Source organism: Amblyomma americanum, chromosome 1, assembly GCF_052857255.1.
Source record: "Amblyomma americanum isolate KBUSLIRL-KWMA chromosome 1, ASM5285725v1, whole genome shotgun sequence".
NCBI lineage: Eukaryota > Metazoa > Arthropoda > Arachnida > Ixodida > Ixodidae > Amblyomma > Amblyomma americanum.
This window is the reverse complement of record NC_135497.1, coordinates 49,351,529-49,495,707: the sequence shown is the minus strand read 5'-3', so window position 1 is coordinate 49,495,707 and position 144,179 is coordinate 49,351,529. Positions and strand designations below refer to the sequence as shown.

General features: G+C 48.8%; 1 protein-coding gene and 4 pseudogenes across 1 annotated transcript; all 5 read left to right on the top strand.

Moving 5' to 3' along the window:
• The first annotated feature begins 316 nt into the window (after positions 1 to 316).
• Positions 317 to 2,051, top strand: LOC144136590 (uncharacterized). The gene is made up of 2 exons (XM_077669095.1): positions 317 to 895; positions 1,896 to 2,051. The coding sequence occupies exons 1-2, from the start codon at positions 317 to 319 to the stop codon at positions 2,049 to 2,051; spliced, it is 735 nt and encodes a 244-aa protein (XP_077525221.1).
• Positions 2,052 to 27,543: 25,492 nt separating this feature from the next.
• Positions 27,544 to 34,244, top strand: LOC144136462 (inactive selenide, water dikinase-like protein; annotated as a pseudogene).
• A 7,048-nt stretch (positions 34,245 to 41,292) lies between these two features.
• Positions 41,293 to 72,831, top strand: LOC144136399 (uncharacterized; annotated as a pseudogene).
• Positions 72,832 to 85,132: 12,301 nt separating this feature from the next.
• On the top strand, positions 85,133 to 86,468 carry LOC144136319 (uncharacterized; annotated as a pseudogene).
• Positions 86,469 to 88,038: 1,570 nt separating this feature from the next.
• LOC144116630 (U2 spliceosomal RNA) lies at positions 88,039 to 88,215 on the top strand (annotated as a pseudogene).
• Positions 88,216 to 144,179: the final 55,964 nt, after the last annotated feature.

Below are 144,179 nucleotides of genomic sequence, written 5' to 3'. Positions count from 1 at the left end.
GGATGTGACACAGTCACAGAATTGGAGCTGAAGAGAGCACTGCGGCACATGGCGGGAAACTCGGCAGCAGGACTCGATGGCATACCACCATTGTTAATAAAACAAGGTAGAGAAAAGAACACGGGACCAGCTCAGGGACGCCTTGAACGATGTAATGACCACGGACACTGCTCCACCAAGGTGGTGGGGCTCACCGATACGGCTGGCCCGAAAAAGAGAGGAGGAGGCAAGGGCCTCTTGACAAGTTATAGACCTATGCAGTAACATCAGCTTTGTATCGCTTGTTTTGCCACATTCTGCGAGCTCGCATACAGAGATGGCGGAAGGTGCTCAAATTCTGGGTGAACTTCAAAATGGCTTTCGACCTAATCACCGAATGGAAGACAACCTTTTCGTTGTGACATCTTCCATTGAGATTGCTGCCAAAGAGAAGCGAGAGCTTGTACTGGGGTTTTCTGGATATAGCCCAGGCATACCACTCAGTGGAACACAATCGACTGTGGGAGGTCCTGGAGACACAGGCTATCTCGGAGCCACTACTACGCTTGTTGAGGCCTTATACACTGAAACTCAGGCTGTGATACACTGGAGGGCCTCAACCACCAGGCCAATCTACGTGTATATTGGACTGCGCCAGGGCTGCCCTATGCCGCCGATCCAGTTCATGTTGTTTACCTCGAGGCTAGAGCGGCGCCTTGTTGAGTGCGGCGTAGGTTTCAACCTCACCTGCATGAAGGATGGCACCACTCGTACTCACAGGCTACCAGTCCTCCTGTACGCAGACGATATAGTACTGCTTGTGGAAAGCGTGGGAGATCTCCAGAGCCTCGTCGACATGTGCTCATCTGAGGGCGATGACCTCGGGCTCCGTTTCAGCGCCGCGAAGTCTCTATCGGTCAGGTTCCAGCCGGAGGCTTCCGAGGACAGTGGACAAGAGACCCACCCCTGCATCTTCAGAATAGCAGTGTCCTTTGGTTGCCGTCCTACATATACCTGGCAATAGAAATTTTGGCGGGCCGAAACTATGTACAGGACTTCGAGAAGCGACTCCGGACGAAGGCCATCGGACGACGGGTTTTCCCGCGCTCACGGGCCCTATGGGCTTTCAACCGCTTCGAAGTCAACCGATCGCTCTAGAAGGCAGTGGCGGTCACCAGGAATTGCTTTATGGAACGCAGTCATCTATTTATCGTCTGTGACCCGCCAAGCTTTGGAGACGCGACAGAAAGAGGTGGGAGGTTCGGACATTGGAGCACACGGCAGGGTTCCGAACGAGCCGGTACATGCTGGTCTGGGGTCGTCTTCCTTTGAGGCTAGAGAAGCTGTAGCCAGGGTGACCTACGAGCGCCGCCTTAGCGAAATGTAGGAGGGCGGCTGGGCGCGGTTACATTTCAAGTATGTCCACCTGAGGTGGGTCAACGCCAAGTGGGCCTGTCGGACCAAGAGTCTGGCGGATAAATAGGGAGTGGTACCCCCTCCATTTACGTCAAGTTTTCAACCCAACGGACGGCAGAAAATACGAAAGCAATATGTGGTCGAGGCGGTCGCTGCGACCGCCTCGACCACGTGACGGTTCGCTGCATACATCCCAGGCGGTGCCGCCGCTGCGGTCGCCACCACTTGACCGGTGCCTGTGATGCCTCTGCACCACGGTGCATGAACTGCGGTGGAGGCCATCCAGCTGACAACCCTGCCAGCCCCGGATGGCAGGATGAACGATGCGTGGCAGCGGCAGTTTCAGCCGCTGCGGAGCCTGCGTCACGGAGGGCCATCCTGTCGAACCTCCGCACAGGGGGGAAATCTTATGCCCAGCCCACCAGACAATCAACAGCTGACTCCACCAGGCCACCCCCGCAGGCCCTGCAGCCCGCGGCCCAGGGCCTTCCCTTCCCCAGGCCGCCACACCACCTCCCCTCCTGAGCGACCACCTGGAACAGCTGACGCGGACCCTGGTTACAACGCTACAAGCTGTCTTGCAGCTCTTCCCAGTAGCCAGCCAACCACCACAGTGTGGTGCAGGCCCAGCGCAGCAGCCAAACCACCATGGCTAGCTTTCCACAGATAACCCCCAGACCACGGGCTCTCCAGTGGAACTGCCGTGCACTCCGTCCCCGTCTCTTCGAGCTTCACGAACGACTCCGGCTGGAGGAATATGACGTCCTGGCCCTCCAGGAGGTTAATCTACAGCGGGACAAGTTCACCTGCCTGGCTTCATCGGCTATGGCAGCAGGTCCTCCTGTCAGCAGCCTCCTGTTTGGCAGACCCATGCTTGAAGGACAGTCATCCTCGCGGACCCTCCCGGCTAGCCATCTTCGTCCGCAGGAATCTGGTCCAGGCAGAGATTTTGGTGAGTGATGCGGTTGTTGCCCCCATGGAGTTCGTCTGTGTGAGGGTCAGGCTGCGTCGAGTAGATACAGCTGTGGCAAGTATACACGTGCGTCCCCGGACACCTTGGGATGCCGAATCCTTGCCGCAGCTGGTCAGTCTCATTGGCGGCGACTGTTTGCTCTGCGGGGACTTCAACACGGCACTCACGCGATAAGGATACCGCAGGGCGGACCATCGTGGCCGTGACCTGGTTGCGGCTCTTCGCGGCACTGGGCTGCATGTCTTGAACACTGGGGTCCCAATGTTTGTCCGTCGAGGGCGCATCCACATATGCATTGACCTGTCCATTGGGTCGTCGTGATGTGTTTATGGATGGCACCCCTCGTCGCACGCTTGGGGTTTGAACCACTTTCCTATCACTCTGGTTCCTAAACTGGGCAAGAAAGTGGATGGACAGATGCAAGGTTTCCACCGAAACAAGTTCCGGGACCTCCTCCGCAGTTTCCCAATGCAAGACGCCATCCTGACCCATGTGGCACGGTGTTCTGAGGCGGCCACGGTCCGCTTTGAGGTTCTCCCTAATGAGCCCGTCCCGGATGTCTTCCTCCTCCAGCGTAGAGCACAACGGCGCCGGGCACAGCGGAGGGCCCTTCGCTCGGACAGGCCTGAGTATCGGACTGAAGAGAGCCGGCTGGATGCGACCTGCCGTCGGACCCACAAACGACGCCGCAGAAAGTTAGCGCTGTAGGTGAAACAACATGTATACGGCGCTAACAAAGGGAACTGGCCGGACCGTGCGGTTGGCCGCCGGTCCAACGAAAATCCTGGTACCGCAGTCAACATTTTCATTTTCAATCCTGAGTTTGTGTAGAGTGAACACGTAGAAACTATACCTAGTAAGGCTGTTTAATTCCCAAGTTCGAAGCCATGTTTCCCGGAACGAAGTCCGATTTTAGCTCAGTGAAATGTTAAAGAACTGGCTGCAGCACAAAGAATACTACGAAATTCCATTGTCAAATCAAAGCCTGTTGGCGGTGTTGGTGTGCAATTGTTAAATTCACACTGTGAGCAGTACAGTACAGTCGTATCTTCTATTTTTTATGTTCGCTGAAATCTAGCTATAGCAAAGCGGTGCCGCAATGGGGTGGGCAAAGCCAACCACTGTGTTCTTAGCATGGAAATAAAGCAGCAGCTTAACCACCTGGGTACGAATCATCGCTCGCTCCGCCTTGCATAGTGCGATGTGCTAAAGAAGAAAAAGTTGTACTGCTTTCCAAATAAGAGGAACATCTCTTGGTTTATTCCTCCCCCTGGCGAGACGCGTGACTACGTAACGCGCGCCTGGTTTTATGAACCAAATTTAGTGCAGGCATGGTAGGTAATGAACACGCAACTTTTGGGTAACGCGTAGACGTGCAAGCAAAAAAATCACGGGTGGTTTAGCTTGCTGTTAACCACGAATTACTGTGCACTAGCACCATTAGCCCTGGTTTTGCATGGTTTATGTAGACTTTCTATGCTTTTGCTTGACGTGACCAGACTTACTTTGGTTGATATATCTTATGATGTAAGTTTGCCAGATTGCATCATTTTAGACTTGTACTATGGTAGAATTGGTCGTTCTCTACACTCTCAGATACCTAGCAGTCCTGATACCGCTCCTGGCGCAGAGCGGTCAATCTACGTGCCATTGCCCTGCGATGGCAGGTACTGCAATTGGTGGGGCTTGCGACGCCTATCTTGTTCGTGAGGAATTCTCGCGACTAATCATTAATTGAACTACCAAGGTGGGCAGTTTGCTCACAATCCGGTGGGAAGCTTGTGATGACGTCACAACGTCACGGGACCAATGTGGCCCACGTGCTACAAGCAGGCTTCATACAGGCAGGCAACCACTTTTCGGCGGTTTTGAGGCTCTAGAGCACTGAAATGACAACCACAGGAATCGTCAACTCAAGACTGTGTACTTAGTGATTACCAATATTCAGCCGGAATGCTGCATTTTAATGAGTTGTTGATTTTCCAGTGGCCTGAATGATGTTTTATCTAAAGTTATGGCATAACAGCCTCATTGTAGCGGAAAGCTGGCATCGCACCGTGGGAAAACACTGAAGAAGTAAAGAACTTTATCGTATCGCAGACCCCTCAGCTCCGAACGGCGAGAAGGTAGAGCGCGTCATGCGACAAGCTCACCCTACCTTCGCAGCCTACCTACGAGGAGTGCAGTTCAGGGACTTGGACGAACTCGCCTTGGCAGCCAAGCGCATACAGGCGGACATACTCGCCTCCTGCGCGTATCGGCCACCACCGCCAGCGTCGCAGGCACTTGAGCCGCGATGCGCCTGGAACGGAGACACTTTTCGCATTCGTTCCCGGGGTGCCGAAACGGTTGCATTCAGTGACGGGCAACTGAGAAACGGTTGGGAATTGTCTGACCGAGCTCTCGACCCGTACACGTATGCTATGCGGGCAGCACACGCTGCACGTAGCCAAGGTACGCAGAATCGGGACCGACATGCCGACCCGAGGACGCTAGAGCAAAGGGCAACTGCGACGGTATGCCCGGCAGGTAGGAACGGTCAACCGGCGCTAGGCGACAACTGCCCCGCCCGGCAATGGCCGAACACCCTCTGCTACCGGTGCAACCAACGAGGGCACTACGCCCGGTAATGCAGACGCCCCGTGAACCGAGAGCACGCGCTTTCGGGAAACGAACGGAGCCGCCGGTGAGCAATGCTGCACAGCCGGCGGCGTCAACAGCGGTGCTCAGTGAGTCACACGAACTCCTAGCCCCGCTGGCTTGTCGTTTGGAACCACCCAGCGACACGCCAGTCCCGCTTATTGAGCTTACGGTTGCTCGACGTAAGTTCATGGCTTTGCTAGACACAGGAGCGAGCGCATCCCTGTTTGGCGCCGAGGTATGCGAGCATCTCCGTCGGAACGGACTCCGACTGCGAGCGAGCAACCTCACGTTCCGATTAGCCAGCGGCACAGCGCTCGCGAGCGGTGCCGCGCGGCTTGTGGTGCGTTGGGAGAAACGAGTGAGGCGCCAGCTCTTCGCTCACCTCCCCAGCCTATCGGTTCCCATTATTTTTGGGTGAGACTTCCTCGCCATGACGGGCATTGTTATTGACGTCTGCAACGGAGGATACAGGGAGCGAGCATGTGGCACCCTGAAACCTTTCGTTAAACCCCTAAAAGCGTCAGAAGCACATTCGCTTTCCGATGCTACGCGCGCAGACGTACGCAGCGATCGCCCGAAAAAGCCCCTCGAAACGCCTTCGGCCGAGCTGCCAAACCAGCCGGTCTACCGCGCCGAGAGGATAAGCGCAGAAGGAAACCCCTCCCTTCCCGTGCGACCCCCTTTCCCCCCCGCGGTGGCACTCTGCGCCGCGGCGGCATGCAGGCCTTCCCACCCGCTCCTGAACAACTCAGGCGGTTTGTCGGGGGAGGAAAAAGCGCGTTTGTCTCTGCTCCTCCACAAATACGACGCTGTATTCACGGAGCGGCCTGGCTGCACTACGCTGGTTAGGCACAAAATTGAGACAGGCGACGCCGTTCCGTGGAAGTGCAATCCTCGACCAGTCAGCTTGGCTAAGAGGAAAGCGCTCGATAACGCTCTGGACGAACTTCTCGACACAGGCGTTGTGGAACGTTCAAACAGCCCCTGGGGGTTTCCAGGGGTGCTGGTGCCCAAAAAGGATGGAACTACCCGCCTTTGTGTGGACTATTGACGCCTGAACGAGGTGACACGGAAGGACGCATACCCACTTCCGAGCATTCCCTCAATCGTGTCTAATGTTGGTGGAGCGAAGTACTTCACTACGCTCGATGCCAGCAGAGGATACTTTCAGGTGGAGATGACTCCCAGTGACCGAGAGAAAACAGCTTTCACTTGTCACAGGGAACTTTTCCAGTTTAACCGGATGCCTTTCGGCCTGGTCGGAGAGCCCGCGGCGTACCAGCGTCTGATGGACCGTGACCTAGGCGATGCAAGGTGGCACCACGCTCTTGCTTACCTGGATGACATTGTCGTGTTTTCGGCAACCTTTGATGAGCACTTACGCCATCTCAGGGATGTACTGAAAAGGCTGAGGTCAGCGGGAATCACTCTGAACCCGAACAAGACCCAGACGAGCGGCGACGCAACCGAGAGAAAACAGCTTTCATTTGTCACAGGGGACTTTTCCAGTTTACCCGAATGCCTTTCGGCCTGGTCGGAGCGCCCGCGACGTACCAGCGTCTGATGGACCGTATCCTAGGCGATTCAAGGTGGCAACACGCTCTTGCTTACCTGGATGACATTGTGGTGTATTCGGCCACCTTTGATGAACACTTACGCCATCTCAGAGATGTACTGGAAATGCTGAGGTCAGCGGGAATCACGCTGAATCCGAACAAGACCCAGATAGCGGCGACCCGAATAACACTGTTGGGGTTCACGCTAGACAAAGGACGCCTTTTGCCGTGCGAGGACAAGCTGCGGGCTATATTGCAGTTCCCGTCGCCGGCAGACATGGGCGGACTGAGACGCTTTCTGGGGCTGGTGAACTTTTATCGCCAGTTTATCCCAGATTGCGCAGCTCTGCAAGCCCCCTTAACGGCATTGTTGAGGAAAGGTGTGAAGTGGCATTGGGGACCCGAGCAAGAGGCGGCACTATGCCATCTCACTTGCGCGCTCGCGGAAACCACAGAGCTGAGGCTGCCTGACCTGAACAGGGAATTCGTGATCCACACGGACGCTTGTGACCTGGGCTTAGGAGCAGTCCTTTTTCAAGAGCACGAAGGTAGCCTGAGACCGGTGGCGTTCGCTAGCCGATCATTAACTCCCGCAGAGAGAAACTATTCCGTGACAGAAAAGGAATGTCTCGCGATTATCTTCGCTCTGCGGAAGTTCGTCTATTACGTCGACGAAGTCGCCTTCGTGATTGAGACTGATCACATGGCACTCACGTGGCTGAGGTGCCTAGGCGAGCCGAGCGGACGCCTAGCGCGATGGGCGCTACTCCTCCAGCGTTACGACTTTACCGTGCGCTACAGGAGGGGTAAAAACAACGTGGTGGTGGACGCACTTTCGCGCGCGCCCGTTGATAGTGTGGGAAGTAACAACACTGCCCACTCCGCCGTGCCCGAGAGCCGGAGCAGCGCGACTGCCGCGAAGCTCACCCAACGCCCCGAGGGAAGGGACTACCTGCCTTCCCAGGGCGAAAGCGTGAACCACTTGGAATTCGACAGTTCAGTGGTGAGCGTTATCAGCAGAAAGGAGCTGTTGGAGGCACAGCGGGAGGATTCATTTTGTCGAAAAGTGTTCGACGGACTCAGGGAGCCAGGCGGCGCGGCCGCGGCGCACATGGAGGCAACTGGTATTGTTGTCCGTGCGGGGCGCTCGAACACAGCTGGTAATGCTGTGAGCGCGATGGATTCCTATCTGCTCGATTCCGATGGCATCCTGCTGAGATATATCCCCTCCGAGAAGGATACACACGAGTCCTTCAAGGTGGTGATACCACGCACGATGAGAGGAGCACTTTTACGCTACTTTCATGACACGTGCATCGCCGGGCATGCGAGTGGCCCTAAAGGCGCGCTCACACTAGCGGGAAGCTTCCCGCAGCGGCACAGCGTCAACGTCCATGCTGCCTCGCAGCTCCTCGGAATGACGCTCACACTGCGCGTATTTTCTCGCTGCGGTTGTCTTGGAATGTGGAGAAAGGAGGCGCTGAGGGAGGACCCGAACGAGCAGAAAGAGAAAGGGATAGTCACGTGACACTAGAGAAGACAGGAAAGCGCACCCTTTTCTCGCGTCGTCGTCTTGATCGTCTGCTAGCTCCCCTCCCGTCGCCCTTTTTGTCTCGAGGATGACTGGTTCGAGCGATGAGCTGTTGGCTACAGTAAACGTACTTATTACTTGTTTGTTCGCTGCTTCTGCACCGTCGCTTCTGCACCGTCTCAAGTGGCATGTTCATGCTGGCAAAGCAGCCGCCAGTGCCCGGCCGGCCGGCCGGCCGGACGCGCGCAGCCTCCGCCTCCACCGACGGGGTCACTCAACTGGGACCGACGTCACGGTTCACGGTCGGCGCCCATTGGCTGTTCTCGTCAGCGGCACGGGAAAAATAGGTACCGAACCCATCGCTCTGCGGGACGGCACAGCAGGCTGTCCGCGGGAGAAAAACCGGCTTGTGCGGGAAGCGGCAAGCGGAAAACGTCCTGCATTGCGCGTTTTCCCGCTAATGTGAGCGCGCCTTAAGACTTACCTCAAGTTGTGCCGCCTCGCTACCTGGCCTGGCATGAAGCGGGATGCGATTCGCTACGCCCGCTCGTGCGACGTGTGCCAAAGGGTCAAGCCGCGTGGTGGACGCACACCCGGGCTTATGCAGCCGATCAATAGCCAGGGTTCTTGGCAAATTGCGGCTTGTGACGTCATGGGACCTTACCCCAGGACTCCGAGTGGAAACCACTTCCTGCTCGTTGTCACAGACCACTTCAGCAAATGGGTGGAACTTTTCCCGATTCGAAAGCTGACGGCACGCGTAATCATGGGGAAGCTGATCGAGGTGTTCACACGATTCGGCTACCCCGGGCAGCTGATAACGGACAACGCATCGTACTTCACTGCCAAACTCTTCGTGGACTCCTGTGTGGCCCTTGGCATTAAGCACATGAGAACAACCACGTACCATGCCCAGGCGAATCCCACGGAACGCGTGAACCGCAACATCAAGCACATGCTCGTTGCATTTGCGGAGACGCACAGCGACTGGGACACCCGTCTCCCCGAGATTGGGTTTGCTCTCAGGTCAACCGTGAACCGCTCGACTTGGTACACACCTGCCGCTCTCAGCCTTGGCAGGGAGCTGACGAACCCGGTAGAACTTACTCTCCAGTTCGCAGCAACACCCCGATTGCTTCGTCGGCACGCGCCGACTACGCGACCGGGCCGCGCGCGAGGATGACGGAGGCTTTACACAAAGCCCGCCGGAATCTGAGCCCTACTCGGGCCCAGCAGAAGGCGCAGTATGATCGCTTTCACCGGGAAATTCACTACAAGCCGGGTGACCTGGTGTTGAGGCGCAATCACGTCCTGAGCGACGCCGGTAAGAAATTCTCTGCTTCTCTGGCGCCGAAATGGACGGGCCCGTATTTAGTTCGGGAGAAACTCTCCTCTCACGTCTACAGGCTGGTGGACTTGACGCTAAGACCGACCGGCGGACCGGTGCATGTCTGTGATCTCAAACCCTACTTTGACAGAGGGAACGAGTGGCCGGTGGAGAACACCCTCCCCCGCCAGCAGGCAGTCGCACCGAGAGGCAAGGCTCGACAACAGAGACCAGCGCCTCGTTACAACTTGCGCCCACGGCAGAACTAACTCTGGCCATCGCGTAGGGAGTAATTTCTCCTGCTTAATATGGACGGAACACCCCATCCATATTTCGCACTGTCGCTTCCAGAGCGAGCACACGCTTTCTCTTTGGAAAAGACCGAGCGGGGTTAGATTGACCTAAACTAAAAACAAATGTTAAATGTAAAAATAACTAGAAACAAAAGACAGCCTTGCAGCCGCAGACCAGCCTTCGCAGCGAGCCCGGAGGAGAGCTGACGGACGCTGAGACACGACCTTTGCTGCTTCGAACATCCAAAGCCAGGTCGTTCGGAGAACGGCCGCATTCCAGAGCCAAGATCCCGCTGTCACCGCCAGGCAACCAGGCCGAAAACAAACAGCTTCCGGTCGGCCGCGGGACGAGCGAGCAAAAATTAGGGGAAGCCGGCGCCAGTGTCTTCCACAGCGAATGCTGCAGCAAAGAAGCCGCCTTTGAGTCCCCCGTTCCCCGCGGCAGAGGCTTCGCCCTCGAAAGCAGCTTGGCACCCCGCTGGGCCCGCCTCGCAGGCCCTCCGAGGCCGCGAGATAATGGGTCGACGCGCCTTTGCCGGCCCCGCCGAGAGGAAAAGAAGGCGAGCCAAGAGCGAACGGTGCAACCAGCTGAATGGAGGCCTGCTGCACGCTGTGCAACGGGACTGTGCAACTCTGCCTGCCGACCGCGCGTCCCGGGAAGGCTGCCCTGGCCTAGTGACCCTCTGAAGCGGGACCAGCGGTCATCGACCCCCTTCAGTGCTTGGCTCCACGGGCGTCCATGGCGGTCGTCTGCACTACCTTCCTGTCCTGTCGTCCACGGCCTTCGACGACGGCACCTGTGGCTGTGAGCTGAAACTTTTCTTAATTCGTTTTAAAGTTAAACGGCGTTTCGCCGGCCCCACTCGGTACACCCCTCGGTGAACGCTGTCCTTCTTGGCCGTAAGCAGTTTTAAGGAGGGGAGGATGTGGGGATACACGCGAATCCCCTGTTCCATGGTAACGGCCGCGCGTAATTATCACGCGATGTTATGCGCGCGCTGTTCCGGTGGTTTGCGAGGGAGGGCACTCGCGCCACACCCGCTTCCTTTCGCGCCCCCGCAGCGACGCCGCCGCGGAGACTTTCCCTCTTTCCCCTCTTTCACGGAGAGACCTCGTCTCCACATCCCTGGAGAAGGCGCGGTCGCGCGGTTCTCCTGGGGTCCGGGGGTCTTCTGGCGGGAGCCGCGCACACGCGCGGACGCAGACCTGCCACGGAGACCGCTGCCATTATCGCCCGGCTACCGTGTGTGAACTGACCGCCGCGGGCCGCGAGCGAGGAGCCACGCGAGGTGAGCGGAACCTTTCTCCCCCACCGTTTTGTGTGTGCTCCACCCTTTTTGTGCATTTCACCCCCGTACGCGAGCGGAACACTCCCTCGTTGCGGCGGTTGTTTTCTTACTTGCTGCTGCTTGTATTGCTCGGCAGCAATAAACCCTTATCCGAGTAGCATACTCGTGTTTGTCCCCTCTGGCCCGAACCCGCCGTGGTTGCGACTTACCGCACCGCGGGTTCTCCGATAGCCTTCGGCCGCGGCTAGTGCAACGGCGACTTCCTCCCCCTCTGCTACCGTGTGGCCCCGTAGGGTTGCGTATGTGATCGGTTTGCCGGCGTAATCCACGACTGCTGCGGCGGCATTGATTATTCTTGTGCGTTTATCCCACGGATAATGCGCTGCGTCCGTGTACACTGTGTTTTATAGTTTAGCCAAATGGCGTTCCACATAATCTGCCCGCGCCTGTCTTCTAGCCGCGTGGGGATTCGGGTCCATGTTCTTTGCTATAGGACAGACTCAAAATGCTCTTCCATGTCGTAACCTAACCTCTTTAGGAGTGCTCGGCTGGCTGCTGATGTTCGGAATCTGGAATTCTGCGCCTTGAGCTGTGCTTCCGCTAGTTCGCTGAAGGTGTTGCTGAGCCCCATCTGCAGCAGCATGTCGTATGGCGTGTTTCTAGGCAGGTGTAGCGCCGTCTTGCATGCTTTTCTTAAGAGCGTGTCAGCTTGTTTCCTTTCCTTCTTGTTCATGGGGTGGTACGGGACCGAGTAGGTAGCTCTGCTGACCACCAAACTTCTGACCAGTTTTATCTTATCAGCTTCTTTCATTCCGTATCTTCTTTGGGAGACCCTGGTTATCTTACGACTCACCTGCTCCGTTGACTTTTGGAGCAGGCTGATCGTGTGGCTGCATTTATTACTTCCTTGGATCCACATGCCCAATACTCGTATCATGTTTCTCTCTGGTATGTTTTGTCCCTCGAGCTTCACTTCTAGCTCTGCTTAGGTGGGGCGTCTTCCTACTCTCAGGAGCTCGGATTTCTCCGTGGCGCAGGCTAGTCCCCTTTCTTTAACATAATCTTCCACGCAGCTTGCTGCTTCTTGCAGTTTCTCTTGTTTTTCTCCCAAGGAGCCTTGGTTGGTGAAGCGACGCACAATGACCAGCGAATTAAGCAAGATTATCAGCTTCCTGATGACCTCGCCAGAAGTTTTAGGTATGCACACTAGTTTAGGTACCACAAAATGCACAGGACTTCGCCGAGGACGGTGTGCTTTATCGGAACAAAGTCCTTAAGATCGATGTTGTGGATCAACTTTTTTCTTCGGCTGATGTCACTTCTTTCCTTGAGCAATCGCGAAGTGCACGACACCATTTTCACTCCTGCTTGTGCACTGAAATGCGCCGCACCCGGACATCACGCGGCACTTAAAGTAAAGTTCGAATAGTCAGCGCGTAACTCAACGGAGCTGGAGCAGCTGCAGAGGCAGACGGCCTGCGCATGGCGCCGACGAAAAACACAAACACACGAAAACGATCCTTTCCTCCGCGTTGCCTGCGCGCCGGTGAGAGGGACCAAAATCGCCCAATGGAGAGTCTTGCGAGGAGGTTGTGCGAGGGTCCGCAGCGCGGCGGCAAAGTTCACAGAAATGCGCTACTTTCAATATCAAAGGGTTTAAACTGCTCCTGCGTGTCCGTCTCCTGGCCGAATGCATTAAAAACGTTACCGATGTCTATTGTATTCCCTTTCCCATTTGATTAAAATGACATTGAAGTTGCCAGTGAAAGGGATACAGCTTGTAGTCGAGGTTAATATCGAGGGGATATAACAATTTGTTCTTTATTTCCCCTTTTTTACAATTAAGAGGATAGTTGATCAATACCCGCCAGGATGGCTCATTGGTTAAGGCGCTCGGCTACTGATCCGAAGTTCCCGGGTTCGAACCCGACCGCGGCAGCTGCTTTTTTATGGAGGCAAAACGCTAAGGCGGCCGTGTGCTGAGCGATGTCAGTGCACGTTAAAGATCCCCAGGTGGTCGAAATTATTCCGGAGCCCTCCACTACGGCACCTCTGTCTTCCTTGTTTCTTTGACTCCCTATTTATTACTTTCTTTACGGCGTGGTTCAGATGTCCGCCGATATATGAGAAAGATACTGCGCCATTTCCTTTCCCCCAAAATCAATTATTATTATTATTGTTGATTAAATCACCTGGCCGACAAGTTAAAAATCGCGCGCGTGTGGGTAACATAGCGCGGAAATTATTCGTGCAACATTCTGTTATGCCTCTCTAGATTATAAACGCACAAGTCATTGTGGTCTATCATAGTTACCATTCAAAATATGGGCCGCTTACACATGAAGGTTTTGCTTGCGAGCATACGCTATATTAGGGCACGGCGCCCTGAGGTATCATTCCGCGCTCTTACCACTACGTAATCCACTAAGCCACGGCTACTTGTTACCATAGTACATATACAGACACACACAGTGGAACCGGGTTGACTGCTGCTGGTGTTGAGATAATTTTTTAAACTTAGCGCGAGAGTTACTACGGTAGTTAAGACGCATCGCACTTGCTGACATTTATTGGTCTGTTATTTCAATTTTGTAACATGCGCATTTTTTAATGAATAGCAGCCTCTACGCACGCTTCATATCGCTCGATAGCGTATAATATACAGCTCGAACGGTCGAAAATCCGTCGGCATCGTAGTAGTAGTAGTAGATCCTTACGGCGCGGTTCGGGTGTCCACCGAGATTTGCGAGACAGGCGTCATTTCCTTTCCTTCAAACGAATTTCGATTCCAATTTCTTTCCCTTACGGCGTTTACTTTGCTGCGGTGGCTCAGTGGTTAGAGCGCTCGGCTACTGATTCGAGGTTCCCGGGTTCTAACCCGACCGCGGCGGCTTCGTTTCGATGGGGCGGAACGCAAGAGGCGCCCGTGAGCTTTGCGATGTCAGTGCAGGTTCAAGATCCCCAGGTAGTCGAAATTATTCCGCAGTCCTTCACTACGGCACATATTCTTTGCTTTCTTCGCTCACTCCCTTCTTTATCCCTTCCTTTGCGGCGCGGTTCAGGTGTTCACCGATATGTGAGACAGATACTGCTCTATTTCCTTTCCCCAAAAATTGATTTACATTTTCCCTTACGGCGCGGTACGGGTGCCCACCAAGACAGGGGCATTTCCGTTCCTTCAACTGTCCAACGGGAAGGCGTCGCTCCGACCGGGCGATGGCGTTCCGTGGACTAGTAGGCAACGCAGCAACACGCTATCGCGTCCCACTCTTAAAGAGGAAGCTTAAGCGCCCTCCAATTTTTGCGCTTGTTCAAGCTTCACCGTGCTGACTGCGTCCGACAGTGCGACCATCATGTTCGCCGCTCCTTGTGCTTCTCTTGGTCGTGGACTGATGGCCCCACGCAACGGAGGTTTTTTTAGAGTGCCAACCGCTGGCGACGCTCTGTAGCCCGCTGGTTCATGGTGAGTGCAGCACAGAAATCAGAAAACAAAATGCAGATGCTTAAGCTGAATCTCTTCAACGCAGTCCACATGTGCACAGATTCTTGATGTGCACAGATTCTTAAAACATTTAAAATGAGGAATCACGTACTCTCCCATTCCTTAGAACTATGTCGAGCATTTCTGGTTTTAAATCGACGAGGAAATACGGTGATAAATATCTCTGTATGTCTCATGGTCCGTGATTAAATGACAAGGTAATTCTACTAGAAAGGTAGTGAAAACTCAGAGAACAAAACTTTTCCGCTCGTCCCATATAAATGTACTCTATATCGCGGGAAAGTTTTTTACTACGCGTGAGCCGAAAATCCGATAGTGCCGTAGCTGGTGGCTTGAGACGACACTTGTAGAGGTGAAAGTCAGACGCATGTACACTAACGTCGAACTGTCAAACTAAACGATGGCTGGGAGGTATAGTTACGTCGAGATCGCTTTTCGCACTTCCTGAACGTGCCTATTTTTACCCACATATACGTCACAACTTCCTTAAACGAGAGGCCTGTATCAATAGCTCAAAAGAATACTAACTACAAATCTGCGTTCAAGGGTCAAAAAGCATTGAAATGCATTGTTCTCTGCTCGAAGACGTTTGGCACGCGCTCTTTCCGCTTTTGTTTGTCAAAAGAGAGGCCATCAGATTTCTCTGGAATGACAGTAACCACGCGAAAGTCTCTCTTCATATTCAACATTTTCGTAAGCACATTAGGCGTCTAATATTTCAAGTTCCTTGTCACCTTTAAATTTTGCAAGACCGAAAGCTACCGTCCTTTTGACCTTAGTTGGCCGAGCACTTATTTTATCGCTGCGCCGGTGAACTGCTTTCTGTTTGAGACACGAGTTCGCCCCATGAAGTTTTCGAGTTTGAGGCAAGCTTTCTGGTCATCATTCTGGCCTGAGTAACGTCACCAGAACGTAACAGATGCAAGTAGTACTAGCTGCGTATGCTACCACAGATACTGGCGCATACTGAGTATTGCATTTCCAAAAATTATGTATGCCCAATGAGTGACTTCAGCTACGATAAAGAGCGCCACTTTTTGTTGTTCACGTATGTTCAACATTTGCAAAAGTTCTCAGAATTTACAGTTGAATGTCCAATTCCCTCTGTTCTCTTAAAATCAAGGACTGTTATTAATATGTAAGCATCCCAAATCTCTATTTCTAGTTCCTTACATTCTAAGCTAAGCTAGCTGCTATAACGCTCATTGATGTGATGTTTGTTAGTGCAGCCCAGTTAGGTTGCGGAAAACTTTTTGGGGAAAACTTTTAGGACTTCGTTTCCTGAATGACGTGAGGAAAGTTCGAGTTCTCGGGAGGTTTATCAAAAGCGATTACGAGGCTGCAGAAATGCAGAAGTATAGTGCAAAGTTGGTAGTCTTCGACTCTCAGACAAGTCTTTTGGCTCCTGAAGGCCGAGTTTATTGAGACAGAGCACAGTTCCGAACTAATTTTGCTTTGCTGGCTGTTAGTTTATGCTTGCAGTTACTGTCAACAACTGACTTAGTTTTTTCGTTGTCATCGGTTCGGACGGGCGGTCCTAAAACGCCGCCAAATTTCAAAATGCCTTTCCAAGAGGAGTTCTTGGACGTCTCGTGCGTGCAACGTGCCCTGCTCCTGCGGCCAGTTTTGGGCTCCGTCTATAACCGTTCCTTTCGCGAATGACATGATGCGTTTTCCCGGGGGCACCATGAATATTTAATGCCGCTGCTGTGCAAAATCAAAGAAGATGCGCTTGGAATTTCATGAGCTATATATTTACTCCGCAGAATACTTTAATCTCTGAAACTTGTCATCCAGGTGTGGCACGTCGCATATCATTCTACACACTCATTAATAACTGCCGGAACACGAACTACAGGTTGATAGCCTTGCTTTTTAGCCAAATATAAGGGTAGAACGAGCTGACGTCTGTGCTCGAGGCAAACATTCTATCATACACAGTCGGGCTAAAGCAGAGAGCGCGCAAACGTTAATCCGTTATTTCATATTTCTCCTATTGCAAGGGCGCTGACTATGCGGTCTTTGCGTAAAGTGTAAGAGGTAAAATATAAAGGCTTGACGGTTACCACTGACGAAGGCCGAACTAGGAGCGAGAGTGCGTTCTACTTCCGGGTGAAGGGTGGTGGAGTGGTGGGGCAGTGGCGACCCCACCGATGTTCGGCGGGAGGCGGAAACAGACCCCATTGAGAAGGCAGTAAAAAGAAAAGCGCGCTTTTTCTAGACTGGCCATGACTCACCAAACCGATTGAAAGGGAGGAACAGGTTATGGGCGAGTCAACCCCTAGAAAAACACAATGCTGAACAGCGCAGTAAGCAGCAGAAAAGGGTGGAGGTTGAAAGAGTAGGCCCTCTTGGGGATAGAGGTGATGTTACTAAACTTCACGCACTGAGAATAAAGAGAAGACAGCGACGGAGCAGAGGCATAAGTAACAGGCAAGGAATTTTCTACCCATGTTTGGGAAGGAAATCCTTTGCCTGTTACTTATGCCTCTGCTCTGACCCCCCTGCATGTTTGGAGGGGGGTCGACGGGAAGAGGGAAGAACTTTACAACAATCTGCAGAAACAACACATAACAGTTGCAGGGAAGAAACCCCACCGCAAAACAAAGGCTATATATGGGGAGGCATAAACCGCCTGGATGAAGAAAAGAGGCTGGTTGCCTAGGCTTTCTCGACAGAGTTGGTTCCGATTGGAGAGGATTCCAGGGACATGCTAGGAACACATGTGGCTGACAGGAAATTTGGCCATCGACAAGACAACACTAGGCCTGGTTTACCAGTGGATAGGGCTAGGGGCGTATCACAAAAAAAAACACTGATACTTTGATGTGCCTAAAGGCCGATATTGCTGCCATGAGCAGTATGCGAGTGTTTATTGTAGGTGACTTCAATGCCCAAATCGAGGATCTGGATGGCGTGATGAACATATTGGGCAGATTGCTCTTGGACTGGTCCCAAAGACAAGACTTAGTGGTTTTCAATACCGCAGACAAGCGTTGGGGTAAGAGCACTTGGACCATGCACAAGAAGACCAGCAGCATAGACTACTGCTTAATAGCACATGCCCTTCTGCCTCAGCTTCAAGAGATGGTGATTGATCACGCAGGCTCCCAAAGTACCGGAAGCGACCACAACAGTTTTGTTTTCAGCAGCGCAAGGCACAAAGGACGAGCGCAAGGGTCTCGTCCTTTGTCCCTTGCGCTGCTAAAATACAATGTCGCCAACTTGCCCAAGCTTCTACAATATCACACCAGTTTTGTGCTGTCATTTGGAAGAGAGGGACATACGCATGTTGAAATGGCATACCCAGAACATCGGAATGATTTGACGCCGGCAGAAATTGAAGACATTGTGGCACTGCTGGAGAGCGAAGCTGAGAGTGGAAATGTGCAATTTAATGAAGACTTTTAACTCTGGATAAAAAAGGCGATAGCTTCAGTGAAAGCAAGACGGCCAATCCAGAACTACTGCCGAGAACATAAACCTAAAGCATGGTGGGGGAAAGAGGTGTCCAATCCCCAAAGCAACGTAAAGCTGCTTGTAGAGAGCTTCGGCATGCCACACTGTGGGCACACCTGAAATGAGAGATAAGCTGTACGAGGCATACATTGAAGCGAAAAAGCTTTGGTACAACAGAAGATGCTGAGAGTTAGCAGAAACCTCCTCCATGAAATAAATCACCTGGCAGATGTGGTCCAGCAAAATTCTGGCCATATATTCAAACCCTTCAGCCAGGAGATAAAGCTGACACGGTGACCCTGGGAGAACCAACCACAGGGGAGGAGTACGAGGAAGCAGCCTGCCTGGACTACATTGAATCGCATATGGCCCACCAGTTCCAATCCCTGATAAGCCATGATAGTGCAGCGCTACCACCCACAAGCCCACCTGCCGGATCTGGATGTGGCACAGTCACAGAATTGGAGCTGAAGAGAGCACTGCGGCACATGGCGGGAAACTCGGCAGCAGGGCTCGATGGCATACCACCATTGTTAATAAAACAAGGTAGAAAAAAGAACACGGGACCAGCTCATGGACGACTTGAACGATGTAATGACCACGGACACTGCTCCACCAAGGTGGTGGTGCTCACCGATACGGCTGGCCCTAAAAAGAGAGGAGGAGGCAAGGCCCTCTTGACAAGTTATAGACCTATGCAGTAACATCAGCTTTGTATCGCTTGTTTTGCCACATTCTGCGAGCTCGCATACAGAGATGGGCGGAAGGTGCTCAAATTGTGGGTGAACTGCAAAATAGCTTTCTACCTAATCACCGACTGGAAGACAACCTTTTCGTTGTGATATTTCCATTGAGATTGCCGCCAAAGAGAAGCGAGTGCTTGTACTGGGGTTTTCTTGATATAGCCCAGGCATACCACTCTGTGGAACACAATCGACTGTGGGAGGTCCTGGAGGCAGAGGCGATCTCGGAGCCACTACTACGCTTGTTGAGGCCTTATACACTGAAACTCAGGCTTTGATACACTAGAGGGCCTCAACCACCAGGCCAATCTACGTGTATATTGGACTGCGCCAGGGCTGCCCTATGCCGCCGATCCAGTTCATGTTGTTTACCTCGGGGCTAGAGCGGCGCCTTGTTGAGTGCGGCGTAGGTTTCAACCTCACCTGCATGAAGGATGGCACCACTCGTACTCACAGGCTACCAGTCCTCCTGTACGCAGATGATATAGTACTGCTTGTGGAAAGCGTGGGAGATCTCCAGAGCCTCGTCGACATGTGCTCATCTGAGGGCGATAACCTCGGGCTCCGTTTCAACGCCGCGAAGTCTGTAGCAGTCAGGTTCCAGCCGGAGGCTTCCGAGGACAGTGGACAAGAGACCCACCCCTGCATCTTCAGAATAGCAGTGTCCTTCGGTTGCCGTCCTACAGATACCTGGCAATAGAAATCTCGGTGGACCGAAACTATGTACAGGACTTCGAGAAGCGACTCCGAACGAAGACCATCGGACGACGGGTTTTCCCGCGCTCACGGGCCCTATGGGCTTTCAACCGCTTTGAAGTCAACCGATCGCTCTAGAAGGCAGTGGCGGTCACCAGGAATTGCTTTCGGGAACGCAGTCATTATCGTCTGTGACTCGCCAAGCTTTGGAGACGCGACAGAGAGAGGTGGGAGGTTTGGACATTGGAGCTCACGGCAGTGTTCCGAAATGTAGGAGGGCGGCTGGGCGCGGTTACAGTTCAAGTATGTCCACCTGAGGTGGGTAAACGCAAGTAGGCCCGACGCACCAAGAGTCTGGCGGATAAATAGGGAGTGGTACCCCCTCCATTTACGTCAAGTTTTCAACCCAACGGACGGCAGAAAATACGAGAGCAATATGTGGTCGAGGAGGTCGCTGCGACCGCCTCGACCACGTGACGGCCCGCTGCATACATCCCAGGCGGTGCCGCCGCTGCGGTCGCCCCACTTGACCGGTGCCTGTGATGCCTCTGCTCCACGGTGAATGAACTGCGGTGGAGGCCATCCAGCTGAACACCCTGCCAGCCCCGGATGGCAGGAGGAACGATGCGTGGCAGTGGCAGTTTCAGCCGCAGCGGAGCCTGCGTCACGGAGGGCCATCCTGTCGAACCTCCGCACAGGGGGGAAATCTTATGCCCAGGCCACCAGACAATCAACAGCTGACTCCACCAGGCCACCCCCGCAGGCCCTGCAGCCCGCGGCCCAGGGCCTTTCCTTCCCCAGGCCGCCACACCACCTCCCCTCCTGAGCGACCAGCTGGAACAGCTGACGGGGACCCTGGTTACAACGCTACAAGCTGTCTTGCAGCTCTTCCCAGTAGCCAGCCAACTACCACTGAGTGTGGTGCAAGCCCAGCGCAGCAGCCAAACCACCACGGCTAGCTTTCCACAGATAACCTCCAGACCACGGGCCCTCCTGTGGAACTGCCGTGCACTCCGTCCCCGTCTCTCCGAGCTTCACGAACGCCTCCGGCTGGAGGAATATGACGTCCTGGCCCTCCAGGAGGTTTATCTACAGCGGGACAAGCTTCACCTGCTTGGCTTCATCGGCTATGGCAGCGGGTCCTCCTGCCAGCAGCCTCCTGTTTGGCAGACCCATGCTTGAAGGACAGTCATCCTCGCGGACCCTCCCGGGTAGCCATCTTCGTCCGCAGGAATCTGGTCCAGGCAGATGTTTTGATGAGTGATGCGGTTGTTGCCCCCATGGAGTTCGTCTGTGTGAGGGTCAGGCTGCGTCGAGTAGATACAGCTGTGGCAGATATACACGTGCGTCCCCGGACACCTTGGGATGCTGAATCCTTGCCGCAGCTGGTCAGTCTCATTGGCGGCGACTGTTTGCTCTGCGGGGACTTCAACACGGCACTCACGCGATAAAGATATCGCAGGGCGGACCATCTTGGCCGTGACCTGGTTGCGGCTCTTCGCGGCACTGGGCTGCATGTCTTGAACACTGGGGTCCCAATGTTTGCCCGTCGAGGGCGCATCCACATATGCATTGACCTGTCCATTGGGTCGTCGTGATGTGTTTATGGATGGCACCCCTCGTCGCACGCATGGGGTTTGAACCACTTTTCTATCACTCTGGTTCCTAAACTGGGCAAGAAAGTGGATGGACAGATGCAAGGTTTCCACTGAAACAAGTTCCGGGACCACCTCCGCAGTTTCCCAATGCAAGACGCCATCCTGACCCATGTGGCACGGTGTTCTGAGGCGGCCACGGTCCGCTTTGAGGTTCTCCCTAATGAGCCCGTCCCGGATCTCTTCCTCCTCCAGCGTAGAGCACAACGGCGCCGGGCAGAGCGGAGGGCCCTTCGCTCGGACAGGCCTGAGCATTGGATTGAACAGAGCCGGCTGGATGCGACCTGCCGTCGGACCCACAACCGACGCCGCAGAAAGTTAGCGCTGTAGGTGAAACAACATGTATAGGCGCTAACAAAGGGAACTGGCCGGACCGTGCGGTTGGCCGCCGGTCCAACGGGAATCCTGGTACCGCAGTCAACATTTTCATTTTCAATCCTGAGTTTGTGTAGAATAAACACGTAGAAACTATTCCTAGTAAGGCTGTTTAATTCCCAAGCTCGAAGCCATGTTTCCCGGAACGAAGTCTGATTTTAGCTCAGTGAAGTCCTAAAGAACTGGCTGCAGCGCAAATAATACTACGAAATTCCATTGTGAAATCAAAGCCTGTTGGCGGTGTTGGTGTGCAATTGTTTAATTCACACTTTGAGCAGTCCAGTATAGTCGTATCTTCTGTTTGAAATGTAGCTATAGGAAAGCGGTGCCGCAATGGGGTGGGCAAAGCCAACCACTGTGATCTTAGCATGGAAATAAAGCAGCAGCTTAACCACCTTGGTAGGAATCATCGCTTGCTCCGCCTTGCATTGTGTGATGTGCTAAAGAAAAAGTTGGACTGCTTTTCAAATAAGAGGAACATCTCTTGGTTTATTTCTCCCCCTGGCGAGACGTGTGACTACGTAACGCGCGCCTGGTTTTATGAACCAAATTTCGTGCAGGCATGGTAGGTAATGGACACGCAACGTTTGGGTAACACGTAGACGTGCAAGCGAAAAAATCACGGGTGGTTTAGCTTGCTGTTAACCACGAATTACTGTGCACTAGAACCATTAGCCCTGGTTTTGCATGGTTTATATAGACTTTCTATGCTTTTGCTTGGTCTGAACAGGCTTACTTTGGTTGATATATCATATGATGTAAGTTTGCCACATTGCATCATTTTAGACTTGTACTATGGTAGAATTGGTCGTTCTCTACACTCTCAGATACCTAGTAGTCCTGATAAGGCTCCTGGCGCAGAGCGGTCAATCTACATGCCATTGCCCTGCGATGGCAGGTACTGCAATTGGTGGGGCTTGCGACACCTATCTTGTTCGTGAGGAATTCTCGCGACTAATCATTAATTGAACTACCAAGGTGGTTAGTTTGCTCACAATCCGGTGGGAAGCTTGTGATGACGTCACAACGTCACGGGACCAAAGTGGCCCACGTGCTACAAGCAGGCTTCATACAGGCAGACAACCACTATTCGGCGGTTTGGAGGCTCTATAGCACTAAAATGACTACCACAGGAATCGTCAACTCAAGACTCGTGGACTTAGTGATTACCAATATTCAGCCGAAATGCTACATTATAATGAGCCGCTTGATTTTCCAGTGGCCTGAATGATGTTTTATCTTAAGTTATGGCATAACAGCCTCACTGTAGCGGGAAGCCGGCATCGCACCGTTGGAAAACACTGAAGAAGTAAAAGACTTTTATAGCTGGAGTAGCTGGAACCGAACCTGCGGCGGCGCTAAGAAATCACTTCCGCTGGCCGCTGCTTCAGCCCACTACGCCATTGCCGCAGCATTTTTAAGCATGGTATTTTTTACATTGAAAATATATTCTATATACATTAACTAATTTATTTACAAAGCTTTTAGGAAATGCCACGAAACGCATCGCAAAAAGACAAATAGAGAGAGAGTGAGAGTAAACTTTATAAAATTACGCGGGTGGTTCACCCACCCGCGTAAACCACCCGCGGTTGCTTCACTGCCCATGGCTGAGTTTCTGTTAACCATGCGCTTTAAGTTGTTCGGGGCAGTTCCAAGCCATGTGGAGGACGTTTTAAATCTCTCCGCAGGCCTGATAGGCGTTTATTGGGTATTGCGCGGGCCTGATCGGTCTAAGTTTGGTAGTGTGCGGGATACCATGTTTCGCCATATAGTGGCTTCTTGACGAGTGAGGTCTTTGAGGGGGGCTGCATATTTCTGTGCCTAAGTCGGTGGTAGTCTATGATTTCACCGTATGTTAGTGGAGGCGAAGGCTCGGAGGTGGACGGCGACGGGGTTCGGAATGTATGGCCTAGAGCTAGCCTGTCAGCCGCCTAATTTTCCTCTATCCTTCGTGGGCTGAGATCCACAGGATACTGTGATGGCAGTGGGATTCCTCATGAAGTAGACGGCCACAGAGTACTAGATATGAGGTAGTAGTAGTAGTAAAGACTTTTATTCGACCATAATTTATAGGCCGAGCATGTCGACCGCCTGGGCGACCAGAAGCCGCTGTTCTTCTTCCCCTTCAGCGCCAAGCCAGTCGAGCCAGGTGGTGATGGATAGAAAGGGTGGGGGGAAGGAACCCGACTGCTGAGCAGCCGGGCAATAGAAGAGGCAATGGGCCAAATCCGCATAGATGCAGGGGCAGTTGGGACAGGAAGGGTCCGATCGATAGCGATAGAGGAAGAGGCGGGACGGGGTGATAACTGCATTCATCTGAATGTGCCGAAGAAGGCGAGACTCCGGCACCGTGAGTGATGGATGAGGAGGAGGGTAAAGGCGTTTGTCGAGGCGGAGCTCAAGGTAGACCTCTTTTATGGTGCGGCGAAGGGTGAGCCTCCCACCGTCCTCCGAGGGCTTGGGCCAGGGGATCAACGGTGCCCGGAAAAGTGTGTCGCGGGCGAGCTGATGGGCCAGCTCATTGCCGTCAATCCCTGAATGCCCAGGGACCCAGCGGAGGAAAACGATGGAAGGCTGCAGTGCGGAGACCGCTCGTTCGACCGCCTGTTGGAGAGAAGGGGTCAGGGTGCGTTTCTGTATGTGGTGTATAGCGGCTTGTGAGTCTGAATAGACTGTGTACTCTTGGAGAGAGGGAAGGAGGGCAAATGACTGGAGGGCATGCGCAATGGCGAGGACCTCGAGGGACAATGCGTCTGGAGGGTGTAGATACGGCCCGCTGGTGTGGGTTTCAGGAGAAGGGAGGTGTGGATGGTACAGGGCGTAGCCGCAGGAACCTCGAGGAGCCACGAAGGAGGCATCCGTGTAAGCTACACCCTGGGTATCAAAGAGAGGGGAATGGTGCTGTGCGGCCGCATGACGACGTCCGGCGTGCAGGAGTGCAGGTGTGCAGTCAAGGCCTCTTTTTTACGTCAGAATTGTCTAAGCAGAACCGTTAGCAGTTTCTTGGTTCAGACCTGCGCTTTGTGGACGACCATGTTTGTTGGGGCTACAGCCCAAGATCCGGGAAGCCTCTTTTTAGGTACGAGTCAGGCCACTCGTGGCTAGGGAAGGGTGGTGAAGAGGTGTACTTGTCTCTGGCTAAGGCCAGTAAAGATGGAAACACTTGATGGGTGTGCAATCGCATGCATGACATCAGCTTTACTTAAGTCATGCCATTTCTGCTGAGGACGCATTCTCATAGCAGGTTTCCAAGCTAATGGCAGCTGGGTTCCCACTTGCCCATCTCACCAACCTGTCAGAGCGTCTTTTCACTTGCTCGAGGGAAAGGAACACATACTCGGATGATGCTGATATACCTTACCTCTACAGTATTTCACACAGTCTCAAGAAAGTCTCGGCAAAGTGTAATGTTGCTGTCGTCTTAACAGCTAAGTGCAAGATAAGAGGCTTTTGCGTGGCCATTAAAATAGGCTTGATAAAACTATCGGTAATCATCCACAATGGACAGTGTCACGTATAAAAAGGTTCACCACTTGCAGAAGTAATAAAGTTTATTGTGTTCCACTGCCTTATGGCTGCAACTACTATGGGCAGACAGGCAGATGTCTGATTTTGCACCTGACTGAGCACTTTCAATCTACAGGAGGGAAGGCAAATTCTAATCTGGCACTACACACTCAATCTTTTGAACGCAAATATGAGGATGACCTATCTCTTTGAACGCCTAATTTCCGCAACACATCAGTGGTTTACGGAAGGGAGAAATCTGTCGGTAGATACTTGAGGTTTACTACATCGGTAACGCTAAGGACACGTGTGGCTAAGCTGTGGGTAAACTTTCGCCGTAAGGAATTTGCTTTTTTAGATTCACTAGTATGCCAGTGACTTTCGATTGCATATCCTCCTTTCTCTGCTTTGGGGTACTGTGCGCACGCATGTCTTTGCGGATCTTCTTTTGCGGCTTTCTTTCAATAAAATTTCAGTTGTTAGTCCAGCCTCTTGAGCTCATGTCTTCTCCTGTGTTGTGTCTTCTGGCTGGTTTTAAGTTGAGTCAGTACCAGTATCAATATATCTCTATTGGCTACTACCTGATGCTGTCGCTTGTATTTTGCAATTTTAAGTTATAGGCTTTTCAAGAGCGCATCGAATAAAGGCTTTTCCTTTCTTGCAAAGCTGCAAGTTGTGACTGCTTATTTCAAATTTCTTGAAATGCCCTTCGTTGAGATCTGGCTGTGTACATGTGCCTCAGGTGCTTGGTTTTAAACATTTTGCCTCTCTGAGAAGCAGCGCTGGCATTCGATGACTGTAATTTTCTGACTAGCTAATTGATGACTAGCTATTTTCTGTTCAGAACAGTGCAGCCACTCAACAAGGCTGCCATTTATGTCATGATGGAATTAACGATTTTTCATTGTACCAGCATTGAAATGAACATATTATGTGATGCAGGATATACTTATTGACTGTTTTGTTCCATGCTTCTGCTGTTTTATAAAATTGCAGTTCTTGAATCAGTCATTGGTGAGAGAATACCTCTGGCATTCAGTGAACTCTGTTCAGTCTGTCGTGCCTAAAATTCACTAGTGACGTGACACATAAAGTAAGTGATGTTTCTAGTTCAGTATCCTTTAAACAAAAAAAAAGTGGTAGGGGTTTAACGTAGTTAAACCAAGTACACGTGTGAAAGCAGGGGACAATTAAGTGCCACTCTGAGGGGTTTAGTAGGATAATGCCCATATAGGCAGAGGTGGTAATTCTCTACTTAACATTCATAGATGGCGGCGTACCACTACTAGCGCAGTGGCGCAGCGGTTAAGGGATGTGCCACTGCATTGACAGGTGTCTGTTTCTATCATAGCCACCGGTAGGGATCGTGCGACTCATGTTGCTCTTCCCGAGCAACCTTTTGCGGCCAATCATTATTTTGACTGCCACGGTGGACAGTTTTCTCACAATCCAATGCGCAGAATGGGATGTTGCCACAAGCTTATGTGACCTAGGTGGTGAGATGCCCTCCTCCCAATGGCTACAGTTGGCGCGATGCTTCTCCAAACTTACCTGAGCTTCATCCTATTGGCTGCAGCTTGCGTGATGCTGCTCCGAACTGACCCGAGCTTGGGATAGTACAAGCACAAGACAAGATTCTTGCTAGGGGTTGGTACATGTGGAATAGTGCTTTCGCACTAAAAGCATGAGGGAGGGACAATGGCTGTCAGTGACTGAAATATGACAGTGAGATGATATTAATGTTGATAAATATCCAAGTGTACTTTAGTTTTACAAACTGAACACGGACGCTCAAGTAGCTGTGCTCTGGTTTACAATACACACCGATTAATAATTAATTAAAGAATTTACTAGCTGAAGACATGCGTGACACTCTCTTCTGGTACAGCAGATTGACTAAACATTTACAGATGTGTGGCCAGCTTTATTCTGGTGTTTGGATATAAAGCTATTACACTTTCGGGTACAAGCCGGTAGACTGTTTCTTTCCTTTTTGTCTGTCCCAACATAGTATTTGTGTTGGATTATGAATGATCTTCCCTTTCAGTACAAATTTAGCCTCACATTTAAACACTCTAGACAATAAAGTTTTTGCTTGCACTTTTTCTTCTTTCAAGTCATGATTTAGACATTAGAATACATAGATCACCACCTGGTACTCACCTGTGACTGCTAAATTTATAACTGAATTTCTTCTTGGCCCTGTTTAAGTTTCAGTTTCATCAACCAAATGATGGGTGTGACAAGTAGGACACATGAGACACGAAAAGAACGGCAGTTTAACTGCTGATATGTTGCTTGTTGTCATTCCAGCTCTTGAAGCAAGCTGGTTTAATTGTTTTAGTGAATTAAAACTATGTATCAGCATTTATATTACAGGTTTTTTTTTCGTGCCTCATGCTACCTAAGTGTGAACCCCATGTCTCAGCACTCGTTCGGTTGATTAAAGTGAAATATCATGAAAGAAGAAATTAAGATACAAATTACTTATTGCTAATAGTTGTCCACATGGTGGCATAAGTATTCTAATGTTTAACGCATCATTTGAAAGAATAAAACGAACTAATGCTGGGTGTCTATAGTTCTCTAAGTCATAATGGGAACAAAACCCAACACTGATGGTGTGCGGACAGTTTAACCTCATTGAAGACATTTTGGGTGCCTTGTACAGTGCTTTTAAATGTAGTAACTCTGATAACTTCCCTGAAAATTTCCCTTTCTTCAAGAAGCTGCCCATAACAACCTGACTAATATACATATTTTTTTTTCCATTCAGACATTGGCATGGATTCCAGTGGTGTGCCCCTTGGAGATTCTGGTTATTCTCTGGTTCAAACTATTGATTACTTCTATCCATCTGTTGAAGACCCCTACATAGCTGTAAGTGTTCAACATTGTAAAAAAATGCTTACCTGCATTTAGTAACCTGGTGGCAGATTGTATACTCGAACTTCAACATCACAGTGCTCTGCTGTCACTTCAGTCAACTGTACAAAAAATACCAAGTGTTATTTTTTTGCAGAAAGTTATGTGTCTGTAGTTTTAATACCAGGCGATAAAACGAAACAAAGCAGCATTAAATATATATTCTTGTAGCTGTAAGAGTATCACCAAACTTTTTCTATAATCTGAGTTTCTAAGTGCTAAGTTTGTTCACTTATTGGCTAGTCTGGATAACAGGTCACTTACTGAGCAGTCTTATTGGGCTCAAAACCACACTATAATTATACTTTCTATAAGCGTGTAAATAAATCTGATTGTAACGATGTGTCAATACGATAGCAGCGTTTGTTACCTTACGTCGGCGGTTGTTCTAGAGCCAGCCAGCAGCGCGCGCTCAGCGATAGCACTGCCGCTACTGCGTTGACACATCTTCGTTGTTACACAATAATGAATCAAATAGGTGACAGGCCTCATGTTGGTGTCCTTTGCTGGCACCATGTGTACAGGATGTTTTCTTATTCATTGTTTTTGTTTGTTGCAGGGCAAGATAGCGTGTGCCAATGTGCTGTCTGATCTTTATGCACTTGGCATGACCCACTGCGATAACGTGCTGATGGTAATGGCTGTCAGCACTAAGCTCACTGAAAGTAGAGGGACATTGTCGTGCCTCTTCTCATCAGGGGGAGTCAAGGTAGGATCGGCCCCTGCTGCAGTAAAGCCTAAGATGTTTGCATCAATGTTTTGAGGTGTGTGTAGGCCATGGCTGCCTATCAGAGCTAATGTGAGTGTGAGGGCACTAGTTGTGTGAGCTCTCAAAATTTGAATGCAGTCTCAGATTTCTTTTTCAAGTTCGTGCGCTTAGCATGGTGAAGAGATAACTTGAGAGAAGATCTACAAGAGATGTCCATGTCAGACAGCAGCTGTTCAAGTGTTTCAGCTTTTAACTCTTTTCACTGCCTGAGGTCATGCCCCAGTACTGAAGTGATAAGCATGGTGCAAATAGCTTAAATGGCATTTGTTTCTCCACAGGACTTGGCTGAACAAGCAGGCACAAGGGTCACAGGAGGGCAGACTATGCTCAATCCTTGGCCTATGATTGGTGGTTTGGCATCATCAGTCTGCAGAGTCTGAAATCATCTCGTGAGTGCAGTAATCGTTTGTCTTTTTTTTTCTTTTTCCAATGAATTAAGTTTTCCATGCTATTTTTGTCTGTGTTAGCATTTATGAAATGCAAAATGTGAGCATTTGAGGCTCTGTCTGTTGGGTACTATGATGAATTTTTCCAGCATGAGCGTCGTTTTCAAAGTTCAGATAAACCTTACTTAATACCCAAATAATCACCACACTGATGATGTAGTTTGCCCGTGGAAATACCTGACTGTACAGGCAAAGCTCATAATTTGAATTTCTGGATAATTCGAACTGTACGACTGGGTCTGGCCATGCTCCACTGGGTCTGTGTGAAACAAAGCCCATTAATTTGTTAATTCGAACAACCACCACCGTGCCTGGAGGGCGGGTGACGCGGTGAACCAAGAAACATTCCCACTAGGCTTCACCACCTCTTTGGAGAAGTGGGCAGGGTTAAAATGGCGTGAGAGGCTGGGTAAACGGGGTAGGGGTTTCTCTCTGTGCTAGTGGTAGCAACTAACTGCATTACCTCTGAGCCGGCTTGCTTGTATGGGTTGGTCTCGAATGATTCAGTAGCTTGCTGTGTTGGGTTTTGCTGTTGAGAAATTGATCACATGGCCAGCGACGAGATGCTTACAGTGAATCAGACATGTCGCAGTGTCTCCAGCACTCCAAATCCGAAACCATGCGGTCGTGCGCGAAACGACGACGTGTGCCAAACGAATGAGTTGGAGCTTGGCTGATGTTTGCTGTGTGTATTTGTCTCGGTTTTTCAGTGCCCTTTGCATGTGATTGGTTGCGGCCGGAGCAGTCAACCTACACGGTGTACCGCATTTAGAATTGTCTTCCGTTTGCGGTAATTACTGTGCCAAAATGCTTGAAGAGAAGGTTGGAACCATGCATGAAGTCAATGCCAGAGCATTATCGAAGCAGGATATCACCAAAAAGCACACTCATTGGTTTGGCAGTGTGCGCCTTGAGCCAGGGGAGGCTGCAAAATCGGGCAATATACGTGTGGTCGCTCGGTTTACCTTTGCTTGTCGACTTCAATGCTTACGCAACCTCGCGACTCACAAGTGTGAATTTGAAAGTCACAGAGGTTGCCCTATATGGTTTGGTCAAAAAGCGCCAGACGTGAGACGGTAGTTCTTTTGACCATGCTCAGTGGTGGTTGTATGCCTTTTGCAACTTCAGTGGGGCCCTCCGCTGCGGTAGTTTGGATGCACTGAATGCTATGCACCTCTTCAGTTTTGAAGGTGAAAAAACGCCTTCAGATAAAAGGTAGGAGGTGATGAAGGAATACTTTCGGACAATGAAATGGCTAATCTCGCTACCCGACTGCTTCCCAAATGCATATTCTGTTCACTTTTGTTTGTTCGAACTTCAGTCAATTTGAACCGTCGTCCCCATCGAGTTCTTATTAACGAGCTTTCACTGTACTGTACAATTCACTTTTGCACAAGTTCAAACCATGTCTTATTGGAATTGTGGTCATTATATCAAGTGCTATCCCGCACCCACCAAAGATGTTCTGATACTATTTTGCACTCCACTAAGTCAACGCTGATGCTTTTTGCAAGTAGAGTACTTGTAGCAAAGGCCCAGCAGGTCAGTCGCATAGACAGTGAAATTTTGAAAATGGCAATATAATGTAAACAGAAAAAGAATTGCAGCAAAAACCTTTGAACATATGCCTTCCCCCAGAGCAAAGAATGACAGCAATAGTAATGCTATGCCTGTCTCAACGTTATCCTTTTAGAAGGTTTGCTACAGAAGTAGTCACTGCGTCATTAAAGGCAAGCTATTTCAGAACAACAGGAAAGGCCCTAGACAAAAACTGGAATGTTCATCAGCCTGGCCATTTAACCTAATTGCTAAATGTTATGCTCCCTTTACAGGCCAGACAATGCACAGCCTGGAGACGTGCTGGTACTGACCAAGCCCCTTGGCACCCAGGTGGCAGTGAACGCTCCCCAGTGGCTGGAGAAGCCGGAGCGCCATGCTTAGCTGGGCAAGGCTGGCATCAGTGAAGAAGATGTACGCAGGGTCTACCTCCATGCAATAGACTCCATGGCACGTCTCAATCTCAATGGTTGGTGCTGATTTGTTCGTGTCTGCAGTTTTTTTAGTTGCCTATTTGCTTATGTGCTTATTTACGGCAGTCTCTGCAATGCCTTCCTGAGGTATTGTAGAGGTGAAACATGTGCACTCACAGAAAGAGAGTGGACAGATACTAAAGTGCATACAAACTGTGAGCAATGCTTTAAGAAGGTGACAACAAAATAGTTGATAATTGAAGTACAGCGCTAGTGGTCAGGGCAACAATAATAAATTCGTGTCCCATGATGAAGACAGCTTCCACTACAGTAATCGTAACATAAATAATGAGATGAGATATGGTATAGCATTGAAAACGAAAAGTGCAGGACATTAGTGCAAACAAATAAAAAGAAGCTCCAAGAATTTGATCACGCACTTTAGGAGATGTTGCTGCACTTGGTAGATTCTGCAAAATATGCGAGAGCAAAGGACATCATGGCATGTAAATGCACAAAGAAATTGGGGAGTTCATTTGGAGAAAAAGAAGGGATGGGCTAGCAGGGAGAAGGATTAAAAAGGCAGAAGTGAAGAAGATAAGTTGTGAAAAGATGAACGCAAGAAGAGTGATGCTGTCGCAGCTAGGCAAGAGGTGGGAGAAAAGGAAAGTCGTCTTGTTGAAATATTGGTTAAGGGGCTGAGGCTTCCCCCACCACCAGTTGTTTGTTTTCTGTTGTGAAGCATCCAATCCTTGTGGCTGTCTCTTTACTACCACAGCCGTTCAGTCCAGTGTTATGCCAACAAATAAGGAAAAGAAAAAAGAAAATAATTAAAGTCGTGTCTGGATAGTACAAACAAGGATACAGGTTAGATTAGATTGGAAAACACTAACCTTGAGAAGGTGGTGGGGCTGGGAAGTACTGTATTTGGCCCATCTGGTTTTTGCTTCCTTGTTTATTACATGGAAATATCTTAGCTTGTTAGCAGCCCATGGGAAGGGGGACAGTGATAACCTGGCGACCAACATTAAAGACTGCAGTAATTGAGTTACTACCACCTTACAGGGTATGCTGGTAGTATCTGTGCAGTCTCACATTTTGCAAGTGCAAGTATGTGTGTTCCACTTACTAGTACTTCACTGTCTGCATGCAAGAAGGCTACCACAAAATTGCAGACTTTTGACGAGGAAAACTTTTCATTTTGATCAAAGCAGGTCTTTATCAGACCAGCTACATTTCTTTCCTTTTATATCATGAAATGAGAGGCATTGTACGACTATTCATCAGTTGTGTATTTTGTGACCAAGTGAGCATTGACTTTCACTTCACTCCTGCTTGTGCAGAAACTGTGTTAAAACAAATTTTTTGCCTTTGTTGTTCCAGGAGCTCGGCTGATGCACAAGCATGGCTGCCACGGTGCTACAGGTGTGACAGGCTTCGGTCTGCTCGGCCACACCCAGAACTTGGTGCAGATGCAGCAGCGCTCAGTGCGGTTTGTGATCCACACGCTGCCCATCAGAGCCAATTTCCTGCCCTGCTGGCCGCCACGGGCACCTCCTTCAAACTAACGCACGGGCATTCGGCCGAGACCTCTGTTGAGCCACTGACTGACAATCAGTCGAATTTTTTTTCTCTATTGTAGGATTTCCTTCTCATGTCTTTCACAGCTTCTTGAAAATAGATACAACACAATTTTTTAAACTTTCACCGTCAGGAAGTGCTAAAATGTACGCAGAGTTTAGAGTTACATGAAAGCGATGGTGTTCCTGTCGAAAATCCCCAGTTGTTCCTTGGAAAGATATGTTGTTGTCTCCTTTTGGGTGAAACTCTTTTCAGATTTTTTTAATGTAATTCAGATGCTTTGCTCTGAGTAGTACCAGGAGAAAAGTAAACAAAATTGACAGGACAATCATGAAACCTGATGCGAGAACGCTGTAATAGCAGTTGGATTTTCGCTCAGTGATTACTTTGATGCTTTTACTTTAATGAATGCTTTTACTTAAAGCCGAGTGCAACAGAATTTTTCTAGAGGGTGTCTATGTTGGCGGCCCCCTAGCTAGTGGGGCATGGTGAGGCTGTGGCCGGTTGGGGATGCTTCTGGAGGGCAGCTGACTTTCCCACTGTCTCTTTGGATTTGATTTTACTGTTGCTCTTTTTGCTCTGCTGCTGCATGGGCTTCTGGTGTGTGGAGGCAGGCAACGGGTTGGTGATGGATGCGTGGTTCTTGTGGAGGGTGGAGTAGGGAGGTCTCTGGCACTTGTCGAGGCTTCACATAGAGAAAATTTCTTGTCTTCACACAGATAACGCTGCCCTTAGTACAACTGTAGCCAAAAATTTTTTTTTACTTAGCAATGCGAACTTCCTGGAAACGGCAATAAATGGCAACAGCGACATGGCGTGTGTCCTTTCCACACGCTCTTTGATAAATCAGAGCATAGCGACGGATTCATCGCGTGACTTAGTATCTTGGATCACCCACCGGACACCCAAGATGCAATGAACAAGTTAAAGCATCCTTTGGGGTGTTTTCTCAAAATCTCTTGCCAATATATTAGCATATGGAATTTATTTATTTTATTTATTTATTTATTTATTTCAGTACCTCCAAGGCCTCTGGGGGCATTAGTGGAGAGGAGTGCATGAAAAATATATAATCATAACACAGGAATTGCAGCAATTTTGCGGCAATACAGGAATTGTGGTAAAACAGCAGCAATTTCATTTCAAGTTTATTTCATAGGTTGCACTCGTAAAATTTATGGCGTTAGTGAGTTACAAGTTTCCTGTTTTCCTTTCTCATGTGGACTGCTGATGTGCCTTCCAAAGGAGAATGCCGAAGGATCGTGCAAAGAAATTGAGCAGCAGGAGGGATACCCAGCGTGGATCATAGAGGATGTTGTTGAAGGGGAGCGGGTAGCAAGGCTGACGGACTCTCTACGCGTGCTCGAAGTGCCTTCAGCCGACAAGGAGTCCTAGCTTTGGTAACACAGGCTTGTGAATAGGGGACAGGGAAAGAATTGGTTGTGAGGAAGGTTTCCAGCCTTGCAAGGAGTTTTGAAAGAGTGAGCTGTGATGTTTTTACTGATGGGGTACCTTATGGCTGTCATATGCAACTACGAATGCCACATACACGAGTGGCGACAGCTTTGGTCTTATGCTGCATGCCACTGACATGAACGTTAGCTAAATGGACTCCAAACAAACATTTTGTGTTGTGTTAGTGATATTTTATGCGCTTTATGAGCACACCAATATTTTTGTTAGTCATGAAAGATAGTCTTCTACAAGCATTCGTTATGTAAAATATTTTCCCCTTTTATCATATAGTAGTGGTTTTGATGGTTTGTTCAGTTAAGAGACTGGCTGTTCCTTGAAGAGACCTTCATGAATCTGTGCTGACTGAATATTACGGTGGTGTGGAGGATGGTTTGTCTCCCGTGGGCATCTCTCACAGCCTCTCATTGCTAAGCCTCAGCCATTTGCCATGCATTGGGAATAAAAATATTTTGCAAAAATTCTGGCTCTTGTCTTTGCTGAGAGTGTGTGTGGGCACACTGAAGCTTTACCCATCAGTATCATTAAGAGCAGACATTACTTAGCACCATTAGATACAGGTTGCTTCATCCAATTTTATGTAAAACGACTTTTGAATTGAATTTTTGTGAAGACCTAATTTGCTCGTTTTGTCACGACTCATATAAACAGCACATTGCAAGAAATTGCTCCCCTGAATAATGTGGTTAAAAAGAGCGCTAAGGAGCTTGTCACTTATCCTTTCCAAAATTTATTCCTTTCCAAAATTTATTCCTCAGGACTTTACCTGATTTTGTGAAATATTAAGCTTGAGGAAAATTACTTGTTTACAGCATCTCATTTCGGAACATGAACATTGTGCTTGGTCCAGTGTCTACTTTGGGTTCTGCACATGTCAACAGTGCATATAGCGCTCCTGCACATTACTGCGTGGTGGACGTAAATGTTAGGCAATGCAGCATGCTGTAACAAGACAGATTCAAACCAAACTGCACATGATGCTGCCATCAGTGAGAGTAACAATGGGAACTTCGGTTGCAAGTGCATTAAACACTTGAAGGTTCCCATATCTGATCATGGGCTTTGGTTGCTGTAGCATGTGGCGTTGTCTTTAGCGCTGTCTTGTTGCCACTGCACGCCCCAAGTGATTGTGACGAAGCTAGCGCAAGGCGCCGGCTACGTGCAAGGAGTGGTCGCGTGATCATAGGTGAAGTCCATGGCTCTGTTTAACAGCTAGCACTTTAAACGTTTTGGACGCGGCGTGGCCTTCCTTCCGTTTGCCCCATGGCATGCTGCAGCAATGAGCTCCCGAGACTCTTCGATGCCTGCTGCTTGTACTTTGATGCAGGTGTCACAGTGCACGGCTATCAGGAAACCTCTTTCTTCCTTTCTTCTTTCACTCCCTCCTTTATCCCTTCTCTGAGGGTGTGGTGCAGGTGTCTGCCAATATGTGAGACAGATACTGCACCATTTCTTTTCCCCAAAAACCAATTTCATTTTCATAGTGGTTAGGGGTGTTCCGCTGCTAAGCTTTAGGATGGGGGATGAAAAGAAAATTTTGTTTTTTGAAAGGATAGCGTACCATCTCGGTGAACACCTCAACCCTGTGGTGAACACCTCAACCCTGCCGTGGGGAACGGCAGAAAGTATATAAAGAGTGAAAGAAGGAAGAGAGAGGTGCCGTAGCAGAGGCTGCCTGATAATTCAGACCTGGCGGGGTACTTTAATGTGCACTATAAATTGCCACTTGTTATACGGGACATGAACGTTTGAGTGCAGTGAGGCCGTGCAGGGGCTCAAGGACCTGTGTGTCCTAAATGTTTTGTAGCGGGAGCTACACTAGGCTACCAGTCGAGCATTTCGTGGTACACGCGAGGGGAAAGTTGTGCGTATGCGCCGATACCATGTTACATGGGAGAGGCCAATTGTGCTCATGCGCCGTTACCATGGCAACCGTGAAGGAGTGAGTGGCTTCATCGCTGCTCTCCCTCCTTTATTCCTTCCCTTATGGCTCGGTTCAGGACCACGTACCATCGGCAAGGACCGTATGCCTTGCTATGTGTAACAAAATTTTCTTTTCTACAAATCATTACATTTTGACTTAATAATTCTTTTTAATCCCCACATTATTATTATTAGTATTATTATTTATTTCGAAATCAAAACTCTTGTCCTTTCTCTGCTCATGAGGTAGAATCTACCGGTGTTGCATTTCCGCGTGTTTTTCGTTTTTAATAACTGAGTGCAGGCGAACAGCCACCCGATTCTTGGCCGATCCCCCAGTGTGGGCATGTGCTATCCTTTGATACTTTGATAGGCTAACAACAATGACATATAAACTCGTATGACATCATAATCATCATCATCAACATTTTCATACACACGTAGAACGGCTGCTGCCAAGAACGCTCGCACGTTGTGTCACGGCAGCTGGCGGATTGCGGCCGCTAGGCCTATCGCTTGTTCTCTGGATGGTCCTGTGCTCAAGCCTTCCTGGCTGCGCTAAGGCCCTGTCACGACCGGCGCCGGGTGGCCAGCCTTGCGTTATTTTGCTCTTAAGGAAGCTTGAGTTCAACGAGGGATCTTTGTTTTGCCTAAGGTGAGTAATTTTTGCTCCGCGACAGCGGCGCCCTTTATCGCGAATGCCTATTTAGTCTTGCGTGGAAGACTGCTCGCGCCAGCTGCAATGACCGCACAGTTTTCTTTAAAATATGCCACCAGAAAACGTGAGGCCAGTAGGACTTCGAGATGCATTGCAGCGTCCCGACAGCGTTCGTCTTCTGTTAGACACGCAGCACGTTTGTGGCTCCCGTTTCCCACTTACGTGCAGCGTTCCGAGCATGTCGCTCTGCCTCGGCTGCATCTATGACCCTTCCACAACGAGTCTTATGTGCCACTTCGCCTGTGGTAGCTCTATCATTACTGCTGCGGTTGGTACTGCACAGGAACGCAGAACGCTGCGTCGTCCAGTCACAGCAGGTTATCTTGGGACGCGTTTGTACCCGGTGTGGTGGCTCAGTGGTTAGAGCGCTCGGCTACTGATCCGGAGTTCCCGTGTTCGAACCAGACCGTGGCGGCTGCGTTTTTATGGAGGAAAAACGCTAAGGCGCCCGTGTGCTGTGCGATGTCAGTGCACGTTAAAGATCCCCAGGTGGTCGAAATTATTCCGGAGCCCTCCACTACGGCACCTCTTATTTCACTCCCTCCTTTATCCCTTCCCTCGGTTCAGGTGTCCGCCGATATATGAGACAGATACTGCGCCATTTCCTTTCCCCAAAATACCAATTATTATTATGGGACGCATTTGTCGTTGTTTATAGCCCTTTTTGTGACTTCTTTTGTTGCCCCGAGTGATTAGGACCAAGCTAGCGCGAGTCGCCGGCTATGGGCAAGGAGTGGTCGCGTGATCGTCGGTTAGGTCCATGACTCTTCGCTTTAAAAGCTAGAGCTTTAAAAGGTACTGGACACGGGCGGCCTCCCGTCCGTTTACCCTGCGGTGTGCTCTAGCAACGTGATCCCAAACGAGCTGTCCACGAGATTTTCTTCGATGCTGTTGCCTGTACTTTGATGCTGGTGCAGCTGCGCACGTGATATCAAAACCCATCTGCTGCTGTGGCTTATTGGTTATGAAGAAAACTATTAAACCTTACGCCCCTAATCCGGGGCAGGGATAGTGCACTGACATCGCCTTAGCGTTTCGCCTCCATCGAAACGCTTAGGCGCCCGTGAGCTTTGCGATGTCAGTGCACGTTTAAGATCCCCAGGTGTCGAAATTATACCGCAGCCTTCCACTACTGCACCTCTTTCTTCCTTTCTTCTTTCACTCTCTCCTTTATCTCTTCCCTTAGGGCGCAGTTCAGGTGTCCACCGGTATGTGAGACGTATACTGCGCCATTTCCTTTCCCCAAAAGCAATTTTCATTTTCATAGTGGTTACAGTGTGCCGCTGCTGAGTTCTAGGACGCGGGATGGAAAGAAAGAAAAATTGCGGGGGGGAAGGAAAGGTAGGTTAAATCTCTGACATATCGGTGAACACCTCAACCCTGCAATGGGGAAAGGGAGAAAGTAGAGAGTGAAAGAAGAGAGAGAGGTGCCTTAGCAGAGGGCTCCTGATAATTCAGACCTCGCGGGGTACTTTAACGTGCAGTATAAATTGCCACTTGTAATACTGACATTGGCAAAACGTATATATGGAGAACAACCTATGCTTGCAGTGCTCAGAACATGTGTCAGTCAGGCATCGATAAAGGAGTGAGTGAAACAAGTAACTGAGAAAAAGGTGGCGTAGCGGAGGGCTCCGCCAGCAAGCTCGGCAAGCCGTGGCATGTCTTTTTATCTTTCTTCATTCAATTTCACATTCCTGCCTACGCACGCCCATGCGGCTCCATACTGCGTCTTTCCTTTCCTCCTTGTCCTCCTCGCAATTCCAGCTAGGGCTGCTGCTAAGTCCTGCACAGCAATACGAGAAAATTACTGTGCACTTTCCTCAAAATACGCAGCCGTGCGCACGTGCCCGCATTCGAATGCCGCGTTAACGAGGTGTGTGGTAGTCCACGTCGGATATTGCGAAAGGTGTGTGCTGTGGGGTGCTCGGATATTCGCCATGCCGGCAGAAGTGAATATTTACATTCCGACGGGAAAGTCGAAAGCATCGTGATATCGAGCTGAACAAGAACACACCGTTAGCGGTGGCGAAGACGGAACTACTGAACTACTTCGACCGATATGCCGGCGCCGTTGGTCGACCACGCGGCCATATCTATCGGAAGAAAGAGAGTGTTGAAAGAATTCGTATGCCGGGGGTGGGGGAGGGGCAGTCGGCTTCCGCTGAAACCCGTAAGCATAGCTCTACAATTTTATTTATTGGAATGTACGTTGGCATGGCCCACCCTGCCAGGTGGCAGTTATTGGTTGATCGCGGGAGGTTGTTCAGCCAATGAACGCTGCGGCCTATTGCTGCAGTGCCGCGTGTCTGCCACAACGTTGTCAGCGCTAATTATTGCAGTCCACATCTCTCTAACCACCGCCGCGTACCTCAAAGCGCGAATGAGGTGTCCACTCACCCATAGAGCCAGCTATGCGCCTTTCCTTTCCTCAAAATCAACGTAGACTTCGATGTCAGTGGCAACGCTAATGAACAGCTTTGTATATCCTGGATTAGCTAAGCAAATCCTCGGCCAAATTTTTTGTGCTGCAAAGAGTGTGAACAAATGCTAATCTGAGCCTTCATGAATCCTTGCCCTTTTGAAACTGTAGCAATGGAAGCAGCGCCAGGCAGGAGAGGTAGTCGAACCGCAAGGCTTGTTAGAATTTAGCGGCGCCCTGCTCGATGACAAGATCTCCGGTTCGTTGCTCGGGCTCATGCCAATGCAGACGAAAGTGGGAAAATGGTCTCAAGCTATGATTTCGGCGCTCACTGACTATGCGCTACGTAGCTGTTGTTCCGAACCACTCCATTGCGATGAAGAGCCGTAATCAACTAAGTCCTTGCGATTCTCAACGCGCTCGTCCTTCATCGGAAGGACGGTGCTGGCCCATAATAGACCTATTGCCCCTTGACGTATTTCTGGCCTACAAGCTTTTCATTCATCCGAAGCTTTCCGCGGCGGTGTGGCGCCGTTGTCGGCCCTGGGCAACCATTGGCGAGTGGGGCTGCTCGTGTTTTTAATTCATTCTAAGCATACTGATGCGATGCCGAGGTGCCCATGTGTTCGTTATTCACCCGAAGCACTTCGCTGCGGTGCAGGCCCGTAATCGACCTAGGCATGATGTTGCCCTGTACGGTAATCTTTCATCGAAAGCACTCCGCTAAGGTGCCGGCCTGTAATCGACCTATACCACCTAAACATGCTGCCTCGCGTGTTTGTCATCCTTCGGAAGCGTTCCGCTACGGTGCCTTGCTTAGGCCACCTAGACATAGCAGTGCCCCACGTGGCAGTCGTTCATCCGAAGCACTACGCTCCGATGCCGTTTCGCAGTCTACGTAGGCCTTAGACCTTGGTAGGTCACCTCCCTGATCGATGGAGACTACTTGGAAGAAAAGAACCCTCATCCGACGCGCCGATTGCCCAACTTTCTGGTGCAAGAATCCCGATACCCTCTGGTTTTTGCAGAAGTCATATAGGGCGTTTTGCGAGATGTTCGTTGTTCGTCAATTGGCTAGACCCCTCTGCGATTCCGAAAGAGACTAGAAGGATGCGGTGCTTAATGTGTCAGTATGTGCTTTCGGTGTGTTAACAATATAATAATCGGTCTTTGAGGAAAGGAAATGGCGCAGTATGTCTCATATATCGTTCGACACCTGAACCGCGCCGTAAGGGATGGGATAAGGGAGGGAGTGAAAGAAGAAAACAGGAAAGAGGTGCCGTAGTGGAGGGCTCCGGAATAATTTCGACCACCTGGGGATCTTGAACGTGCACTGACATCGCACAGCACATGGGCGCGTTAGCGTTTTTCCTCCATAAAAACGCAGCCGCCGCCACCTGGGGATCTTTAACGTGCACTGACATCGCACAGCACACGGGCGCGTTAGCGTTTTTCCTCCATAAAAACGCAGCGGCGGCAGTGCCCGTTAAAGATCCCCAGGTGGTCGAAAATATTTCTGAGCCCTCCACTACGGCACCTCTTCTTCCTTTCTTCTTTCACTCCCTCCTTTATCCCTTCCCTTACGGCGCGGTTCAGGTGTCCAACGATATATGAGACAGATACTACGCCATTTCCTTTCCCCCAAAAACCAATTATTATTATTATTTTTAACGTGCACTGACATCGCACAGCAGACGGGCGCCTTGGCGTTTTGCCTCCACAAAAACGCAGCCGCCGCGGTCGGGTTCGAACCCAGGAACTCCGGATCAGTAGCCGAGTGCGCTAACCACTGAGCCACAGCGGCGGGTGTGTGTTAAATGCAATCACAGTTTTTATGCAAGAATGAAGTCGTGGTGCCCAACATCAGGGATGCTGTCACTCATGCCCATAATGCAGCTGCTGTATTCAGCCCTAATTACTTATGCAAAGCCTCTTCGCAGCTCGCACCAAAGGCCAAGACAGCGAGCAGCTCCAGGCCCACCCGTCCGTCTTCTGGTGTGACCGCTCAAGCAGAAGACATAGTTGAACTCAACTCAGAAGCCAGTCGGCGAGTTTGAAATGGCACAATAGTCACCTGCCACTATGGAGCCTCCTGCAAAGCCGTTTCTTCCGGGGCCGATGGCACCGACGACCGCGTTTTGCGCTCGCGACCGGGAGGACAACTGCCGGGAGATGGCGCTGCGCGTCCATTGTCTGGACTCCGGCTGGGGCACGCCGACAGCGTCTCAGCTTCGGCGGCTTCTCGGTCTGCAGTGCGCCGTGGGCCAAGTGGTGGCCGGAGACTGTGGCGAGGTCGCAGTCTACGAGAGCCCCACTTGGACGGCAAACGTGACGCTGCAACTGCAGCGGTCACCCAAGGACTCGTTCATGCATATCGTACTTAAGTGGTGAGTGCGCGACAAGTACTTCTGGCTTTCCCCTTAGCCAGTCTTCGGTCGGCCTCAACAATCATATTGTTAGGCCTCTACTGTCGCGTAAGTTGAGAAACTCCTCATATGCGCTGACATGGGTTCAAAATTCGGAGGTTTGCAGATTTGTGCGCACTGGAACTAAGGTGACTGCAGTGCCTTTTGAGCAATGCAGATGAATTGTGAAGCACTGCTCAGAATATGGTGATCGAGAGGAAGAGGTTGTAGAGCTTCATAAACAACTTACTGCGGAAATTATTATCGGCCTCTCTGTCTATTCAGTCTCAGAAATCAGGGGGGGCGTGTTTATGCAGACATTTCAATTCAAAATTTCTTGCCTGGTGCAATTAATGAACTATCGGCTTCTGCGGGCTCATAGCCGCCATATTGAGGTGGCTAGGGTGGTGAGAGTACCGCCATTTGTGTTCGAACATATGGCTTCTTAAGATTGTACCAGCTCTTGGTTCCGCGCGTCAATTTTACATTCACTTCCGCAGGTGCGACCAATGCCAGAACGCCTCTAATAACGGCGCGGCTGCGGGCAAGTCCGGCCCGCCAGAATGGTGGCTCGCATCCGAGGAGCTCGAGGAGTTCTGCGACCCGTACAGCACCCAGATAGCCACGGAGCACAAGGACGTACCCGTAAACGCGTTCGCCCTCGGCTGCTTCCTCGGGTACAACACTTTTGTGGCGCACTTTGACAGCACCTACACCATGCCGCCTCCTCCATCGCCACTCTCGTCTGCCAAGTCTTCGTCCTCCCTCTCCGGCAAATCAATGTCTGTGAAGCGGGGAAAGAAGGGAAGAGCGGTCAAGTCTAGCTCCCCTTCAGATGGAACAAGCTCATCTGCGAAGACGTCTTGTCCCAACAGTGAGCTGACCTCATCTGAAGGCTTTAAGGTGAGATGATGTTCCTGTAGGGTGTTTTCTGACGGCGTCCGTCCAGAAGTTTGAGTTATGGCAGTGGTGGTTGCATGGTGTAAGGTCATGGGAATAAACTGCATTGCAGTCTGTGAGGACATAAAGTGTCGTATTCTAAAAGCAGCGTGTTTTTCTGCTGGGCAAATAGTTTCGATGATGCTGAGAGCCCCAGTCGCAAGAGGGATATGAGAAGGGTAGTCAGGACTTGTCAATGCATCATTTTTCTGGAAGGCAGTGGCAGCTCATAGGCACATTAAATCTAACCCTTTTTTCCTGGACAGGTTTTGGGTACGTGATGGCAAAGCAGAGCTTCGGGCCTGGTGGTCACGCACTTTGGCACATGGGCCCCTTATCCATTCATCTGGTTCCTTACATGTCTAGTTTGCTTGCTTGGCGCGCAGCCTAAATTGTTGTGGGGATTGAATTCTATGGAGAGCGGATCCAGAAAGATTTAGAAACACTAGTGAGAGGTGAAGGGAGAGTGCTTTACACTGCGTGGATGATTTCAAACAACCAATTTTATGTACACCTTCCTGTATCAATGACCTGCAATTCGTCGTCCAATTTTTCTTACGGTGCAGCGATTTGGGGTGACGCGGCTAGGTTGCATGACATCGCAAATGATGAGGAAATGTATCCTCAGTCTTAAAAGAGGACTCTGAAGGGGTTTGATATACTGTGCTTACAGTACATAAAGCTCTTCAAGGGCCTGGAACGTATTAGATACGCTGCATGAATTGGCAAGTGCAAAACTGTACCAACATGGATAGGCGTACTTAAAAAGTACGGCAGTTTCGCAGTCGGAGCGGAATAATTCGGTTTAGGCCCTTCTTCTGAATGCCTTCTCTTCCACCAGGTGACGCAGTGCAATGCGCACTTTGAGCACTGTTACAATGGGTTGTACCTGTACTTCGTGGATGTCCGCAAGCGTAGCTCCACGCTGTTCCGGCTGCTGGTGCGGTACTCGACCATCTGCCGCATCATTCTGCGCAAGACGTCGCCGACATCCACTATTGTCTACCTGCAGCTGTTGCACCCGCCGCTGCTTTACAAGGTGTGCGCTGGCAACAGCGCCACCAGCCAGTGCAACCGCGAGGGCGACTACCTGCCACAGGTGAGCAGCGCTATATCGTTAATTGCTTTCAATGGACTAAAAGAAAAAACCTGCCGACAAACACACTCCTGTACTCTTACGGTTTCCCCTTCCGCTACAGTTTCCTTTAGTCGTAGAGTTCTACATCACTGCGTAGAAGGGCAGCTGTGGGGCAACACGCAAAATTGCAGGACTGCAAGGAAAGCTGTATAGAAAACTGGACCACTGACTGCTGTGGTGAAGGGGATGTTAATGGGCGTAAAACGTATTTTAGGCGTCACCGGACTTCTGCTGCTTAAAAGAGCGCGGTGTAAAGCTTCACGACCACTACCAAGAGTGGACATACATCCTTTCGCTTCTGCGTCCTCTGCTCCTTGTGTACTTTCACTCTAACCGCCTAGCCTTTGTTTTCCAGTTACTGGTATCTGAATTTTTTTTTTCAACCGTGTCCCGCTCCCCTTCTTTCTCGAGAGGCAGTAACGGACATCGGGGAATGGGAATCCACACAAAAATTCCAAAACGACTACGCCGGTATGCCAATAGTTTAATTTGACGGGGCAAGAGCCCATATATCCTTATCCCATTCACAGGGCATAGTGATAGTGTGGCAGTACAGTCGTGACCTCACTGTTTTTTGCTACACAAACATAAAGTTATGACAGTGGTGGCTCTAGAAGCTCCTTCTTAATACAGCCATTAGTGTAGATGATGGGCGCTGAACTTAGGTCAGTCATCATCATCAGCAGCAGCAGTAGTGTAACTGTGACAGCATAGGACAGAGGATTTTGCTCTTATCCCAAATTAACCCTGTCCTTTGCAGCTGCGATCACCTTATCTCTGCAAACTCCCTAATTTCATACGCCCATATTAGTCTCTGCCTCGCACTGCTACACTTGCCTTCTCTTAGAATCCACTCTGTTACCTTAAGTGACCATCCGTCATCGTGCATTCGCATTACGTGCTCTGCCAATAGACTGCAATGCTATTCTTGATTTCTTGATTTCAACAAGAACATCAGTAACCTGAGTTTGTTCCTTGATCCATGAAATAATAATAATTTGATTCGTGTCAGCCTCAAAATAAGCCGCACTACAGCTTGCTCACCCACCACCTTTCCTGTCGCAGTTCGACCTGTCCGACACCACCCCGTGGGACCGGGCCGTCGAGTTCGGTGAAGGACCCTTCAAGTGCGGTTCCGACGTTTTGGGCAGAAGTCGCATGATGCGCCTGACGCTCAGTGGACCACGCCACTGGGCACCTCTCTGCAACCTGATCCTGCGCACGCGCAAAAACGCGCAGGTTTTTTACGCGCCGGTGCGCGAGCTGCATGCGCGCGAGTTCAAGGCAGTGGCCAGGCCCAGCGTGCAGGACTTCGGCGTCGTGTACGCCTTGCTCAGCGTCTGGTCCGAGAGCTTTCAGGTAGGGATTTAACTCATTGCGTGGATTTCTTGTAAGCTCAACCCCAAGAACAAAGGTCAAAAGCTGACGAATTAGAAATGTTCCAGGACGTCGGCGTGAAACCTTCGATCCTCTTGAACATTTCTTGTTCTTGTCACTTTCAAACTTCTCGTTTTCTGTAGAATAAGTTAAAAGACATACAAAACAGACAGTACAAGACACCCTTTGCGTGTCTCTATATCCGTTGGAATTGGATCAAGTACATCACATAATTTCCATGTACAGGACCTCCAAGATTAATGTCAAGTACGTTCTAAACGTAGCTGCCTCATGTGCTCAGTGGTTACGGTGCTCGGCTACTGACCCGGAGGACCCGGGTTCCAATTCCGGTCGCGGCTGCCACGCTTTAGTGGGGGCGAAACGCAAAAGCGCCCGTGCGGTGTGCGCTGTTGTTGGTCGTTAAAGATCCCCAGGTGGTCGGAATTACTCTGGAGTCGCCTACTTCAACGTCCCTGATAGGCTAAGTCGCTTCGGGACGTTCCCCCCATACCACACTATACCATTTTAAATGCAGAATCAATAAGGATTATCACGAGTGAATGCATATTGCTTCCAAAGTAAGGGTTACTCCGATGGGTCGGATCTACGCTATTGACGGATGAAGATGGCCTTCGTTCGGGGATTTGCTGCGTTGGCGGTTTTGGCATATCGCGCTGTGCCATGACCTGGCGTAAATATAAAACTGCGTCACTATTCCATGCGCGCATTTTTGTGGACCTACGGTGTCATTTTGGGTTTCAATAGGGAGCTTCCCGAAGCGAAGTAGAATTAAGCGGGCGCACGACTCGAACGGCGCTTGAAAACTGCACTGTCGAACGCGGACGAGCAACACCTGGATTACCGCCTTTGCAGGTCACCGATGAGCTGGCGATGGACGCTCAGAGCTGCCGGGAAACGCTCCTCGAGTTGTCTGCGCGCGCCGAGGAGTGTCCCCGTGCCCTGGAAGAAGCCCTCTTCGAGATCTATTTCTCGCTTAGCCAGGGAAAGGTGAGAGCCCGGTTTTTCAGGCTGGCTTTAACAACAAAAGCTTAAGGGCCCTCTTGACGTCCGCAGCCCGCTCGCCTCGCACCTGGCCTGGCGTTCAGTAAGATTTGTTTTCTGAACTATGTTAAATAAGCTTTTATTGCAGAATTCTGTACTGAAGGCAGCAGCAGAACAGTGGTTTTCTTAGAGCGAAAGCTCGACTCTTCCCACAACTCGCAAGGTCAAGTTTACTGCGCGTTTCACCTTGAACCGGCGCAACGAAGGCGTAGCAAGGAACGTCATAATACGTAACTCGCTGTGGATTCGCCACAGCTGCGCTCGCTCCGGGCCTCTTCGCTGCTCTGCCACGTGTCTAGCAAAAGGTTGCAAACACAGTTGCTTCGCAGGCGCTTGGTCTCTGTCTTGCCATGGATAACGCGCACCAGACCGACTCCAGGGCCAAACCATATGTACCCTTGCTTAACAATTGCTTTCGCTCGTATCACTAGGTTAAACAAGCGCTAAACCTCTGTTAGCTTTTTTTTTAAATTGAAGAGTGTAACTTCAGATGTGTTTTATGTAGCAGAGCATGTTCAGTTCGTGCCCATGACAACACTATACGCGCTCGTGTGCAGTAGTGGAACCTGTTTTTTTATAGTGACGGTAAAATTAGGCCAGTGGCAACGTTAGGAAGCCAGTGTAACGAAATATAAAATTAAATTGAAAGAAATTATATTCAAGTTTGCAATATCCTCTTTCTTGGGAACGCGCGACCGACCAGAAGCGATGGACCTCCTCCACCATGCGGTTTACTGGGAAGCACAAAAAACGAACTAGGGACGGATTAGGCGACACAGAAACACGTTCACGAGCGCTTGTGTCCCCTATTCCGTCCCTCGTCTGTTTTTTGCGCTTCCCAGTAAACCACATGAATAAACAAATAGCCCGGCAGGTTGTTCTCCTGAACTCCTCCTCGAGTTTCCGCAAGATGAACACCTGAGAGGCACCTGCTTCTTTCCCGATGAAGTTGTTACAAGTGTAGTGCATTGTTGGCATCAGCATTCGGCCTCATTCCTTCACGGCGGCTTGCAGGCTATATAGGGCAATGGTAGCGGAAGTGGGGACTACCAGAGACTGCATCGAAAAGTGGCATGCTGCTTTCTTAGCAAAGTTTCACTTGAGCCTTCCAAAGATGTTGTGTCTGCATTATTGTCGGCACTTTGCATGCCGTGACCAAGCTTGCTCACGAGAATTGTCGTTAGAAAATTCAAAGTCTGGTTTCCTGTGTCTTCCCAGCATATCGCAAAAAAATGTGGATAACGCTTGCTTTCATGCATGGGAGCCACCGTTGTCGGAAATTTTTTATTGTGTGCCTGATCGTCGGATAAATAGCATAGGAATGTGTGCACGCTGATATTAATATAGCTGCTCTTTGAACTGTTGCGAACAAATGAGGGGATAGGTCGTTCTATCTCTTTCACTGTGCTAGCGTACGGTGCATACGGACGTTCAGGGAGCGCTTATTCAAAAGGTCTAAGCGTAACACCACGCGGGCGCCTGGGAGACCTCTGATGTTCGTGCAGAGCTGCATGACATGGTGTAGACTGCGCTGCTTTAAGGTGGCTACAAGTGCGCGATATTACAGAACTGAACGAGGAGCTCAGTTTGATACACAAGGAACTCGGTATTAAGACATGTGATCGGTTAAAGAATGCATGCAGAAATGCAGTATGCTAACTGTGTGATGATAGGGGCACACAAATAAGTGAACGGTGTGTAGCTTAGCAATTTTGTGGAGCTTGATCTCAAGGTGTCATTTTAAGCGGAAAGTGAGGAAAAAAATTCACTTTACACATAAGAAGTGCCGGTGAACCCTGAACATAATCGTGTTTTTAAATTTTTTTTCATTTCTTCTCGGACTACAGTTCCTTTCAATGCTTTATGTACATCAACACTATTGCCTCTTTTTCCTACCGATCTTTGTGCAACGCTTCTATATATCCAGCATATCAAGAACAGTGTCCTTGTGGCGCGGTACCGCGCAGGTGTTCTAGTTCCGCAGTGCCCTGGAGCACCTGTACTTCCGGTATCGGGCGCACCGGCAGCGCATCGACGTTTTCACAGGCTCGGTGATCGCCCAGGAGCTACCATCCCACATGGTCAAGGTGCACAAGGTGATCCTGACGCCCACTCGGCGCGTCTACATGCCCCCTCAACTTGTGTGCAAGAGCCGCCTGCTTCAGCACTGCGACCCAGATTACGCCCTGCGCATCGTCGTGCGGGACGACGACTGCAAGCTCATCTCCTTTTCGCTGGGTGCCTGCAAGGACGACTTTCTCAGCGCGGTACGCTGTTGGGGGGTTCATGATCGCCCTGTGAACAAGTAGCCGTAGCGTGCTTAATTTTTGGAAAAATGCAGTATCTGAAGTCTCAAGGAAAAAAAATGGCTGGCGGTTTAGCATTGCTAAGCACAAAAGACTGGGCGAAAGCACTGTTTTTTCACATGTACACCACCGCCACGTAGCTCAGAGCGCTGTTGAGGTGTCCTCTTACTCGGGGATCCAGTTATGTTCCTCCCTTTACTCAAAATTGGCATTCTAAACATGCCACCAGTTTTGAGAGAAGGAAAGGCATGTAACTGCCTCAAATTGTAGGTGAACAGCGCCGCCTATTCACAGTGCGACTGGCGTGTCCACTCACCTAGTGAGCCGGTAATACACTTGCTACTGAAAGGCTTCACACGCACAGACACCGCTGATACCCGAGGATTGCGGCTACTTCCTTTCGCACTGAAGGGCACAGGGAATCAGAATGCCATGCGACAAATCTATATTGGCAGTAGTGCTACATTTCAGTCTCACATTGATGAGCTTCTATTTGCCTATTTTAATTTGATTTCACCGTCGCTTTTTCGTTCCGCTGCTGTATGGATTCATGTAGCTGGAGTGCAGAGGAGGGCACAAAACTGCATGAAGATATTTGATAGGAACACTGAGGAAAGTTATGCATGGGATGGGCTCCTTGAAATGACAATGTAAACCGTCAATTTAGTTCCTCTCTTTTACCTTGGGCTTGTTTTCTGTAGGTGATTAAGCCTCCGCTGTCGTCCGGCCTGAAGATTGGTGGCCGCCGGTTCATGTTCCTGGGTTGCTCGACGAGCCAGTTACGCAGCCATGGCGTCTGGTTCTACGCGCACGACAATCAGGGCCGCACCGCGGAGCAGATACGCGATGGTATCGGCGACCTCTCTACCATCGTCAGCGTGCCCAAGTTCATGGCACGGCTTGGACAGGTCAGAGGCCAGTCACGTTCTTGTTGAGAGAGGTGACGGGAAAAGCGACTAAATCGCACGAAAGTATGTGAGGGAATCTCTTCTTCACGTTTAGTAACAGAGCTTTTGTTTTCAAGAAGGTTGAGCCAAGTGTCTCTGCCATTCACCATCATTCATCACACTTTCATGGCCAGGTGCATTGCGTCAATCCATATATGTTTGGATCGCATTGTAGCTATGTGAGCCCTTCATTGATCAGCGGTCCGCAGGGATCAGGCGCCATGTGCAGTGACTCATATCTGACTGTGAAATTATCCACATCATAAGTTAGGCCTTGCGCGTTTTCGAATCGAATGTGGGAGTGTTAAAATGCTCCAGAGGGGGAATGGAAAGTAAGACTAGCGTTCATAAATAATTACGACACTGCACGGACTGTGTCCGGAGATCTAACCAGGCAAATCAGCCTCCTTTCGGAGTACCAATGCCCATTATGGAGGTGTTGTTTCCATTACACACTTTCTACTGCTGAGAAGCCACTCTTTAATGTTCTCTATATTTGCGAAAGGTTTCACAAATTTCACAACTCCCAGCTGCACAAACATGAATTCTGTATCACCATTATTATAGCCAGCCAGCTATGGCAAAATGGCCCATTCGGGAGACCTCTTTTCCTGCATGCAGGCTTTTTCGCAGTCGTTGGGTCTGTTAACGGTCCCGAGCCAAAACACGTCTGTGGAACCGGACATCCGCCACGCAGCCCCTGGCCGCAGCAGCGATGGTTCCCATCGCGAGTACATCTTCAGCGATGGCATAGGGCGAATATCGCACGGCCTGCTGCGCAAGGTATGTATATTATCGTCCTTATCGACAACCAGTCTAAACTTACAACCTTTGCTAATGTGTCGCTCAGGTCACCAAGACAAGCGTGGCTGTGCCGGCGGCGATTTTGTCCGCACGCCAATTAAGTTGCTCCCGCGCGGGTAGCGACGAAATTCGCAGGTGCCAACACGCTCCCGCGCAATTACTATGCCTCGACATGAATCGACTAGAGAAATTGGCAGCATGCCAAGTAGCGGCAGGGCTTTCTGAAAAATTCATTGTTGTCACACCGCTGCCAACGCTCATACATTCGCTTTGGACACCCGGTAACTGTCCTGTGTGAGAGACAGAGATAGGGAGCGAGAGAAAACATTACCTCGGGTCAAATCCGCACTTCAAAGTAGTCATCCTCCGCAGTGTGTCTGTCCGTCGGCCGGGATCCCGAAGGTCACTGAAGCAGACAGAGCTTGACCGATGGTTTCACTTTGCACTTAACGGGAGGGGGGGGCACAGTCCTGCGAGTTTTTTTTTGTTAATAGCAGAAGCCTTTTTTCATGCCTTGCGCCTCCCACAGCCATCTCATCCGATCCAACTTCTTGACAGGAACAATATACCAAAACTCTGCCGCCCATGATAATGCTTCGCTTCTTTTGGACAGGAGGGGCCATCGCATGTCTAAATAATTTCGTGCGGGTCCTTGAAACACCTGAAAACCCTGGAATTTGATAGGACTGTTTTCAAGGCCTTGAAGGTCATGGAAGTTTTGAAGATGCTTGAAAACCCTTGAATTTTTAAAATTTTTATTTTTAATAAACATTAAGTGATTGTATATAATAAAATATCAACCCACCTGAAATCCCGCTGCGATTTTGTTAAAAATAGAGTGTAAGTTTCGTACAGTCAAGTAAGCGCGTGCCTAGCGGACGCTCGTGAACGTCTAGCCACAGTGACGCTGGCTTGTTTACCGTTTCCTCTCAACCATTTCCTGCGTACTTTTTGGCTGCGTTCCAATACTCTAGACGTCTAACAAGACGTCTAGTGTGACGTCTAGGAAGCAGTCTACATGTCCATGTATTGGAACTTGTCTACTGCTCACGCCGCCTCGCGGCATAATAATGTAACTAAAGCTTATGAACAGTTTTTTCACTATTTTTCACAAAGTGAGCAATAACGATAATTAAAACGTGTTTTCAACAAGTTTACACATTTCTTCTGCAATGACTTTGCGCGTAAACCGGACTGATGGATGTGCCTATCGGTCAGTCTACTTGCAGCAGACGGGGCCGCTCTCCGAAGACGACGCTAAAGAGATATGCGATTATTCTTTTATTATTGATGCTCAACTGTACATGCTCCTCGAACGTGCTCGTTCAGACGGTCCTGTAAACATAAGAAAGAATACGAAAGACTGTAATCAATATGCGCGAAATGCGATACGGCTAATGTACACTGCAAAAAGAAAACACATACGTGACATTAAACCTGCTGTCTGCCCTACGTGGCACTCGGAGACAGCGAGAGACCTAAATACAGCAGCGATCTTTAATCCTGCAAAGACTAAAATCAATTCGCAACATGCCGGTGTATTTGTTCTGAGAGTGTAGAGATAAAAAAGAATGCACGCGAAAGAGTTGATGCAACTAATACAGCAACAGAAGAACACATTTGTTAACCGTCACGCCAGCCGTCTTAACGCCCGTCGAGGAAACCAACGACAGCGACCAGTATTCTCTAAAATAAAGGTGCTAATTAAGATCCGGCATCGTCAGATGCCGGATCACGTAAACAGACCTACAGCGTCCGCTGCTGTAGCAAAGCTCTCAACTGCACGATTTTCTCCTGCGTGATTCACTTCTAGGAATCGCACGTCCACAAAGATTAATTAGCCACTAGTTTGCGTACCAAATAACATAATAGAATGACTCGCATTTTTCCTTTCCTATACTCCGTGTACAGTCCGACGCCCGCAAGAGCACGACTCGCTCATCCGCGTACATCAACTCCGCCATCTTTAGACAGCAAGTTAGCCTGCATCGATGTGGACTTCGGCGAAGCAGTCTTATGAGACTGCTTCGCCGAGAAATGGAACGCGTCCCAAGATGGCGGCTGTCCGGCTAGACGTCTAAGTAGCCGTCTACTTGGGAGTATTGGAACGCAGCCTTTTTGAGCGCTTCTACGACAACTCCCTTGGCAGTGGTACCTTAGGAGTGCACTACTCTTCGGGGCTCGAGCGGGGGTGCTGCGCACGAAGAAGTGGCAAGCCCGGTATCCGGCCAGATCAATGCGGACATCATGTGCACAATGTGTGGGCAGGATGAGGATTCGATAGAGCATGTTATTCTGTTGTGTAGATCACTCCACCCCTGCCAACCGAATACATGTACCCTTCTGCAGGCGCTAGGTTTCGACTCAGGTCAGCCGACAGAGGGCGGAACGACCGACAGCGAGGTGAATGAGCAAGAAGCCTTTTCCAAGGCCAGAGCAGTCGAAACAACTAAACGCCGCCTTGAAAATTGGAATAGGCTCAAGTGATGGGTGGTGGTGACGACACGGCGGGGCAGACTCTGTCGTAGCGTCCCAAAAAAGTTGGCTAGGACTTCAGTGTAAGGTCCTCCGGTTAGAAGCCCCAAGATCCAATATAATCTAATCCACTTTCCAGTTGAGTAGATAAATGGCCGCCATTGTGTGTGTGGTTGCGCGGTCGAAGCGTTACATTTTGTGCGCGTTTAGCGCTTGCGTGTGCGGTTGTATCGTCACGTCTTGAGCACGTGTAACGCTTATGCGCGCGTGTGCTGTTCCATCGTAACATTTTCTGCGCGCGTAGCGCTGATATGTGTATGCGCGGTTGTATCGCGAGATTTATTGCCCGTGTAGTGCTTGGGTGTGCGTGTGCGGCGGTATCGTGACATTTTGTGCATCTGCAGCGTAGTGTGTGCCAGTCAACGTACGTGGAAACAATACCCGGAAAATGCAAATTTCAGAGGTCATGGCTGCACAACGACGACTAACGAGAGTGGCTTGCGTCGGACATGTCAAATCCGCACAAGGCAAAATGCAAAGTTTGCTGTAAGTGTTTCGACATCACTGCCATGGGGGAGTCGGCACTAGAAAGCCATCTAAAAAGTGCAAAGCATAGAGAGCACATGCAAGCCGCCGGGAGTAGCTGTATGGTAAGGAGCTTCGTGATGATATCTGAATGTCAAGCTAATGAACCACAGACAGCGCCATCGCAGTCGTCAAACTTGATGGATGCGTGCAAGAAGCATGGACTTGTGATGGACGCAGGGCATTTCACAGCGGATTAGCTGTGATGCTGTACACGTAGCAGGTGGCATTTTCAATGTTCCCATCACTAAGGAATTGAGAGCATCTGTGACTTCTCCAAAGAGCCAATACCGTGCCTTTTTGAAAACACATAAAAAGCAGGAGCGCAAAGATGCGAAACAGCGGAAAAAACGGTGCATTGATGAAGAGATTGAAACTCTCAGAAGGAGGAAAAAGAAACTAGAAGCCGTAGTTGCAGGATTGACAGCTTCAGCAGAATTGTATGCAGAAAAAGCAGAGGCAACCAGTGGCCTGACTTGCATCATGAAGTCGGACATCCTAAGGAAGACTGCCAAGAGCAAGCAGTAGGAGGTCTTGGACATAGACAAAAAATTGAGGAGAAGCGAATTGGGGCCACCTAAGGACTGATTGAGTGTTTGCTTTGCTTCATTAGCGAATAAATGTTTGCATCATCTAACAAACTGAAAGTGGTCATCCGTGTAACAAACAATGATGAGAAGTGGTTGAAAAAGAAAATATGCTGTTGCCATCGTTTTATCCGAAGACAAGTTTCTTTGTTAAAATATTGGCTCCAATGACAATCCCCTTTTTCAGTGAATTCTCATCATTTCACACCTCTTTCTACCGCTGAACATCTGTCTTATTTGGATTTCTAACTGCGAATGTGGTCCTTGAAAATCACGCAGAGGGCTTCGAAAGTCCTTGAAAACCCTGGAATTTTTGTCATATACACCAGCATGAACCCTGTCTATTGTGAGCAGTGGACGTGTCATCAATGTCCAAATGCTGCCCAAGTCCAATGTCTAGTCATCCACCATACATGAGATACGTTTCTGCTCCATGAACTACAGAAACCTGTGATGCATAGGACGGTATTTTTGCAGCGATATCTGTATACGAGACTTCCTCTGCAGCAGGCAGTGTCGCCATCGGTGGTGACTACTATGTCCTGACTAAAACTCGCCTCTTTGCCGTTTAGAAAGTCCAGGGACGGTGCTCTCGGCAATGTGTCCTTTGTGGTTATGATGCCCCAGCGGATCTGGCCATTGTGACCCTAATTACGTGAAACACGAGCACAACGCCAGGAGAAAGCTTGTACTGGTACGGAACTGGTTATCTTGTAATCCCGCAGCTCCCGCATAAGACAAGGTCCTGGCGGTTTTTCCTATTTTTGTTAAAATATAATGTATGGAGTGACCTAAGTACATAGCCGTTCGTAGAAGCCTTCATTGTCCGCCCTTCCGCAGGTCCACCACGCCTTGGAGCTAGAGGAGGGTGAGGAGCCGTGCGCTGTACAAATCCGCTACGGTGGCTGCAAGGGAATGCTGTTGCTGGACCCGACGCTGAGCGGCTGCCGCATCGTCTTCCGCGAGAGCATGCGCAAGTTCCACTCGGACCACTCCGACCTATACGTGCTGAAGACGAGCAAGCCGCGTGCGTTGTCTTCATGTCCTATGACCGCGACCATCGACAGAAAGCGCTTAGAGAAGCAGTTGGACACTGAGACACATAATTCTCCCGTGCTCTCTCCCGCAGTCCACTATAGTCGGATGCAACTGAAGAGCGAATCGACTTTTTCCTGTCAGTTAAAGGACTCCCTTCCAGCCATTGGCGACGGCCGGCTCTCATGACCCTGCTAGCTAGACAACGCAAGGAGCGGCGTGACAATGCAGGGAGGGGACTGTCCCCGACCAAAGAGGGAGTGGACAATCTCTTTTCATCTGGCGCTTCCCGCATGTCACGCTAGCAGGGTCATGGAAATCTGCTGATGCCATTGGCTGGAAGGTGGTCCTTTTATGGGAGAAAGCCGCTTCGTTCTTCAATTGTATCCGACTGCAGTTACGCTGTGTCCTAGTGGGCTTGCGCTGGGCTCCTTATGAGCATCTTAGCGAATTTTCAGGGATCCATAGTTCGGGGTGCTGTTCCACGCTTACAACGAATTGTCGTGCAGAGTATCCCACAATTTCTGTTGAAGTGTAGTGCCGTTTTTTCACGTGGCCACGAACAGTCATCGAGAAAAGTTTACGTGAAGCAGGATTGTAGACGAAATTTTCCTCTGGGTCAGATAAACCTGATAACTGAAAGGCCAGAATACGGGAGGGGTACTTATTCTCTACCCACTGGAATGAATACCAAATGAATGGATAGCGACGAAAGATTGCGTATTTGTGCGAAAATTTAAATGTACATTTGCCTCTCAGTGTTGCACTTACACAGCGGACTTAGAGCTTGAAATTTTCGCAGTCGTGCACTGTTCTGTACATTGCTCCTCGCTACCACAAGTAGACAGAAAGCATAGTCATCGAGCCACAGTATGATACAAAGCATGAAAGGGCACGCCTTCCTTCTGCGGTGCATGTCGCTGATTCATTAGTGAGGATAATACGTGACATGCATTGCAAATTGTAGGAATAGATTACGGCAACAGAGTTACATTTTGAGCGTGCTGCCGCGACAGTATATTTACGCCCATGATAATTTACCGTGCTCCTCGCAGGCGTTCTTTACCTGAACCGACACATGATCACCATCTTGGAGCAGAGCAACGAAAGACTGCTTATTTGCGCGAAAATTTCAATGTACATTTGCCTCTGAGTGTTGCAGTTACACAGCGGACTTAGAGCTTGAAATTTTGGCATTTGTGCACTGTTCTGTACTTGGCTCCTCGCTACCACAAGTAGACAGAAGGCATAGTCATTGAGCCACAGTATGTTACAAAGCGTGAAAGGGCACGCCTTCCCTCTGCGGTGGACGTCGTTGATTCATTAGTGAGGATAATCCGTGACATGCATTGCAAATTGTTGGAATAGATTACTGCAACAGAGTTACATTTTGAGCGTGCTGCCGCGACAGTATATTTACGCCCGTGATGATTTACCGTGCTCCTCACAGGTGTTCTTTACCTGAACCGACCCATGATCACCATCTTGGAGCAGAGCGGCATAAAGGCCGAGGTGTTCCTGATGCTGCAGAACAAAATCCTCGATTCCTTCATCGACAGCATGATGGATCCCCATGAGGCCGCGCATGTGAGAAATTTTTTCCATCTTCGCAGCTTTTGTGCCATGTGTGGTGTCAGTGCACTGTTCTACGTATAACTGAAGCTCATGTACGACAGCCGATCCCATACTAGACGAATAACTGAACCCTATATACGACAGCTGATCCTATTTTAGTCGAATTACTGAAACCCATGTTCGACATCCGATCCCATTTTAGTCGCATTGAATGATGGATTCAGGGTTTTGGAGACAGGGTCAACGACCTATGAAGTGGGAAGGTGCTTGTAAACTGATAACGAAACTGTGCGCCTTACTAATTGTGCAGGTTCTCCGTTCCTACTGCGCCTTGCGTCTCCCGTACAAGGAGCTGGCCGGCGTGGGCATCGACCTGACAGTCGAGCCCTTCTTTCGGGCTCTAGTTCGCGCCGTCAACAAGAAGGTCCTGAGTGAGTGCAACACATGAGCTTAACCGCTTTTGTTCATTTTGTCGTCGGGGAAGAAGTGTAGAGAAGCAGCACCCTGGCCCTGACTTCGTCCTTTTGCCGATTAATTACGCTAAGTTCCGGGATCTTTCAAAGTTATCTCAAATTTCCAATTTCTTCACCGGATCCTCCTTGTCAGTTTTGTGCGATGTTTAGCGCAAAAATAAGGTTCTTATTATGAGGCTAATGTTAATGTTACGGAAAATAGATTAAATGCTATAGGTGACACCATCGAGAACCTGTCGCTTGCATTAACCAGCCTATTGTGGTTATCGTTACAGTCGTTCCCTTTGCATCTAGCATAACCATACATTTCTGGAAGGTAGTATCTGGTCTTAAATGCCTTCAATCAGTGTCACAGTGAACAGCAGAGATGTTTTGGACCCGCGTACGAGCCTTGTAATAGCCCACAAACGCATATACGGCAGCGAAATGACGGGCTTAACATTCAGCGAATTGACAAAGATTATGGCCAAGTCAAAGATTGCCCATAAAGATCAATGTTTCCTGAGGCAAAGAACTTCAGCTCGTAAGGCATTGAATGGCCCTCAGGGAGCTTGTCTGAACTTCTCTACAACAGCATGTGTGAACGACGAACCCTTGCCTCTTCACGCCGGATAATGTATACACCTTTTGCAGAGGAACTGAGGACCAAGGCTCGTATTCTGGTTCCTCCGAACTACGGGCGCACCATGTTCGGCGTGCTGGACGAGACCGGCACGCTCGAGTACGGACAGGTGTTTGTCCAGTACTCGAACGACATGCTGCGGTACAAGGTCAACGACCCTGCGACCATCCTCGAAGGTACCACAGCAACCTATTTTCGTGCTAGCAAGCATAGCGCAGCATTGTCTCGGTGCGTTTAGGCAGCACCTTTCATATTTTATTCGAAAGGATCCATTAATGTGAACGTGGTTGAAATGGTAGGGGAATAAAGTGCCCGAGTACATGCTTCGAAGGCATATGCAAACGTGCTGCGTGTTCGAGGGCTGTTGTCGCAGAAATATAGATTCTTGTAGTCGGATCTAAAAGTAGAATTCTCCGACGGTGCTACCACGTTATTGTAGTCTGTATACATGAACGCACGTCTAGTTTTCTCGTGTGCTGATTCTGACCGAAATTATCTTGTTTTGGCCTCGCTTACGAGCTCCTTCTCTGGTTACGGCATTCTCATATCTGAAGCCGAAGCTAGGACTTACTAATGCTCAGTTGTCCAAGAAATGTCCCGGATATATCTTGTGAGATATCCGTGGTTTGCACGGATCGATGCTTCTATGTTGGCAGCACCGGATACGCAATAGATATATACAGTGGTGAGGTACCCGTGCTTTGTGCGCAGCTAATCGCGGTAATCTTGAGGAACCGGCATCTGGAGCCGAAACAGCATACTATACTCGCCGCCAGCTTAAATGCCTATCTCTCTTTCTCGTGAGAGCGCGGTAAGACTGCGCATGGGAAAGCCTTGCGCGTCGCCCTCGTAGCTTCACTGCATAGCCACAAAAAGCTGTCCGCGAGTATATCCATTTTATTCATTGGCTTGGAATGAAAGGAATATTCTATTTTCGTTACATCGCACAGAGGAGCCGAAAGGTTGACGCATGAGATTGTTTTTTTTTCACCTGAATTTTCAGCCGCACTTTGCATTAAAGTCACTGAGTATTCCATGCACGGTGGGATACGCAGGCGACGTGATCGTGACCAAGAACCCGTGCATGAACCCGGGCGACATCCGGAAGCTGGAGGCGGTGAATGTGCCGCAGTTGCATCACGTGCGCGACTGCATTGTCTTCCCTCAAAAGGGGGAGCGGCCACACCCCGACGAGATGGCCGGTACGCACCCTTCCTGGCACGCTCCCTGTTGACACTGTGCTATGCGGAGACGGATGTAACCGTCGCTCTCTGCGCTTGTGACGGATAGCGTGCCTTAGTTTACGTGCGCGTTAGGTCAGGGCTCTGCCAAGGCCAGGACTCTGCGGGCTTTGACTGATGTATGTTGTGAGCACAGTCACAGCGTGAGAAAAAACGTACTGTGAGGTTCCATTACCTGAGGTATAAAATATTTCTCAGTTTCTCATTTCGGCGTCGCAACTATTCCTCCACTCACTGATCTCCGTTTAATTGGGTCATTAAGCAAGGACCTTCGCCATCACTGCTTTGACAGACGGCCGGACGCAGCTTGTTTCCAATGGTACCCCTTAATGTGGTCTCTACCTGTGCTTAGGTTCTGACCTGGATGGTGACGAGTACTCAGTGCTGTGGTACGAGGACCTCATCTTCAATAACAACTGCAATCCTATGCACTACCACAGCGACCCGCCAAAGGAACGAAAGGCGTCCATTGGGGTGAGCAATATTGCTTATTTTGTGGTCTCTTAGTCTGCTTAGTCTTAGTCTGGGGGTGGGGTTGGGGAAGGGCTACATAATTCTGGATAAACTATTTTAGGTGCTATTAGTCCAGTTGTACCGACTGCAGTGTTGTCTATAATGAAATATATTCGAAATTTTTCAGCTACATCAACGGTCAGCGGTGGAATACGACGAAATCTGGATTGTCGCTGTATTTTTAACATTGATCACAAATGGGTTGTAATGGAGTAATAATTTGCTAAATGCGGCCTTTTGGTTCGAAAAGAGGCTGTAGTCGAGTTTTGGTTCCATTGTACAATAGACTGTAACAGCGGTGAACCTATTGTCTACGTTCCTAAATTTTACTTCCGTGTAGAAATCAGAAATAAAGGACTCCTGGCAGCTCATTTTTCGCTCGCAAGAGGCAATGCTCTTTGCTCAATGGTGACATTACCTTGCAAACCTTGCGTCTTCTTGACCATTTTAAATTGAGAGCGGTGGCTTGACCATCGGACTGTGTCCATAGTTGAATAAGACGAGCTGTCGGGCTTATTGTATCATGTTGGTTAACCAGTATGTGTGTCTTGTTGAGTATTGAGGTTTACTAATATGTGTGTCCTGGATGTTAACCAATATGACTGTGCGCAGCTAAGTCGACACAACCAAACCGATCCAAGCAGATGATTATTCGCTAAGAAAATCATCCAAAACTTTCTTATGAACAAACTTGTCTGAGTTCCGGCGAGATGCAAGTGAAGACATCAAGAGAGTGTGCAGCATGGCTCACTTTAAATAATGACACCTTTGTGTAAGAAAACAAGCACATGTAACGCATTGCCGCGGCTTTGCTAGTATATACGTAGTTGACTGGGAGGGGACGGCTGCTAAAAGTCTACATTTCTCGCCGGCTCAAAAGTAAAGTGAGCAGCACAGGCCTAAAAGGTTCCCGCTTGTGCTCGTTCCCTTAAAGGTGCCACCAAATATTTTGCACACGTGTAAAGACCCTGACCTTCAGTTTTCAGACGAATGTAAATGGACGGGGCATGAAATCTGTATATCCTCCATCTCACGAGAGAACTTGCCATTCGTTTACGGTGGCCACAGGTCCAGGACATGGTGGACTTCTTTTGCCAGTACATCAAGGGTGACAAGATCGGCCTGATTGCCAACGCGCACCTCGTCTGGGCTGATATACTGGACAGCGGCATCAACTCGCACCGCTGCCGCGAACTGGCACGCAAATGTGCCGTCAATCTTGACTTCGCCAAGTGCGGTGACCTCAAGGGCTTTCAGAACTCTGAGAAGCCACCCATGTACCCGGACTTCATGGAGAAGCTGGACACGAAGAACACCTACTGTTCGCGCAAGGTTCTCGGGCAGCTCTACCGAAATTGCAAAAAGGTATACTTCCGCGTTTGCCAACTTGTGGCTCAGGCGACTGCAGTTACTCTTATGGCGAAAACAGCGGAATTAAACAAAAAACTCTGCTTGCGAGGATAGTGCAGTTCATAATGCACACGTCTCTTCCGAAACTCGTGCTTGCTCCTGGCTTGTGTTGTTTGGCGCTGCCTTTACTCCCTGACTACTCACTCAGGTTTTAGATCTCAGGGCCTCATCTGTGACTGTTCCAAGATGTTTAGGTTTCTCGTTTTCAAATGAGCGACAGGACTTCTGAAAGTGTCGATGTTTGCTTCAAAGCTGGAATCTGCAAGATCCCAGGTTGAAAACACTTGAGCAACGTTGCATCAACCTGTAGCTTAGGGCCACTGGAGCTCTTGCATGAACCTGTCGGTCTTTACGCAGGTTCAATTTATAACATCATCAACTATGACAGAGCCGTGAAGCTTCTGACATGAAGGTTATATGTTTTCATGAATGATCGCATGTCGATCATTGCATAAGCAACTAATTTGTTGCGGCCGTGCTTTTTACATAATATTTAGCAATATATTTGACGGTCGGAACTGAATACGTTGCTCTATGTACATAGCACATAGTATATTCGAGATATACCCCATGGCTGCTTCTGGCGATGTACTTTGTACATTTTGTTCATCGACAGTGACGAGTAGAACTGTAGCGTTTGTTTGTATTCGAGATGCTCAAGAAGTCCGTTGAACTCTGGCGGCCTGTTTGGGTTTTTCGTTCTGTGTGTCATTGCTGGAGCACCAACCATCAGGGTGCAATTAATGAGCTTGTATACTACATGCCAGTGTTGCTAGGTAGAAGCGTTTTGACTTGTTTAACCTGCCCTCGGTTTCTCTCTACCGACTACCGTTCAGTATTATCACGGGGAAAATCTTGTCACTTGTCGCATCTAGCAGTAGTTATGAGGTCTCAGGACCAGTGCTCCTCGACTATCGGGGACCAAAGTAACTGGCCTGTCCCTCGCGCCGAGGATCGACACCGCCAGTGCGCAGTCATGCGCGCTCGCATGCAATGTGGCATGGTGGTGAACTTGAAAAAGAAGGCCAGTTAATTTTTGTCCCCGATTGTACGTTCACGGATGCTGTTTGCATTGTTTAGTCTTGATGTGCTGAATGCGCGCAACACACTGTTGTGTCATCCTTGTGTGGTTCCGATGAACAGGTTGAACTGAGCACCGAGGGCCTTGAAGTGGTGGAAGAGAGCCTTCCGGACCCCCGACTGCTGCTCGAGGGAAGAGAACAGTTCCTGAAAGAAGCCACGTCCGCCTATAAGCGGTACGCTTTAATGCCTCTGAACATTACACTATACGAAGTGTGTTGCACTAAAGGAGATGGCTGAAATTGCACCCTTTATCTTATTAGGCCAATGTGCTCTGACTACTGTGGGGTAAAAATGCGGTCATAAAACCATGGAAATCACTTGTCGTATTAGGCCTCTCTCAGTTAGTTGAAGCACAGACTGCTTTGGAGCCATGGGTTGTGAATAATCTGTTTTTGCACTAGCGAGGCCTGTAAGGAATTAAAATAGCACGTGGGGAAATATTACCCCAATTTAGTGCTCACAGTTCTATTTCATTGACAAGGTTTTGTTATTTAACAGTCTCTACGGTAATGCCAAGTCTCTATAATAGAAGGCACCAGCAGCTTCATACTGACCTTACCACAACTGCTTCAACGAAGGGTGCTGAATATTTTCATAATGACAACTTTATATACCATGGAGAGTACACAGCTTCTTGCAACATGTTGAAGGTCTTAGGCATTCAACAATTAGCGCCCTCTTTTATCCCCCGGCAGGAAACACGGCGTAACTCAATGGGAATATATTAAGCTTGTAATATTGTGAAAACTGGAGAGTCCTGAGAGATTCTGCTCGAACATAGTTATTATCGTGGCCGACTCTTTCTTCTGGCTGCAAACTCTGACCTGCAAAAATGCTTCCTGCGCTCATGCCAACTATTTGCGACAGCCGTAGAAAAATAATGGGATGCACCGAACGACCAAAATTTCCTTGCTCATTTTTATTTTTTATCTCCACATGGTTGCAGCCGTCCGAACTAGGACCGTTTGTTAAAAATTCCCGTGCTTGCTCGCATCACTTGTACAGTTAAGTGACAGTACCTTATCGTTTTCGGTTGCTTCCATTTTCCATTACTTGCACCACCTGCACAGTTCATTGACAGTACACCATCATATTTCGTTTGTGTCAGCTTCATAGTTCAGTGCTAGTACCTCATCCTTTTTAGTGGCCTGCTTCACCTTCACAGTTCTTCTTTACCTCAGTAAACATGGCACATACCCACGCGGGGGGGGGGGGGATTGGCCAAGGTGTAGTGGCATAAACAAAGAAATTTCCACGGGAGATTACGACAAAATTTTAGCACCAAGCATGTATTTTGAAAAATGTATGAATCAAATTGACGGAAGAATATTTAAAGTTAAATAACACAGTATTTTGGTGAGAAAAAGAAGAGCTCGAATAATATTAAAAGAATTAGCAAATCAACCTACCAGTTGAAATTATCTATTCATGGAGAATCCCAAAAATTGAACCCAATGCAAATCTTTTGGCGCTCGCACCAAACGATAATAACTTTGGCAGAGATAATGGGAGCCCTAACCTGGAGAGAGGGACCTCCAGGTAAATCTTTCTCTGAAGTGTGAACTTTGTACAGTAGAGGAGAAAATGGTCTAAACAGATTCAACCTCCCCGCATTAGTCACATGGGTTTTTCGGTGTCAACCCACACCTGCATAGATATAAATTCAAATTGGGAATCCTGCACCGCAACTGCGTCATATTTACTTACACAGCCTGGTTTTACATGAACGGACTTTCTAATTATATGCTAAGTGCTGATAATTAGTGTTATTTAGTAGGGGATCACGTAACCTGGCTGATATGTGTTGGAACCACTGAAACCTGGAAATCGCCAGCAGGCTGACATTCGGGGCATATAAGTGTCAATGAGCCGTCAGGAGCCGACCTTGCTACGTAATCAGCCACCTCATTTGAATGAATACCTGTATGGCCAAGGACCCAGACAAAACGGACATCCTTCAACGTGCATGTGACAAAAATCGCAGGAAACGGCTCAAAAAATCTTTTTTGAAGTTTCAAGGGAGACAAACTGACAAACAATCAGCGAGGATATTAACGTCAGACACATGACATGGAATTTTGTGCAGGCTCATTCCAAGAGCCAAAAATTCCACAAAGAATATAGGAATATAATCTGGGATGCGGGCAGAATAGTTCCATGCCAGAAGCTGTGAAAAGATGGCAACTGCAGCTTTTTGGCAGTTGACGGAGGCGTCGGTTGAAAGCACCGTATGATAGGGGTATTCCTCTATGTGATCAGAGAGAAGACCATTTAAAATGTTTGCTGGAATGTGTTTTGCATGAGATGGGAAGATGTGGTCAAAATGGAATTCCACAGCTGCCGGCGTGTCGTCAACCCACTGGAAAGAACTGCGATCAACAGCAATCGGTGTTAAAAAGTTCTGAACTAACATAATTTGTGGCATTTGATATCGTGGCCAATGATGAGAAAAGAATACGGCCGGCTGAGACACAAAAATAGGAGTGCTGACATTAGTCACCGGGTCCATCGACTTGAGGAAGGCTCGCACCGTGAATATTTGAAAGCGGGAATTTAGATCAGGGATATGAGCTTCCAGATAAAGCAGGGCGTTTGAAAATTATTTTGGGAGGCCAAGGCAGAGACGTAGAGCTCGCCTTTCTAGTAATATTAAGGATTGAATCTTGTAGTTTGCGCTACCAGAGAACAGAATGCAACCAAATTCAAGTATAGGTCTTACATAGGCTTTGTATAGTAACAATAATGTTTCGCGGCGCATCCCAAACTTTTTATTGGCGATTCTTGTCAGCCGGCCTGGAGCGCGTTATCCTTTAAGAAGGCTCCAATCTAATGCAGGGTGATCAGTAACACCTAGATATTTTACGGATTCCACTTGTGGAATCAGGTTAGAGTGATGGACTAATGAAATGTGCAAAGGCGTGTCTGGAGGAAATACCAAAACGCTGCATTTGTCTACATTCAGGGTTAAATTATTACCCTGCAACCATACTCTAAGAGCATCCAAATATCCCTGCAGAATCTGGTAAAGCAAATGAATATCCCTGGACGAGGCGAAAAAAGCTATGTGATCTGCATACATCACAGATCAGGACGAATGGACGAATTATATCAGGACGAATGTTGATGCCACTGAGCAAAATATTAAAAAGCAGCGGGGATAGCACCGATCTTTGCGGAAAACCTCTTCATTGATAATATGTATTAGAACATAGGGTTCACTCAGTGCAATAAAGGTATATGTCCTTGAGAAATTCAGATATGCACGCATAAATGTAGGTTGGAGGTTGTTACTGAGCAAGTCTGTTAAGCAAAAAAGTATGTTCTACGCTGTCATAGACCTGTGCTACATCAAGAGTGCCCAAAGCTGAAACTTCCCTTCTGTGTAGCGAAAGCCGAATTCTGCTCTCTAGATCCACATGTGCGGACCATATAGAGCATCCGCGGCGAAAGCCAATCTGGGCTGAGCTGAGACCATTGACGTCATGAATATGTTTTTTGAAGTGACTGTGCACTGTTCCTTCTAATAATTTGACTAAGTTTGAAGTCAGCTCAATTGGCCAAACATTATCTAAGACGTATCCTTTTCCTGCATGTTTCATGAATAAAATCATTTCCGCTGTCTTCGAAATGTTTGGAATCGATGCATTTTCCAACGAAGCATTGACCATATCTAAGAGGTCGCTTGTAAAATCTTGGGGTAAAATTTTAATCGTACCAACAGTGACACCATCTGGTCAAGGACCTGCAGGATGCAACATTGCCAGGACTGAGAGGAGCTCTGATGCATCAACCTCGGTATAATCCGAAGATGGTGAGATTGTGCACAAAGGGACGTTTCTCTGCATCTGGAAGCGTAATGGCAATCCCTGAGCAATACGCTCCACGGTTTCCTGAGCCTTTGTGGTGATAACACTGTTGAACTAGTGAGGAGAGATACTGCTGAACTCTTGTTATGCGCCATGAATCTATACAGGGCCTTCCGATTGCGAGGATTTGAAAGTTATGTGTTTAAATTTTGGTTATGTTCCTCCTTGGCTTTTGCAGTTGTTCTTTTGAAAGATGCTGAGAAGAATTTGTAACTAAACCAGTTAGCTGGACTCTGGTTGCAGAATAGCCGGTGCCAGGCCCCTTTTCTGCGACGATAGGCCTTCTCACTTTCTTCTGTCCACCAAGGAGACGGCTGTTTATTAGAGACTGCTGTGGGTACAGCGAATATTGAGAGGTCTACTGCATTTTACAAAAATGAAACCGTCTGCTGAGCTCTGTCTTCCCAGCTTGTACTATAGAGTTAAATGAGGAAGACGTCAGATTTTTATAGATATGGTGGTTGACAATTTTATGGGTTACACAACTAGCTTTGAGCGGAGATAACTGGATAGTGAATGTTATAGGAAGGTGATCACTAGATGTACCCGAATCCTCTGTCGACCAGTCAGTCACCTCTAGCCTACCTGCTGATACTGTTAAGTCAATGGTAGAGCGAGAAACCCCTCGCATAAAGGTTATTTCTCTAGAATTGCAGCAGCGTACAGAATTTGCAGACAGCCACGACCAGAGAAGCTTGCCACAGGAATCAGTACGACTTCCCAGTCACCATGGTGAGAGTTAAAATCCCCTGCGATGGCTGCACTGCTTGTGCCTGTCACCAAGCTGTCTAAAGAGTCTGTCCTCTGTGCACCTAAAGGAAAATAGAGGTTAGCAATTGTAATATCGACGCAATGCGGAAATAAAATTTTGATCGCTAGAAGGTCACAGTCAGGGAGAATTTTCTTAGAGATAGATGCCTGATGACACAAATGTTTATATAGCATGGTTACCAATCCGTCTCCCCTGCCAACATTTCGATCTGACCTGAAAACTCGAAAGTTCCTCATTTAAAACGATTTACAAGATGATAACCAAGTTTCTTGTAGAAGCACAATATATCAGGTTTATGTTTGTGAATAAGTATTTCTAGATCTGGAAGAGAAGACAATACGGATCGGCAATTCCATTTTAACACTTTAATACCTGCCATGATTATTGACCAATTGAAGAGGTAGAAACCGTCTCTTTAAGGATGTAAACATGGGGAAGAAGTTTGGGTGGTCCTTTTTTAGCTTTCATCTGTGGAGAACTAGAATTAGTGACGAGGAAGGAAGGCGCTTGAGCGTAGGGCACGACATTTCGACATCTGTGTGCAGGTGTCAGTGCGACATGCACTGCTAGGAACAGAGATGTTAGGTGGGACCTGAGGTGCATCAGGAGGTGATTTTGAGTGGTCCTGCACAAGCTGAAACAGATGCAGACGTTGCTGAAAGGACGGTTGTTGATGGTGACACAGATTGAACTACAACAAACTGAGCCACCGCCTCAGAAAATGTGTTCAGCATTCGCTCAACCACATCATTTAGCGCTTTTTACACTGTGGTCACAGTTGAGGCAGTCAAGTTGGACTCAATCTCCCCAACAGAAGCGCGCACATGACTAACGTATGAGACTTTCCTGTTAAGAGCAGCGTAGGCATCGACTCTAGAGCACCGGTTCTCTTTGATAATGTCCAACAAGCTGCGCTCTTCACTACGTCTTGCGCAATTGGCATCATCAGCTGAGTGAATGTTGCTGCAGATGCAGTGAGGCTGCTCTGAGGTGCAGTTATCAGCAGAATGACCTTCTCCATATAAACGGCAAGGGGTCTCCGACTTGAATGCTTTGCCGCTATGCCCGAACCGAGAGCAGTTGATGCATTGAAGAGTGCGGGGTTCTAGTGGGTCCACAAGGTAAACAATTGGCCAGATTTTAGTTCAGAAGGGCAGGAAGAGCCAGCAAAAGTTGTTATTACAGATTCAGCAGCAAGACGTGAGCCATTTGCCTCTCTACTACAGCGGTAGACTGAAAGAACCCCAAGTCCTGCATCCGGAAATTCTTCTAGAATTTCGTGAAGAAATGGTGCTGGGTCAACACCACGTACGATACCTTTGAAACATGCAAGCTGTTCAGGAATGAATGCTTTCACCGGCAATGAGCTGGAAATTTTGCACTAAAGCAAGTTAGCAACACAATAGGCGCCTGAGGGCTTGCACACAATGCCTGAATGGCCAAATTGACGCATTTCAGAGATCTGCAGATAATGGACTGTCAATGGTCTTAGCTCCTGTTGACTTAGTTTGGGGGTTTTCATTTTGTTTGCACCCTCACCGATTGGGACGAGAACCACGGGAATTGCATCAATGCCATTTTTTGGAAGGACTCAAGCGGCAGGCTTTGGGCTGGCAAGCTGGCAAACCAAGCTGCCAACCTTTCACCTGGGGAGGTCAACGGCATCTTTCAGCAAAACGCACCTTCAGATTCACATGAACTGTGCCTTAACCTACACCTTGGCCAAAACCCCCTCAAATAGTGCGGGCTCACCAATGATGAACAAGCCGGAACCACCAGGAGAACCAGAGAACAGCAGCTGCCAGCAAAACACATCAGCCAAGCAAACTTCTTCCTCCTCGTTTCCAGTCACAAATCACAGTTCAGTGACAGTGCTTCATCCTTTTTCATTGCTCCAGGTATGCAAAGAAGATTCGGGCACTGCTGAAGTCGTACCGGATCGAAACCGAAAGCGAGGCTTTCTCCGGGGCTGTGTCCAAGCTCAGCAAATATATGAAGGAGAACGACCCTACGGACATGGCCATGGTGCTCGAGAGCCAGGTCGAGCATGTGGTGCGCCGAACGCGCGAGGAGTTTTTCTCTGAGCAGCTCGACGAGGCTCACGAGAAGCTTAAGGCCTCCGCCTGGTACCAGGTGAGGCGTACTGCGCTTTCAATCTGGTATTCAGCTGTGCTATCGTCAGTGCATATGGAGGGAAGCTGGTCATTCGAACAAACGAGCCGAAAAAAGATATGGCTCATGAACGCAACGATAAAGGCTGCCGCTTTATAATCTTGACAACGGTGTTGTAGTCGTTTCACTTTCTTTGTCCTTCGCTTTGTTATTTAGCCATATGTAGAACTTAATGGCCGAAATAACATCTCAGGGAGGAATACCAGCACCCGCAGATTTAACGCGGATGGTGAAGCATGTGGCTTGGAGGACTGACCCCAGTGCCACGGAGCGTTGGCCGTTATGTCTGAGACCATGTTGCACAGTGTGTTTGCAGCGGCTGACGATAACGGGTGGCCATAGGATGGCCTGCCGTCTCTATCGTCGTTAACGGTGCTGATGTCACTCGAAGAGACACGCTCGATAAATCGTGTTAAGCTTGCGGGCGGTGTCACAATGCAAGATAGGAGATATATCTGTATTACAAATTAACTTTCATTTGCGGTTGAGTGTGCGTGTCTGCGTGTGCAAAAGGAGCCGATGTCACATCACGCCTTTAAAGGTGGAGGTGCAGTGTCTCCGCAAAATTTTCAGCGTTTTTTGAAGATATTTCACTGCGATGCATGTTTTGCCAAAGGTCCATGGTCTTGCTTCGGCGTGTTTCGTTCGACGCGACTGCATACTGAACACCTTACGGCGACTAGTTTAAGGCTAACACCTTGTGGAAGACACATTGTAAATGTATTATGCTGTGTCGGGGAGCAGGTGACGTACGAGCTTCAGTCCTCCGAAGGTGGCATCCAGAGCTTCCCCTGGGTGGTGTACGATGTGCTCATGCGCATCGTGGTCAACACGTCCTCTTGCCTCCCTGTGCCGGCATCGCGCAACAGCTTCTGCCAACGACTCGGGGCGCTGCTGCTTGGCCTGCCGCAACCTGGTGGCGGCGACCAGGACGGCACACAGCACGGCGACACGCAGGTGCTGACCAACCTGCTCAGGCTCATGTACGAATGGATCGACTCCAGTCGCGAGTTTCTCTTTGTCAAGAACACAGAGGAGTTGGGCGTCTACAAGAGTATCATGCGCGAGGCCTGTTTTAAGGTGCGTGATGCCAGCAAAAAAGCTGCGTTGGGTGGATTTCCTGGGCTACGAGACCAAAGAGTAGACCTACAAGCTAGAGGGCTTGGCTCCTTTATGTGCTTCGTGCATAAGGCTCTTTTCTGCATCGCCGTTTGCTGGCTAGAGTTCGCCATCCAACGGCCGTAAGAAGCGGGGTAGAGGCAGCAATGTGGTTCGCCTGTTTGAACAAAACTCAGTCTGTTTTTTAAACATAAACGTAGCATACAGCTACATGTGGCAGCTTTGAAAGGAGGCGCCATGTGCTGTTGTATGGGAAGCTTGCGAAGTGGTGGCATTTTGTTTCGTGTTCTGATATCACAGCTGCGTCGATGGTCTACCAGGATGATGATGACGACCTTGTAACTCGGTATAGGCGCCAATTTGTGTTGTGTGGTATGAATATAACGTTTTAACATAGCACCCATGTACTGCGCATGTACCGGATGAGCTGCACTTGGCCAGCGGTAAAGTAGACGCACCTGCATTAGACAATCGGCTGGTACGATCACGACTGGGATAGTACGTCTCCGCTGTCATAACTGAGTAATAACGAGCAGTCATTCTACACTGACGATTTCTCCTGCCTTATGTTCGGCTTTTTTTCAAACAACAGGGAAATGTGCACGATTGGGCACGTAACCTGGATTGAGGTTTATTTTGTGAAAATCCCGAGAGCTTAAGTAGGCTGAGAGGGTATTTACATGCTCCTTCAAGACATTTCGCACGCTCCCAGTATGAAGTGAAGGCGACTCTATGTGGTAACACAGTAAGCGAATGTCATCGCTCTACCAAGAAAAACGTATTCGTAGATAAATGCACTTAAATATTGTGTGCCATCCTCAGCGTGGGGGAGTTATCGGTGGAGGCTCACTATTCACCTCCCATCACAGGTGTCCCGCTCCATCTCGAGGGACATGCCGCCGCACAAGCTGGTGATCCTGTGCCTGCGCTTTGCGTGCGCATGGTGCCTCAAGATCTTCCAGGGCGGAAGCGACGGGGAGGTGATCTCCAAGGAGTGCCGGCGCCGCTACCGGCTGGGACACCTGGCCCTGATCACGCTCAACCGACTTTCCATGTCCGGCAACCTTGCCTACCTGCGCAGGGCACCCGAGGGGTGCCCCTCCACAGAGCTGATCAGGTATATTTCACACCTTTCTTCTAAACAGGAGTGACGTCGTTTGAAGAACTGAATGAATCCAGTGACGTCAAGGTGCATTTGCCCTTAACGCTGTAACGTTACCGAACTCGCCTGTGAAACCTGTGAACAACCAGTGTTTGGTGCTTTCCGGTGTCGCCGACATCATCAGGAATGCATATGTCCGGGTTGGCCAGGCAATCCTGACATCGAGGCGCACTTAAGCCTCAGATGGAGATTAAAACTGCCTGTACAAAATTATTTGCAAATAATTATTGTCTCTGTGCAGCGGTGGGTCGAGCTCACTGTCATGATTACTAGGCCTGCGGACCTCTTTCAAGGCAAAGAAACTGACAGAATTTTTTCTGTTACCCTTTAAAGGGGAGAACAATCAAAATACGTAGCAGACAGCTTCTAAAGATTTCCAGGCAGCAGCGGAGGTATCGATTCCTGTTTTGAGCAAGGGTACTGCTGGGAATTCTGTACCAGTAATGCTCCTCTCTCCTATTGACTCAAACCCGGAATTGGTCGTTAAACATTCGCGTCACCTTTGTTGAGGGCTTACGTTGTGCTCATGTTCTACGGAAACTTAACGTAGAACACCACTGACACAGGAAAGACGTCCGTGAGTCTGTGAACATTTTTCCGTGCGCACCGCTACATGCTTACGCAGTTCACAAGGAGTCTAAGGAGAGCAAAGATGTAGGCCAATTGGTGAGGCCTTGTTGCTTGGGAATACACCGCACAGTCATCAGATATTGCATCAATCGGCGATAATCGTCTATATTCATTACCCTCCTCAATGCCTTGCTTTCATGCTTTCCTTGAGGTGTTTTCTAAGGAAACGCTAACGAACCGTGCCATGAGCCCCAATTGGCAGGCTTTGTGACTGCCGTTTGTTACGTGTGTACGTTACCTGCATGCTTGGAGAAGTGCTATAAAATCAGCATACGCCGTCTCAGTGCCATTTATTGAGGAAGTTAACAGAAACAGCCACTGCATGTTTCGCAAATCCAACCTGCGAATTTACAGCTTTTTTAAAGCACCCTTACTCGCAGTGCATCGATATTTGTATTCACCGCAGTATCCTGAAATGCGTTAATAGTAGTCTGTCAACCTGTTGGCTGTCCCCAGGATTTACATCAACCGGGAAGACGAAGAATTCTTCGAAATCCTGCGCCGCTACGAGGACATCATCAAGAAGATCTTGATGGACTGGTCCGGCGTTGAGGACATCCAGTGTGACCTCAAGACGGACCGTATGGACGAGTGGTTTCTCCAGCTAATGGTCACCGGGAGCCGCTGGGCGCTGGAGCGCCTCAAGGAGATCGTTGTCTACCCGTCTTTCCGCGAGGTGCTTTTGCTCGCGTTCGAGCGGGAGAAGAACGCCATCGGTGGAACACTAGAGTGATTGCCTTGATGCTTTGCACCGGCAACAGAATTTTTCTTGAAGGTGTCTAGGTTGGCAGCCCCCTAGCTAGGGGGCATGGTGAGGCTGTGGCCGGTTGGCGATGCTTCTGGAGGGCAGCTGACTTTCCCACTGTGTCTTTGGATTTGATTTTACTGTTGCTTTTTTGCTCTGCTGCTGCATGGGCTTCTGGTGTGTGGAGGCAGGTGGGTTGGTGATGGATGCATGGTTCTTGTGGAGGGCAGAGTAGGGAGGTCTTTGGCACTTCTTGAGGCTTCACATAGAGAAAATTTCTTGTCTTCACACAGATAACGCTGCCCTTAGTGCTATTGTTGCAAACTTTTTTTTACTTGGCAATTACAACTTCCTGGAAACGCCAATAAATGGCTACAGCGACGTGGCGTGTGTCCTTTCCACAGGCTCTTTGATAAATCAGAGCATAGCGACGGATTCATCGTGCGATTCAGTATCTTGGATCACCCACCGGTCACCCAAGATGCAATGAACGTGTTAAAGCATCATTTTGGGTGTTTTCTCAAATCCTCTTGCCAATATATTAGGATATAGAATTTATTTATTTATTTATTTATTTCAATAACTAAAAGGCCCCTGTGGCGGTAGAGAAGGAGTGGAGTGCAATAATAATATATTTATCATCATAACACAGGAATTGCAGCAATTTAGCAGCAATAGAGGAATTGCGGCAAAACAGCGGCAATTTTATTTCAAGTTTATTTCGTTTGTTGCAGTGACAGTTTATACCGTTGAAATGTGTGGCATTAATGAGTTGCATTTTCCCTTTCTCGTGTGGTCTGCTGATGTGCCTTCCAAAGGAGAAAGCCAAAGCATAATGCTAAGAAAGTGAGCAGCAGGAGGGATACCCAGCGTGGATCATTGGGGATGTGGTTGAAGGGGAGCGGGTAGCAAGGCTGACGGACTCTCCATGCGTGCTCGAAGTGCCTTCAGCCGACAAGGAGTCCGAGCTGTGGTAACTCAGGCTTGGGAGTAGGAGACAGGGAATGAATTGGTTGTGAGGAAGGTTTCCAGCCTTGCAAGGAGTTTTGAAAGAGTGAGCGATGAAGCTTTTACTGATGGTTTACCTTATGGCTGACATGCAACTACGAATGCCACATACACGAGTGGTGACAGCTTTGCTCTTATGCTGCATGCCACTGAAATGAACATGAGCTAAATGGGCTCCATACAAACATTTTGTGTTGTGTTTGTGATATTTTATGCACTTTATGAGCACACCAATATTTTTGTTAATCATGAAACAGTCTTCTATGTACGTTTGTTGTGTAAAGTATTTGCCCCTTATTTCATATAGTGGTGTTGGTTTGTTCGGTTAAGAGTCTGGCTGTTCCTCTAAGAGACCTTTATGAATCTGCGCTGACCAAAGATAACGGTGGTGTGGAGGATGGTTTTGTCCCCTGTCATTGCTTAAGCCTGTTCAGCCATTCGCCATGCATTGGGAATAAAAATATTTTGCAAAAGTTCTGGCTCTTGTCTGTGCTGAGAGAGTGGGTGGGCACACTCAAGCTTTATCCATGAGTATCATCATAAAGATCAGAGATTACTTAGCACCGTTAGGGACAAGTTGCCCCATTCGCCTCTGTTATGTTGTAAAACGATTTAAAGTTGCACTGAAGAGGAATCTGAACTCAGCTTTTTACCATGGGAACTCTATCTACACGTTCTGGGCATTCTTAGAAACTTCTATTTATTGTCCTGTGCTTCCAATTACCCTAATTAAATCGGAAATAACGTACCGGCTCGCGCCTTTTTTGAACTCAACGCGGTAGGGAGGAGGAGTCAACTAACGCGTCGAGTCCGCGGCGGCTTGTCTCTCTGGCATTAGTGGAGTGATACGTAAATCAGAGTCCACGTGCATCTTTATTTCCGCGGGCCTAATTTTCGGGTATATTGTCTGTGACTTAAACTGTTTATTCACAAAAACATAAAAACTAAATAAAAGCGAAAGTGAGCTGCCACTGTACTCACTCAAAGGCACTCGACGCGTTGGTTAACTCCGCCTACTTAGCGCGTTAAGATCAAAAAAAGGGGGGTGCCGGGACGCTTAATCCGATCAAAGTTTCTAAGAATGCCCGGGATGTGTAGATAGAGTTCCCGTGATAAAAAGACGAGTTCAGATTCCTATATTGTGCACCTTTAATTTCTGTGAATGCCTAATTTTCTCGTTTTGTCCAGAATCACATAAACAGCACATTGCAAAAAATTGCTGCCGTGAATAATGTGGTAAAACGGAGCACTAAGGAGCTTCTCACTTATCCTTTCCAAAATTTAGCACTCTCGAAATATTCCGGTATCGTGAGTTTGCCTGAATGTGTGAAATATTAACCTTGAGAAAAATGACTTGTTTACGGTATCTCATTTCGGAACATGAACATGGTGCTTGGTCCATTGTCTACTTTGAGCATTGCGCATGTTAACAGTGCATATAGCGCTCCTGTTCATTCCTGCGTGGTGCACATAAATGCTAAGCGATGCAACATGCTGTAACATGGCGGATGCAAACCAACCTGCACATGATACTGCCATCAGAGTATCGATGGCAACTTCTGTTGCAAGTATAATAAATACTGTTGAAGGTTCTCATGTATGATCATAGGTTTTGGTTGCTGTAGTATCTGACCACTGCGGCAATGTTTGAGAGTTATATCCCAGCTGCAATAACCATATTTCAAATGAGGCAAAAATATATTCAAAAACCGGGGGGCACTCAAGCCTCACCATAAAGGTATAATGCGCAAGCTAATGGATCAATGCCCCATATATACAAAACTGGGCATCCTGTACTTAGCATTCATAGAACCCTGGGAGTACTCATACCACTCCTGGCGCAGTAGGGCAGCGGTTACGCAATGCGCCACTAACCTGTGAAGGCCGATGCTGCCACTGGTGGGATATGTGCGATCCAGGTTGCTCTTCTCAGCAGCCTCTCTCGACCAATAATTAATATAATTGCCACGGTGGGCAGTTTGTGCACAGTCCTGTGGGCATGTTGTGATGCCGCCACAAGGTGACATGACTTAGCTGGCCCACCCACCTTCTAAGTTGCTTCTCTGGGGATTTTTCGCTTACTGTGGCCAATGCCGACGTCGAATGTTCTGCCACATGAACTCCCTAAAGCTATCGCGTTAAAAGCACCTGTATTCTTATATTTCCGTGCACACTGCAAAACCCCATATGGTCAAAACAGTCTGGAGTACACCAATACATCTGCCTCACAACCGACTGTCTATTTTGGGCGCATAAAAAGGCAGTGGCCAGTAGCCTTCCCCCATCTGCTAGCAGACCCTTCTCGTCTGCCGTCAGTGAAGAAAAGTACTCGTTATTACAATGTGCACGGGTGTAAAATCTCTTTGTTCATCTGCTCAGACAGCTTTTGCTGTATGAATCGTCTCTGGATACATTCAAACACGCCAGCATACTACAAAGACCGACATGCATCTTGCCTTCAATGTAAAACTTTTATTTTACATCCACATGGTATTTATTCAATCTTGGCCCACGATGTAAGCGAGGCCCTATGCAGTTGAATGAATCCCTGTGCAGTGTGAACGCTTCTCGCGGTCGCTGAACCCAGCGATTGTCATGTGCCCTCTGGGCCTAACCGGAATCATCTGGGTGCTCGGCGTAGCAGCAGTCCTCTGGGACGCGGCGGTCGTTGATAATAATAATAATAATTGGTTTTTTGGGGAAAGGAAATGGCGCAGTATCTGTCTCATATATCGTTGGACACCTGAACCGCGACGTAAGGGGAGGGATAAGAGAGGGAGTGAAAGAAGAAAGGAAGAATTAGGTGCCGTAGTGGAGGGCTCCGGAATAATTTCGACCACCTGGGGATCTTTAACGTGCACTGACATCGCACAGCTCACGGGCGCCTTAGCGTTTTTCCTCCATAAAAACGCAGCCGCCGCGGTCGGGTTCGAACCCGGGAACTCCAGATCAGTAGTCGAGCGCCCTAACCACTGAGCCACCGCGGCGGGTGCGGTCGTTGACGACGACGCTGACTCAGACGGGCTGAGGTTCGCCGATAGCCTCTTGATGGGCCGGTCCAGTTCGTTGAGCGCGTTGTGCAGCTGTCCCAGCAGCACATTGCGCTGGCCGCAGTTGCCGTTGTAGTCGTCCATGTCAACGGTCACCACGGCGATACTGCCCATAAGGATTCGCTTGGCGAACAGCACCTGCGCGGTATTTGTCGACCATTAACTGCCTAGCAGGCGTAAACACCACAAACCCGGAAGGCGTACCCGTCAGACGGCTCACTCACTTTGGCCTCGGCTGCTGAGCCCACGGTTGCGATTTTGAATCCAGCTGTGTCGACCGCATTTAAATGAAGGTGAGAAACGCTAAACTCTGTGGCAGCTGTTAGCCCGTTTCGCGCATGTGGTGCTTGCACGTGGTTTTACTGGCCATGTGCAAAGTTTAGCTACCGCTGCGTTTAGCGTTTTTATGGATAGCATAAGAGTCCCATGTCCCCGCACTCGCCAATGGTGTCACACCTTGTGACCAGCAAGGTAAAAACTGGCAGCTTAGCATATGCTAGAGCCACCTGCCAAGAACATAGAAGAGACAGCTGCGGCATGCCACTGTTGGCAGACGGCAGTGCAGAAATGAGCATCACCCTCTCCTTTTCCTGGGGAGAGGTGAGAAAGTCAGCAAGATGACCGCTGTTGGAAGAACCTTGTCATATGCCACGGCTGGCAGGTGCAAAGTCATGCATGGCACCTCACAGTGAGGTTCTTATGTTCCCGCATTGTCACAGCTTATAACGATTAGGTGTCCAAATTTTCGCAGCTCAGCGTAAAGGGCAATTCTTTAAATGGTGTGTGTAACTAGTACAACTTAACGTGTGCATGACCTTCATTTGTCATGAAGTGTTTTTACACCCCCACAGCTGCTTTGAATGCGCTGTCGATCGTACCGTGCGTTTACCTCATTCCACATTAACACCGGTTCTTCCGCTACGAACAGCACACCACTGCGGTCACTGTAATGATTGGAAATGTCTCCGGTCTGTTTTACTCCCGTGCAGTGGCGACAGCGCTCTCTTCCTCGCTTCTATCTTCTGAAGTGCTTGTTCTTGACGGCCGTTTCTCCTCTCCCGCAAACTTTCAAAGCGCGTCTCGCCAGCCGCCTCGAGCGCGGAAGGTGGTGTGCCTCTCTTTCTTCCGCAGTGGTTAACGGTGTGGACGGCGCACGACGCCATTTTTTTGGTGGTCTTTTTACCGACAGCTCTCGCTGTAAACCGTCTGCTGTGCGACTGGGGGCCGCGTTAAAGAACCCCAGGGTGCCTGAATTTATGGAGCCTTCCACTGCAGTGTCCCTCGTAGCAAGAAATGAGACGCAAACAAGACAACTGAGCCACAAACAGCACTGTAAGAAGCTGCTAGCCAGGGGAAGCTCAATGCTGGCTCCTGTTATTAATTTCGAAGGTGCGAAAACTTTTTGCTGAAATCTTAATCAGCCTCGCTTGTATTTACTCTCCAGGAGGTAATATGCTGGTTTTATTTGTGTTTCCACCTCAGCTTCCTTCTTTTCATGGCTGATAGTATAGAGTTTGGGACTTACTTTAAAGCTCGTATAACTCAGAAACGTACCTTCAGGCCGTGAACGCAGCACAGTGACTTGCGCTTTCAGTTATGAGATGTGGCATCAACGTGTCAGCAATGCATTGGTCATGTGAGAGACGACGTGACAACATAACTTTGTCTATACCCAGCTTAAGCATATCGCAATAGTGCGTGAGGGTAATTCCACTCCTGAACAGCTGCTCCAGCATACGTCCGCGAAAGCTTTATGGCCGTAATTCTGCGTTGCGGAACTTCAGATGCTACAATAACAAGACAGGGGTAAAGAGCACGGGGTATAGGTTACAGAATGCAGGTGACGATAAGGGAAGAATTGTGCAGGTTTTCGCTGTACACGTGGTCTCAAGCACGGCGGCCACTACCTGTGACGTGAGTGCAAGCCACCGCTCCGGAATGTGCTGATGCATGCGCCGCCCTGATTTTCAAGGCGTGCTTCACGGATATGTTTTACAGGCAAGCAGTAGATTGAGTGCGACGCTTCGCAAATCAGAAACATTGCGAGATAGGATACGCGCACAGACGTTGTTGAGAATGGTGGCATTGTTGTCGTAGCCAATCCACTGTCCTTTGTCCCGGTTGACGGCGATCTTGCAGTCGGCTCCCTTGTTGTACAGTGGCACCGATAGGTCGGAGCTGAATTCGAGGCAGATCTGCGCACGCGTGCACCGCATGCACGTGGTCAGTCGGCATCTTGTGTGCATAGACATTGTGCAAAAGCGCCGTGAGTGTGTGTAACTGTAGCACGTTTATTATGGTTGCATCTGGTAATACAGTGTTTAGCACCGCGCCGTACGGTAAGCACGCTAACTACGGTAATTCCAACCGCACGGATAATATGGCTAAGCAAGCATGGCGGCGTTAACAACGACAACGCTTTAACATATTCACCTCTCCTATGCTCTCTACATAGTGAAGAGAAGTGACTTTGCCATAAGGCAGGCTATATCAGCCCTAGAATTGACAGTGCAAGGAAAACTACCGTTGCGCACGCATCTTAGCCGAATTATAGACCGGACGAAACGAAACCCTCCTGGACACAGATCCTCTACGGCCATTTTAGAAAGTGACAGTCGAACCTTGTTATGACGAAACGGTTTATAGCGAAAAATTGAATACAACTAAGCACTGCCGATTCTCCTTGGGAGCGCGGTCAATATGGGCTATGAAGAACCACTTCGTTAAAACGAGGTTCAGTTGTATATCTATCGATGATAAGTGCCATTTGCGGTGGTATTGTGAAACGTGCGAAGAAGCGATCAGTGGCCAAGGCGACGACCAGGTTCGGTGGCTGCGTAGAAAAGACGTGACATAAGCACCTCGAAATAGACGAGAAGCCCGCGCTCGTCGATGAACGGTCTCGGGGGCGCGGGTCCACGGACGCTGGCTCGCAGCTCGTAGCTCCCAGTGTTGCGTAGCCTGTAGGCGTAGCCGAACAGCGACAACTCCAGGGCTACGCGCTTCCGGGAGCGTAGCTCGCCGAGGAACGCCTCGCTCGCCTCCACCTGCGCGTCATGCATGCTACGTTGGATCAGTGCGTGGGTAAAATTGAAAATTGGTCTTTCAGTAAAAGAAATGGCACAGTGATTGTCTCGCATATCTCGGTGGACCCCGGAACCGCGCCGTAAGGGAAGGAATAAAAGTCGGAGTGAAAGAACAAAGGAAGAAAGAGGTGCCGTAGTAGAGGTCTCCAGAATAATTACGACCACCTGAGTATCTTTGACGTGCACCGAAATCGCACAGCACACGGGCACCTTTGCGTCCCGCCTCCATCGAAACGTGGCCACCGCGGTCTGGTTCGAACCCGGGAAATCCGGCTCATTAGCCGGGCACTCTATCCACTAAACCACCAGGGCGGAAAGTGCGTAGGTGCAATCCTTTAAACCTGCGCTTGCACAGAATTTCTGGGCTAAGCGATGTGGCGGATGGGCCACCTGCCACTTACTATATGACGGACATCGCTCGCCCTTTCCGTTTGCAGTAACGCATTAATAATCCGTGTGAAACCGGAAATCAGGCATCCACAGCTGAAACAAAATTTGTTCCTCGACTAATCTGTTCGTGTCGCTTGGAAGGTATGTAAGGCGAACAAAAAACAGTTGAAACGTATCCTGTTTTTCGCCTGTGGTGATTATGGCACTGCAGTATGGATGAGCGCACATTGGACTCCCAGAGATGCCTCTGACGCTTAAACTGTATTGCACAGTGGCTGCTTCGATTTCTTGCCAGCCGCTCGACCGCACTATTGTAGCAGTGCTAGTGCCCCAGTTGGAACCAGTCGACAGACGCGTGCTCTTTCTTTTCGTGCACCGAAATCACACAGCACACGGGCGCCTTGCGTCTTGCCTCCATCGAAACGCGGCCGCCGCGGTCGAGATCGGACCTGGGAACTCCGGATCAGTAGTCAAGTGCCCTAACCCCTGAGCCATCACGGCGAGGCAAACGCGATGTCAGTGCGCGTTAGATTCCAGGTTGTCGAAAATATTCCGGAGCCCTTCACTACCAATCTTTTCCTTCCTTTCCTCTGTCAGCCCCTCCTTTCCCGTTAAAAATCCCAGGTGGTCGTAATTATTCCGGAGCCCTCCACTACGGCACCTCTCCCTTTTTTTCTGGCAGTCCCTCTTTAATCGCTTCTCTTACGGCGCGGTTCAGGCAAGATAACCGCCGGTCCTTAAGGATGACGGTGTGGATTTGAAGAGAAAGTAAGCGTAGCAGGGGGCGGCAGAAGGTTAGATGGAGGGATGAGTTTAAGAATTTTGCAGGCAAAGTGTGGATGAAGCTGGGAAAGGGCAGGGTTAATTGGAGAGACGTGGGAGATGCCTTTGCCCTGCAGTGGGTGTAGTCAGGCTGATGATGATGATGAATAAATTGTTCAGCCTTTGCCTTCTGTAGGCTCCTTGCTGTCAGCTCGATGACGTTTATTCTGGCGCTCATTGATTGCCCTGTTTACCCGATATATTGTTTCGGACAAGAGGAGCATGGAAGCATGTCGATAACATTAGACGATGCGCAGTTAAAGCTTGCCTTTATATCGACCCTGATGTCGCCTGTCGCGCCTCTAACAGTATTGCCGCTCTTTAAATGATTTCATATGTCTTGCTGTGAGGACACATCTGCATGCCACGAAACGAGAGAATTGGCACTAAGAGCTATCGCTGCGAAATCGCATTCTGAGCCCCTTTGCACAAGCACTCATCTATCAATACACGCCATCATGATCCAGCAGTACTGTTATCTTCATGATATTTATTGACATTAATAGCCATTGTAATCATCGACATCATCGCTTTGTCTGCTTGCCGGAAAAGCTGCTACCGGTAGCTCGCGGCGTGTGGCAAAGGCGGGACACTTGTTTCTCTTGTCCTCTCCGTGTCTCCTCCCTTGGTTGTGTTCGGCATGAGCTTATAAGGAATGCTACGGACATGCACCACACATTAGATATGTGAGAGACTACACTTGGTTCCTACAGGCGGGGCTAGGGCATCGGCGCTCGAGCCGAATAAGGCGAGCGCTAGGTTTGAAATGTATTCAATCTAAACGATGAATTGCAGCAGAAACCGGCGCGGAAGCGAGCAAGCAGGTGGAGAAGTAATGGTGGCGATGTGGCGCCGTTACCGGTGCAGCCTTTGTCCAAATTTTAGAGCACATGGGGTCTGCTTTTAATCTCCGTACAGGGGCTTTTGTAGCGTCTGTGTAAGTCCGAATTTTCAGAAGAGTGAGGTCTAGAATTACTATTCTCTCCACGAGGCCTGTTGATTTATAACAATGCACACTTCATGCATCAAAAGAGCTTCCTTAGCTGTAAACAGTGCACAGCAGGTATACTTTATGTCTGAAATTTACATCATTGCAGTTAGATCCAGTTGATGCCATTTACGCTCCACATTTTTGTGTGTCGACAGCAGCCACTTGAAAGATGACTGGTGAAAGCGTTACCAGCACATACGTCCTAAGGTGTGCATGGTTTTTGAGTTTCCCAGATATTGTGGCGCTCCAATTTTCAACACTTTTCTCCGTCAAACTACCACAGGGTAGACGCAGGTGCCCGCGATTAAAACGGCTTTCCTCTGTTCGTAACCTCTTCTCCTCAGGCAACCCCTTACCGTGCTGCTGTCGTCTTCATTGCGGGAACTGTCATGTGAGCTCGTGTCCTTTAAAGGATTGGGTCATGCATAGCGATATATGCGCACAGGAGTGTTGCATGCGAGAAAGGCTGCATGTGGTTGGATATTCAATAGAGATTCCCGCTCGGACTCTACCCTGCTTCACTGCAGCAGCATAGGTTCACTGTTGACTGAGAAGCTGTAGCTGCCAGGAAGCAGTGGCACGGCTTATCATCAGGGCCGCATTGCGCGCGTATTTTTTGCAATGTAAAGAAACACTTAATCTCGTGTGCGACATTTATCAATGCTCTTCCGTTTCTATTGATTTTGTTATCAGAAGTGCCCACCGGAGAATACTATCGCTGGAAGCCTGCATACTTCTCGGACGAAACATGGCGCAAACTCCCGGATGACGTCAAGAAGCGCTACGATGGGAACGTCGAAAAAGATGGATCAATAAAGGAAAGGAAAGTTTGTACTCGTTCTAAAAGTTAAATCATATTAATTATAGTTTCTCATCGCTGCTAGAACTTTTGTTGTGTTAGCGTGCGACTGATTTGTCGAGAGCTGTATCATCATTGTAAGATTTGTAAAATCAGGCGTGCAGTGCAAGCATCATTGTTATTGTGGGGTAGTTGAATAGCATCGTGTTTCTAGCATGCCAAAACAGAAACTGGAGAACAGTTGGCTGCGTTTATGCTTCTTTATATGCGTGCTTTTTGGTTTTGTGTGCTTTTGTCTACAGGAAGCCTAGTTGTGGCACTCGGCTTGGAGATGCTATGTGACCAGGCATTGTATGCTCCGAAAACTTCTTATGCCACAAAAGAGTGCGATAAGATCCGGCGACTTGAGCTGCAGACGCTGGCTGTAACTCGGTGGCTCGGCATCCTGTCTGCTAAGGTTGTAAGCAGGAGGAAACGTTTCTCCGTCATCACTTCTGCCAGCCAGGAGTAGTGGTGCAGTAGGAAGCACTGGGGAAGGACCGAAGCGGAGGCGCGAGCAAGAGGTAGCGAAAGAGGGGGACGGGGGGATTCGACATGCTCGAAACGGCAGTAATAGAGTGACTCTCCGCTTAATTTGTGGTCCCGGGTTCGTACCCTGGACCAGGACGAATTTTTCTTCAACCGCGAAGTTCCTGAGAACGCTGTATAGCTTTTCTTTGTAGTCGTATGGCTGTGCATGGGTGGATGCCAGTGAGTAATGCACCCTTATTACAAATATACTCCACCTTGGTGGATTCCCCTAAACATCTGATCAGGTATATGTGTGTGTTGTTAATCGAACTCTATGCTGGAAGTTTCGAATGAGAAGCACGCATAGCGAACACGTCTAAAACTGGTGCTACCAGCGCTGGTGCGGATTTTGTGGTTTCGGACATCAGTATTTCCGCTACTGCGACAAGTCTTGTCCAAGTGCCGTAAGGCGAAGCTTTCATTCTGCCTTGGCGCGTCCGACCCAGTGACACTCAGTCGTCGCAAAATTATTAGTAATTAGGAAATTGGCACCGCCGAATGGACCTTGTAGGCAACGTGCTAAAAATAGGGTGACGCTAAAGCTATCCCTTAAGGGTATGACGCCACAGCGTTAATGGGTATTTGCTGCAATCTTTCGTAATTAACGCCTCTTTCTAATCACACATACTCATTAGCATGCTTAAGCAGGCACACTAAAACACGTGAAACACATGAAGACACTCGAACTCTTTCCTTAACCAAGTAGAACGAAAGTGCCTCTTTGGCCTAGGGGTAGCGTATCTGACTTGCAACCCATGGGTCATGGCTTCGATTTCCAGTATATTGCAGCAGTTTATATAAAGCATAGTTAATTTACATTCCTACGTGTTATGATGACATTTCAGGCATGCTAAGGCCTCATAGCCAAATATAAATATGGTTTTTGGCCGTTTCCATTTCATAGGGGAACGTGTGACCTTCAGAACGCTGCCGACCAATCCTTAATTAGCGCAACAACGCGCACGGCTTTTCTTCTGAACGTCTGCTTTGCACTGTCGCATTAGCTCTGATTTCCTTTCTTTTTACTTTTGTCTCAGTGCCATTCAATGTAACTTCATGGTGTACAAACAATGAGACATTTGGCAAGTATAGTATTAAATGATGTGCTTATGAAGAGAAGGATGATCGGTGGCATCATACACAACATAACAAAAGTCATAGTTCAAGAAAAATACTGAATGAGAACCTCAGAAACCGTATTATTTACACACACTCTCTCAGTTTACTTGCCGCTCTCCACTCTAACAAATGCAATCACTCCGATGCACGGTGACATCATACACAACATAACAAAAGTCATAGCTCAAGGAAAAAATATAAAACTTTGCTGGGTGCCGAGTCATCTCGGAATTGACACAACGAGAGAGCAGAACTCTGCGCTTCAAAGGCTCGTGGCAAGCAAATAAAAAAGAAAATATTCTCTTTAAGGATTGCATGAACTCGGTAAATTGTAAAAAAAGCAAAAAATGGCAGTCCGCTTGGGACAATGAAGCGAATTACAATATACACTTTGTAAAACCAGTTTTATGAGAATGGAAGTCCTGCACCCGCTGAGAGCGTTTCAAGGAAGTGATTATCTGCCGTGTCCGTATAACACCCACACATCTAACACATAATTTCCTACTGACGAAATAAGAGAAGCCCAAATGTGAATTATGCGAAGATGAGCTAACAATAAACCATGTTTTATTTTCATGTAGAAAACTTGGAACACTGAGGAAAATGTATTTTGAAGTTTTTTACACTGAACACAGGCAATTTCACCCTTAGGTGAAATTCCACTCTTAGGTGAAGATGCACTTGCTCACATTTCACATATTTTTATGTTTTTAAAGACAGCAGTTTTCAACAAATTGTAGATCTGATAATATTGAGTAATTTATAAGAAGAGACATTTTTAACCACACCTCAGCTGTTTTCTCATTTCTGAGAAGAAGGCTGTGGTCTTTATTCGATTGGTTGGGAGCCTCAACGTCCTTGCACATGCAATGATAGTTGCAGAGGTTACTCGACTTTCGTTAAAGCTTTGTCTTTTCTTTGGCATCACTAGGTAGAAAAACAAACATTTTTGGCCGTCTACACCACCAATCACTTTTTGCAAATTTTATAAAGTTCTGCAGAAAAATTTTCTATACCTTGTGCTTGGCGCATGATGGCCATAGCTGACTACGTGCCATTAAACACAACAATACTTTTTCTCGTCGCCGCATCATGTACGGGCTGCCATATCATCCTGTTAACTGTACGGAGTGTCGCGCTTGACTGCTTACTTAATGAGGCCAGTTACATTGTCACAGGACTTTCGGGGTACACACGCCTTGATGCGCTCAAGAGCTTCAGCAAGCTCAATGACCGTTCAGAGCTCCTCGACATGCGCACGCACACGCACCAAACGCGACTTCGCGGCACAAACGCAGGCGGATCCTCAGGCACCATGTACACACATTTCCCACTTTGCCGAGCAAGACGCCACAGCAGGAAACCACGCCACTCACTGAAGGGAAGCCACTTCCACTACATATCGATGCGCATCTGCGAATGCGGCGCGGCGCTCACTCCCCTCAACTGAACGTGTTCTGTACACGGACGCTGCACTTCCTGCAGACGGCAGCAGCCACACTTGCTATGCGACTGCGTGGTACGACCAGACAACAGAGAATAAGGGCCGATCCCCCCCCCCTCCATACATCGGCAGGAGCGCAGTCTAGTAGCTGAGCCAAACTAATGGCCATTTCAGACTATTTGCAGTCGGCTTTCGCACTTTCTTCTGAAACTGAACCCATTCACCGTCGTCTGTGCACGTACTCTCAAGCTGCCTACCGGGCATGCGCCAGCGTTCTTTATATGGACCCTATAATGCAGAACATAAGGCATAACGCATGCCTGCTTCGCGAACGCGGTCAGCATGTAATCATCCATTCGGTAACATGCGCACTTCGCACTTTCCGCGCACTTCGGTATCCATGGAAACGAGAAGGCTCATAGAGTATAGCACGCGCTGATCTCTCTCGCATCTGATACTCCTCGTTCCGTCGCTACCACACCTGAGGTAGCAGATCTGATCGCGGAGAGGCCTGTGACGAAACCACTTTGCGCCGCCTTCCTCACTGCTGTGGGCAACCCCCTCTCTATACCTGCGCTTGCTCTGGTGGTATTCACGCGAAGAGAATCGGTCCTGCTGCGGCGGATTCAAACAGGCACCATTCTTAATCCTATCTTGGTGGACCGTTTTCATTGGGACGGCAGGATGCCACCTGTATCTGGTTCCTGGTCGAGGTGCAACTGCGGTGCGAATATGAACTACCTGTTCTGGGAATGTCCTCTGTACACACCACCTCGCCTTCGAGTGCTGGCCACGTTTAAGCAGGAGCCGTGGACTTCTTCTATTTGGACCTGGGCCTGCCCCGATACCTCGTCTCCAGATTGTGCCATCGAGCTCTGGCGGGCACTCCTCGTGTTCATCCATGACTCTGAGGCGTAGCTGGTTGATGAACGGCTCCGCAACGCTCTCGAGAGGCACACAGCCTCCACTTAGCTGCCTCCAGGAAGTTTTAATAAAAAGGAGGCAGCCTTACCCCTTCTCCTTAACAACATTCCCTTCCACCGTAGCGCCTTCGGCGCATTCTAATGTGGAATAAACATGGGCTTCAATCAGTTAGTCGCGTTAATCATAGCATGTACTGAATCAATGACGGTTACTGATGGCCAGCTACAAATTTTTAACTGCAACCAGGCGCCCATCTGTTTCGGCAAAACAAAAAATTGAAGAGACAGGTAACGCGAAAGCGTAATGGATTACTTCCCATATATGCAAGCGGTCATTCTCTACTTTACATTCACAGACCCCTGGTAGTCCTCATACTCCTCCTGGCGCAGTGGTGCGGCGGTTAAGCGATCCACCACTGCCCTACGATGGCAGGCGCTTCCATGTTCTTGAGCCTTGTGCGCTATAGGTTGCTCTTTCCGAGCAACCAATAGTTAATTTAACTACCACCTGCCACGGTAGGCAGTTTGCTAACAATCTGGTTGGCAGGCTGTGAGGACATTGTAAGGTCACGAGACCTCCCAGGCCCACCAGCCTCCATGGTTGCTTTCTGGGCACCATCTGCCGGACCAATGCCCGTGATTTTAGAGCGTGAGACTACTTCTCGCGTTTTGTAACCCTGGGTAATGCGTTATAATGGCAAATCGTAACCTAGTGATTGCCGCGGTAACTGACGTGGTTACGTAATGGAATAAAATAAGAGATAAAGAAAATTTATTGAAAAACACGAATACGTAGCTTACAAGGATTCAAATAAGAGTCGAGCAAACAGAGGACACGGGGCATGCAGAGGTAGTGCGGTACAGGAGGAAAAAGTCTCGAAATCAAAAATCACAACTTTGTGCAAGCAGATCTTATGGACTTCATTCATACATTATGAAGCAAAGAAAATGAAATAAACTCCCGCGGGAGCCCCGGCCACAGAGCATATTGAATTCTGCGCAGTCAATGGTCCTTTGAGCTCTCACATAAACAAGGAGAGACGCAGGCCTGTGACTTCACAAGCCAAACAAGATTAGCTGTAAAAACCTACAGGGCAATTGAGAGAAAGGGTTCGCCTAAAGTGTAGCAAATGCATAGATTAATATCTTGCCCCTAGTGACACGGCACCCTTCCTGAGTTTGATGTGTGGCATCAACCACGTGCGGAGGAAGCTTTGCTCTCCAAGGGTAAGGAGTTGGCTATCTAGGTAGCCCCATAAAATCACCGAGAGATGGACGTGCTACCATCAGGAACATGAGCCGACGTGGTTGGCGCAATTATACGGCAGCATTCCTGTTTTTCCAAAGGATCAGACCGATCAGCCGCGTCAAGAGGCTCGAACTTCCCGCGCGGTTTTTTAGCGATAGCTACAATACGCCAGCCACTTCGCGAGGTCAGCGTGGCACCACTGGTCTGCCAGCTGTGCGCATGCGCAGTGACGTCATAGCCCGCAGCTGGTGTGCTCGCCGCTGTGCCGACGGCAGAGCAGACACCGGCGGCCTCGTCAGTTGTGCGCATGCGCGGAGTGAGGACAGAGCACGCAGCTGGTGTGCGCGCCGCGCGCGTACATTATGCTAGCATTGCTAGCTAGCATTATGCTGGCATTTAATATCTGATTTAATATCTGCTACGGGTCCCATTTGGGCCCAAGATATTAAACTCATTTTTGGAAATGTGGCGGAGTGCTTGAAGCTTGCTTCACCTCTGCCACAGGTTGGCCTGGTATTGCAATGCCTCCGGTATCGGCCTGGGGCATAAAAGCGCGCGTCTTTTCTATCACTTTTTGCTCTCCTATCTTTAACTCTCCTACTTTCAGCACGTGGCAGCGATTGTGGCTCAACTAGAGCTAGTGGGCAGGCCTGTGCACTTTCCTCTACATTTTTCCTGACAACAACAGCAAGCAAGCGGCGCTATGGCTGCCTTGGCAGCTGCCAGCGGCGTGGCGCGCCGGCGAAAGCGAGTGGGGGAGGAGTGGAGAGGGGGAGAAGGTGAATCCATGTCTAGGGACGAAGATGGAAAAGGAACTCCAAGCTAAACACAGCGGCGAAAGACTGACTTTGCAATTCGACTGAGCGAGTTGCACTCGGCCAGCTGTAGCTATCGCGTAACTCCAGGTTTAACCAGAGCTAAACAACAGCTATTTATTTTTCCTTCGCGCGACACAGGGATGGAAAAAGCGCGTGAATCTAAACGGCTCAATGTGCTAGCCACAACACACTCTTCAAGGATATTTGTTTGTGCCTCAGCCTGAGCACAGTTCATGCAGCGCGAGTCTGGAACCAAGCGCCAGGAGTGGAGCCTGTCTTTGGTGGGGAGCATGCCCCACTCGGCGCGCCACCGGAAGTCCCTCTCCGCGTGCGGTAGGTTGCTACAAAGGGCGTCCGCCGATTTCGGGTCAGGCGCGCCCGTCTGCCGAATGCCCAGCGGTGACTCAGAGAAACAGAGGGCCGCACGAAGTCTGGATGCACTCATGGCGCGTCAAGCCCCACCCGGAAACATCTCTTCCCGAAGCGGCGTAGAAGGCAAGAGGAGTGAGCGCCGTTGGTGCGCTGATGCCGAGACCGCGCGGTACCAGGACCCGCCGCTTACTTCCGAGCCTGTACAGCAGTAAAGGCGGCCCCACATAGTCCAACTGGTCCACAAGTTCTGCTGTCCATTTTACGCCCGGCGCCCGGCAAAAAGTATTAGACCGATTTCACAAAGCGCACTGCGCCTGCATGCGCTTACCGGAAGCGACCAAGCCGCCATCTTACCTACAGTCCTTCTCCGCGCCACCTGAGCAGCAGCCCGCTTCATTAGTGCTTTGAAGCGCTTTTGATTTGCTTGCAGTAGCTTTCCTTAGCGGTATTTAACACATTTTGCTAAAGGAACCCGATGCGGGTGCACATCTAAGATGGTAGCAGCTGTTTCGACGCGGGCAGCTCGTGTGCGCAGCATGGCCGCTGCAGTTGTCAGCTTGCAGTGGTGCAGGTCTTGATCAAAACCCGCTTGCCCCACATTCCCGTGATCTACCAGACCAACTTTGTTGCGCATGCCGATACAAGCGTTTTAACCTGTTCAGACGATGTTCGTGTTTCTGGCCACTTGATTTCCCGGTAATTTCCCAACTGTCAATATGGCAGATACGTCACGATTTTTGTCTACTTTTTCGTTTGTGCTTCTTTACTTAAAAAATAAATGAAAGACACTTAGTTTTTCTTTTTATTTTAGCGACAACCTTATTATACCGAATAAGCAGAGTTTTAACGTCATGTTTTACTGAATTCTCTGTGATATTATACAGAACGAGCCCAATCTAAAGCGTGAGTTTCCTTCCGGCCGCCGGCGAGTGCACTCGCCGGCGGCCGGGGTCTCTCACCAGGCCCTTTGTTCTCGCCCGTCGGCGTCCTCCGAGGCCCTCGCTTCCACTACGCGCGCCCTACTTCGGCCCGCTACCTTGGATTACTCAAGAAACCCAAGAAACCTTGCGGCGCCTCATATTCTGTGGTCCTACATCAGCTAAACTCCTACGCCCCTGCACTGCAGCGGTTTACCCAGCAGACTTTCCCTCCTCCTTCGAACGGTTTACCACGGTGCTGTGTCCGCGTGTGTCTGCTGCTCGGACATCTCCCTGTGGATTCTGGACGAACGGGGACTTTTTCGCGCGCACCTCGTGTGCCTGCTTTCCCCTCCTGCCTCAATGGCAACTTTGTCCTTCGGGGCTTCCTAATACCCTCTTCCCCGCGCGCCATTCTGGCCCGCTCTCATTCTCCTGCCTTCACAGCACTCCTTTGCGAGTAATTTCTACTCCCCCTACCCGCGCCCCTCTCCGGCCCGCTTTCCTCACTCGGGCGCTACTTATGCCCCCTTAATGCGGTTTTTTCCCGCATTCCACTTTCACGGCTTCTTATTCAGTCGCCCTCCTTTTCTAATCTCAATTCTGCCCCTCTGTGGCTATAGCGTGCGGGCAGTCCGCTTTTCGGCGCATTTTCCGGGCGTTCTCGTTGTTGCGTGTGCGCCCAGGGGTTGGCCGCAGTTGACGGCACACACGGGGTGCGTGCACGCGTACTTCGCTATCTAAGGGCGGTAGTCTGCGTTGTCGCGTTCGCGATGGGAAGCCCCCGGACTCATCCGCTTCTGCCGCCACCGCTTCGCTCCGTCGGGCGCCTCGCTGCACTTGCCCTCCCGGTCCGTTCGCCACGCTGCGATTCTGTTCGCGCGCTCTTTTCGCACGGGGCTATACTCTCTTCTAGATTTCCTCGCTCCCTTTCTTCAGTGCGCGCAACTACACTGCCTGCCATCCGCCCACGTGGTACTCCCAAATTTTCCTGCCGTCAAGGCATTCCCTGCGGGTGTTCACACCTCGCCCTTTTCGGCGCGCCTCAACGGCCTGCTTTTTCTTTGTGTCCATCAGACCCCCACCCTTCGAGCGCACTTCGTGCCCTCTAATTTCTCTTTTGCGCCTCTCTTGTTGCATTTCCTTGTAAAACTTACGTCCGCCCTCTAAGGCATTCCCTACTCGAGCGAACCGCTCATCTGCTCGTATTGTGGGTTTTCTCGTGGTGGCGTGGGCTCCACGGGGTTGGCCGAACTTGTCAGCACACACGGGGTGGGGTGCATTGACACGCCTACACTGTCGATAGGCGGTAGTCTGCGTTGTCCTGTTCATGGGCAGGGACCCCCGGACTCATCCGCTTCTGCCGCCACCGCTTCGCCCCTTCGGGCGCCTCGTTTCCCGTGGCCTCCCGCTCTCTTGCCGTCGGGCTGGTTCGCTCGCCACCCCTTCCCGCCTTGGGTCGACTTTGTATCTCTTTACGGGCATTCCATGCCCCCATCCCCTTCGCGGCATCCTACTTCTTCCTTTGCGCGCAAATTCCTTGCCCGCCATCTGCTTATGCGGTACACCACCATTCAGGTGCCTCCCCATTGGCCCAGAAGCCTGCGCCTCCCTGCGGTCCGCGCGCCTCAAGCCACGCCCCCCGCGAGCTCAGTCGGCTCCATCACCCAGCCGAGTGCGCATCGGCGCTCTGCTCTCGGCTCGGCCTCCCTTCCCTGCTCGACTGCGGGAATTGCGACTTCCTCTCGGCGAGCACGTACCCCTCTATTTCTACTCTCTTTCCTTTACCTTCCCCCTCCCCCAGCGCGGCGCAGCGACCATTGCCTCGTTCCAGAGAGAAATTACTGCACGCGTCGCGTGGCCCCAACTTTCTATTTTTCCTTCCTTCAATAACATCCCCCCTCCCAAACTAAAGCGTATATACCGGTTATAATTATGCGTGAATAGTCAGTTGTATTCCTGGCAGCTCAAATGAGGGTGAACAACATTTATGCTTTACATTTGTTTTACTCTGCATTAGTCACTCAATACCGCAATTGAATCAGACAGCGTTGTTTTGGGACAAGTCGTTCAGCAGTGCGTCACTGCATGCATTTCAGCTGCGTTTGGTAATGGGGCGCGAAAGGTTGATGTTTGGTTTTTTAGGCTACTTAAAACATACCGCTCATCTGTATGTTTTAGGTGAGCTTTTATTATACGCGTAGAGTACTTGAACAAAAATATTAGAAATATCGAGACGTCATCTTTATTTTACAGCCTAACAGCAATAAACCTCGGCAGTACGAGCAAGCTATGCCGTTTTCTTTAAAGAAATCTGTGAGAATCCGTTTAATCAGTACAGGGCATTTGAGACTGGGTATTTTGAAAGCGCGGCGTTTCGACTGAAAAGTGATTAGTAATCTTGCCTCCATGTTCGTTTCATGAAGCTTCATGAAGTGCCGCGAAGGTGAAACTGACCTTCCCTAACATTAAAGCTCCTTCAGAAGAACTTGACGGCAAATAAAAGGCTCTTCCTAGCGCCACGCTTAGTATATGAAAATTCTCGTGGTCCTAACTTTCACTGATCTCGAGGGACTAGAAGCTAAACACTGGCTGCCTCTCTGACCGTTTTCAACACGCTCCTTGAGTTGACCATTCTTTCCTTTATGGCTACAAGAAATCCAGTGCGTCTGAATAAAAAATGCAAAAAGATACTATCACTTCGTGGAGAAGAGTGCTCAGTCTTGCTGAATTGATGACCAGCACACAGCACAACATGTTCACAAACACGCAACTACAGCCACTCATTCAGTCTTCCTTTAACAGCAACTGCAGACGCCTCGGATTTTTCTGGGTGAATTGCGTGATGACACGGGTGATAAAGTCGGTATGGTTTAGTTTAGGGGGTTTAACGTCCCAAAGCGACTCGGGCTATGAGGGACGCCGTAGTGAAGGGCTCCGGAGATTTCGACCACCTGGGGTTCTTTAACGTGCACTGACATCGCACAGTACACGGGCCTCTAGAATTTCGCCTCCATCGAAATTCAACCGCCGCGGCCGGGATCGAACCCGCGTCTTTCGGGTCAGCAGTACAGCGCCGTAGCCACTCAGCCACCGCGGCGGCTACGGGTGATAAAGTCATTTCTGTGCTTCATTACACGCTCTCGGTGCACGCTCATCCGACAAAGGCCGTCCAGCCTGTTGTTTGTCATCGTTGAGCGTAGCCAGGTTTTCACTCTCCTCATTGTCCTGAAGGAGCGCTCGACCGTACATTTAGTACTGGCAAAGCCAGGGCCACCTCAGTGGCTTTTGCAACAGCGGGTAATAATTTCTTTACCTGATGTAGAAGCTCGCAGTAAGTTATTTCTGATGGCTCCCCAGTTTTGTTGCATCACATCTCGTACCAAGAGATGGCCTCTTCCTTGAAGTTGTCGATGCCGTAAAAGCATTGAAGTTCTTCGGCGAGGGCAGCGAACTCAACACGGTTCAAGTGCTTCATTTTTAATGGATGCAGCTAGAGAAGTTTGAAGCTTCTCTCATTGCTTTCAGAAAAGCGCCGACCTAAAGAAGCAGTGAGTGAGTCCAAGTATGGCACATATATTGCCACACGCTAGTATTCCTCCGGCGACTGAAAACCGTAGTTCTCTCGGTGGGCCTGACGAGAAACTTGTATTGGTACAGGTATCACCACATTTAGGTGATTGGCTGCCTCCCTTGCTGCATTCATGATTGAAGATAACTCTACAGCGTTTGTCCGGTGGCCGCGAAAAATACGTTGCAGCTCAGTGATGTGGTCATGCACAGAATGGAAGCCCATGGATACACCTTGCAGAACGTTCGTAATTGGTTCGAGCCGAGCGCTGTACCTTCCTACAGTGTGCAAGAAGACGATGAAAGATGAGATTTTGTTGCGCAGTAGAGGATGTGAGCTCGTTGTCTAGTTACAGCGTTCGAGCATGATTCCGTTGACGCGAGCCTCTCCAGTGCCGGAAATGCATAAAGATAGGACAGGTGAGTAGTGTGGGCAATTTGCCCATCGTGTGCCCGCGGTGTACTCAGCCACACAGCGGCGATTCTTGCCGGGCAACAGTTCTTACGTGTGCCAATTGCCGCGGCCGTCATGACGCTGCCTCAAAAGATTGTCCTCGCCTGACAAGGGAAAGTGCGACACTCTAACAAATGACGAGACAATTCCAGACACAGAGAAGCTGCCGCTAAGGTGCGACGACGTCGTCGCCCTCGTCACAGACCTTCTAAAAGTGTAACGAGCATTGGAAAGGATCTTCCAAGAATTTCCGCAACTTGTCCTGCCCCTCCGCATAATACTTTAAGGATTGGGAGCAATATGACTGGCAAGACACAGACGGCTGTCGCAGACGGGCCTTGGCTATCCCTGCCTGAGCTACACACACCCGCAGTGACCAAGCAGGTATTGCGAACTCAGAGTCCCAAGACCATTGCTAATCAAGCACAAATCACAACTCCGGTCCAAGACCGGGACCGGCAAGTGACTTGGCCACCGCTACCGAAGCACCCACCCCGGCACCGCGCACCCAGTGTGTTGAGCCTACTGCTGCTGGTCGGGTAGTAGATCAGCAACCGGACCAGGTCGCAGACGAGCAAGTGATTTCAATGCTAAAGCCAATCGTGAATGCCATGCGTGTGCTGCTTTCCAGCATGCACATGCCAGCTGCACATAATGCACTGCAGATGCTGTATTTGTTGAATCCAGTGCTTGCAGTTGTCCAATAGCTGGCACAACGCATCCTCCAGCCTCATCCTTCAGAGAATAATTCCGATGCTTACGTTGTCATCAACATTATCAGCTTCAACGGCCAGCAGCCTTTCTTGAGACTGAAACGTCAGCACTGCCTTGTGATGGAGGGCCCTCGATCTGTTAATTCCACTCAAGTCGCAGCAGTCGGCAGCCGTTAGGGTGTGCTGGCTACATCTGCGGCGGCCTGTTACTTACAGTGCTTATGTCATTGCCTGTCGTGCTTGCTACGGACCGCATTTCTCTACTTATTCTTTTACGCTCCCCTCATCCCTCTCCCCCAGTGCAGGGTAGCCAACCGGAACATTTTGCTGGTTAACCTCCCTGCCTTTCCTCGACCACTTCTCTCTCTGCATTTGTGAATTTTCCAGGTAGCACCAAAACATTATAGCAATGTTAATTTTTGTTTCGTCGAACATTAACTCAATGCTCTTAATGTATTTGTAAGGCCGATGCTTGTTTGGGCTAGATTCATTTTTATTAGTGTATGACGCTTACCCCGCAGAAGATAGAGCAACGCCACTCTGCCGGAGACGAGCCTGACAAGGATCCACCCAAATGGTTTTTCATTGTAAAAAGATGCACGTGCTGGGAAACATGTGGCCGGTGGGAAGGTGTTTGGAATCATTTACTGGCTGCCGCCGTTGTGGCGAGGCCTCTCAAGCCAGAGGGGCACTCAGCCGAATGCACATTCCCTATGGTTGCCGGTTCGGTGGCCGGCGTACGAACGTATCCTGATTATAGCGAGCGACGAAGGCAAAAACAAGATGCCCTGTGCACTGTCTGCCTCCGTGTCGCTATCTCTCTAGAGATCAAAGAAACAGACACCCATCTCAAGACGGCTCGATACACATGCTCGCCGGTGACCCTGTATACATGCAACAGGTCGCCCTTCAGCAGAGCTAACGATGGCGTCGTTTGAAAACGGCCGAACGACGCGTGCCCGGAAGCGGAACTTCGCAGGTGTGACCCAAAGCATGGAAGCGGGGCTGCTTTTACTCTTTTGGCTGAGCGCACCACAGCCCCTGGCGTGCGGCGCTTTCAGGGACGTTTTCGCCATTAACGCAGCCATCACTCACGGTCCGAGTGAGGAGGCGCGTCGCAGTAGCACTCAGGGCGAGGATGACGGCGGTGATGTGAGGGGGGGGGGAACTCGGATGCCTTTTCAGGAAAGAGGGATCTTGTATTTAGTTACGGTGTACGAACATACTGCCCCGTGTATTCAGTTTTACTTTGGTTTGTGTTATTGGCCGGGCGCTTGGTTTGAGGCTGTAATTTGGCGGCCGCATCGAAAGCAGCATCTGCTTGTTGTCGGTCCCATCGGCTCCCTGTCAAGTCGCTTACTCGCTGGTCATTAAGAGCGTCCTGGCGTTTGCCCGCGCCCGTTCTCGAAGAGTGCCGGCTATGCTTTATGGCCGTCATTTTTCCCTCTTTTGCCGCTCCATATGATTTTACTCGTTCTCTCTGAAGCCTAGCTGTGGCGTTCCTTTATACTTGTTTTCATTACGTACAGTACGGAAAAAGTGCGCGGGTCTCCATTTTTGGTGTCTCTCAAATACTTTTTATATGAGAAAAACGTTGCTCCTTCCCTTTTCTCCGGCAAATCATACCGCAGAGGCACTGCAGCTGTTTTCATGGCAGTGTGGCTTTGTGGGTGTTTACACTGTATAAATTCGTCCGAAGCGCTTGCCAATCGTTTTCATAACCAGAAAATGAAGCAAAGCATACATTCTTACATATTACACTCTTCCATTATTAAAAAAGCTTATTTAATTGATTATCCTATTTTGATAGGTGTCCATACACAAAATTTATTTGCGGTTGCATTTATGTAGGACCAAAATAATTATATGGTCCTACATAAATTCGTTGAAATGGATCGCATATTGACACTATTTGCCTCGGCTTTCAGTGCACTACAAGCGTACAAGCTTTTTGAGGGGCGGATTTATATAGGCACGGTTTGGGTGCCGGGCTGGTCGAAATTTCGTCATTTCAGCAAGGAGTGTCTACAAGCAAATGTGACGCCACAGGAAGGAGCCACACTTTTCTTTCTAAGCGTGGTGGCCTAGACTTCTTCCTAAATGTAGCCGGCAATTTATGAGAAGCGGAAGTTCTCGCGATAATACCACGTGAGTCTCTATGTTCAAGATAGAAAACCTCAAGCGTTCCTCTCAGAATTGTTCGCTATCTTGAGCCTGTTATTCTTTCACTGCCATGCCAACACCAGCAAGATTACGTCATAGTGTGCAGAGAGCAAAGTTTGCTTGCACTCAAAAGTTTGCTTGCAAACATCCGCACAAACTTGCTCAAGAACAAAAAAGACCCCTCCCTCCCTGCCCCAAGAAAAAAAAGACTGAGGGACGTCACAGCCAGCTGACTGCTTGCAAATTCATACACGATATAGAAATAATTACCTTCGTCGTTCCCAAAGACAAGTCGCAGACTTTCGGCAGGGAATCGGTGTACTACGCAGCAGTGACGAACCAAATTTTCCAGCGTTGCAGCCCGCTGCTGAACTGATCGCACTTACGGAATGCTCCTATCGCCTCCAACTTCTGGGCAATTCTAATATGCTGCAGCATGTTCTTCCGCTTAGTGAAGACCTTGTAGCCGACGCTGAAACGTCTATAACGATCAGGATTGTCATGATGTGTCACGGTCACCGCGATCAGGTTGATGTTGACCCTCGTTGGGACACTGTCGCCATTCCGGACAGAAGCATGGCAGCGAGAGCAGGACGCGCGCGCTCTGAAAATGTTGGGAACTAAAAAAAATCCAAGGAAAGCATTTTTGGTCCTAATCGGACATGACGTCATTCAAAATCACTTGACCAAAGACGTCACACGTCACACATGTGAAGTCATGTTTTTTTGACCAATAAGCGTTTCCAGCCTACCTGCCCGCAAACGCTTGTGCCCGTTGCGTGCGCACGCTGTGGTTTGTAGCGTGCGTACGCCCGTTAGACGCTGCGAGATACGTAGCGTTCTGCGCATGCGAAGTCGTTGCCCGCAGAGTCGCTGCGTACGCTAGCTCACTGCGTACGCCCAACTAAAAGTGTCTAGTGTCTAGTCGCGGTGGCTCAGTTTTTACGGCTTTAGGGTGTTGAGCACGAGCACGCAGGGTAGAATGGCCGCAGCGGCGACCGCGTTTCATGACAGGCGAAGCGCTTAAAACCCCCGTGTGCTGCCCGGTGTCAGTGCTTGCGGTCAAGAACCCAGATGGTCGAAATTAAGGCACAGCAATGGCTTTTTTCGACGCATACAGTCACTGAGTGAAAACGTATCCAGTGACTCGATGAACCCTCGATGTAGCCTACAGTTGTAGATGGCGGGGGTGACAGTGCGGGCCACATCGCGACGGTGCGCCGTGCCACGCGTCTGCGCAGCGGCCGACGCTGACGCAGGGAGGAGTGGCACTTGATCCGCGGCATGACCGACTGCGCCGAATATTTTCATTCTAGTCGCAACATGTGAAACGGGCCGTAGACAGACTTCGGCCCGGCCAATTATCAAATACTGGCTTTTGCTAAAGTTGAGGGCCGCGCCAGACACCCTGCTGTAGACAATTCGATTGACGGCCTCCTGGGGGTCGCCACATTGCACGCTGGGCATCCCACGCTAGCGCATCCCATGTTTGCATCCTACGCTAGCGTATTGGAAGCGGGATCGGAATCGCTTTGCAGCAGCCCAGACAGGAGGCGTTTCGACATGCGAAGGCCCCACAAGCGACATCTCTCGAATAAAGTGATATATGTTCTTCCCCAAAAGCCGTTACCTTTATTGTCATGCTGCCTGGGAGCTGAAGGCCGTGCACGCCAGGGTTTTTAACGATGGCACAGTGGTAGGATCTAAGGTCCATGCGGACAGCAGAGATCAGACGGAACAGCCCTACCTCACGAGTGACGGGGGAGGGGAGCTCACCGAACCCTCTCTAAGCGCAGTGCTGTGTTACCCTCGTACGCCGTGCAAACGAGCTGATGGAGACCTACAGGAAACCTGGAGACCTGAAGGGCGCTAAATATGCACCCGCGTGCGAGGAGCGCAAACACCTTTTCCTGTTCCAAGAAAACCGGGAGATCGCTTGCCAACTGCCCCTCAGTGTAGTCGAAGTTGTCACGTGTAAGAAACGACAGTCAGTGAATTTCTCTTCCCCGCACGGAGAGCAGGCCTAATGGTTACGGATGAGCGTTGCCGTCTCACCCATCAAGCTCCGAACCACAATGGTTGCAGAAGCCTTCTAATCAGCGTTAACAAGTGTCATTCGCCTTCGCTTTTGCGGCAGAGGGGACTCCGTGTGTCGTTCGGGGATAAGGACAACTCGTCAAGCTCGTAAACTGGAAGGGATATCAAAACACTGGAAGCATCGGCGCAGAACGGATTTTAAAGGCGAACCTAGTCTGTCTCAGCACGCCGAATACAATTTAACCCGTAGCCCGTCCCGACGAGGAGTCGATATAAGTTTCATAGAATCTAGGAGAGGTTTCATCTCATCTGTAGTGGGAAGTGCACTTAGCGCATCACGCACCTCAGAGGCCAGTTGCCGCAACACCATCATCATTGGATGTGCTGCGATAGCCCCGGCATCTACGGGCGTCTCATTGCGCCATATATCCTCGAAATGGGCAAGTAATCCCGCCGAATCTCGAAACCTGTGACGACACAGCATGCTATTAGCCGAGCTACCACGAGCTTCGAACGTAGCGGCATCTTGCAAAGCGTAGCATCTCGGGCTGGGCATACGGGCGACGCCGACAACGCCCTGCCGCTGCAGAGAGGGATGAAGGCGTGCACAATGAGGCGTTGGTACTGACTCTGCACTTCGTCATACCAAGCGGGCATGAGCGAAGTTTGGAAGTTTGTCCACTGGACAACTCGAAGTTTCGCAGCTGTGTCTGCCAGGTCATCTGACAGGCCACGGCGCAACACGCGGCCCTCCACTGAGCAACACAAGCGATATAATTCTTTCAGCGCCTACCACGTACCGTGCTGCGGCCAACCAGGGAAGCGCGCAGAGCACGTGATAGGCTCGCGTGCGAAAGCGATTTGTACAGCATGAGGAAATCAAGAAAGAAAAACTGCATTTAATTCAGAGCACACCATAGGCCCCCCAGGACCCCACTGCACGCAAGTGTTTATGTTGCGAGTGGAAATCGAGAAGTCTTTGAGTGGAGATCAAGATGCCACGGTCGACTTGTTTCAAAATTAGGGGAAGAAAGCGGGAGCATTGCTGGCCGGTGGCCATGTCTGTAGGTACGCTGTAAGTAGGTACGCAGGCAGAAAGCGCCCGAGCCACAGTATATGCGCGGTCCAGCCTTCTGGCGACGACTCATGGTGCCATGTCCAACAAAACTGTGAGCTGTGCATCAAAGTTCAAGAGATTTCCAGCTTGCTAGCCCCTGTCAAGCCCTTGCACAACACTATTGGTGTCAAGAATGCATCTAAAATTGATGCCCGTCCGTCAAAAATGGATGTGGATTAGCTCAGCTAATCAAGGATATGCAAAGCGAAATCTCTCGGCTTTCATTGTGTTCATTGGCGTTGCCGTTGACAACGTTCTAGATTTTGAGGAAAAAAGGGCGCATAGCTGGCTCCCTGGGCCAGTGTACGCCGTTAATCGCTCTTTGAAATACGTTGCCGTGGTGATAGAGAGATGTAGGCTGCATGCATTAGCGCTGACAACATTTTTAGGGAAAGGAAATGGGGCAGTATCTGTCTCACATATCGGCAGACACCTGAACTGCGCCGTAAGGGAAGGGATAAAAGAGGGAGTGAAAGAAGAAAGGAAGAAAGAGGTGCCGTAGTGGAGGGTTCCGGAATATGAAGCATTATATACGCCGCAGCGTTCATTGGGTGACCAACCTCTTGCGATGTCATTACCTGCCACCTGCCAGGGTGGGCGCGCTGCGTATATCCAGTGTGCGGAACGCTATCAGAGCAGGCTTTTGGAGTTGGACAACAATTCCAGCCCCGCCGCGGTGGCTCAGTGGTTAGGGCGCTCGACTACTGATCCGGAGTTCACGGGTTCTTACCCGACCGCGGCGGCTGCGTTTTTATGGAGGAAAAACGCTAAGGCGCCCGTGTGCTGTGCGATGTCAGTGCACGTTAAAGATCCCCAGGTGGTCGAAATTATTCCGGAGCCCTCCTCTACGGCACCTATTCTTCCTTTCTTATTTCGCTCCCTCCTTTATCCCTTCCCTTACGGCGCGGTTCAGGTGTCCAAAGATATATGAGACAGATACTGCGCCATTTCCTTTCCCCAAAAAACCAATTATTATTATTAACAATTCCACGTACATGAAAGCGAGGTTTAGCTATCCACTCACCCAGGGAGCCAGTTGTGCGCCTTTTGGGAAAATGAATGGCCTCTGCAACGTTGTCAACGCCAAAGAATCTCGAGAGGGACGGCGGCTCACTTGTTTTCTTTGGTTTTTGAGTAAAGGAAATGGCGCAGCAACCGTCTCACATATGTCGGTGGACACCCGAACCGTGCAGTAAGGGAAGGGATAAAGGAGGGAGGGAAAGAAGAAATGAAGGAAGAGGAAATAGAAAGTTGAATTTTGAGGAAAGCCGCGCCGCAGCGGTGGAACGCCCTAGTGGCGCATGCGCTGACTAGCGACGCTAACCCGAAATGCGCTGCTGACTCGCATACTGTTGCTTTCGCTACAAAAACATTGAAATTACTGTGACTCGCATTATTGGATGCCTAAATTTGTATACTTATCTATATTTGAAACTGCGACACGATACAAGAGCATTCACACTAGGCAATTGCAGGCAGTGAACAAAAGGAGCACTCGAGTACAGTGGATTAAGTGACCGTTTCTGGCACTGAAGATGAAACTTCAACGCCTGTTCGGCCTTATTGCTTTTCTTTGTGCAGGATATGCAATCTCATCCAAATAGAACTTGTTACACTGAATACGAAACCTGCAACGCTAGGTATCTATGAGAAGACACTGTAGTGATATCGAATTCGAGCTTGATACCGCAGCCGTTCCTTCATGCCGTGCTAGAGAACATGGAAATGTGCGCTTGTTGTGAGCGTAACTTCTCTTTAACTAGGTAATACATTCAAGTTGTGCATAGTAAATTCAAGATGGTTTTTTGCGTTTCTTCGGAGGGGCACCGGACCTCTCCAAACTTGAATTCGACGGAGTGTTGAAGGAGCAGACGATGATTGATGCCAGATGATGGAGACAAAGAGAAAATATATTTACAGGATGTACAAGGGCAAACTGCGTTACAAGTTGAGTCACACAGACGGTCAAGCTGTAACTGACAAAGAATATTCTCACACAGAGAAACACTCTCTACAAGCCCTTACTCATCGACGCGAGGTTAGAGTCTAGGGTTGCAGAATTACCTGCCACTGCACGGAGCCTCTAGCTCAACTAGACAAGACTGCCCTCCAATGTTTTTGCATGCAATATTAAAGCTTATGCAAACAAAGAATTTAGGGCAGTCATATTTCGAGTCCCGCCCTATGCTTCGATAACCAATGGAGGTAGCCACAGCCCCTGAAGGTTGGGCCCAACTTCGAGCCCGGGGCTTGGCTAGAAAAAAAAGAAACACATACAGAAAACATTCTGAAAACTCTCCCTGGGGAGAGTTCTCGCCCTTAGTGCTTGATGCTTTCCCCTTCCCTGCCGCACCCGCGCGTCGCCTCTCGAAGGATGAAGCGTTTTTTTCCAGCTAATTGGCGGGACCACTAATCCACTGGCTCGCCGCAGGAATGTGAGACTGCGGAGACCCGCGACGCTTCGGTGCCATCGAGCATGCCAAAAAAGGGGCCCATCGCGGAATGCGAGGTGGTTCGCATTCCGCCGCCGTGGGAATGCTGCCTAAGACCAAGCGGCACCACGTGCTCGTTGTGTGCGCCTCGCATGCTTTCCTGTTGCGCTTAACAAAGCCAGGTGTCTTCGGCCGTCACAGCTGTGCTGTCAAGCAGCCAGTGCCTCCTGCGCCTTTGCCACTGCTTGCGGGGGAGGGGGAAAGGCACGCGGATAGAGGGAATTCGGTGCTTCACTGAGAGCTCTCCAGGTAGACCGGAGGCCCGCAGTGACTGCAAGCTAGGGGAATGAAAAAATGTACGCGTTGATGAAGCGCGGCCTTACAGGCATGTGGCGCACTGACACAGCTGAATCACAACTCAACAACACCTTAGTCTGCTAACTTAGCTGTTAGGTAGAGCAGCTTCAAAAGCAATCAGTATAAATACGGGATGTGGCTTTTTGAATAACCACCTGCTGCAACTGCGCCGTTTTGTGTTTTGTCCTCGCCCGATTTTCACGAAAAATGAAAATGAAAGTTGGTTTTTGAGGAAAGGAAACGACGCAGTAACTGTCTCACATATCCAGCTGCACTCCCGAATCTACGCCATCTATAGCGCGAGACCACGGCTTTCACACGTGCTACATTTACACGCGCATCAGGAGTCAACAGCATGTCTCGTAGCCAGCCTTCGCCACGCACCGCCACTGTATTGCACGTTTTTGATGCGCTACGCGTTTGGAAACCTGGCCGAATTAGCTGTGAGGAAAGTAAAGGAGATGTAACTGTCTCACTTCTCGGTTGGCACCTGAACCGGTCTGTATAGGAAGGAATGGAGGAGGCAGTGAAAGATAAGAGAATGAAAGATGCGCCGTTGTAGAGGGCTTCAGATAAATTCAGACAGCTTCCTGGGCTGCAAGCTGGGAGCTTCGTAAACACGGTCAGGGCATATCATGTTCAAAAAGATGAGAGAGAAAACGATAGTGCAAGCACTGTGGGACGAGAGGGACCCTCAACCACGTAATCTGGGAATACGCCAGCTCTCAAGGCGCTAAAGCAAATATCAATTAAGAGAAACCTGGGAAGCCAGGCCTGCTGCGGAGCGAGGTCTCTGCTCCACAGCCCGCCGCTGTGGCCCGCTGTGACCCGCCGCGGTGGCTCAGTGGTTAGGGCGCTCGGCTACTGATCCGCAGTTCCCGGGTTCGAACCCGACCGCGGCGGCTGCGTTTTTATGGAGGCAAAACGCTAAGGCGCCCGTGTGCTGTGCGATATCAGTGCACGTTAAAGATCCCCACGTGGTCGAAATTATTCCGGAGCCCTCCACTACGGCACCTCTCTCTTGCTTTCTTCTTTCACTCCCTCTTTTATCGTTTCCCTTACGGCGCGGTTCAGGTGTCCAAGGATATATGAGACAGATACTGCGCCATTTTCTTTCCCCCAAAACCTATTATTATTATTATTATGCTCCACAGCAACAAGCCATCCGCCTGGCGGAAGAAGCCGCGAGGAGTCAACACCTCTTTGCCTGCTTCTAATCGCGGGGGTCCCGGCCCGGTCACCCAGGCCTGCGTGCCGGGGAGGGGGAGTAGGGGGCCTCCTTATCTGGTGGAAAATAAAGTTGGTATCATCATCATTATCATCATCATCTAGCCCTAGCTGCGTTCGACATTCACTGTATGCGATTCCAACGAGAGATCACTTTTACACGACGGAGCACATAGCAGACAGGTTTGAGGAGCGGAATTTCTGCAAGCGTATGCAAATTCAGGACTTAAGGATGCCTCTACAACTTCCAATGCGTGCCCTGTCTCCTTTCCTTGGAGTACCTCGTGGGCTGGAGTCCAGATTAGGTTAATTAGCTCTGCCGGTGTCGGGCCGGCAGTCAGAATTTTGACTGTTTCGGCAGATACCCTACCTGCGCTGTTGTTCCGCGGATAGCCGATTTGAAATCAGTTATAATCACTCGGCCATTCTGTTGAGTTAAGGCCAGCGTAATGGCTACCTCCTCAGCAGCTGTTGCGTTCCACTGTCGGGTGCTGCAGCATGAGACTCGGCCTCCACCCTCCCTGGTTGCTAGTGCTACGAAACCTGTTCTGCCTTAGTATTCCGCCGCGTCCGTGTAAACCACGTCCAGTCTGTTGGCTAGTCTTTACAGCTAAAGCTTTACTGGCCGCGAACTTGCGATTTCGCCGTGGCGGTGCTCCGAGGAGGCACATGACGTCACAACACGCACCTCGCCACGGGACCGAACCGGTCTGGCCGGCCGGGCGGCGGCTGGCAGCGGCGCACTCGGCGCGAAATAGAGGCGTGCACTGAGTCTCCAGCCGCCGAACGCTTCGGCGGTCAAACGCAGTTGGAGTATAGAGGGTCTCGCTTTGGCTGACGTGACGTCGCCGTGGAGCGCACGTAGTACGTCGTAGTCTAAACGCGCCTTCACAGAGCCTGCTCTTAACCGCTAACCAACGTGTACGGTTGCGGCATCTATGGGAGCCACTGAACCCTCCCCCGCACACTCACTGAGTAAAAAGATAAAACCTGTGCCGAGGCTCAGAATCGAACCGGGACTTTGGCGTTTGAGGTACGGACGCTACCAGTCCGCCACCAGGGCTCAAGTTTTCAGCATGAATAAAGGGGCATCTAGGGAATGCACTCTTTCGATGCAGAAGTCTCCGCGCTTTCGCTACGTATATCCTAACAGAGCTAGGCCATCAGAAATTTTTTCTATAGAGCTTTCGCTCTGTCCTTTCCTCTACCCTCATGGTGTACCGGATGCATGTTCTTTGGTTCTGGTGGGATTTTGATTTTAAAGCGAAAGCTTTACTACTCCAGTCAGCGAGCCATTTCGGCTCGTCGCGCCCAGTGCGATGGCGGCGGACGAACGACCTTGAGCCACGTCGCCTAGCAACGCCGCAGCCGCGCTCTAACAGATGGCGCCGCCGTCGACGATGCTGCCGTCGCCGCTCGCTCCACCAGGTGTGCTCCGCTGGGGTAGAGGGAGAGGAGGTGTCGCCTCGCGGCGGTTATATATATATATTGTAGGGGTGTGTTTATTCGGTGAACCCAGATGATTCCAGCCGCTCAGGGGAGACTCGCAGCGAAGCGTCAGGCGTGGCGAAAGAGCAAGGCAGCGAACAACTTCTTCGTCCTTGAGAGCGGCAGCACGCGACGCATGTCAGTGGTTATATCGATGAAGATTACCACACTACAGTTTCCCCCCCGGGCAGAGAAGGAGCCATCCTGGCGACTCATGGTGCCGAAAGGACAGACGGATCGTAGTAGGGCTTGATTCGGTCCACATGAACTATTTCGCGTCCACGGCGACGCAAGTCCGCAGATGGCGTAACGGGCTCAACTACGTAGTTCACAGGAGATGTTTTTTGAAGCACTCGGTATGGACCGTGATACCGAGCAAGAAGCTTCTTTGACAGGCCGGCGGTTGTGGCAGGAACCCAGAGCCACACCAGGGAGTTGGGCGCATATGAAGGCGCCTCACCAGTGTCACGATGGTGTTTTTGTTGCCATTGATTTTCCTTTGTGAGCGAACGAGCGAGCTGACGGCATTCTTCTGCATACTGGGCGGCGTCCGAGAGTGGCGTCGATTCAGAAACATCAGGGCGGTAGGGAAAAAGCGCGTCCATTGTGCAGGTTGGCTCGCGCCCGTAAAGAAGAAAAAAGGGAGAGAATCCAGTGGTGGTCTGTATCGCAGTGTTGTACGCGTAGGTTACGAAGGGAAGAACGTGGTCCCAGTTGGAATGAGCGTCGTTGACGTACATGGCCAGCATGTCACTCAGAGTACGGTTGAAGCGTTCTGTCAGGCCATTCGTCTGAGGGTGGTAAGAAGTAGCGGTGCGATGAATGATGCGACATTCTTTCAGTAGGGCCTCGAGAGCGTCGCTCAAGAAAACGCGTCCGCGGTCACTGAGCAGTTCCTTCGGAGTCCCGTGGCGAAGAATCAAGTTGTTGAGAATGAACAAAGCAACGTCTCTTGCAGAGGCAGAGGGTAACGGTGATGTTTCAGTGTAGCGAGTCAGATGGTCTACTGCCACAATAATCCACCGGTTTCCAGCAGGAGTAGTCGGAAGAGGGCCATAGAGATCTATGCCAACGCGGTCAAACGGACGAGCAGGGCAGGGTAACGGCTGCAACGAAACAGAGGACTTCGGAGGAGTTTTTCGGCGTTGACAAGATTCGCAAGCGCGCACGAAATGTCTTACGAAGCGGTACATTCCACGCCAGTAAAATCGCAGACGTAGGCGTGTGTAGGTTTTCAATACGCCACCGTGAGCACATTGTGGGTCACCATGGTACGCAGCACAAATGTCGGCGCGGAGATGACGCGGGATGACTAGAAGCCACTTCCGTCCATCAAGCAAATAATTGCGGCGATAGAGAAGACCGTCACGAATGGAGAAGTGGTGTGCTTGGCGGACGAGCGCTTTGGAGGAATGACCGGGAGTAGGACTTAAGAGAAAATTCAAAAGTGCATTGATCCAGGGGTCATTCCGCTGCTCGGTAGCCATGTCGATAGTTGTAAGAGTCGACATATCGTAGGCACAGACGTGGTCAGACGAATTATCTCTAGGCAATGGCGAGCGGGAAAGAGCATCCGCGTCCGTATGCTTCAGCCCTGATCGATAAATGACATGAATGTCAAACTCCTGGAGACGAAGAGCCCAGCGAGCAAGGCGACCGGATGGGTCTTTCAGAGAGGCAAGCCAGCACAAAGCGTGGTGATCGGTCACAACGTAAAACGGTCGACCATACACATAAGGACGAAATTTTCCGATAGCCCAAATAATGGCCAAACATTCCCTTTCTGTGACTGAATAATTAGATTCTGCCTTTGTCAATGTTCGGCTGGCGTATGCCACAACATACTCGCTGTAACCAGGCTTACGTTGGGTAAGGACGGCACCAAGCCCAATACCGCTGGCATCAGTGTGGATCTCCGTAGGCGCAGCCGGATCAAAGTGGCGTAGAATGGGCGGCGAAACCAAAAGGCGGCGTAAAGTGTCAAAGGCTTTATCGCAGGCTGGAGTCCAGGCGGAAAGGTCGGAGCTGCCGGCAAGGAGCTGGGTCAGAGGAGCGATGATAGAGGCGAAGTTCAAGATGAAACGTCGAAAGTAGGAGCAGAGGCCGATAAAGCTCCGAAGCTGCTTCAGGGAGGTTGGCTTCGGGAACTCTGCAACTGCGCGAAGTTTGGTGGGGTCGGGAAGAATGCCGTCCTTAGAAACTACGTGGCCTAAAATTGTGAGTTTTCGAGCGGCAAAGTGGCACTTCTTCAAATTCAACTGAAGCCCAGCGCCGGCGAGACACGTGAGGACATCCTTTAGGCGGAGAAGGTGAGAAGAAAAGTCGGCAGAAAAAACTACGATGTCGTCCAGATAACAAAGACAGGTCTGCCACTTGAGTCCACGAAGAACAGTGTCCATCAGGCGCTCGAAAGTAGCCGGGGCATTGCAGAGGCCAAAGGGCATAACGTTGAACTCGTATAATCCATCCGGTGTTATAAAGGCAGTTTTCGAGCGGTCATTATCAGCCATCGGTACCTGCCAGTAGCCGGAGCGCAAATCCAAAGAGGAGAAATACTCGGCTCCCTGTAAACAGTCCAAGGCGTCGTCGATTCGCGGCAAAGGATAGACATCTTTGCGCGTGATTTTGTTAAGCCTACGGTAATCGACGCAAAACCGGATGGAACCATCTTTCTTGGTGACCAAAACAACCGGAGAAGCCCATGGACTGTTAGATGGCTGTATGACGCCCCGGCGAAGCATGTCGTCCACGTTGTCAGCAATGACTTGGCGCTCAGAGGCCGACACGCGATAAGGACGCTGTCGTAAAGGTGCGTTTGTACCAGTGTCGATTGCGTGCGTAACGACAGACGTGCGACCCAGAGCAGTGTGAGGAAGGTCGAAGGCAGAAGTGAAGTTCTGTAGAAGAGCAGCGAGTTGATCGCGTTGTGCGGGTGGGAGATCTGCGTCAATAGCTTGTTGAAGAACATCGGGTGTCGAAGCGGTCGCTGTATCGCAAGAGCTGAGCACATTAACGTCTAATGAAGTAGGCGTTGCAGGAAGAGTATTTACAAGCGCGGGATCAAGTTCTTCAATACGACCGAGACACTCGCCGCGTAGCAGGACGGACGGGCACGAAAATGGATTTGAGACGTACATTGCACTAAGGCCATCTTCGATCTTGAGGACCGCAAATGGAAGCAGGAGGCAGGGATGGCGTGAAGCGGCGTCGGAAGGTGTGAAGAAGACAGTCGAACTAATAACGCTTTCACAGGAGAGTGGAACGAGGGCAGCAGAAAATGGAGGAATGTCTGTGTCACTGGCGACGAGGAGTTTTGCAGGCCGGGTAGGGACGTCACACAAGACGGTATCACAAAGAGGTAAAAAGGAAACTTCCGCGCGGGCGCAGTCAATAACGGCATGATGAGTGGAAAGGAAATCGTAGCCCAGGATGATGTCGTGTGAGCAGCGAGACAGTACAATAAACTCGATGGTGTATAAGACGTCTTCGATGAGAACACGGGCCGTGCACGCCGCTGAGGGATGAATGCGCTGTGATGAGGCGGTGCGAAGCGAAAAGTCGGAAAGTGCGGTGGTCACCTTACGAAGACGACGGCAAAGAGCTTCACTGATGACTGATACGGCAGCGCCCGTGTCGACTAGAGCGAGTACTGCGACGCCGTCGACAAACACTTGAATTACGTTAGTGGGAGAACACCGAGGACTTGAAGAGTTCGAACCAAGCGCAGTTCTTGCCCCGGGAACTGCGACTGTTAGTTTCCCTCAACGGTGCCGGTAGAACGTCGGAGTGGGGACGGGGAACGGCGACGAGGGGAAGGTGATCGGCGAGCTGTGTACGTTTGATTGTCACGAGATACAAATTCGGAACTGGGCGGATTTCTCGGCGAGGGCTGGTCTGTATTGTAGGAGTAGTTCCATAGTTCAGGTCGAGAAGGTGGAAGGCGTTGGCGGCAAAGGCGTGCGACATGGCCCGGCAGCCCGCAAGAGTAGCAGATTGGTCGGTTGTCCGCGGTACGCCAAGGGTTCGTAGGGCGTTGGCGTACCCTTGGAATAGGGACATGGAATGCAGACCCAGGCAAAGGCGAAGGAAGGTTGGAAGGAGCGGCCTGGTAGGAAAGAGATGCTGATGGCATGAGCGGCCTGGCCGCAACTTGGGCGTAAGTCAGTGGTGCCGTTACTTGCGCTGGCACGGGGCTGGGCGGCAGCACAGGGCTGGGCGGGAGCATGGAGCTGGGAGGAAGAACGTCAGCGATGTGATCTTGAACGGCACGCCGTATGGTAGGGGCCAAAGACGGAGCCATGTCAGGAACAAGGCGGCCACTATCCTGTAACTGAGGGACCAGCGATAGCTGGCGGGCGACCTCTTCTCGAACGAAGGCTTTGATTTGCTGAAGTAAAGGGCTGTCCTCTGATGGGGTAGAACCGCCCAGCGCAAGTGTAGAGATGGCGTCGTCTCTAACACCGGACCGCCGGGTAGAAGCGCGCTTCTTACGAAGCACGTCGTAGCTCTGGCAAAGCTTGATCACGTCACTCACCGTGGCAGGATTTTTTACCCAGAGCATTTGGCACGCGTCGTCAGAGATGCCTTTCATGATGTTCTCGATCTTATCCGCTTCAGTCATTAGCGGATCGACACGCTTGCATAGGTCCACGATGTCCTCTATATAACTAGTGAACGACTCATCGACTTGCTGAGTGCGCTCACGCAAGCGTTGTTCTGCCCGGAGCTTGCGAACTGCAGGGCGGCCGAACACTTCTGCAAAATTCTTTTTAAATGCAGACCAAGATGGCAGGTCTGCCTCATGGGTGCGAAACCAGAGGTTCGCCACGTCAGTCAGATAAAAGATTACATTGCTTAGCTTGATAGCGTCGTCCCATCTGTTGTAGCTACTGACGCGCTCATATGCCGCCAACCAATCGTCGACGTCCTGGTCGGCTGTGCCACTGAAGAAGCACGGATCACGCTGCCGTAGAGCTCCAGAACACAGCACGGTGGTTGGGAGGGGCGACGATGTCGTGGCAGTGTCATCCGGCATGCTGGAAGCAGAGGGTAACGTGCGGCTTCTTAGTTCCAGGGTGGACGGGAACGTACCCAGCACCTCCACCAATTGTAGGGGTGTGTTTATTCGGTGAACCCAGATGATTCCAGCCGCTCAGGGGAGACTCGCAGCGAAGCGTCAGGCGTGGCGAAAGAGCAAGGCAGCGAACAACTTCTTCGTCCTTGAGAGCGGCAGCACGCGACGCATGTCAGTGGTTATATCGATGAAGATTACCACACTACAATATATATATATATATATATATATATATATATATATATATATATATATATATATATATATATATATATATATATGCGCGCTTTCAGTGTATTGTAGCCGTTATGGAGAGCGCGAAAGAGAAGCACCAACGACAGAATGAAGCGAGGAAGAGAGAACGCGCTCAAGAGATGCCAGAAGAACGCGCCGCGCGACTCGAGAAGCGTCGTAACGAAGATGCGGCTAGAAGAAACGTGCCACGTCCCGGAGTGACTCTTCAATTGCGGGAGACCGGTTTGAGTTCTAGCATCGGAATGAGACGCTGTGTAGACGACGTGCAGAGGAAACGAAACTTTCGCAATTCAGCTAGAGTTAACCAGAGCTAAATCACAGTCAAATTTTTGTTCCTTATGTCTGTTGGGAAACGTCTGTTTGTTCCTTACTTCTGTGTCCGAGCTGCGCTCGAGGTTCGAAGCCTAACTTTTCTAGTATTTTTAGCCCCGAATGGCTACGCAGGAGTCCTTGTTTTTGTGCTACTCTGGTAGTCTAATGAGCTCGTCTAGTGTGTTTGAATTCCCCATGTTAAGAATTTTCCGGGTGGATGTGTACGGGGGGAGGTCCAGGGCAGTTTTGATGCCTTTCGATGGGCTCCGGAAAAATTTCGACAACCTGGAGATCTTTTACATGCAGTGACAACGCATAGCCCCCGGCCGCGGCGGCCGCGTTTCGATGGAGGCGAAACGCAATGGAAACAAATGAAAATTGGTTTTTGGGGAAAGGAAATGGCGCATGATATGCAAGCTCAGAACAATGAAATGCAACTAATAAACCACTAAGAGAACCCCACAAACAAATAAACAAAAAATGGAGGCTACAGCAGCAGCCCACGCACTCCTGTAGTGGCTTTGCGTATGGACATTAGAAAGATCCTTAAAAAAGGATAAAAGGAACACTGTTCAAGATGTGCCAGAGAAACCACACAGAAAATAAGTGTGTACAAGGCAGAGACCAAGAATGAACAAAAATAGTCAAGACAAACAACGAAAGGGTCTATGAAAGGCTTCTGGCGCTGGCACACAGGAGGTCACAAGTTCCATACGCTAAACCCAAAACCTTAAAGGGGCGGAGACATCAAATTTTAGGTTGGAGTGTTCTTAGTTTCAAACATTGCATACTCCCACCCAGCGCGTGATACGTGCTCCGCAATTCAAATATGCACATTAAATATTATCGCATTATTTATACTGAGCCATTTCGGTTTCTGAGTGCAGGGGTGCATTATGACGTCACTCCCGAGGAAGAGCAGCAACCTTGGTCATGTGGGCTCCAAGAGTAGTGACACAGGGACCGCTGCATCGCCTGCTCTCGTACACATGCTGTGCATATCAGGGCCTTTCGAAATGCCGGCTAGTACTGCGATATGCTTTATTTTGGAGTAGTTCCAATTACAAAACAGATATTTGAAATTACAATACAGACATGTTTGCACAAAATGCAGTGATGAAAAGAAACATTTCCTTCCTCTTCATAATTTATCGCATCCTAAAGCTTAGTGAGCATCTCAATGAATTAGGGATAATCATGTCGAATGGTACAATTAGTCTGAGCCATAACTGTGTTCAGGAAAAAACATGACAGCTTGACTTTGTAAGCTGCCGAACGACAATCTTTCGGCTTTTCATTTCTCGGCCTTTTGGCGAAGATCATAGCACCAAAGCGCGGCCTTGTGGTAGAGCATCCGCCTCACGTTCGGGAGGTTCTGTGTTTGATTTCCAGTGCTGCCGGGTACCCACCGGTTTTAAGATTTCCCAGCCATGGTGCTGGGCTCATCTAGGGTGAGATGCTTGGGAGAAGGGTCTTCGACCAAACCGTTGCCTTGACGGATTAGAGATAAGTTCCGCCGTCAAGCAACCCTAAATACAACTCGTGCGGTAGAAGCCCATCTTTTTTTAACCCGTCATGCACACCTGCCGGCGCTTGTGAGCCAGCCACAACGGTAGCAAGCAAATACCGCTGCACTTTGCTCGAAGGGGGTTTGGGAGCGGAGAGAGCTATGGCACATCTCTCTTGAGGCTAGAGAAGTGAACGTTGTAAGTTTTGTAACTGGCACAAGGCGAGAGTTTTGAACTGCGGGATTTAACCACGTGGAGACGTTTTTGTGCCCACATTTTACGGGAATTTTTAGGTGCAGGCTATCCTTCCCACGCAGTGCACCCCTGGAGAGCCGAACACTAGGCCGGGGGACCGCCTGTTCTCATTGCATTATTTGGCTGGTGGACCGGAGGCCGCGAGAATCGTACCCACGACCTCCCGTAGCCGAGGCGAGCACTCAAGCACGAGGCCACGGCTGCGGTGGAGATACTCTTGTCACAGTTCAGACACTGAAAAGGCGTATGAAGTGATGTGGCATTGTTGAGAAACATTAATGACACAAAAATCGATGAACAGCAGCTCAAGCTACAAGAAGAGTGAGAGCTTTAACAAGACGACCTCTTCCACACTCCCTTGTGACACCTCCAGCTGTGGAATGCCCCATATGCAGCATTCTTGACGGGACATGGCCCGCTTAACTCTTCTGTATGGGTTTCACCACACTGGAATCCCTGCCCGTAACGGACCCACAGATGCTGGCACATTTCAACTAGGAATCTGTGCAGGAATTTCAGCAGCTGTTTCCCTTCTCACTAGATGAAAATTGCCTGGGTGATCCGGAGTCTTAGATTTGAAAGTTTGTTAAATTTATGCTCACAAGTTTTTGCTTTTATTTTAATGGTTCATAAGAGTGGTGGCCATATGTGCTGACATTACATGTGCTTTCACAAAAGGAACAAACTCTACTTTGAAAAAATTATGAAAATTTTCTTAACGGAACACTTTGCATGCTTTCAGGGGCTTCATACACTGCTCATTGTACTGCAAAATAATATTTGAGGCTTTCAAGAAGGAACCCTTGAACAAGAGCGCTGACAAAGGTTGGTTTGCTCATCACTGAGAAGCACTGCCTTTTACTGCCTTTCCAATGAAGGCACACTCCGGCATCCCTTTCGATAGCAGCAATGCTACAGGACAAGCGCCAAGCGATTTCCACAAAAAGTAACAGTTTTTTACGACCTCGTCATCACAGCTCGAACCGCTGAGAAACTAGCCTCTATTTGTTTCTGCAATAGCCTGCAAGATTGACGAGGCCTGAGAGCAAGATTTACAGATCGATTTTGATGCCACACTGGGGTGGCGTGGCACCTTGCATCAGTATACTGAAAGTGCATGAATTCTGCACATTACTATGACTAAGGCTTATTCCAGAGAAAATACTTTTGAACGTAGCTGTGTCTATTCATATGCACCAGACCAAATTTAATGAGGAGTGTGGCAACCTGTAAAGAACCAACCAGTATATACAATGCTCACTTAATTGAAGACAAGAAAAAGACAGCTAGAACAGACAGGCTGCCATGCCTAATATTCATTAGAAGCAAAAATATGTCATGCCAATAAGAACGGACCGTGTGCTGGACACTCACAGTATCGTTAAAACTCGCAGCAGACCTCTGCGTAAATTTCAGTCCGTCCTTTTCCGAGACTTGACCACTTTCTTGATGGTATCCCTCACAACTCCCCGATTTTTCCAGGTAAACGAAATTCCTCCTCTTGACAATTCTAGGTTGCCAGACACCCTTTAAAACCGTCACAGCCCTTCAAAGAAATACAGTAGAACCTTGCTGTTCTGTTCTTGGTTCGTGTAATCTGCAGTATCACAAAACTAAAAATCCTGGATAACTTTTTGAAACGATTTCCTAGTATACATGTCTATAATGTTGCCAAATTCTGACCATATGATGCATTCAGAGACCTAGAGAAAATGCCAGCCAAGCTAGTCATCATTTTTGGATGCTTTGCCCACATGCAACTGAGCGCTGCAAACAAGACGCCGCTGCTGCCCTGCACAAAGGCAAGGACACAAAGCATCTTACGAGCAGCTGCGGCTGTTCCACAATGCACAAGTGTAACGGGACAAAGTATCTGAAAACGGTAAGAAATAGTTGACGGGCTGGACGTGCCATGAAACTTCAGACCCATGGAAAAAAAAATATGAAAACAACTTGCAAGTGCTAGAAAAGGAACTTTTCAAAATTTGTGCCAGCACATTCACAAAAGTTTGAATGAAGTGAAAGTGCCAATAAATGCCAGGGACCAGGAAATGGCGCAAAACCTGGACATAGAGGCAATCACGAGCAGAACAGCAAAAAATTTTTCGCAGATGCTAATTCAAGCTTGTTGCTAAAACATTGCATTCATAACATCCAAAATATAGAAAGGGGAAAAAGGCGGGCGAGAGAAAAAAAATAAAGGTAAGGTGGCACAAACCTTTGCCTTAAAAATGCAAAAGGCCTTGTCTCGTACCATTTGCAGACGCTATGATGTCAGGATTTCGCTTTCATTGAAAAGCAGGGTGCAATCACCTTGAAATCAGTGGCAAACTAGTCAACAATAAATTACCGTAATAAAATTAGAGTAATTAAATTACTTTTCTCGGTAATTTCTAATGTAATTCATTACTGTTGCGGCGTGGTAATTTAGTAGTGTAATTAACTACTTTCAAACAGTAATTTCACGGAAAAGCAATTAATTACTAGCAATATTAATTTCGCTGCATACCAAATCCATGCTTCTCGTATATGCCATGCTTTGGCCTCACGTTTGTGTAGATGAGCATATACAAAGCAAAGATGCAGTTTATCGGGGTTTAACGTCCCAAAGCAAGCGACTCGGGCTATGAGGGACGCCATAGTGAAGGGCTCCGGGAATTTTGACCACCTGGGGTACTTTAACGTGCACCGACATCGCACAGTACAGGAGCCTATAGCATTTCATCTCCACCGTAATGAGACTGCTGCACTCGCGATCAAACCACAGTCTTTCGGGTCAGCAGCCGAGCACCATATAACTAATGTGCCACCACGGCGACTCCCAAAGCAAGAATAAATTACGGAGGGCACTTGAGACTACTTCCATGCTTTGAAGGCGAAAAACATTCACTTTTTAATATATATTGTTTCCTTCCTTTCTAATGACACACCTACTTATTAGCATAGAGTCATAGGGCAACACATACATTAAATGAACCATTATTTGCCAAGAAGCAACGCGGTGTTGTGGCCCATGGGTTGCGCGATCACCTCGCAATCTGAAGGCTCCTGGTTCAATTCTCTGCACCCTCGGAAGAAATTTTTCTCTTTGCTGATGATGTCATTAATTGGGGGTTGTGTACCACTTTTCCTGGACATCGACGACGACGCCGGGTATCGATGTTAATGTGCCACTTAAGGCTTGTGCCTTAAAAGCGCGCAACCAGTAATAGCCAGCACCCCTGGGAAGCGGCGCACGCGGACGAGAGGTGATGTACGTGCAGGCGTCAGCACTGCTTTGGTGAAGAGTCTGCATATCAGTCACAGGACTGCTACGCATCTTCCTGCACTGCATACGGTCTCACATACAAACGCACTGCATGGCGACCAGGAGAGCTCCATCACCAAGGCATGTCATATGACACCTTCGCGCAGACGTACTGCGAGTGCTTGAGCAAGTACTTTGACATCGGCGCACTGACAAGAAGTCTCAACTGACACATCTCAGAAGTTGGCCGTGAGTTTTCGTGTTTTTGTGGCTTCATTTGAGGCCCTATTTCTAACTCAAGGGCAACACAGGCAACAGCGTCCCATCGACATGCAATGTATTTCCACTAACTTGCCTCCAGAAAAAAATCGATTGAACAGCAGAATTGGCAGCCTCTCCCGCCCCTGTGCACTTCTGAGATGATGCACGGATAAGCAGTCAATGCACTCCCGCTGTTTACGCGGATGACAAATTCTTCAAAATCAGGATGATGGGACCATATTACACACTGAACGATGTAATTCTGATTGAAGAGCGATATGAGAAAGATGTCATCTACATCAGCAAAGCGGCTGTTCAAATTGATTAATGAGGGGCAAAATTTCCGACGCCCATTTTCAAGCTCAGCGGCGGTGCAAACAAAAAACTAGAAATTTTGCACTTTGACCAATGCGCAACATTTTAGCATCAAAAATAAGAAGTAATTTTCGTTACTTAAGGCAGGTAATTGCAATGTCAGGTCATTACTTTTTGACAGCAGTAATTTGTAATGTGATTTAATTACTGCTGTGAGATTTCTAGGAAAGTAATGAGTAATGAAATTTAATTACTTTTCAAAAGTAATTTTGCCAAGTATGGTGTGTGGTCAGCGGCTGCCTAGGGAACTTGTCAGTGTCCTTAAGTTCTTACGCAAACGATGATACACCACCGAGTTTCCTACATGTGACAATGTTCATGAAAAAAAAAGGAATATTGTGACAAAGACGTCAAAGCTGGCAGTGGCGCGGTACAGAGCACTCGGCCATTCCCTCCATGCAAATCATATCTCTGACATCGCTCATCGCGCCTCACTCTTTGGCCGGCCACCACGTCACAATATTATACACCACACAGCATTTGCATGGAGGGAATGGCCAAGAGCATTTTACATTTGGTTTTCTTCATGGTAAAGGAGTATAGGAACGTAATTGTGGTCGCATGTTTTCTTCTCTATAATGATGTGGAAAATACTTCTACACATGAATCATCATGTAATATTTGCCCACGGCCGCTAAATGATTTGTAATTTGGTTCTGCCATGCTACCTCGGTTTCAACAGCCGAACAATGGCGGCGACGTCAAAGAGTGCTTTTGTGCCACGTGAGGCAACGAAAAACGCCCATATAATCGCTGCTTCATCGTTATAATTTACTGCAGTGCTGAAGCCAGCTTTCCTCAAGAGCTGGAATGACAACTAATGTGGAAGCAGCGATTATATTGCAGTTTTTTTATGCCTCACGTGAACTGTAGGCACATGTTGGCGTCACAGTCCTAATTCGGCTATTGAAACTGAGACGGAAACAGCATGAGAAAGAAATGAGATTATAAATTATTTAGTGGTTATAGAAGAATACCAGGTGGTAATCCATGTTTAACAATGCCTTACAAATCATTACAAACAAAAAACAAGCACCTGAAAGTTGGGTGTCTATACTCTTTTTATTCTTTAGGCCCACCATTCTGCTCACTGATCTTGCTTTACAGTTCATCTCTTCAGTGACTTAGCAATATCACTTGTGAATCGCAACATTACTAAGGCGTTCTCCATTAACTCTTATCCCCAACTGTTCCCAATCCAGGCCTTGGAATAGAGCAGGTATTCCTAAATACCTCCTGTTTACTGGAGGCATTTTGTTGCAGAGGAGGCATTGTGGAGACTCATTTTTTTGCATGATTGGTGATGTATTAGACACTGCAGTCCAAGACTTCTTCAGCACAGTTTGGTATTGACACTGTTGCTTCCATCATTGGCGAAACGCCATTCAATGAAAGTAATGCCTATATGGAAGCTGAAGACAGCTAAACACGTACTGTTGGAAAAAACTGCACGTGTGCTAGACACTTGCTTGTTCACTCAAATACGGCCTAATAGAGCAGCTGGGACACGGGACCTGGCTTACATGCCTTTGAGGCTGCACTCGTAGCTATGTGATTAAAAGGTTTCGCCTGCGCATTATTAATAGAGCACCTGGGACACGGGACCTGGCTTATATACCTTCGAGGCTGGGCTAGTAGCCATGTGAATAAAAGGTTTCACCTGCGTATTCTTTTAAATACCTCAGGTATCATCTTTTGCCAGGTCAACGGATATACTCAGGCTGCTTTCAGTTTGGGCATATTGTTACGTGGCGACCAGCCAAATAATAAGCGGCGATGAACGATGGCAGTGAGATGATTTTAATGGCCACTCGCCTTTAACGCGACCTTTCCGTTCCTGCTCCCCCTGACAGCTTCGTCATCTTCGTGACAATATTGCCGCTTTCACATAGTTTTTCCGCAGTGCCACGAGGTACGCTTTAATGGGGTTTTGCTGTACCTGTGAGTACTAAGGTTTCTGAATTTGATGTGTCTAAATGTGAAATCTGAACCGATTCATACACCTCCTGCATTCATACGCCCATGAGGCAACTATAAAATTGAAGTTCTGATCTATTGAAGTTCTGATCGCTAATCTATGTGATGCGTTAAAAACAGGCGCTGCCCATGGTGGTCTCACAGAAAACTTTGACCACAATGGCAACACAGGCATCAATGGTTGCCTGCAAACTATAGCTCTCCACCATTCATGGCACGTTTTCCGCTGTTCTACTGTCTTTTTCCTCAGTGGCCCACTCATAACTCACCTCAGTTCTGACTGCGGGGCCAATCCAGCAAACAAGCCTTACGCAGTGCTTTTCGGATGGACCTTATGGCCATGCCACTGCTCTAATTACACCCCACCACTTTCGCTCGGCCCCATCACGACGTTCCTAACAGAGTTGGGGGAAGGAGGAAGTTGGAGCACCAAGAAAGCCAAATGTACAAGGACATAGTGCAGTGGCCGCCTCGCTCAATGCTCTTGCCCTGAGCTCAGACAGCACAGGTACTTCTGGTTGAGCTTACAACTTTGTCATGCCCGAGCTGACAGCTCACCAGCCACACACACCGAAACAAATTTTTAATTACACATGCCAACAATGCCACATCTATCAAGATACGGAAGATGGTGTTAAGACATCTATGCTCTAACCAACCCAAAATTCTTACCACTGTCAAGTAGGTGACCTCGGTTCTCTTCGGCAATACATCGAGCTCATTACCGTTCACGGCTATGGTAAATTGTCATTTTGACCTCTCAGATTTTCTCATCAAGAAGCACAAGTGCAATTGATTAACTGTCTGGTTGTTGGGATCAAGTGACATTAAGCAATCACTAAAAGCTCTGGTCAAACACCCCCTGAAGGGGCCACCGAAAATCTTTCACCAAAGTTGCAAATTATACTGTTTGAATTGGGACTACTTTTTTATCTATTTGTAGCTCAAAGGCCCACAAGGGAGTATTACCTGAGGGGTGGGCTGACATGTATTAAAACCTCCTGCCGCAGATTTTTTCAGAAAAGGCAAACTCTAGAGCTAAAAACATAACAGAGTGGAAAATGGGGACTTCAAGGGTAGAAAACACAGGACAAGCGCTTGTCCTGCGTTTTCTACCCTTGAATACCTGGTTTTCCGCGCTGTTAATTTTTTAAATATGTATCACCAACTCACCCTCGCTTATCCTGTGTTTTCTACCCTTGAAGTCCCCGTTTTCCGCGCTGTTAATTTTTTTAAACATGTATCACAAACTCGCCCGCCTTGCTATCGTGTTAAAGAGCTAAACTATTCATCCACATCCTTGAGGCTTTTTTGCTCCCATAATTCCTACTGCACTAGAAGCCGTGTGTTGGTGCTTTAATCTGAATGCCACACACCCATATGCATGCAGCACACATCCTTTACCAGCATAGCCCCACGTAAGATCATGTCAATGCCCCATTTTGGGGCAAGGGGTACAGGCACACAGAACAGTAGGAACAGAACGCAAACACTTATGTTGTTTGAGTCACTCCTGTGCTCTGTCTTTTGGGCTGCATGTCTCAAGACGGAACAACCCCCTCCCCATTTTTCTCAAAAAGTGAAAATACAACATCTACTCCTAACTTGTGAAAATAAAACGACAAACATAGAAGGAAGACAATAAACATGCCTCGTCCTTGTATTTCCATGTATTCTTCAATTATGGGAACTACTTCCTTGTTCAGCTACCTGTCCTACCTACATTCGCCTGTGACTTCTCGCCTCTCACCACTGCGTGTCTCTAGGGGCACAAACGTTGCCAGTTTCACAGCAGGAGGCCCACTTTCAAAATTATAATTTGCTAGATCCGTGATAGCCTAGCTGCTTTGTTCACTATACAGGCAGGCTTTGTTCATTTGGGGCCTGCAGGTGAAAGCTGTCGTCTTAATAGTGAATGTTCCCACGTTTCGTTTTTTTTTCTTCTTTCTATGTAATGGCTAAGACAAAAAACTCGCCCACCCAGTGCAAAGGAAGTAGCCACATATTCATAAGGTCTCTTCCATTTGGCTGCACTTTCTGCACTAGTTGAAGAAGTGCACCACGAGTTCTAGGCTGGCTTGCACTCGCCGAAATGGAAGCGCAACTGCGGTGCAGCAATATGGCGGTGCCCATGTGTAGGTCAAAGAAGCGGAGAAGGTATGGCACTAGTTATTTAAACAAAATGATGACAGTTCTTTGTTGAAAGGTTTATGGCTTATGGGGGTTTAACGTCCCAAAGTGACTCAGGTTATGAGGGATGCCATAGTGAAGGGCTCTGGAAATTTCGACCACCTGGGGTTCCTTGCTATGCACTGACATCACAGTACATGGGCCTCTAGAATTTTGATGGAGGCAAAATTCTAAGAGCCCGTATACTGTGCGATGTCAGTGCACGTTAAGGGAGCATAGAGACTTAATTTTGGTGGCATATTTTCTTCTTTATAATGAAGCGGAAGACACTACAATGCATAAATCACCATGTAGCATTCGCCTACGGCCGCTAAATAATTTATAATCGAATTTTTTTGTCATGCTGTTTCGGTTTAAACCGTCGAATGAGAACTGTGACGACAGAGAGGTTTTAGGTCATTAGAGGCATAGAAAAACTGTGATATAATTGCTGCTTTATCGTTTCAATTTACTGCTCTGCTGAAGCCAGCCTTCCTCAAGAGGATGAATGACAACAAATGTAGAAGCACCAAATATATTGCAGTTTTTCACGCTTCACATGACCTACAACCTCTCTTTAAGGTCGCAGTCATCGTTCGGCTGTTGAAACTGAACCTGAAACTGCACGATAAAGAAATTCAGTTATAAATTATTTAGCAGCCGTAGGAGCATACCACGTGGTAATCTGTGTATAATAATGCCTTGCACATCATTAAAAAAAGATTGGTTTGGTTTATCGGGGTTTAACGTACCAAAGCGACTCAGGCTATGAGGAACACTGTTGTAAAGTGCTCAGGAAATTTCGACCACCTGGGGTTCTTTAACGTGCACTGACATACATCGCACAGTACACGGGCCTCTAGAATTTCGCCTCCATCAAAATTCGACCCCCGCCGCCAGGATCGAACCCATGTCCTTCGGGTCAGCAGCTCCCTTAAAGAACACCAGGTGGGCAAAATTTCCGGAGCCCTTCAATACGGCGTCCCTCATAGCCTGAGCCGCTTTAGGACGTTAAACCCCCGTAAACCATAACCTTCCAGCAAATAACTGTCATCATTTCATTAAATAACACGTGCCACACCTTCTCTGCCTCTTCGACCTACACATGGAGGAGTTGAGAGACTGTTTGAGGTGTCATAATGAAAACCTAAGCGGTCAAGTCGGGTCGCATGGGCAGCATTTCAGCGATAATACGTAAGTCTCGTGTGTGCAGACATGCCACGATATTTTTTTTTCTCTGAAACGACGATTTCCTAGAGCAGGTTCACGGTAAGACTTGTTTGCGATTTGCTGCTTGAAAATTCTTCCAAGTGTTTCAGGATTTTGGCGGTCGTTGGTGTCGGCGGCGTGCAGTTTGCTGCAATTTCGTGACGGCAGCAAGGCCATCAGACAATCGGGCCTGCACTCAACCATTCATTTTGGAAGCGGCCAGCGCCAAGCTGCATTTGAACTCTCTGAACTGACGCTGCACGCTGCCGGCACCACCGTGGAGCTTCGCAGAACTAGTGCAGAGAGTGCAGACAAATCAAAGAAACCTATCATGGCCACAATCTTAACAAAGTGGTAGTTTGGGCTTGTTCGTATAGCATATTAGAAGACATCGCGCAGCCCAACGGGACAGAGAAAAGGAGCACACAGGACGAGCGCTTATCCTGTGTGCTCCTTTTCTTTGTCCCGTTGTGCTGTACTATATCTTCTAATATCACCACAATGACCTGTCACACACTGCAGCAGTGCCTTGTGAGCTTTATGCACCTCACAAGCTTCAAAACAGTCAAAGGACATCAAGCACATTGTCTGCAGTGTTCATCTCTTTAAGACCTCTTTACAGCATCAGCTGTAAAAAGGTCTTAAGATTAGAGGTTTTAAGAGAACGCTTGCTTTTTCAGTTGCCTCATGCGCTCCATGCTACTTGGCCACCTAAGTCCAAACACCTTCCCCATGTAAAACCGATGTTCGGTGCAGGTGGCACAGCACTCATTTTAAAATTATCACAGAAGGTGGAGGGCTCACCTTGTGGCGTCTTAAAGCCTTTGCAGCCTCAGCATTTTAACGTCCCATTTGTTCAGCCTCTGCGCCAGCAAGTGAACGCCGGACTCGAAGCAGGAATCGGGAAGGCCCATGCATACCAGAAAACTGCCTGCCAGTTTTCAAGTGCTGTTTTCTGAAATAAATAGGAATTGAAAAGAACATGTTTCGCTCTGCAGACACCAAAGCGTAATCGCTTAACTCGCCGCAATTTTTGCACCTGTTTGAGAAAGCGAATTGTAACTGTAGCACACAATTATGAAGTGCAATTAAGCCAACGCTCAACAGACTTTCCCAGCCGCGGGGCCAGAAAAAATCGAACCGCGTACAAAACCTATCGCACAAACGGTTAGTTCAACTCACGACCGGCTTTATTAGTAATAAAGCCGGTTGTGGTTCAACTGGACTGTTGTCAAAAGTTTCCCGCCTTATTTCGGGAGCACGCAAAAGCTGGTAATTATGCGTGTTTTACATGACCATGAGTTACGTTGGGCTTGGTTGACAAAAGATATAAAAACACGCTCAGCGCTTGCTCTTTTCCGTAGACCTGCACAGAGCTTTTGAGCAGAACTTACGATAAAACAGATGAGTCTTTCCCTCCGGGCCTTTGGGCCCACTGGCGGGCAAGCGGGCTACGTGCTAGTCCTGGGTTATCTTCCAACACAAAATATTCGGGCGCAAGGAAGTTGACAACGGAATGCCGAGTGTCAGATACCAGGCAATCGCTCAGTATGTGCATATTAAAAGATAGAAAGAACAAATTACTCACTTGCAACACGATTTCACGCCATACCCGCCGACCGGCCATAGTGGTACTGAAAGCAATGCTCGGCTCGACTCAAACATGGTAAAAACAGCAAAAAAATTGCCGGACGGGACGTCTTTTCTTCAAACCGGATGCGACGTCATGGGTTGAAATAACGCTTGCGTTATTATTCTTCCCAACCACAGCGTTTCACGCGATTTGAAAACCGTTTCAGCTTCCCTTTAAGAAAGACAAAGATTGCAAACCGCCCCGCAAATGTGCTTCTAACCTTCCAGCCCCCCCCCCCCCGCCACCATCCCTCACCTCTTAGGATATCGCCTATACGTGACGTTTAACTCGTCCTCACACTGTTATTATCTTTTCCGTGTGTTCGCAAAGCGATTTATTTGTTCTGTGACCGCCTGTAATTGTGAGCATGTATTCTAGTGTCCAGGTCGAATACAGCGAATGTCTAGCGTTATGCAGATAGCCTCGCCGCGCCCGGTATTATGACGCGCTTTAGGTGATAACCTACTGTTTCCCTCATCTTTATAAACACATGAGGACCTCATTCCATGACTTCAGTATTTTGCTTTCTAGTCTCTGCTAACTTAGGCAAGCCGGTGTTTTTCAGTTGGCTCATTTTTAAAAATAACACTGTAGTCTAGTGTTCATGGCCACTAAATACTTTAACGAAGTCATCTTTGTATAACGTCTATATCTTGTTCATAGAAGCACGCTCCTCAACTGCACGTCAGACGTCAGTGCGCTACTCCTTGTTTCGTTTGAACTATGATTTTAAATTCGGTAAGCCAAAAATAAAAAGGCAGAGAAAGAAGACCTCCGCTCTCTGATTTGAAAGCAGCAGAGAAACTTCAATTCAACCCTCGTCAGAATCAACTTGCTCTACTTGCGCTTGAAGTTGGCAGCGTTTTGTTCCTCGATCCTGGACAGAATGAGCGCATTGGCTGGTAGGGGCCATTCACCGTTGGAGTGGAATCGGCGAAACAGAACGAGCAGAGCAGCAGGCGTGGAGGAAGGGGCAGCGCAAGGATAGCCGGTGCGTCGGAAAGCCGGCCCCCGGAAAATGCCCTATGCAAAACAAAACGAACAAAAAGAATCAGGCTGTCCCCTTCTCGGCTGTGAGGGTTCAATCACAGCACATCGCCTCGAGCTGCAGGATAAGTCGGCTGCCTGGCCGATGCTGACTGACTAACGACCATTCAGGTTAATTGAGTCTACCTCAAAGACGCCCAGTGCACCGTAACTATCCACTTCTGTGAAATTGGAGATATAAATGCGGAAGAGGCTAGAAAGTTTAAGACTGTTCGCGTAGGAAGAGCGACACAACAGTGCACGTATGTAGAGAGTTTGGCGTGGCAAGGCGGAACAGAATAGAGCCTCTTGCCTTATACAGTACCAAAGCGGCTCTTCACCGACTAAGATCTGAGCTTCGGTTCCCTGTTTCTCCAAGAAAAACTAGACAATACGAACTACTATCGTTGTCTTAGAGCTACTAAGCTTGCGTTTAAACCTCCGGAGCAGGTTACACGACTAAGGCGATGCTGAGAGAATAGAAGCTGAGCAAGGATGGCAGACTAAGCATACCGAAATTTCATGAGGGAAACACGTGGGCATTATGGTTACCGTTTTAGGAAACAGGAGTTACCGGCGGGTAAAGAAACCAAGCTTCGTGGCGCCAAAAACGGCTAGGGCGTTCAAACACACGGGCTCCATGCGCAACGCCGATGCCATCGTCGTACACTACGGAGGAGCGTGGGCGTGACTAAAGAGCATCCCAAAGGTGAGGGCAAAATGCCAGATACAACGAATTGACCCCCGCTTTAAGTGGCCAACAAGAATACAATGTCCCCACTAAGCGTTATCAAAGGCTCTTTGTAAAGTCTACTCCTCACTCAGCGACGCTAGAAGCTTTATTCACAAAGGCAGTTTATCCAGTTGTTCGCCCAACTCATCGTCCGGCAAACCAAGGCGTTCGTCCACAGGAAGGCGAGAATGGCTCCCCGGCTTTTGAGCAGTGCTAGTGAAGTGTCCAGTGCTACAAGGACCAACTGGGCCAGCACGAGGTGGAAAGAGTCGGCTATGGGCACCGGCTAGGGCACTGGTGCACTTCTCGCGGAGCTTCGAAGTTTCCTCAACGTGAAGCTGAAGCTTCCAGCCTGGCACATTCTCAAACGAGCACATGGGCTCAGTGGTATCAACGTAGGCCTCGCGGAGGGCAGCTCTGTTGAAGGTCGGGTCACGCAGCGTGGTAGCGCACTGAGGCGCATGTGCGCCCTGCGCCGATGTTTTGTCGCGCGAGCAGCTTTCTGACTGGCTTGTAGCTGACCCCAGTTGTGAGCAAAAGGTCTTTTTCACTTCGTCCAGTTCACGGCGCAGCTGCTCATTCTGGCGCTCATAAAAAAGAGCTGCTGCTTGGAGGCGCTTGGCAGTGAAGGTTTCATGTTCCAGGTCAACCTGCAACTTGTCCGCCACTGCTGTGACTTCACGTAGCTCCTCGCACGCTGTCTGACTGTTTTGTTTCTCCTCTTTGAGCGCTTCTTCGGCAGCATGCAAGATGCACTCTAGCTTACGTTCTTTTTTCTGAAGAAACCTAAGCATGCAGGAAGCAGAGGACGCCACATTTCTAAGCTCATCACGTTCTGCTTCGGCAGTGCGACGGGAGCATTCAGTTGACTTTAGGTCTTCGATGCCACGCAGTAACTGATTTTCAAGATCCTCGAAGATCATTGTAGTCTGCCCAGACTTCTGTTCTGACTGTGGTGGGAAGGTTCGAGTTTCTTTAATTTCACGCTGCCGGTCCCATGTTTCATCTGGCATCGGCTGTCCTTGCTCAGTATGGTGTCTTGCACTTGCTGCCATCTTGAGAACAGCTATTCGCCGCCAGGCTTCCTTTAAATCTTCTTCGAGCGCTTCACATTTTGCCGTGAGGTTCATTCGCTTGATTCTCTCGTCTGACATCTTCTCCATAATCGCTGCGAGAGGCATCCCCCACTCCCCACAGTCTTTTCTCACCTGTTGAGCCCTAATTTTCAGGTCTATGTACCACTTTGTTCGGCTATCAGTGGAATCAGCAGACTGTGGCTGAGTTCCATCATGGGTGCCGTCTGTGGCAGAAGCCTCATTCAGAGGTGGCACGGGCAAGTCTATGCGCGAAGTGATTTGTATGTGCTTGGAGCCCTCAAGATGCCGGTCGACTGGAACTTCTCTGTCGAAGAGCAGTGAGCCTGTCCTAATGCGGCCTCCAGCCTCGTCGACACCCATGTTAAGCAGCTCAGGGCCCTCGAACTCACGGGCAGAGCTCAGCCACGTTGGCGTTTGAGGGGAGGTGTCATTGAGGTCCCTCTCGTTGACTTCTGTGTGCTGTTTGTCGCCCTCCTCTCGTGGGTCCCGACTCGCGTTCCCACACTCACTCATTCTCGGCGAAAATGCTGAGCGCGGCTTGATGTCGTGTTCTCAAGAACGCGGGGCTGAGGTCAAGGAGGTCTGAGAGGGCACCGTGTCGACGGCGAAGAAAGGTTGACTTGTCGCCGTAGGTAGACGAAACACCAGCTTGTCTCTCGAAGCTGGCAACAATAGCAACTTTAATGGTCACATGACGGATACTTGCTGTTATCGGTTCCCTTGAAAAGGCACACACCTACCGGGGAGCGGTAGCATATTATTTCACTTTTTCGTCGTTTGCATTCAATGCATCTGTTCAAAGTTATCAACTCCAACTATTTCATCACTAATGATCTCTTCATTCCAGCAACTTAAAAAACTTATCAAGGAAAAATATTGTTACTTCCTAATTCCATTTACTTAATTTTGACCCTTCCTGAATGTCTAAGAACAATAAAACTCAGGAAAAATACGCAGGCGCAGAGAGTAGTCAAGGGCAAAACTGACTGCCGTATTTTGGCAGCAGTGAGTTTAGGCTGTTTTGGCTCTGGAATTATATTTTGCATGTGTTTATCTATCTTTCAGCAATGTTTTGAATTTGTGAGGCAGGTAATTCTGATTGTCCCTCAGGGCAGCATCTTACGACCTCTTCTTTTTATCATATATAATAATGTTACTGGAGCGAAAAAAATATATTTACAAGCATTTACAGCAACAAAGATGACGGCACCCGAGATAGCTGCGAGCGGCGCCGAGCGTACCTGGAGACCTTCATCGTCGTTGACGGAGCGAGTGGCCGATTGCGAGGACACATGGAGAGCGATATCATAGCTGACGTAAGACTCTCTAGGCAGGTCACGGTTCGCCACAGAAGTCGGAAAGAAGACAGGCGGGAAACGGCGCAAAATAAACGAGGACGGGAAGAAGGTGACACGGAATCGCGCTGACTAACGGCTGATAATTGTTATTGGAGCACTTGGAAACAAATATCAGGATGGAAAGAAAGATGGCGCGAAAAATACATGACCGACACTAAGATCACATCACATAATGACAAGTTCTTGCCTGCATAACAGAGTGGCTGATTGTGACGAGTGAAATGAATAAAAACAAGACAAAGGACAGCATGAAGCACTCCTAGCCTCCAAGGTATTTCACTTTTTCTTTTCGGAGCGACATAGTAGGTGCGCTGACGCAGGTTAGGTTAGGTTAGGTTAGGTTCTGGTGGGATTTTGATTTTAATGCGAAAGCTTTACTACACCAGCCAGCGAGCCATTTCGGCTCGTCGCGCCCTGTGCGGTGGCGGACGAACGACCTTGAGCCACCATCGCCTAGCAACGCTGCAGCCGCGCTCCAACAGATGGCGCCGCCGTCGACGATGCTGCCGTCGCCGCTCGCTCCACCAGGTGTGCTCCGCGGGGGTAGAGGGAGATGAGGTGTCGCCTCGCGGGGATTATATATATATATATATATATATATATATATATATATATATATATATATATATATATATTTGTATATATATATATATGCGCGCTTTCAGTGTATTGTAGCCGTTATGGAGAGCGCGAGAGAGAGGCACCAACGACAGAATGAAACCAGGAATAGAGAACGCGCTCAAAAGATGCCAGAAGAACGCGCCGCGCGACTCGAGAAGCGTCGTAACGAAGATGCGGCTAGAAGAAGTCGTGCCACGTCCCGGAGTGACTATTCAATTGCGGGAGACAGGTTTGAGTTCTAGCATCGGAATGAGACGCTGTGTAGACGACGTGCAGAGGAAACGAAACTTTCGCAATTCAGCTAGGGTTAACCAGAGCTAAAGCACAGTCAAATTTTTGTTCCTTATGTCTGTTGGGAAACGTCTGTTTGTTCCTTATGTCTGTGTCCGAGCTGCGCTCGAGGTTCGAAGCCTAACTTTTCTAGTATTTTTAGCCCCGAATGGCTACGCAGGAGTCCTTGTTTTTGTGCTACTCTGGTAGTCTAATGAGCTCGTCTAGTGTGTTTGAAATCCCCATTTTAAGAATTTTCTGGGTGGATGTGTACGGTGCGAGGCCCAGGGCAGTTTTGATGCCTTTCGATGGGCTCCGGACAAACTTCGACCACCTGGAGATCTTTAACGTGCACTGACAACGCATAGCCCCCGGCCGCGGCGGCCGCGTTTCGATGGAGTCGAAACGCAATGGAAACAAAATTGAAAATTGTTTTTTTTAGGAAAGAAAATGGCACAGTATCTGTCACCACTCCGCTGACACCTTAACCGCTACGTAAGGAACGGGATAATGGAGGGACTGAAAGAAGAAAGGAAGCAAAAGGTGCCGTAGTGGAGGGCTCCGTAATAATTTCGACCACCCGAGGATCTTTAACGTGCACTGGCAACGCACAGCACCCGGCCGCGTTTGGATGGAGGCGGAACGTAAAGGGGAAAAAATGAAAATTGGTTTTTGGGGAAAGGAAATGGCGCAGTATCTCTCACATCTCGGCGGACACCTGAACCGCACCTCAAGGGAACGGTTAAAGGAGAGGCTGAGAGAAGAAAGAGCCGTAGTGGTGGGCTCCGGAATAATTTCGACCATCTGGGAACGTTTAACGTGCACTGACTTCGCAGGACTCACGGGCGCCGTTTGCGTTTCGCCCCCATAGAAACGCGGCGCTACGGTCGGCGGGCAGTGGACGCCGCAATCGCACTTTGAGGTAGTACATTTATAGATTACTCAATGGCTTTTTATTCCATTATTCTTAAGACAATGCTTGCTAAACTTAATTTCTATGGCTTCCGTGGCGTTTTTCTGTATATATTGAAGTCGTACCTATCATTTCGTAAACAACAAATCATAATGAACAATAAACTATCCGACATAAAATCCTCTCCAGCTGGAGTTCCACAGGGAAGTGTACTGGGACCATTACGTTTTATCGTCTACATGAATGAAATCGTTCTCATTGGCCTGCTAAAAACTTTCTTAATACATGCTGATGACTCCAGCCTATATTCTCCTCTACCAGCAAAAACGCTTGACCGAAGAAGCAAACAGGTTCTTCAACCTTTTAAGTACCTGGCCCATGCTAAACTCATCAACTGCCGACATAAACAAAACAAAAGAAATAAATTAGTGTGCGATAGTGAGCTTTTACTTAAAATTGGGCCAGCGACTTTGCAAGTTGTCCCTGTTGTGAAAAGACGTGGAGTCTTTTTTGAAAAGCATTTATCGTGATTATCACATGTGGATAGGACTGCTGACAAGTTATCAAAAATATCTGGTATCTTAAGCAAAGTACGCTCTCTTCTTCTGCAAAAGGTAAAACTATTTTTTTTTATAATTCAATGTTTGCTTCTGTCCTAAAATATTATTCTGCTATCTGGGGAAATACTTTACACCCTAAACTAAGCAGGCTGCATATAATACAAAAAAGAGCAAGATGAAGTATTGCTAACATTACACGAGAAGTCACAACTAGACCTTCTTTTAAACCCTTAGAATAACTCCAATACCTCAACAATACAGTACCAGTCTAGTAAAGCGGTAAAAAAGCATTATCTACCAACATTTAATTGTGAATATGGTTCAACCAGAACTTTGAGAACACACTCATGCCATACGAATTCCCGAAGAATGGCTCATATGCTCTGGTATGTTTTTCCATTATTACTAAACTCATTTTCTTAATCTCATCAATTTTTATGTCTGAATAGTGCTGTGCATTTTTCCTTTTCTTTTTCTGTAAACAGTGTCTAGCTGATTATCTCCTCAAGTGAAATTAATTTTTTTATGTTGTTGCCAATGTATATGCTAAGGCTAAGTGCCAATACTTGAAACCTTGTACTGGGGGCAGGCGCACAATCAAGCTGCAGTTTGAGCTTTATGTCTACGCCCCTAACATCTGAATGATGTAAACAAAGATTTGAATTTGTTATGCATGGTGAAAAAATGAAAGCAAAATGTGCCGGCACTGAAGATCGGAGACAGCAATCGAATATCTAGTTTTTCGGGGAGCATAGTTTCTCATGACCGCTTTTGCTGTCTGCTTGGACATGGCGAGTTTGACAGTTTAGATGCAGAGACTGACAGAGCACTCCGTTCACAAACTGAACGTTAGGGAGACAATAGCGAGCTACGTGACCGAAACGAATCAACATGTGATCATTGCAACGTTTGTTTGCTACAGTACGAACGATGACATTGAAATTCGGTTCTCTGCTGCTCGTGTAGGTCTGTTCACACTACGAGTGGCGCAAGCCAGTTCACTCAAAGCACCACGCATTCCTACCTACTCCACCCCCGTCAGTACTCACTGGTTTATTAATGCCAGAAAATGTGTACTTACACGAACTGATAGGTTGGTACGCTAATGAAATGCTATTACCACTTACTGGCAGGCAGGCCGAATAGCTGCATCTGCATTGAGAATTCCAACCTCAGTCGGAGAGGGGCACTCCTTAAGTCCTAGCGTTTGTTCTATCTCTGGCACAGTTATGCATCACTTAAATAAGTTGACTTTTTTACAGTGCATGGGAAGTGATTTCAGTGGTGCGATTTTCTACAATGCATGCCAAAGTTTACAGTCCCGTGCATGAGGTGCGTTCTTTCTTCTTACAGTGCTCTGGCTGCATCTTTGCTCGCTTTGCAGTTGGGTAAAAGTCTGTCTTGCCGCTTTAATTCGTGCCGTGCAAATAAGATTCGTATTTTTGTACTAACGGCATGTTTTTTTTTCCAGGTTGTGATGCCTACACGCTCCCAATATTGCTGAACCTGTGGGGTGGCGAAACAAAGTTGTGGCCAAATTTGTGAAGTCCTGCACCGTGTGTTCCCCAATTAAAACAAATTTGCCAAAACAATTCAACAGCTTAACCTCTTAAAATTATTTGGAGAGTATAGTTTGTAAACCAGGTGCCGTGCATCATTCCACATTGCAATTAAGCATAGGTAGTAGGCTTCTTTCTGTCTGCATTTCATTTACAAAGTGCGTTGACGCATAAGATTGTTGTTGGCGCAAGTATTTTCTGTTCACCAAATAAGCAAACTGCTAATGCAACTCGGAGCCGGCAATGAGGTGGAGAAATAGACATCGCAGACGCACTGAGACCTTCGCAGAACATGGTGTGCGTACATACCTGTGGCGTTTTTTTCTACTTTCGTCGACTACTGCCGCAACCGGCAATACAACATTGATGTCTATAGAGGACGCTGGCATTGCTTACAATATTGCAGCTTGTGTTATGCAAACACAAACACGGACTTCAGCGGTGGCTAAGCAGCCGGACATTGTTCCACGCGCCGGGTTAACAGTCCAGGGGAGGGTGCCAACAGTGGAGTGTCGTGCAGTGCACGTGTGTGAGAGTATTTCACCCTCTCCTGCGTGCTCTTCGTAGAATGGTGTGTACGTCAGGTTGCATTTCATTGCGCACGTTCTTGCGGCGAGGCGGGTACACACGGGCGGCGACGAACCACCTTAATTCGTGTCGTTTGACGTGGCTTTTGTCCCATGTCTGTGACGTCTTTGCTCAAAACATAGGGTGTCTATGACGGAGCTCGTTGATAGCCTACAACGCGCTCAACAAGACATTGCCCCGCTAGCTGCAGATATGAAGAATGACTGCTCGTTAGCAGGAGTCAACCTCAGCTCACGGGCACAGGGAAGGAACATGCGAGCAGTGCTTTGTACAAGAGATGCTCTCCATGCGTCCATTGTACATGATGACAGTATATGTGCCTATGTGACAGGGAAAGTGCCTAACAGATGGGCCTTGAAGGTTGCGTTTCTTCAAAACTGAGTTTACTAGAGGTTGAAGCAACCTGCACCGATGGGAAAGCAAAAGCGTTCGCAAAGCTCGAGGGAGGAAAAAGAATCCTCTGAAATCTTGATGGTGAAGAGTGCACATACTTGTACAGTGCTTGTCGATATTACTTATCTTCTTTTCTCAATCATTGATTGGCTGTGTTTTCCTTTCCCCAATCGTTCACTGGTTATGTTTTCCGTTCCCCAATAATTTATTGGGTGGGCGTTTGTGAATTTACCTAAGTGGTTATTGTCCCCACCGAGGGTGGAGACATTAGGTTCAAAACCAGGTGTTTCGGTGGGAATAAAGGGCAGGTTTCTTCAGGTAACACTACGAGTCAGTCGAATGAAACAACTTTTCTCCTTGTTTGCTTCTTTCTTTGTTTATTAATAAAAAGTTAACCTTTCCAGAAGTGTCCTTGAGCAACGTGATTGTGCAATATCGAATCTGCAAGATGACAAGCCTCCTTTAACCATAATCATAACCTCTCTTTCCCTCTATACGATCGAGAGGGAAAACCAACTGCCACGGTCAAGACAGGATTTGCTACGTCTTTCTGCTCGAGACATCCGACGGAGAGCGGAAAGATTTCTTTGTACATTGGTTGTGGCGGTTCCTTTTGTTGTTTTTGTGTTTTGTCACGCCTATAAAGCTTCATTTCAGTGAATAAAAGTTCAGTTGATTGTCTGCGCTTGTGTTGTTTCTCCTCGTTCGCTGTTGTCCTCGGTTTTTTGCGCAGCCAAGTATGAATCCACACCAACTAGCCCAACTTTCTGTTCTTATTGACGCAGGAAAGCTTCGGAGAATGCTGGCCGAGATCAACCGGACGCAGGAGGCTCAAGTCAGCGAGCAGCTGAAGAAGACAGGTGACCTGTGAGTCGTGGAGGTGCTAAGTCAGTGAGCTACGGAAGGAACTAGGTGTCTAAGTTGAGGAGGTTAAAGGCGAGAACCAAGCAACCAACAAATCAAAAGAGGCAGAAGTTAGCAAGCTGCTGAAGGAACCAGCCTGTTGCATCGAGAAAGTTCAAGTTAAAGAACTGCTGGAAGAACAAGGCGGCATCATCGGGGAGGTTCAAATGAGAGAGCTGCTGGGAGCCAGGGCTTAATTCACCCACATCGAGGAGCCTGTCGTTGTCACTCAGGACGGCGAGATCGCCATGGCGGAGGAGAGCAACCAGTGAGGTACGAGACCTGTCTGCTTTCTAAAATTCACCATGTCAGGGTAACAGTTACATGCTAGAAACAATAGCATGGAAAACGGAGATGACTGCCGCACGATAATCAGGAGGAAAGATTCGACGTGTAAAGATAACACAGAGGGAGGCAGAAAAGCTGCTTGAAATCGAGAATTTGAAATTCCTAATTCAGCTGGAAAAGATAAAGCTTACACAGATGCAACTGAAATTAAACCAGGGAACAAAAGCTGATGACAAGATCCTGTTTGCGGCCGTTCAATGTTCTGACTGCATGAGATTTAGTCATTTGATGATTCAATGTCCGAACACAAAGCAAGCACAAGATGTTCCCATGATTGTCATTTTAATCATGGCAGGGCCAACAAGCTTGGCCATTCTTTACCCAAAGACCACTAAGCATGCATCTTGCTACTGCTGCAGCCAAGTCCAGTTTATTCTAAGGGCACACGTTTGCCAAAGTAAACAATTTGTTCTTTAATGCGTCTGCATGCCCCTTGACTTAATGCCATCTATGCTGTATGAAAATATCACTTGACAGAGTCGCCTTTGCCTTGTCTCTGAACTGCTTGATGTCGAAAAGAAGACGGTGCATTAAGTTTTCATACTTTCCTAGCCTGCTATCAAGTAGCAACCACAAATGTAAGTGATCGCAAATATTGGGCTGTTTCCCCAGATTGTGCCAGCCACCCAGAGATGTTGCACAAATGCGGGTTTGATCCTGTGCCAGACTTCCTTCTGCCTGACAAGAAAGTGAGGTCCAAGACTAGACCTGATTGTTCCAGACTGGTCCAAGAAACAACTAGAAAGAAACCCCTTCACACAGAGCAAGCTTGCCTCATGGTTGCATCTCTTTCTCATCCTTTCAAAACAAAGAAACTAACATTTACCAGGCATGGCTGGTGTGGCATAGACACCGCACCGCCAGACAGTGGCCACCGAGAAGTGGTAGTGGTGGTGCTTGCGGCTCCGGTAAATAACCATGGATCAGCCCTTGTAAGTGTGGCGTACTACATCACAAGGATGACCACATGTAGGAGCTAGTGGCATTAGATAATGAGCCCCTTTACAACAGCCATTATTTTCGGGCTTTTACTGGAATTTTACTCTTTACAATGACTACAGAGCACACAGCCAGTACTACAGTGGCTTCTTAACGTTCCAAAGAAGCACATGAGAGGAAATCGCTAACGGTGATTGCTCAATAATAATAATAATATTAATAATAATAATATAAAATAATAATAATAATAATAATAATAATAATAATAATAATAATAGGTTTTGGGGAAAGGAAATGGCGCAGTATCTGTCTTATACATGGTTGGACACCTGAACCGCGCCGTAAGGGAAGGGATAAAGGAGGGAGTGAAAGAAGACATAAAGAAGAGGTGCCGTAGTAGAGGCCTCTGGAATAATTTCGACCACCTGGGGATCTTTAACGTGCACTGACATCGCACAGCAAACGGGCGCCTTAGCGTTTTTCCTCCATAAAAACGCAGCCGCTGCGGTTGGGTTCGAACCCGGGAACTCCGGATGAGTAGACGAGCGCCCTAACCACTATTGCTCAAGGCTTCAGGAGGCAGATTCAGTACAAACCACAGCCGAGGCGCCGCGGAAATGAAACTACTGTTGCACAGACACCATGCATAGTGCTTCATGCTGGTGGTTGTTGCGGCAAGGGTAAACATTCTAGTGGCAGCGATTCTCACCTCCATCTTTTCTTCACCAGAAGAAGGCACACTGCAGCAGCTGACACATCTCAATTTAGTGAGCTCATTGCTGAAGAACTGCGAAGCCAGCACATAATCATTTCAATAATGATTGCAAGGCGCTTGACCGGCTTTTTTGTAAAAGACCTCACCATTTGCAAAAGAGTTAATTCAAAACTTCCAAGGTTAATAGTGCCGCACAATTTGTCTTTATTCACTGCTATTTACAAAGTACCATCCAACTCTAAGCATTCCTTAGGTTGGCAAACATTAAAAACGAAGAATGCACACAAGGTTAGAACTTCTCATGAAATCTACCTTAATTTTTCCAGTATTAACAAACTGTACCCTCTCTGCTAAAATTAACCAGGAAGCTGTGGCCATGGAAGCAGCTGGCTACCAGCGGATACTCCCTGCAGCGGTCGTCAGCCCTTGGCATCTGCGAGGATAACCTGCGTGACGTGAACTTGTGCTGCCACTATTCTGCTCTCAATAAAAGTAGCCTCCTGATAAAATGAGAGGTGGTAAAGACAGCTTGCTTACTTTGGGCAAAGAAGGTACATCCTAAAACTTCGCTTTGCCTCTGAGAAGAGTGGTTGTGCATTGAAGAAAAATGCAAATCTGGGCAAGTTCCTTCTGCTTAGAGAACATAGCACAGAAGAAAGAGGGTAACACAAATTAAGGTAGAATGGGCGCTAACTTTTAGCAGAACGTTTACCCATAAGAGAAAGAAATATATTTAAACCTCGATTTATCAAAGTGGGTAAAACTGGCAGTTTACATCGTAGTACTGAAATTTCGCTACATCGAAATTAGTCACTTAGCATGCTAAGAATCTGCCAAAAACACGCTGAGGATAGCTCACGGGAAAACAACTATTTGTGATTAAAATGGTCCTTTATTTCTGCCATTTCTTCACCAGGAACAACAACGTTATGCGTGTCTTGCTTATGTTGCGAGCTCCCAAGCCGTCTCAGCACGTCTATCTCGCCTACCATCGTAGCATGGCCAAAGAGGGCGACGCACCCGTCTTGAGTTTTTTGGTTATAAGCCAATAGTCTTTAGTGGCGCATACTGCGGTGACCGTCCGTCCATTACAACGCCACCTACGCCACGTGATTTATTTGCTGTTACCGTTCGTTCGTTACATCGCCGCCTAGGTCACGTGAGAGAGCGCCAGCTGCTCATCTCCTCTGTCGTGAAATGAATTCAAGCACGGCAAATTCAAACCAGCGCGATGAGTCGCAAACAGCTTTCGCCTTCCCGCACTTAAGCTATATCTAAGTGCCTCCAACGAATTTTGCTCTTATCACCATCTTGTAAGTGCTCCGACCACACCACGGACACAGTGACGTCTTCAGTCGCTGCCGGGGACGGGAGCGTTGCGGCAGGCCAAGTCGTCTACCCCCACCGCTCCTTACTCTCCTTTTTTCTCCATGTCGCCAAGAGCGAGAAGACTGTCCTTGAATCACCAACAATTGAAATAAAATCAGGCTGATCCTGCTCCTTATGTTTTCCTCCGTAACCGCGTGTGTGTGTCTTCTTGCACATACGCACATCGTGTGAGTGAGCAGCGAGGTTGGCAGGTGTGAAGCACACAACTGGCTTTACAGCTGACGGGTGTGCAAAGCACTAACCGTTCCAGTCCTTTTTACCAAGCTTTGGGCAGCTGTAAACGCGATAAACGCAGTGCGCTCCCATTAAGCACCGGCCGCGTTTTGTTGCATTCGGTGCCAGTTTTGGGCTGAAACATCGTAACTAGCGTTAAAAAATACAAAGGCAACTAAAAGATACTGATGGGGCACATGCTAGACATCAACGTGATGATAGAGTTGATGTCCAGCATGTCTCATTTTAATTTTTTTCTTGTCCCTTGCATTTTCTAGCGCTATTTACCATGTTTCAGCCAGTGAATCAATAGCGCCAATTAGCCAGTCTTTCTTCTTTATTCAATTTTGGGTGAGACAGTGACGGCCACAGGCTGATCTGTCAGACTGCCGAGGTTGCGGAGATGCTCGGCCAGCCTTGCTCCGGCTACCCCGGATGCCGTGGCCAGCAGTGCGTCTGCCTATGCACTCTGTATGGGAAATCCGGGCAGGTCTCATATATTGCGTACACGCTCTGATGATGCGCGCTTCACCACAGGCTACGCTCAACCACGAGCGCCTGCGATAATTTTTCGGCAGGTTCGTTTTCAGCCAGCAATGAAATTTCGTCACATTGAAAGTGCAGTACAATCTACATTTTTATACTGAATCTGAATATACATGACGTTCTATGAATGCGAAGTTAAGAAAACGAGAATATTTCGTTATATCGAGATTTACCAGTATATACAGGCTACAATGATGATGTCATATGTGGCTATGCTCATAAAATGCTCACCTAGGGCACAATGCCATGCTTCTGCAGCGCGATGGATAGCTCACTAATGCACGCGGTGTAAGCCTCATAAACATGAAAGGCTTCCACTAGTTCCCTTAAAGCGCTCACTGTGCCGGGAACACAAATGTAAACCGATCATCATCATCCTTATTTATTATACCCTTAACTCGGGTGTGGTATTAGATAAAGAGGGGGAGGTTACGAATGAAAAGAACACAAAAATTGATGACCAAAATAGAAGCACAAAACTCAAAAGGCTCAAGTACAAAATCACACTTCGAATGATACAAGCTCTGCAATCAAAACGAAGAGGAAGCAACAATTTATGACTTCAGATGACACATCAGGCATTGTTTAAATCTAACAGGAACACGTTCGATTACAACATGTTCAGGAAACTCTTTCCATGTCCCAATTTCTCCTGGTAAAAAAATATTTGTTAAATGCGTGTGTAGATCCATGTAAGCGCCGGATGCTGATAAAGTTGAACAGACGAGATGATGTACGTGTGCACTGGTGGCACTAGTAAAGAATCACAGAGATTGGGGCAGTTGTGGTAAAGTTTATGAAACAGACAGAGGCAGGAAATTTGCATCTAAGGGCTATTGGGCTGATACCGAGAGATGACTTAAATTAATACTGTTGATGCTGTAGCGAATGTCATAGTTTGAAGATTTAAAACAGACAGCGCGATTCTGGATGGATTCAATTTCGTTAATGAGGTGCGCCTGATTAGGAGACCACATTGCCAATGCGTATTGGAGCTTCGGGCGAATGAGTTTCGTACGCAAGTTTACCAATGGATGGCGGTGATTGTGAAAGTGACCTTCTTAGGAAGCCCGGCGTTCAAGTGTCAGAAGCTAGTTTTGTGACATGCTCATTCCATGTTAGTTTATTGACGATCAGGTCGCCTAGACTCAAGTTGTGATATGATAGCTGAGTTTAGTGAATATGCATAGGAAACGTTGGAACCTTTACCTGAGACGTGCATAAATTTTAATTTATAGTTACGTTCAGTTCCGTCATCCAATCTGAACACCAATTTTCAATTTTACGTAAGTTGTTCTCAAGGGTTAGCTGGTCAACGTGAAAAGAAATGTCACGGTACAACATGCAGTTAACGGCGAACAGACCAATGGATGATGCTATGCCATAGGGGAGGTCATTTACGAAGATTAGAAAAAGCAACGGCCCGACGTTACTTCGTCAGTGGCGGAATGATACTCTCCGAAGACTGTGCATTGGAAGCGGTTTGTGGGGAAACAGTTAATCCAGGATAAGGTTAGTGGACCAATACACAGGCATTTAAAGAATACGCAGGCAATTTAAACATTAGCCTTTAGTGGGAGACATCATCGAGTGTTTTCGAAAACTACAGAAAAATTACTTCGGTTTGGAAAGACGAGTCAAGGTTAAAGTTAAGGTCAGAAGTGAATTAACAAAGTTGGGTCTCGCATGAAAGGCCAGAGCGGAAACCATGCTGACTTGCAAAAAAAATAGAGTTATTTTCAAGGAGGTTAGCAACATTGGAGTAAACGATGTGATCCATGATCTTACAGGCAGTTAATGAAATAGGGCGATGATTGGATGGATTCCCGATTTGAACACAGAAGCTACTCTGCTTAGTTTCCAGTAGTCCGGAATTGAATTGCTAACTAAGGACTGGATGATAATGATCTTTAAGATATTGCTGGAAATAATTTTAGCAGAGTGAAGTACCTTTGCAGGGATATTGTCGGGGCCGGGGCTACTTGAGAGTTAAGGCTGTCAATACGTTTTACGACTCCTTCGGAACTGATATGAATGGAGGGCATCTGTACGAAGTTTAAAGGAGGCAGGGTAGGTCTGCTGAGGGCAGGTTCAGATGTGAAAATAGAAGAGAACTATGAATTCATAGCATCAGAACGCTGATCGTTTGGTACAGGGAAGCTGTCATGATTAAATAAGGAAATGTTGTGGCTTTTCGTGAGGAGTAAGTATATTCCAAATCTTTAGGGGGTTGGTACGGAGGACGCAGAGTAGGTCCTGCTGATGAAACTTTTCCTTTGAGCGTCTTAAAAGTTTTGTGTACTGCCTCACGCAAGTATTTTTCCCATTTGGGCTTAGAATATGATGTCCTGGCTGCAAGAAAAAAGCGTTCTTTTCTTTCGGGATAGCTTTCTCAAAGCGTTCGAATACCACGCTTTTCCTGTATTGCTATCAATAGAAGCGAGAGGGACGTACTTGTGAATCAGAGATAAAAGTTTGTGCTTGTATAACAAGCAGTTTTTGTTCACAGATTTTAGTGGCAGGTTCGCGAAAAGAATGAGAAAATATTTCTGTTAGTTGATACCAGAAATGTCTGCCCATTTGTAGTCGCGCATGTATTGTCGGACAGATGGTTGTCGGACAGGGTTGGGGAAGGATAAGTCGAATAACAGCATTTTGTGATCGCTCACACCACTGACACATTGCACTGACTGTACCAAATCTGGAGTGGTGGACAAGACAAGATCCAATGTGTTATTATTGCGAGTTAGCGTGCTGACTTTTCAGGAAAAGTTAAAAGTAAAAGCGGGGCAAAAAAATTCTTTGGACCGGCAGGGGGATGCAGATAAGCTGATCAATTCAATATCAGGAAAGCTAAAATCGCCACAAAGTATATAATTGTCGTGAGGAAAGCGAAAATTAAATTCAAGAAAGACCTAGTGCAGATCGCTGGTGAAAGAGGCATCAAAATTCGGTGGGCGGTAAGAGGCAATCAGTATATTTGTGCTTCCAGGAGGCGAAATATTTACACAGAGGACTTCACTGCGGTAGCCAATATCAACAAGTGAAGAAGGTGAACCCGATTTTACCAGCACGAGAAACCCACCGCCCCTACGACCAGCCCCATCGAGCCTATGAATGGCGAAAGATGACATGTCTTCAAGCAGTTCGTCATTACTGCTGTCCGGAGTCAGCCATGTTTCGGTGAATACCGCAATATCACTCTGATTGTTTTTTAAAAGAGCTTCCACAGTTTCCTTCTTTGGGATGAAACCGCGAACGTCAGCGAGCACTACAGGCATTGTTCAATAGATACGCGGACGCACTCATGGGAGCTTGGACTTGTGTATACAACGCCAGGACCGGGTGCCGGTTCGTTCGCGGTGACTGCTATGCTTTTAATTCTTGCACGGACTCGGAGACACCGTCATAAATGTACACCTTGTTGCCAATAACGAGCTTGTCAAAATGCATCTTGAAGTTGGGACACAGTCTGCTGGTCGGCAGCTCTCAACGAGCGCTAAAAACGCGACGAACGCTTCGCGTCATCTGCCACTTCGCTTCGATGCGCGGCCGTGTCGGACGCAGTGGCCCTCCAGAGAGCGCAACCATGCGCTCGCGTTACAAGAGAAGGTTGCTAGTGACACGTCGACAGGACCAGATGGTATTCCGATTATATTAATAAAAAAGCTTGGACCAAAACCCAAGCAAACATTAATAGAGGTAGTGAACAAAATGGTAGTGGATGGCAAAGCCCCCAATGAATGGCGATCAAGTAGAATGAACATGATATACAAGGGAAAAGGGGACAAAGCGGACGTATGCAAATACCGTCCTTCAGAAACGCACTGCGATGAGTCTCGGTTAGCCTGAGCAGCTGTCTGTGGAAGGAATTTAGCAATGAAAGGGGAGCATGCCTCTAGCGTGCGAAGATGCGGTACGCGCGCGCGCTTCTTCGCTGCTATCGCGGTGGCCTCATTAATCTCATAAAATCATCGCTATATTTGAATCTAGAAATTGTGTATTTTAAGGTGCACGCGACAAGAATAAAGTGGATGGCAGAAACAAAATTGTTGGAGCGAACCCACGCAAGCGCATTTCGTACAGCGCTGTTTGTGCCGTCTGCCCCGGCATGGTTTCGTTTTTGTGCTATCGTTCGCGAAAGCGTCGATGTAACTCTGCCAACACACGCACAAAAAATCACGTGGTTTGTAAGTGTGTTGGCGTTGGACTGGGTGCTTCCAGAAGTCGCCGAACGCAGCTGCGAACAAGTGCCTATATAGAGTACGTGTATAGTCTCGCTTTTTCTGGTCGGCGTCGCCATTACGCGCGCATTGAACGAATTCCGGGACGGTGTAAACTACCATCGTGAGATGACTTTCACGACGTACGACTAGGGAATTATGCAACAATTGCATTATGCAACATATATAGGCGATCGAGTTTCAGTTGTAGGGGCTTCTGTGGCAGCTGGACTATCTGGCTCATATGAAAAAAAAAACGTACCGTGAAAAACGGAGCAACCGCGAACGTAACAGCGGGTTCTACTGAATGTTTGTTCTGCAAAGGGAAAATTAATCCTGCCTCTTTTCATTTCGAGGGCTAGAAGCGCCAGATGCGGAATTCCATCTCATATCTATATCACTGTTTCGCTGTGCCGCATGCAAGCACTATGATCAGTGCATTTGGTGACAAAACCTTTTATGCGCGATCCTTCCTCGAACACACGCTCACACAGTGAATTCTCGTTGCTTCGTACTCGCTTTTATAGCTCAAACTTTCGGTCAGTCTATTAGAACTGCATTAAGAGCGCGAAGAGTGAGCGCGTGTGTACGGCGGTGGTTTTGTAGCCGTGCTTCCTTTGAGCAGTCTTATATATAAATTTGTCGTTATAATAAACTTTTGAGATTCGCGACAAGTATTTTGAAGATGAAGACAATATATCCAACGGTTATTACGTTTAGGGACAAATTGTGCGCGCGCAAAGGGTGGGAAATATATACACTATTGTGCGTTTTTATCGCTGACACTTTCAAAAATTTCCCCGCCTCAACCGCTGGCTCGTTTGCGGTGAAACTGCACACAGATCTTGCGTATTATGGTAACTTTTGTATTGTAGCAAGTTTGACAATGGTACTTACTTAGTTGAGCCGTGCATGATGCGAAAACGTACACGTCTACGTAGAGATCGGCAACCAAAACCCGCGAACGACGCTTTTGCGCTGAAGGGCCGCAGTGGCGCCATCTGTCTGTTTTGGGCACTGGAAGCCGTCACGACTAGGCCGCAGAGCGAGCATTGCAAACAATATTCTTTAAAAGGTAAAGCCTCGTTAAATCATTGTAAGCGTTGTAAGCGCTTCAGTAGAAGCAGACGAAACGACAGGAACGGCATATTCAAACGGCCCGCGCTCCTTGCAGCGAAAAAGCGTCGTCTGCGGGTTTTGACTCGTCGATCTCTCGTAGACGCTTACGTTTTCGCATCATGTGCGCCTGAACTAAGTAAGTACCATTGTCAAACTTGCTACGATACAAAAGTTACCATAATACGCAAGCTCTGTGTGCAGTTTCACCGCAAACGAGCCAGCTGTTGAGGCGGGGAAATTTTTGAAAGTGTCAGCGATAAAAACGCACAATACTGTATGTGGCCACGTACCAATGCTCAGGTATTGGTTTGGTTTATGGGGGTTTAACGTCCCAAAGCGACTCAGGCTACGAGAGACGCCGTAGTGAAGGGCTCCGGGAATTTCGACCTGGGGATATTTAATGTGCACTGACATCGCACAGTACACGGGCCTCTAGAATTTCGCCTCCATCGAAATTCGACCGCCGCGGCCGGGATGGCACCCGCGTCTTTCGGGCCAGCAGCCGAGCGCCATAACCACTCAGCCACCGCGGCGGCTCTGGTCAGGCATTCGACGTCTCGATACTTCAAACTATTAAGTGACCGAAAATTTGTTCAAACTATGCTGATTAGAAACAAAGGGTAAAGGGGCAGCTTTGTCGCACTGAAATACGCGATTTTGACGGAAGCGAAGTGCCAGTTTGTAAATACCGCAGGTTGGAATTAAGAGATTTCCCTGTCTGTGTACAGTAGACACCTTACATACCCCATTGGCAATAATGGCCCTCAGCAGCTGAGATAAGTTAGAAGAAAAAAAAATTAATCTGACATTAACAGGTGATGCAACTTCACTCAACCACATAGCTCAAGCCACTGTTCTGCTTGAGGAAAGATAGGACACAACAGTAAGAGAAGACTATAAATCTATAATAAGACTATAATAAGAGAAGACTATAATATAAAAAAGACTATAAAAGCTTGATATTACCCAGTTTGTGCACCCGAAGCATAAATCATGAAAATCAGGTTAAGTCCAGTTCCTGCTCAAAAAGTGCCTTCAAGAGGATGTAATTTTACAGT

Excerpts from the sequence above, each read along its gene's own strand:
- LOC144136590 (XM_077669095.1), top strand. The coding sequence starts at position 317 with ATGGCGGAAGGTGCTCAAATTCTGGGTGAACTTCAAAATGGCTTTCGA. Across the intron at positions 896-1,895 it reads GCGCCGCGAAGTCTCTATCG|GCCGCCACACCACCTCCCCT; the intron begins GTCAGGTTCCAG and ends TCCCTTCCCCAG.